Raw genomic sequence first — 144,179 nt, 5'->3', positions numbered from 1 at the left:
TTTGTAGCTAAAACAGTGTTGATAACACAACAGTGTTTTCGTTGTTGCTGAACAGTGTTTGCACAGCCGGAGGGGGTTCTGTTTTTCACATTCTGACCCTGCTCCCAGCAAGTGAGCTGTGGTTGGGGCAAGAAGCTGGGAGGGGACACAGCTGGACAGCTGAGCTGAATTGAACAAAGGCATGTTCCCTACCATATGATGTCGTGATCTGCCATAAAAGGTCAGGGAAAGGAGGGGGAAAGGAGAACGTTCATGGTCATGGCATTTATGCATGCTGAGGCCCTGCTTGCCAGGAAGTGTCTGGACCTCTGCCTGCCCATGGGAAGTAGTGAATAAATTCCTTATTTTGCTTTATTTGTACATGCAGCTTTTGCTTCACTTGCTAAACTGTCACTATCTCAGTCCATGAGTCCTCTTGCCTGCCTCCTACTTTCTCCCCATGCCGCGGGAGAGGGAGTGACCGAGCGGCTGTGTGGGTGCTTGGCTGTTGGCCAGTGTCAATACATCACAGTGAAACACAGCTTGTCTAGTTGTTCAAGCTAGAACAAAAGTAGTTGGTGTCTGTGTCAGGGAATTCTCTATAACATTGAGTTACTCTGCTAAATCACACTATAAATGCCTTCCTAAACAGCAGTAAACTGTTTTCTGTTAACTATTTTTATACAAACTTATGAGATTGTTCTCTTCAGCTCTGTGTTCCAGTTCCATACTCAGATGTTTTCTACTAAAAGCTGCTTTATAATCGTGCTTCAGGAAACAGAGAGTACTGTTGGAGAGGTTACAAAAGGGGGTGCAAGGTGTGACTCATGATACATGTCTATGAAGGAGAGATGTTCATATTCAAACAGGCCTTTAAAACTCCTCTGGTGTGCCACACATAATCTATAATTTTCTTCATTTTATTATTAGAGAACATGGACGTGGCCACAGGTCATTATAATGGAAGTTGTGGGCCACCTCAGTTTCAGTCAGACCATACGTTTCCCATTCCTGCACTCAACATTTTCCCTTGATACTTACCATAGGTTTCCAGAGCCATGTTAGTACCAGGTAGGACAGATAACAACTATCCCATTTTGTGGTCATGGATGCCTAATGTTGAACAGTCTGGCAAATGCCACCTTCTTGAGGCAAGTGGAAAGCACAGATAAGGTCATCTAAGTCCATGTGTTCCCTGGCAGTTTCTTCCAGAGCGTGCTGCTCTGTTGTGCTCAGACCTGCCCTAGCTACGTATACAAGTATTAAATTATGTACATGTTCATACCTGGACTATGCATTGTCATTCCATAGTACCAAAAAATTTGGAAATAAGGCTGAGAAGGGTACCCACCCCCTGATAGATAGCCACAGTTATGAAGCAAATTATTGGCTTCATTGCAGAGGTATTAAAATAAAACTGTGTGATGGCTGTATGAGACAGGATGCTTCTGTCTCCTTAACATCTGTGAGTTTGTGGCTACATGGCAGACAGTCAGGAAAAGCATGTGTACATTTACTTTATAAAGCAAGGTAAATATCTGTTTAGGGAAAATTTATTAGAATATCCTGTAAGGATACATCCTATTCACAATGAACTTTACAGCCTTTTGATTTTAACATTCATACTCTTCGCATTTTCTGCACTAACCTTACTGAACATATTTTTGATTCTATTAAAACCCTTAGCTTCAAATTCTGCATAAAATATCAATGTTATTGATTCATCCTTTTTCTCTCCTCAGGGCATGGTTTAATTTCACATCAATTTGTATAATGAAAAAAGGAGTGAGTCTGCCAGAAATGAATGCTATGAGAAAATGCTAAAAATCAATTAAAACGCCTTATCAACTACAAAGATAGTCACATCCTGTTACTAATGAAGGAAGATATATTGCAACATAGAAAAACAGAGCTGATCTGATACCTGGTTCCACTAATAGATTTTGTACTTCAGCTGGCTACAGTGATTTTATGCTGATGTATTAGAATTTAATCTGCCCGCTATCAACATTAAATTTGTGGAAGAGTAAGTAGACAATTAAGTTCAATGGAATGAAAATTAATTAAATCATCAAAAATATTTTTATCCCTTTGTATTTTGTTGTCACAACCAGGACAATCAAATGTAAAAACAAATGCATGTATTTTAAACACTCAAGAAGTCCATTTTAACAGTAGTAGATACTATTTTCTCAGAATGAAGTCTTGCTCTTGATTAATCATTGAAAGTCTTGCCATTGAGTTCAGAGTTCAGGAGTTTACCCCATGAAGCACATGCACAAAAATATGTTAATTTTGTAGAACCCTAGAGATGTTGGCTGGAAGAAACTTCTAGCCCAGCTTTCCATGTGAAGTAGGACCACTTGCCTAGCCAAGTCTTGAAAACTTCCAAGGCTGAAGTTTTTACAGTCTCCCAGGGTAGCTGTTAGACTGCTGCTGCTGGATCAAAGTGATGCCGTTTAAAGTCTGACCTTCCAAACCCTTAACACTGGGAATTTACATGAAGTTAAGAGCATCAAGTGCTTAGCTCTTCTCAAAACCAGATCCTTCTTGTCCTCAAAGAGTTAAGTTCTGAATTTTTCAGTTGGCAGTCTCTCTGTTTCTTTAACATGTGGTTTACTGTTATGATTGGCACATATTTTGTGATCATGAAGGTCATGTCAAACTTCTGGGTAACATGGCCCAACTCTAGGACCCACTGAATTGTCAAATACCAACACCATAAATGTAAACTGGTATTTTTCTTGGATCCAGAAAAGAGAATGGAAGTGTTGGCTGATATGCTTTCACCAGCCTCTGTTACCTACATGACGGGTAGCTGAGATCTGAAACAATATTCTGTTAGCTGGGACCTTGACAAAAATTTATTATTGTGAATGAGTTTCCATATGGAAAGTTTTCAGTATAATTCAAAAAGTTAATTTCCATCTCTTATATAATGCGATGTGTTCTTAGGCTGTCGTTACATTTTACCCCAGTGGTATTTAAAATGTAGTAAGTGGGAAAGGATCCCTAAGTATATGTGATGTTCTCATTGGCATGTTTTATCTATGTGAGGCCATGAACATTAATATTTCCGAATAATATGTGACTTAATTAAGTCAATAAACAAAGCCTTTGAGAACTTACTTTTACTCACTTTTAAAAATAAACGTAGAAGGTTTTATTCCATTGTACTTCAGCCTTTATGAACACTAACCCTCCAAAACTTTATTCTTTTAAATATAAACCACTAGTGTATCAAAGTGGAGGCAAATAGTGCAGAAAAAGATAACCTTTTACACTGGCAATTCCAGAATTCTATTAAGTAAAATTATTAAGGATTTTAAAATAAATGGGCAATTTATCTTAGGCTAGGAGGGTTGTGCCAATTTCATTAAGCAAGTCATTTACTTGGTAGTCCATCCTTATAGGTGCCATAAAATGCTGCATTTTCAAAAGTGTTTTAAACCTTTGAAGGTGCGGATCATTGGCCTGTGATATTTTCAAAATCACTGTAAAAGATTTGACATACGGTGTTCCTGAAAAGCCCAGCAGAAGCTGCCTACAACTGTTGAATGTCTTATCTCAACAGCCTGTCTACCTATCATACTATAGTAGTGCACTATCAGTGAATAAGAAAAGCATATGCATGCCTTTTGTCCCTTACTATGTCTTTGTACCTTCCATTCATTCCCCTGGGTGATCTATAAGCCAACTTCATCTTAATTCTGAAGTTTAGCAGTAGATCATGAATACAAATGTGTTTCAATGTAAGAAAGGCTATGGAATTTAAAGGTAGATGTCTTTATTTTTTTTTCTTTCTTTTCAAATTGGTATAGCTTCTTAAGAGTTTAAAACCAGAAGAAAATTTTATAAATATTTTTAGTGACCTCTATATAATGCAGTCTGTACGACTTTCCTGTTTTATCCAAAGGTATCCCAAGGGAAGAAAGTAGTTTTCTGTCAAATGGCTGTGGCTTCGTTTTCCTCTTTGTTAAAAAGGAACCAGTTTGTTCAAATCTGTCCTGGGGGTAATATTCAGAAGCAGAGCTAGTATAGAATACAGAGAGTAGTAAATTGGATTTATGTATGGCCTTAAAAAGTTGGTTGTGAAGGTATGCAAGTTGAAACTAAAGGATAGCCTAGAATAAAAAAAAAGAAATGGTAGAATTGTTTTTATGATGAATCTTGCTGCTTCTTGTGTCATGGATGTTAATGTGATCCTCCTTCTCTTGGGCGTTTATAATTAGATAATAAAATCATCATTGGTATCTGTATTCAGGGTGTTTGAACTTTTAATCAGGATTGAAAAACATATTTTGATCTCTGCTTCTCTGAAGTCTGACAGTCAGTTAGAAACTGTATGTGATTACACCTTCTTTTGTTATCTGTGCACAAAGTTGGAATTATTTCGATGATAATCTGAATGCCTCAGAAATATCATTGACAAAGCAGTCCAACTGAGTTCACCAAGATATTTTTACAGTACAGACCATGACAATCCCTGTAAGACCCTATTTTTTTAAAAGGGCTTATTGAACTGGATCACATTCTTTGGCTTTTCTTTAGGTTTCTCATTTTGCAAGTAAGACATCCCAAGCTAGGGAACAATATATTTACAAAATACTATGTACTACACATTGCTTTTTTGTTAATGCTTTTGAGGTAAAGCCAAGATTTGAAGCACTCTGGTTTTTCAAGCTTTTTGTCTAGTTTTGCTTTCAAGGGTTCCACTGGTGGCAGGATAGACCTGGTTTGTAAGTCATGAACCTGTACTTGTCAATGTGAAAGCTTGAGACTACTGAAAAGCAGAATCATTGTGTATAAAGTTATGTGGAAAGAAGCCATTACGAAATAAGTTCCTAAAACACCCAGAAAATATATTTAGGGTACACAAGTATGAAATTATAATTGCGATTTTTATATAAATTACGTGTTTCCAAGCAGTTAGAAGCTGCAAATTAATATAGGGGAGACTAAGCACAGAGCTGAGTTAGCTGTAAATTTACATGATTTAAAACAGTAGCAAACAAGATTGATGTTTCTACCAGAAGCTGTTGATTCAGCAAAGACTAAATGTCTTGGGGAAGCAGTCTAGATTTACAAAAAAAACCCATCAATTTTCTGGCAGAGATTTTGCTGATGTATCTTGTGGCGTCTCAGAAATCAACCTGGCAGACAAAGGAAGAGCTCAGAGTTTCTAGGCTCCTTGACACCAAGACAGTTCACTGTACAATAGTACCAGAGCCAGAGTGCCTCTTTCTTAACATTTTAGCATTTTAGATAAAACAGAGTAAGTTTTCCTGGTGCTATTCTGACTGTGACATGTTTAGCCAGAAGTAAAGCTCAGGGATTCAAGAGGCAAAATCCTCTTGTGTATACTGAGTGTCTGAGTCCAAGTTGATGTGAATATTGACTGTTGCCTAAATAAAGATCAAAGAGAGAAAATGGTGGAAAAAAGGTGAAAGCAGTAAATACAGTTTTATTAAAATTTATACTAGAGTCACGATGAAGCAAAGTCTTTGAATGTGAACACCATTTTAGGATTATATTCAGTATGTTCAATTTTAGGAATAGGTTTGACTCTTTTCATTCCAAAATCACTAGCTAGGCCTAAAAGCATGTTCAAGTTAAATTTATCCTGCTTTGGTTTGGTCCTAATTTCCATCAAAATGCTTGAGAAACATAATACTAATTTTAATGACAGATAAACAAGAGTTATTTTTGTGATCCAAGTAGCCTTAATTTATGCTATTTGATGATTGACAAGTGTTTAATCAAATGATGGTTTCACACTTTTTTGTTAAAAACAATGTAACTACTCAAATATATTCTATTTATATTATAATATAACTCAAATTTACATCATAAATGTTTTGGGTTTTGTCATTTAAATGAGGGGTTTAGCTTGTGACAAAACCAAGAGGGAATGCAGTGGGCTGTACCTAGACACCCATAGGATACCCACACAGCTGAAAGACAAGACTCAGAAAGTGATAGAAAATGGGCCTTCTGTTCAGCATGAAGAATAAAAAAAATCGACACATTCAACTTACTTAGCAGGCACTTGCTTACAGTTAGCCAAAATCTCTCTAAAATCCCATCTTCTGTACGATACATTTAGCATTGCAGAGCAATATATCTATCCAGGCAAGATCCAGATGCTATAACCTGCAAGTGTGCTAGCCCACTTTCTTTGGATAAGCAAAGAATGAGTTGCTTTTTAAATGCAGATTTGTACAGTAAACTAATACAGGAAGCACATACTAAGGAAATAAGAAGCTCATGTTTCCATCCTCTGCCTGACGAGATTGAAAACCATGTCTCCTCTGTCCTGGAAGAACACCCAGACTCTCAAACCATAGGTTTTATTCTGCGCTTTTCCCTGAAACTGAGCCAAAGGCAGGAAAACAAAAGATTCATTAAGCACAGATGAGAACCTTCTCATACCATTAAGCTGCAGCATTTTTCACCTTGAAGAACAGATCCTCCTGTTCTGATTTCTGCATGAAAACCAGTTTGTGTAATTTAAAGCAAGCAGCTCTAACCACTAAACTATTAAATAAAGGGCATTTTGAGGATTAGGTGGCAGGTCATTGGGGCTTTTTAGGACTCCAGGATTGAATTAAGGCAAAGTACAAAGTTTCCCTGCTTGTGTTTTCTGACAGGTGTGGCCACCAGCAAGTACCTTTGAGGGTCTGTCATAATACAAATCAGTAAAACGACTAACAATTCAGATACGGTCCTTAGATTTTCTGATGTCACAACAATCTTTTAGTATATAAGAGACTTACTAAGCTAGTTCCTTAGCAGATATATATTAATTTAAATCTGAATTAAGGGTTGTCTTATTTTGTTTTTTTTTGTAATGCAAACTGCAGTGATGTCACCATTTACTAACGTCTTTAATGGATGTACCTAATTAAATCACAATATACTTAATAGATATTTGAATATAGACATAAAAAGACTACAAATACTGCCTGTATTCTGATTTATTAAAATATGGCATGCTTTTGGCATCACTTGCTTTCAATTTTAATTTTAATTGCCAAAGTATTCTTCTGAAAGTGATGAAGGATGGAGGCTTGAGGCTACTTACTAAATTAAATTAAAAGACTTCCAATGTCCTTTTCAGTATCCAGATTTCACTCAGAGATCAGTTGTTCTACAATAACGTAACTTACAGACCTCTACTTCATGCAAATGTTCAAAGTTTCTCTTGGTTTTGTCTTTCAGTCTCAGAAAGTAAAATGTCTTTCATTAATTTCAAGTCTTGCAAACCTCTTAACTGTGATAAATAAATAATTAATTCATGCTTCAAAACAAAGCATTCATCAATGCTTTAAAAGAAAGAGTAGAAAAAAAAAAGAAAAAGAAAAAAAAAAAAAGAAAATTACACACCCGCCTCGAGAACAGACAAACCCTAAGTGCTAAAAGCTCAGTTTTAGCAGCTACTGGGTTTGGGGTGTCTGACAGTGTGCAAGTTATAAGTTAGATATCTAGAGATAGAAAAAGATTAAATCAGATGTGCCCTCTTCCAGCAGTTGTGGTAGGTAAAGTGCCACCATATCTTGAGCACTCTTGTTTAATTTAGATCCTTAAATTGCTGTCTTTTGGAGGTTTTCTGCTCAGAACAGTGGCTAATCCTCTCCTCTCCCTAATTCCTCCTGAAGTGCCTACAGCTCCTCTGTATTGTATGAGGAATTTGCATGTGCTTCAGTCTACGAATTTTATTAAGCTCTTTCCAAAACACAGGGGAAGTTTTGAACACGGCAAACTCAATTCACGATGAACATTCAGCTGCATGAGAAGTCACCTAAGCTAGCCCATAGGGAAAACCAGAAATGAAGACATCCACTGGAGTATTCACTGAAACCAGTAACCCCTACTTCCAGATGGATGTGCTAACATTTACTTTCTCCCCTCCTTCTTGTCCAATATTTGGTTCTGCATAAGTAGGTAGTTTGTTTGTTACAGCTTTGTACTTGTGTTACCACAGAGGAAAGAAATTTGAGCATTTATATTCCCAGACTTTCTCCCTGCCCTTTTGGTAGGAGGATAAAAGTCGGGCTGAAGGACTGGGGAGAAGATACATCTTTTCTGGAGTTAGGCGTACTTTGAAAATATGTAACAAATGATGCTCTGCAAGCAAAAATGTGGGGAATGCAAGGCAATCCTGGCAGATTTAGGTGAAGGCAATGTATTTGCTGCAGCAAAATCTCTTTATTAGTGATTTAGGTGATGTGGGAATTTATTTAGGGGAAGCGTAAGAGTCAGGAGACACTAGATATCAATATACTGTCATTTCACAGTGTATATGTATTACACGCTAATATTTGGCTGTGCCTCCAGAGCATTTCCCAGTGAACAGTTAAAATGCTGTGTTGGTAATACACATTACTGTATTTAAGAGATGAAAAATATGTTTAAGTATGAACCCAATGATGTTCTGATTTAAAACAGTAAAGAAACTGATATCTGGGGTTTAGAAGATCTAAGTTTGGAGACTTAAGCATACTCTATTCCTAATGCAATAGCTAGAGCGTGTGTATAGTCCAGTACAGGTTTGAGGTCACAGAAAACTCATAGACCATTTAATACATGGTTAAATGTGGTGCCTTAACATTTGTGTTCTCTTTTTGTAGTCCCAGCTACAGAAAGAAACATTTACAAGGGAAAATTACTATCTACTTTGAGACACCATAGAAATGTAAAAATTTTTTTCAACATGCTAACATTTTCATTCTATTCGTAGGACTGATAGTCATAAAAGAGTATGTGTAGCATTTAATAGACACATACTCAAAAATGGAAAAATAGTTAATAAATATTTTGCTCTAATCCAAATAAGAAAACAAGATTACAGTAGCTTTCATGGCATTAATTAGTTTTATTTAAGAAAAGCATTATGTCAGTATAGTTTGTTTACCTCTTAATGTTTCTGACAAGTATAAAGAGGCTAGATGATGGTCTAGTTGCTACAAATCAACCACACACCACTGAATTAATTAATTCAGCCATATGCTGATGTGTGTCTACTGAGGTTCTTCCTCCCTGACAGTGGTTTTCTCATATCCAAGGTTCCCAGTTTTGCAAAAATTCACTTGCAGTAAGAGGGATCCAAAGTATAGCACAAATAAACACCTCAGTCGGGTCTGAGGGGTTTTGTAGTGTGTGAGCTATTTCTAGTTTGAGCTCTCAAATAAATGTTTCTTTTTGTCTCATGTCACTGATAAGGCACAGGTTATATATGGGTCAGTTGGTATCTGTTGAGCATTGCCCATCTATTACAAACAGCTAAAATTATGATTTTGGTATAGTGGCAATTAATTGTAAATTTTAGCTCAATAAAGTTAGTATCTCAGACAGAAAGAGTCAGTATCTGTCATTCTATTCTATTCTAAAATGAAAGCCCTAATTCCCGTTAGTATAAAACATTGTCCAGGTCAGCAAGAATCCCAGCAGAACGTCCACCAAACAGCTCACTCACTTTGCTATATGGCACATTCCCAGCATATACTCATTATCTGATATGTATGATAAAAGCAGAGGTTTCTGGTCCTTTTTCTTACAGCTGAAAGCAGAAGAGGCCTTTGAATATTCCGATCCAAAACACCCCCCCCCCCAAACTCCCCACCTTTCTCTACTAATGGAGCCTTTTCTACTTTGTCTCCGTTTCAAGGGATGACTTACTGTAACCAAGCAAAACTGTTAGTGTTCGTCAGTCCTCTTAACTCTTGTACTGTCTGTCAGTGTGAGACTTGAACATTTTCTTTCCCCTACCTCTTCCCCAACTACAGCCAAACAGCACAGTCACAGTGAAGCAAAGTTGCTTGCCTCCCAATATGAGGTGCACTCAGTGCATGGAGCCTGAGAGGAGGGATGATGTATGATGCTAAACCGCAGGCAGCACTGTACATCCCCCATGGTCCACATGTTCTCATGGGACTGTGGGAGAAACACTTCCAGTCATTACAGTTCTGCCATTATCTATTGGCAAAGACACTCATCGCCTAATCTCAGCAACCCAGGCAACCTCCCTCTTGCATGACCTAACTCCCTGTCTGGATGCATTGAAATGCCTGTTGACAGTCACTGGTGCAGGAGGTATGATGGCCTGGGTCGGGTGTGGCTCATGGACAAGTGTGCTGTGGGACAAACATTTTAGCCTCCTACCCAGATACGTCCTGGCTTCCCCTTTAGGAACTTTTTACAAAGGCGTGCAGTGATAGGAGAAGGGGTAATGGTTTTCAGCTGAAAGGTGGTAGATTGAGATGAAATACAAGGAAGAAATTCTTTCCTGTGGGGGTGGTGAGACACTGGAACAGGTTGCCCAGAGAAGCTGTGGCTGCCCCCTCCCTGACAGTGTTCAAGGCCAGGCTGGATGGGGCTTGGAGCAACCTGTTCTGGTGGGAGGTGTCCCTGCCCATGGCAGGGGGGTTGGAACTAGATGATCTGGAAGGTCCCTTCCAACCCAAACCATTCTAGGATTCTATGATTATCAGCTAAACCCAGATAAACCTATTATTCTTCACATCATTTCCAAGGACTAAGAAGAGTATATGATCTTAACTTGTCAGGGTTTTTTAGACTTGGTGCTCCTGCAAAATATGCCAACAGTCTCTTTAACAAGATAATTAAACTAGCTAGGAAAAAAATGCTTGATGTGGTAGCTACTGCAAAAACTATCCTATCACCCTGCTACTCAAATTTCGCATTATAAAAACCCTGACTTGTCTGTAAATCAATGAGCTATTTTTATTTGTTTACTTGTTGGTAAGCTGGTGAAACTTTGAATATATTTACGAATGCTCATATCTCCTGTATTAAGAACAGCAAGTTCAATACAAAGCACACCTGAGCCCACTGAATTTTGTCAGATATTTATGCCATCTCATTATCCATCTTTTCAGACTACTTCACCTCTGTTTCAGTTTCTTAATGAAAAACAGTCATTTCTCCTGCCGATTTGATTTAGTATCTTACTGAATTTCATACTTGTAAGATAAATTCCCTGTTCTGTTAAATCTCCTGTCTACTCTTTAGAGTATTATTGTCAGAGAGGGTTATGCCACTTTTGCTGTCTATACAGCTGAATAATTTAACAAGCAGTGGACCTGAACTAGGACATTAAGTTGATGCTTCCTTATATTCTAAATACATGGAGATACAGTGCCAATTTAGATCAAAACTATCCAAAATTAGACATTCATTTGTGTAATGGTGACTTAATTTTATGTTCTTCTTTCCCTTAGATACATGTGTACGCAAAGTCGAAATAATCCCTAGTCAGAAAAGTTATTACTGGGGAATCAGCATAATTCAGATCATATTCTAAGTTCGTTTTCAAGACCGTAGTTGGTGTATAGGGACAGTTTTACCCAGGCAGCCTCTCCACCATGAAGCTTTCGTTCTGGGGAAGATTTAAGCCTGGGAGAATGTCTTGAACTAGAAAACAGCTTCCCCTTGGCATAGCACAAACTATTTGAGGTATTCAGCAGAGCAGGGAAGTGCTGAATTGCTTTAGCTGCTTGTTGCTGCTGGAAAATCACTTGGATACAATGCAGGGTGTGTAATTGCGCGTATCCTTGGTACAGAGGCTTCATGACAATTTGGAGTAAAATCCCCAAATCTTGTTTGGTGGCACGTACACACGCACTCTCCCCAAACACTGACATGCGTGCACTTAAACATACACAGAGGTTCGTGTGGCAGAACTTCCTAAAAGCCAATGTTCGAACTGCAGTACATTTAAGTATAATGGCTTGTAGGAGAGCAATTTCATTTCTTGATCTGGGTTAATTCACTGCCCAAAGCATTGTTTTTACTATTTCTTTAAAAGCCTGGGCTAGCTCCAAGCCCTGTGTCCCACAAGCTTTGAGGCTTTCCTCTATCTTACCTCAACTTCCTTCTATAAAAAGGAATCTGCCAGCATCCAGCTACAGCTTGTTGTAAGCAGTTCTCAGTTCCACATTCCTCAGTGTTCCTGCAGCTCACAGCTTCTCTACATCCTGCTCTAAACATTATTCCAGCCAGCCCACGCTGCACCCAGCATGTCATAAGCTGTTGCAGCAGTCCTCCTGTTTCTCTGCTGTAAAACTTCTTCAGCTTTTCTGCTTTCTGACAGTTTGCCCTTGCTCTTATTCCTGCCTTCTCAGAGTACGGTGTCATAGCCTGCCAAAGATGGTGTGCCAAGAAAGGGGAACACATCTGCCTGTACATCCTGGCTAGGTCAGCAGAAAGAGAGTTGATTTACTAAAATTTATTTTTGGAGATTCTGCCTTTCCTTCATCCAATATAATCAAATAAAATAGTGAAATAATCCCTAAACTGGCTGGTTTGCCTCCTGTGCTTGAACCCATAGCACATCTACTCAGTTCTTCCCGATACATGTTAAAATCACAGCTAACTAAAAAAATCTAAGGCACTTTGGAATTCAATTAATTTTAACTCTAAATGGTTAACAAAATACAGTTGGATTTCCAAGAGCTAAACTGGATCTTTAGTTAGGAGTAGGACTTAACTAGTCTATAGTCAGGAGCAAGGATCAGTGTCTGGAATGGAAGACTTCACCCAAGCAGACTCTTTTTTCTGCCACAGAGTTAGACCAGGTCCTAACACTCTAGAAAATGCCACTCTTTGCCTTTGTAAAGTGTTAAAGACTTGGTGGTTTCTTTACATGGAGCTTATATCAGCTGAATAAGAGGCAGCTGGGGTTTGTATGGTAATAAGAGATAGAATTCATTGCCAGGGGTAGGAAAATGAACACAATAAATTATAAAGCCAAATAAAATTGTCAAGATGCATTTTTGAAAACTCAATGTTTTTTCAAAAAGATTTTCTGTACCTTTCACAATGATTAGATGTGATTAAACAACGGGCAGAAAATTAAAGTGCTAATTGTGAGTGTCTGGGCAGCTACACAAATTAACAATAAATTTGTGTTCACTGAATAGGAAAGAAATAAAAAGACTGTCCTGGTGGGAGAATTAAGTCTCTGCACAGTAGAAAACTGCAGGTTAGGGAGCATGTTCCAAGCGTTTGAGGGAAAAGCTTGCTTAAACATTGGTAGCGCAGGACCCCAGAAAATCATTGCCAAACTTTACGTTTGAGCCTCATATTTCAGCTAGATTTTCTTTTGATCGCTTATTACTTTTCTAAGCACTATCTACAGTTATGCAAAAGTGATCACTGTGTGGACAGAACTGTCACAGCCTGTCATGTCTCCAGTTTTGTTTTGACTGATCCATTGAGTCAGAAGACACACAGTGCTGCTATCAATTTATTTCTCCTGCATCTGTGCTCCTACAGCTTCTCAGCAAGGCTGGTAAGCCTAATTCTAGACATGTTCAGCCCCAGAGGCCTCTAAGATGAGGTAAGCAGGGAATGTCCAAGAAGTTGGTGTCTGGATACACAAAAAATGTTGATTCAAAGGATACATTCTCTGCCTCCCGTACACTGCCTTCATCGCAGGATTGGGTTGCTTCAGCTGAAGTATATGGCGTGGCATTGCATGCAGCAGTGTCACAGGATTTAACTTGAACTGACTGCACACCATTTTATAGCACAGAAGTTAATCTGATACAGTACAAAGATTTTTACCTTTACTATTTTGTAAATTAACAAATACTGTGACTTAATTCACCTGATACCCAGTATCTTGACTATTGACAGCAATGAGATGAACGGCATCTCTTGAAATATGGCTCCAGGATAGTGAAAAATTATGTAAAATTTCTTAGGTATTATTTTCCACTGAGCTATCACGGAGGGAGGATATAAGCCAGCCTCTAACTAATGAGGGTTTTGACATAGTTCTTGCAGGGGCTCTTGATTACCTGCCAAACATTTTTTTATTCCATTGTCTGAAGCAGTTACTGATTTCTGAACTTGTGGTACTCAATCACATGGCCATTGACTATGTGACTGGTCCCTCACCAAATGTTTTTCAGAAGCAGTGAAACAACTTACGTGGAGTAATATTGCTTTGGGTATGTTTTTGAGGCTTAATTTTGGAGTGCATCCACTCCTTTGGATAACAGATTTCTGCCAGTAAGGTTTAAGATGACTTTAGGGTGGCCTCCAAGAAAGCAAGCATATAGATAGTTAAATGGGTAGGAAATTTGTATGGAAGTGGAAGGTATTTTTAAAAATGACCTATGCTTAATGTTGTTGTTCTAGAGCCCATAGAGAGATGCTTTTATAGCTCACGGATGCACGTATTTCGTTGCTGGTTGATACCCATACCTGAGAATCATTTAAATAGTCCTTTGCGAGTAAGACAGACATAAGTATTGTAGGGAAATTCATAAAGCACAGACCAAAGTTATCCTAGTCATTTCTAGGAACTCAGATTTCTTAAATTCAGATCCTGGTTAACAGAGTCTCCTTTTCTGGTTGATGGAAACTAGAAAGGTGTGGTCCGTAGAAGGGCCAAATCATCTTCTGGAGACACTTGATTCACTTTTCACTGGAGGTGTTTTATTCTGTCAATTACGGAAGAAGTCCAGAGCAACTAGGCTCCCAGGAACCTCAATTATGTATCTAAAATTTGTCAGAGTAAAATGGCCTCAGGAAAACGGTTCCAAAAACTTCAAATGCACCAGGCTCTGTTGTAATTCAGTTAACAGATTTTCAAATTAGTCAGAAAATGTGATCAAAGCATCACATTAAGGCACTATTAAGAGGAATACACTTTGATCATGACTAATGAGGTGCAAAAGCAAAAAAATAAGACAAAACTTCAGTGGAATAAAAAGATAATTAAATGTAAGAACTAATCTGCCTCCATACAATCTTATTGACAGGGCAGAGGTTAATATTAGTGCATATTTAGGCAGATGTTATTATCTAATTCTCTAACCAGTTCTTTTTATAAAAGCTGAGGCTACTTTTCCTGAGAGTAAAAAAGATCTAACCTAAAAATGGTAGGTTATAAATGGATGGCTTAGATGTACTTTTTTTCCATACCATTTCAGGACTCAAGTATCAAGTTGAAGTTCCAGGGTTTAGAAAAACTGATGAGGCTTCACTCATTCAAGAAAGAACTAGCACCAACAGAATACTGTACCCACTGATGAAGTTTTGTATCTCTCTGTGAGAGATGAAATGAGTGCCCCATTTATTCACAGAAAACCAGAAAAACATGGGTTAAATGGTTTTTCTAGTAAAAGTAATAATACTTTTAATTTTAGGTCTCATTCATTTGTCAGATAACACAGTACCTCTGGTTTATTGTTAAGAAATCTGATATTAGTGTGGTTTGTACTGCAAAGGAGTATAACCATGCTACTGGACATGAAGGATGAGGTCTCTGTGCTCTGATGAACTAGCACAATAAGTACGTGTGATAACAAAGCTAGATATAAAGGGAATTTAAAAGCTGTTAATTTATCACCATTTATCTTCCGCTTTTATTGATCTGAAAAAGACTGTGCTACCAAAAAAAAAAAGCCTCATAAATGATGTTGAATCAACAGCTCTGAAGTATTGTTGCAACAGTGGGTAGTATGAAAAATAATAAATATAACACAAATAATACTCAAGGTGTTAGGTGAAATTTCAACCCAGCAGAAATTTATGGGCAACAGCTGGTGGTGATGCAAATTTTTATAAGCAGTGTAACAAACTTTATACTCTGTTTCCTAACCATCATCTACATCTAGAAACAACAATGTATAAATCATGTATTATTCAATAAATAGTGTATAGGTATGTAGTATAAGTATAGTATACTGTACTTGAGTAGGTATGGTATGGTATAATATAGTATATAATATTAATATACTATATAATTATATGTATACTATCTTTTTATATGTCTATAATTTGTAGTATGTGTATTATGATATATTATTAATAAAATTTTATTGTAACATGTATTATAAAAGCCATATTCACTAATATTTGCGTCACTTTTTAGTAATATGCATGTGGTAATCTAAATGACGTGGAGTCTGTAGCCTGAATATGATACAGGATTTTACTGACCACTTCATTATTGAATTAGAATATTCACATTTTTAAAATCCAAAGGTCTGAAGAGAACAAACCTGTCCTTTTCATCTTGTGACCATTAAATCTATGAAAAAAAGATGTAAATTTGTCAAGTTTGTTGCATAGATAGAATTCGATTTATATCTTCTGAGAATGTCATCCATGGCATTATGTTTTTCTGCATTTTCTCATTGATCAATGGTGGATTGTACCATGATATAAAAGATAAAAAACAAAACATTTTTTTAAGCTTGATAAATGGAAATGCTTTTACGGTGTGAACTAGAACTACCCTCTGGAACTTATTGCCAGAATATCACTGATCCTAAATGTTTATCAAGGATTATTTGGGGATGGAGAAGATGACCTCCATCTTCAACAGTTACCTGATTCTGTGGTTAAAATGTTTAACAATTTAAATAGCAAGAAAAATAGTACAGTCATAAATTCACAGGAATTTGTAAAAAATACACTGAAGGGGAAAAAACTCACCTGATTATGCAAATTTCCGTAGAAAAAAAGTAGAAAGAAGTATTCCCCAGAGAAGTATTATTTTGTTATGCTTGCACTTTAAATCTTTGTTCAAAGAACCCCAAATCCTTGCTTTAATATATACTCTAAAATGTATTAAGATAACAGTCAGTTCTGATAGGAATTTGCAGGGCATGCACTCCAGCTACAGTGGAGAATTTTCTTATGAATTGTTACTGGGTTATGTATTAGATTATTTTAGCTATTCATTTTCTTTCTTTTCAGTTATCTAGTTTTAATTTCCTTTCTTTTCAACTGTTAGATTTTTAAAATACAAATATGATACTGCATTACTCTACCTGAGCAATGTGTTAGTCTGATATAAACACTCAAAACCAGTATCTGGGAAATTTAAGTGTGTTATGTTGTGAGCTACTCTATGCTGTGATTAAATATTGATGTTGTGTATATACATGGGTCTTCTGGAGTAAATTGCAGAGCTGGGTGTTATTCTTTATACCAGGCAAATGACAGTTTTCAAGGTAAAAAAAGCTTTGGCTGGGAGATACTTTATTAAGCTGCATTTCATTGCCATATTTTAAGCAGAAAAGAAAGTAACAACTCTCCAACCGCAAGAAGATGATAACGGAAAATTTGATAGCTGGATGGTCTTGTAGGTTCCACTGTGGAATCATTAGTGTGCTTCTCGGTATTAAGAATTAAGAGGCCCATTGCACCTTCTGCTTCCCTCTTCTCCTGATCTCAGAAAAAAAAGGATGATATACCCAGGCTTGTTATGCTTTCTGGCTTTTGTTAGCAAAGAGGTTCTTCAGGTTGGAGACTGATGATATCCTTATATTTGTATTCATTCTCTTTGAAGAGTCTCTGTGCATACAGTTATTCTCACTTCTAACCAGAGACTGGAAACTTTCTGAAATCTAAGTTAGACTAAGGAGCCTATCTTCTTTTGATTTACCTCTTAATTGCTTCTATGTTATAGGAATTGTATTAGCTTTTCTTCTTTCTCCAGTGTTCCTTTTGATTACCCACAGGTAGTAAGCTGTTCTCATGCTTTTATATGAGCTCCAGAAGCTTTTGCAATTCTAAAATATATACCTTTAGTACTGAAACTGTCCCATTTTAAGCTGATTTAATTACCAAATGGAAAAGAAAGATTATTTATTAAAATGCTGGGCTTTTTGGTAAGACAAGAAATAAAACATCAACATTACTCAATTAGTTGACTAAAGCAGCAGCTTGTTCCTGTGTCAAATTATCAATTAATTCCTTTCTTCTTATTAGTATGTGTTGTGGAGCAGATTTTAAAAAAATAAAGCAAACAAGTAAAAACCAATGAATATTTGTTTATAATGCTGATCAACAACTCTAATAACCTTTCTTAGCATTTCCATGCATGAGCAACTGTGTTTTTCAGTATTTCTAAATTAATAAATTGCTCTTTAGCCACAGAGTTTATGATTGACAGGTGGTGGCTGTGCAATGTGTTTTGGAACAAATGCAGCTGACAGACTGTATGTGGGTAGTATATATAGGTGGCCAATGTCAGTGTTCTGTCCACATATGAATAACACAGTGTATAAGGTAATTTTTTTGTTTCCTATTATTGGAAATAAAATTAAATACCCTGAGTGTGACTACAGACATTTTTTAAAAAGGACCAGTTCCTCAGACAGCGCAAACTGTGTTCACTTGCCCGACCGAGCATGGACCTAATAGAAACACGTTGATTTAGAACAGCTGAGGATGTGACCACTAGTACATATATCAGGAGTCTCAGAAAGATAAAGAAACTCCACTGCAATTTGTAAAGGTTTGACATTTTGTCTTCTCCATACAGAGTGAAAGAACTTTGGTGTATTCCATTGGTTTCATCCATCAGGTGGCAAAATGGTATCTCTGACTAGACTGCAAGGTGCTCTCATAACACAAATAATCTTTTTTTTTTTATTGCAAGAGCACCAACAGACCATCAGAAAGGTAAAAATCTGCTGTACAGCATTTAAAGTTGGTTTTGTTTTTAAAAGAAAAAAAAAATGTACATGAAGAGAAGGTGTTTGGGCATAATAGGTATGCAAAGCCTATTGATAAAATCTTAAAGTTAGGTAAACTTTGCCTAACGAGATGCTTCAAGTGGAGTGATTATAAGCACTGCACATGAGAACCTACAGTTCGTATTGTGTGTACTATACTTAGTAGTAGACAGACCTGTTTAATGAGGCTATGGGATGAAACTTTTCTCCTGCAACAAAAGCAGAGTTAAGAATGGCTCTGATGATTTTATTGCTTAGAGCACCCAAAGGGTTGCCCCCGAGAGAAATCAATTTTTGGAACTCTTCAGTTCTTTGAAAGGTCAAATATAAAATTTGCAAGATCTTAAAAACTTTGTGTCACCTTTTCTTCCAGGATGGTGACATTTCATCTCATTAGGGGAATTGCTTTTAAAAAAAAATTCTTTGCCTAGAATACGCAGCTTTCAGACTTTAGCAAGTGTTTCCTCTGCTTGTGCTCCTGTTTAGCAAAAAAAAAAAACCCACAACAGTTGCTAAGAAGATACTAACACAGCACCATGCAGAAAGCTGTGTTGCCTCTAGTGCTCATCAAAATAATTAGGAGAATGAGGTGGTTTTCTGTCTACCTGCATAGGGCACAAACTTTTTAAATATTGACACTGTTGCTTGGTGAAACATGAAGTTAACAGCTTGAACCAGAGATACTCATACTAATTAAGTATTTCCATGTAAGAACTGCAAAGGGAGGTCAGTTACAAAAGTCTATTTTATAATCACATTATAATTTACTTAATTAATGCTTAAGTAGAAGCTCCAAGCTAGTTTTGTTTATGATTATTCATGTGTTTGCTTCTTGAGTTGAACTGCTGGTACTGTTGTATTTAAGAATTTCTCTAGGTATAACCTACTAGATACACGGTATTCAAGGTAACTAAGCTATTTTCTGTACAAGCAAGTTATCCTGTTTTAACTCTGTTCAAAATACTGCTGGTGTGAAGTGCCTTACAGGAGGATGAGCTCAAAATTAAATCAGTTTTTAACCAGCTTCCATTAAAGCTTCTGTTAAATTTGAATGAGTTTTTTTGTTTCTTTTCTTCTTCAAGTAGACAAGACAATGTCCTTGACACTCTTAGTTCACATGATCAAGGATGTTGCTGGGAAAAATATCTTTCCAAAGCAAAAAAAATGTTGATCTTTTTTTAAACATACATTAGGGGACAAAAATGTTCATGAATGCTTTTCCAGACGGCATTAAGCCAGAGGAGAAAATAAAAGTCTGGTCCCAAAGATAGTTGTATTTGTAATAGGTATGTGTCTTCTTCCCCAGCATAAGTACAGGAACCACACTAACATATTGACCTGGATTTTTTTTCCATAATACACCCTATACTTATGGATCAATGCTCTTCGGCTGTCCCTGTCTACGTCTCATCTCACTGTCAATAGTGATGTCTACTGTTTGATCTACTGGCTGCTTGCAGCTACCCTCCTTCCATCAGTAGTTAGTTTATGATAAGTACTGGAGGACTACACACAATATCTAGATACGGAAAGGAGTTTCCTAATGGCTAGCAGCAAGAAATGTTCTGATGGAAGAATAAATTAAAATATATTGACAATTAGGAAGATTTTTTTTTTAATTCTGAGGGTTTAGTAACAAAATCTACCGTTAAGAAAGATCTGATAGGGCCACTATAGCTCTGTTTTATTGTGTTCTATTGCACGTAGCAAAGCGTTATAAACAGGTCAGAATGAAACTGTCTTTCATGCATTTTCAGAACATGCTGTGTATGCTTTAGGGGATTGTGAGTTATGTATACATAAAGCACACAAATGTAGGAAAGGTCACACAAAGGTAAGCTAAAATTTATATTAGCAATATGGTGCTTTAAATCTTGGGTTAGCTTGAAAAAAAAATGGTATATTCAGTTCTGCTTCTGAGCAAAAGCCAAAAGCAAAATATTTTTTTCACATATGCCAACAGAAGTCTTTATCGTACTCAAAGATAAGTTTTCTCTAAAACAGGGACAGAATTTAAGGGAATTCTAATTTATACAAATTTGATTCCTTAGATAAAAACACCAGAGATGTGCTTATTCTCTAATAATTGTCATCCTAATCAAATTACAGTCTACCTGTCTGTAACAGGGTTGTCTGCCTCATAAGGTCCAAAAGCTCTAGGTTAATCACCCCTGTTCAGCTGCCCCATCTAACCAGCGCATGATTTAAGAGGAAGAAGGTAGTTTTCTCCTATAAGAAACAGGGTGAAATAAGGGCTGGCAGACTATGATTTGGATACGGAACTGAGCTAGTTGTGTTGAATGCAGTGATCAAATGAGTGGTAAGTTGCTGAAGATGGTTTTGGTTTTGACTTGTTACAATGTGTTTGGATTTTTGGATGCTGAGAGGTCAGGGAAAGGTGGCAGCTATGTAGAGAAACTTTGTGAAGAGGTGTTTAAGAAGCAGAAGGAAAAGTGCTGTTTGGAAGCTGCAAGCAGGAAATGGCTGTGAGAGGACTGTGGTCACCGAGATACCGTGCAAGAAAATGGGGCAGATTGATAAGAATAATGGCCAGGCAGGAACTTTGCAGAATGCAGAAGTCACAAAGCCAGTTGTAACACCAGTGTCTTCCTTGTTAGGAAAGTGCTAAAAGCTGCTGGCAGAAGGGCAGAGGGCAGCAGAAACGTATCTTTCCTAGCACTCAGAGCAGGGTAGGAAGCGGAAGTGGGAAGATGTCTGAGCACTTCTAAATCACCACGTAGAGAAAAAGAAGCAAAGATGGAAGAGAAAGGTAGCAAACTTTCCCTTTATTTAAGAAGTTCATTTTGAAAGCAGACTATTGTGCAGCGTGACAGAAAATGCTTGACAGCAAAGGAGGAAATACAAAAAATTGTAAGTCAGGAATTGGCAGGAAAAATAGGCTCTGAATGTGTAAAGACATCTTTCATGGGTGCCAACTCATTTAACTACAGAAAAAACTTGAGAGGTGTGTTTTGTAATTAACAGTCATGAAATGGAATTGGCTGCTGTAGGTGAGAACTGAAGGGAGACCCAAAAATAAGGTGCTAGCTGGAATTAGTCTTACTGTGCCAGGTGTGTACATTGATAGGTGACTGTTATTAAACTCTGCCTCTGGTTAGCTGATGTGTGAGATGAACTCTGAGAGACAGAGGCCAAATAAGGAAGCAACTGAGGGAGCTGAAAACCATCTGGCAAGGAATGAGGGAAGAAATGTGTTTTGTATTACAGGACTTGGCTTGTTTCTGAAAAAGACTTTAAGAGGGGTGAGTATAATAGCTAGCTTGATTCTTTGAGGGTTGTGAGGTCTCAGGACTAGCTGTTCAGTTAATTGTGCTACTTCACTACTGTGGTGAACTTGAGAGAGGAAACCAGGCAATAAATGGCTTGTGGGCGGTTGGAGGAGGAGGATGAAAATCACTAGACACATTTTGCATACAATCTGTGTGGAACTCATCATATGCCATGACGTTCTGAGGTATACTACTGCTGTATGGTGTTCTGAGAGATGTGGCTGCCCTACATAATGAAAAAATTGAAAGAATGCCCCCATTTGAAGTCATTTGTAGTGAATGGTGTCTCAGTATGTGTCTGTATATCCTGGAGCACAATTTAACAGCAGTAAGTGATGGCTACAGTATTTACCATGATGAAGATTAATGTCAACATTTTATCTTTTTCCTCTGATAATTCATTCCAGATAAAAACTTGTGATTCATTTCTCCTCTGGTACAAATAGATCAAGGCTATCATGTAATTGGCCGAGTTCATCAAGTTCACCGCTTTTACATAAAACAAATTGGCATGATTTCTTCCTTCTTTCTGTCAGATACAAAATGTCCAAGAAATATGGCTGAAAGCAATTACATTAATGGCCAAATGTTTTACAATTGCTTAGTTGTTCTAATTCTGAAGATAATTTCACATTTTTTAAAAAGCACTGAAGTTTTAAAAGATGAAATAATCTTTGGCAAGTATCTCTTGACTTTCGACTTAACCGCCTGCAATGACCCCAGCATTTGAAAGAACCTTTGTGATGCAGCAGCAAAATATCAGGACTGATCCTTTCCTTTGGAGATGTATTGAATAGAAACTTAGGTCTAGAGAACAAGCAGGACACAGCTTATTTTTGTATTGAGCTTAAAACTGAAATTACCATGGCAATTCTTTGTGATATGTTGTAGATAAGTATGTGTGACTTGCTACCTTTACAGATGTGTGAGCTTAGTTTATTCTTGAGATGTCTCTGTAGAGGCAATCATGGATGTATCTGTCTCAGTGAACTAGTGTTATGCAAATGCTAAGTATTTACAGTAATGGCTTATTTTGTCTCCAAATAGGATGCTGTTAGGAAGAGAGAAATATGGAGCGGGACACTGAATGAGAAGGCTTTTATTTGAAAAAGTGCTTGCCTGAAAGTTGGTAAAGCTAGAAAAGGGAGAAAAGCCAGGGCTTTGCTGTCACATACATAGATAATGAGAGGGAATGAAAACCACAGGTGAGAGAAGCTACCTGCAAAAGGATGGGTGAATAGAAACCAGAAGGATGAAGTTGGGTGTAATTATAAGCTCAGTGATGGAGATCTTTAAGCACAGACGCAGAAGGGACACGCACTTGCAGAATAGTAAACTACAATGTTGTATCTGTACCTGGTGGGAAGGAGACTCTGCCTGGTCAGGAGGACTCAGCTGTTTTTTTCCTTAAAGGAAAGACATAATCTTTTTTGACAGTTATGCAAAGAAAGCCAATGATCATATTTGTTTTAACAATGTGTTTCTAAAAGTCTATATGTTTGGGAAGAGCTTAACAGATGGCAATAGGTGAGCTGAATTGTTTGTGTGATTTTGTTATTAACATGCTTCATGAGAAGGGGAGAGGAAATAAACGGTTTGGAGCATGTGAGGAAATCATTAAAGTTCACTTTTACGCTAAAGAAAAAGAAAATATTAAGAATCTATCTAAAATTAATGGCTTTTCAGAGCCAAATCTCTAGCAGAGGTCTAATGGTAGTTATACAGCTAGATATTAAAGGAAAGGGCTAGCATTCCACTGAAATACAGAAGATGATCACTGGCATTTGAGGAGTGGTAATTATCCTGAGTTCTGCTGGATAAAGTAGCTGTGAAATGAACTTCTGCTGATGAGTTGAAGTTACTCATTTTACCTGAATACCTCTTTTATCTAACTTTATGCCTTGTTTAGAAGTCTGTCCTTGCCCCTATATATCTAATATTTGATTTACAGTGCTGTACCTCAGAGTCATCAACGCTGTGAGTGAATAAACAGCTAGCATTTAGAGTAAAGTCGTTTATTTATTTGGACCAAATGACTTGTGTGAGCTCCATGTTCAGTGCTGCTCTACGAAGTCCAGCCCACACCTAGAGTTAAGCTGTTCTGTAACTGCCAATCTGCAGACTCAGCGTAGGGTATGGCAATCATTCCATGACTTTTTTTCCCTCCCTTGTTCCGTATCAGCTAGCACAAAGAGTCTGCAAGGCAAACTGATCTTATTAATATCTATGCCTCAGGAAAACTTGAAAAATATATCTGAAAAGTGTTTCAACAAAATTGATCATTATGGGAGAACTTGCCCTTGACTTGCAGTTTTTTAACTGTAATGGCTTCAATGGAAAAAATGGTTGTTTAAAATGTGAAAGAAAAAAATTGACAGCACAAACTGAAGAGGTTTGTTGGGTACAAAAGTGCTACTTTACAAAGTTCCATTCAAGATGAAGCTGAATACTAAGGGATGCAAGGAAGATTATATAGAACAGAAGGATTTGACACTTTAAATTGAACTAGACAACTTCTAAAGAAAAGCCACTTAGACAATTTTTAAAAAGAACTAATGCTTGTTTGTTAACGAGCAGCATATTAGACTATTTTCTTTCCCCTAGAAAACAAGTAGCTGTGCAGTTGAGAGAGATAACAGCTGGCATGGGAATCAGTAACATTTTTATCTCAACTTACAAACTCATGAAATAAGCATTTCACTAGAGTTCAGCTGGTTAATGGCTCCTCATATAATGTGTAAATGAATATACCTAAAGGGCCATAAAAAATAGGAAATTCCCCAAATACTGAATAGTGAGAGGGAAAATCACGTCTGCTTTTCAAGAAATCCTGTTTTGTTGTTGGTTTTAACCTTAGGAAATGTTCTATCATGTGGGCTGAACAGCTTGGGTATGCTACTCTGGCTTCTGGTCCTGCCAATTGACTGAAGTTCACCACAGTCTCTCAAAAAGGCTTTGAGGTCAGGGATCCCTGTCCCTCAAATCTTTACCACTGAATTTCCATGTTGGATCCAGTAAACAAATGGTAAGGATTGGATGATACTGATCATCAGAACAAGCAATGATGCAAATCGTTACTAGTGCAACTTCACTTGTTTATCCAACTAAGTCCAAGCAATGGTTACTTGTCACTCATGGTAGTTAAATTAATATGACCCGTGTGATATTTTTATAGTTACTGAATGTATCCAGACGTGGACACCTCCGTTTTTCTCTACAGCCTTTGTGAAGTGTTACTTCAACAGGAAGTATTGAAAAGGACTTGATGCTCTTGGCAGTTACATTATTGATCAAACATTAACTGAAGTCTGTGGAAAGATTTCGTTAACATTATGATGTTTTGAACCAGCCCTGAGAGCATCCGTGCTATCCTTTCGCATGTTACTGACTTCTCAAACCAAGGGCCAAACAAGGCATTCGAACTGCAGGTACCAACATGTCATGAATGGGCATATGTGAAGTAAATGCCTCCTGTGTCACACAACTGAACAGTTAGATTGATGATCATCATCTGCTTTTATTGGAGCTCAGCTACCTTTTATAGGTGGCAGAGAAGACACCCTATTGGCATACCTAGCAAGTGCCCAAACCCTTTCTATTCTTTGGTCCTACTTGTTCATGAGTATCCTTTCCTTAGACATTTTACTCAGATTGTGGATTGAGCATGAAATCTCAGTTCTAAACTTAAACTGACGCCTGACCCTAGACGCTGCAAAGGCTAATTACTTCTGAACATTATCCCAAGTGCCTTGTACAGTGATCAAACAAGAATACTGTGCTAGTACTGTAAATTGAGCAAAGGCCTCCTGAGTCTGAATCTTAACTGCAACAATTTTTCTGTTGATGCAGGAAACTTTCTGCCCTTGAACATGTAACTGATGGCTTTGTGACATTTTTCACTTCATTGAAACCTATCTGTCATTGGAGCTTTTTAATCATAAAGGTCAAAAGCTTTTCATCTGCCTTCTGTCATTATTGCAGGCTCTAACAGTGAATGTATTATCAAATATGTGTAACTTACAGAATGAAATATGCACCAGAAATGATATTTGACTAAATTCTTTGTATATTTATGAATAAAACAACAAATTGTAGATCCATTATAGGAGGAGTACAGAGACATCCTAAACACAAAAGCCTTGGTGAGAGACAAATTAGACAGACAGAGAGAAACAGGAAAGGGACAAATGCCTTGAAAATATACTCTGGCTCCATTATTAAAATGTTTGCATGTAATTACAGGATGTCCCGTAGATGCATTTTTAGACCTCATCAGCCAAAGTGGATGACAGGTACTTAAAATATTTCAAATTAGACATGAGACACTGTTCTCCCTTCCTTTTGGTGTTTGAATGTGTTAACATGAGGTCTAAATTACAGTCTCTGTGCAGGGATGGCTACATTTAAAACATCATACCGGTTTATAAATCTCAATAACTTAATATCTCTCTTTGCTTCTTGCTCTGTTTCATCTTATTTTCCTTCTATATTTATGTCCATCTTATGTAGTGGTTCTGGTTTGGTACCTGTGAAAACAAGAAGGTAACCTGCCTTTTGAAATGTATGCTGAAGATGGGATATAACAGATCATGTACCTGAAATGTTATTTTTCATTGCTCTGTGCATCAATGCATTTATTTTTTAAGCCAGTAAAAGACAGTACAAACTTTCATACAGTGATGCAAATTTTGAAGTAGACTTGAAGGACGGCAAATGAAGGTTTGCATTTTTAAGCACAGGTTCTGTATCATGTCGGGAATGATGAAGACTCATACCTCTTAGTTGTGCACTTCCACAGAGTGTTGGGGGTTTGGCCACCTTGACTCAGTTGGAGATGTTTCTCTTCTCTCTCACCTGTAGAGACTCACCTTGCACAGCAAGCTGTTAGATGTTTTACCCAGTTTCAGAAAAGCTTGATTAACTTTGGGAACATTGAGAAATGCCTCCCTACACCACCCACCTGCTTCTGCTCACTGCTGCACGTTTCTCTTCATGTACTCACCTGAATAACCAAACTAAGCAGTGTCTGTTTACCATTCAAGAGGAGAGAATAGCTGCACCTCCATTTTCAATTTATTCACCAAGGAATGAAAGACACAGAGATTACTGTGGTGCTTTAAAGACAGCAAGTGTTTATCAATAGGATGGGAAATGCTGGATGACTGGAGTCAGGGCTACTTTGGGTATCAGAGCTACAAAACGGAATATGGGGGAGAAAGCACAGGTTGGAAGAGGCACCAGCACGCCTTGGAAATGTCTCTAGTGCTAGCTGCAGTGCCTCTGCTAAGAACCCATTCAACGAAGAGCAGTGTGCACAGCCTCCTTTCGTGTAATAACCTAACAGATGGCAAATCAAAGACCTGTATGAAGGGGCAGATGGAGTTCTGGAAAGAAAAGGAAAGTCCCACAGCATAAGAGATGTGGGAATGAACTGGGAGAAAAAAGGCAAGCAGGCAAGTGCCCTTACTGTTAATGGAAATCCACATTTCAAAATGCAGTGGAATAGCCAATTTGGTATGATCAACTGACTTTATGTGCTGGGAGACATGATTTTTTTGCAGGCACGAATGGGAAGCTGCTTTGGCAGATCTGGTTGGTTACTGAGAACCCTTCAACTCTCTGTGAGAACTGTGTGCTCTGGGTTGAGTTTCCAAACATTGTTTTACCATTTTGACTATCTTTATGGACTACGGTACCATATATGCCTGACCGAGTGGGGGGAGGGATAGGGAGGGATGTAAAAGTTTGCTGGCGTGTTATGTGTTTTTGATTAAGCAGAATGTAACTTGCTCCTTTGGCAAGTGGTTATTCTGCAGAATTGCAGATAAATACCAGATGGATACTTACTTTCTTGGCTCACATTTTTTGTTTTGAGATGTGTTGAAATATTTTTCTAAGAAGGACGAGGTGCCATCCAGAATTTCTCTCAGCCTTTCCTCATTGATTTGACTGGATATGTGCCTAGTTCAACATACCTTGGTTAGCTATAGTCTTACCCAGCACAATTTGTGGGCTTAACACCTATTTCTTTTTTTTTTTTTTTTTTTCATTGAGAAAGTAAATAAGGAAGAAACTTCACCTTTTTAATGATCCAGGATGGGCAATGGAAGTTAAGTAAATTCTCTGTCACGTAAACTGGAGGATGGAGTGCTGCTTCTTTCTCTTGATGCCATCCTTTTTCTGAAGGGTAATAAATATGTAAATGTGGAAAATTGATAGATGAGACTACTCTCTGAGTCTGAGAATGTCCCTTGGGGCTGTGGATACGTGGGTTAACTTAAGAAATTCTGAGCTTCCTGTTACTTCATTACTCCCAGAAATTGTCAGAACCATTCCTATTGTGGCTTGTTACAGAAAGTTTGATCAGGTGTATTCTTCCTATATATTATCACAGGTACTCAACTTATGCCTCCTTCTGACTATCCAAATCCTAAATTAACACATACAAAAACTGTGGGTAAGGGCATCCAAATTAAGCAACTGTATTTCCAGGGTACAGTGTATTCCATACAAACCCAATGATCCAGAAGGAGTGACTTCTGAGGTAATCAAACACATGAGAACAGAAAATTGAAATGCAAAGTCCTCATCAGTGGGCCTTTCTCAAAGTTGTAATAACTGTCTCTTCTCTTGAGTATCACTGCTGACTTTCCCAACACTGGACATGATGAGGGAATTCTGTAGCTATGCTAATTGTTGTTGCCTTAAGAAACAAGCACATTAAATGCACAGCCCAGAATACTCAGCTATCTTTTGCTGTTTATTTTACAGTCCACTCTGATCCCTCACCCAGTTTTTGCATGTCTGCAGATCTGTTGAGCTTCTTCACCTGTTTGTGTATCACTTGCATTGTTTTCTGGGTGTGGAGGAGAGAAAAGGGGAGAGATTTTGCAGAAAAGTGGGAAAATAGATGTAGGAGTAAGAAACTCCATGGTGCTTCTGAATCCTTTTCTGTTCGTTTAAGCTTTCTTGGTATGTTCTGGTCTCTCTCAGTGCTTTTTTTTTTTTTTTCTCTTTTTCCCCCCATGTTAAAAGAGTTTTGTAATGTAAAAAGAAAAATGACAACTTTGAGAAAGGCCCACTGATAAGGACTTTGCATTACAATCATCTGTTCTTATGTGAGTTTCATTATATTTAAAAAAACCCCAACTTTCCTCCTTCACTGTAGCCTATTTAGAAACACTTTAGAAACTGGCTCAAAGCAACAAACTGCTCCATTTGATGAGCTATTGCTCTTTTAAGTAAATCAGTCTTAATTAAAGTTGTGTACACTCACTGTGCTCCATGTGTCTCCCTTCTCAGGCTAGTCTCAGTACCTTTGTCTATAGAACTTACGATAATTAAGCATATTGAAGGAATTATTTTGTTCACAACAGGAACAACAGATTTCTCTGTGCACAACTTCCTTCTCCCAGGGAGCTTGCTATAAAACCAGACAAGCAGCAACAGATGACTGTTATACAATTGGGCAGAAGATGGGCAGAAAAGATAGACAACTCCAAGCTTCAAGGAGCAAATTAAAAAATTTGTGGTAAATTCTGATGTATGGAACCTGAAATGTAAGCATGTCTGTGGTTCAGCTCGTCAGTGTTTTGGAGAGAAACTTGCCTGCAAGGTTTTAGGATTTATTTGCATGATCCTCAGCTTTGCCACTTGTGACTTACAGGGCTGGGAGCTGAGTACTCCAGCAAGAATCAGCTTTAGTCAGAATGTCTTTGCCTCTTTCCCCTTCTCTCCATCTTTCACATTTTAGGCTTTCAAGCTCAGAACAGGCCACGTGATATAACTTCACTTAAACTTTCAGACATCCCATGTTCCTGAGCTGGAGTCCTTGGATCAGTAGTTCCTCCAGGGCTTTGCTCCTGGCTTCACCACGGGAAGCCAGTATCAGAGGCTTCCTGTAACTTCCTCCGATACAGATACTGATATTGCAAACAGTTTAAGAAATTACACTTATTGTCCTCTAATGCATAACTCTTGGTGGTTTTAGACTCAAATAACAATCAGTTCCTTATGTCTTGTGCATCTTTTTTTTATGAAGTTATATCTTCTTTTGTCATTGTTTCATTAAATGTCTGTATTATATATGCAGCATAAAACTGTTCTTTTCAAACCATTGACACTAATAATTCAATATATCTCTAACATGCCAGCACTGTAAATCTTTTGTCCAGAAATTTTGGAAAAATAGCAGTTTTGCATCAGTTTATGATGACATATTCTGACCTTCTCAAGAGAAAATTATTAGTATTAAATTACTGGGGTTAAAGCAAATGTCATCATCACAGCAAGTGGAATTGGCTTTTTTTTTTTTACTTTTGTTTCTGCTACTTAATGCAAAAGAGAATTGCTGCCCTTATAAGAAGACTGACAAATCCTATTGCAAAACTTGCTTAAATAATTTTAATACCATATATCCTCTTATCTACCCTGTTCTCTTCTGGAAGTAGCAAGCTGGGAAATTAATAGGAAACAGCTAGTGTCAAAACCAGCTTAAGTTGTGTCTCTGCCCTCTGAACCTTGTGTCTCTACCCTTACTGGCTCAAACCAATTACTTTTCCCAGATGATAGTCACTATTAATGAAGTTTTTTTCCTCATGTGTAATGTATATGCTGAGCTAATTGCCTTCTAAAGAGGGGAAAATTCTTCTCTGTTTCATAATAACTAAAATAAGCAATTGTGATCCCAGTCTAAGCCATGTAGAGAGACCTTAGTGAGAACTGAGGAGGGTAAAAGTGATACCTTTGAAGAGTAGTGGTCTTCACATATGGAACTGTTTGACAACAACAGATATCGCAGGAGGCAATTGAAAAGCAGGGCTGAATAAAGCACTGGATTGCAATATCTGTGTAAAGAAGTGTTCCTCATGAGGTTTGCACAGAGTCAAGGGGAAGCCTGAGGTTTCTATCTGTTCTGAAAGCTCCACAGGGAGAAACCGGTGTTGGTAGAGGAATGAAGATATGATGTATGTGCTTTATAAGTAAATAAAACGAACCAAAGAAATCTGCTTAAGGGTCGGGAGGCTCTACAGAGGGACTTGGACAGGCTGGATCAATGGGCCAAGGCCAACTGTATGAGTTTCAACAAGGCAAAGTACCGGGTCCTGCTTTTGGGCCACAACAACCCCATGCAACACTGCAGGCTTGGGGAAGAGTGGCTGGAAAGCTTTCCTGCAGAAAAGGACCTGGGGGTGCTGACTGATAAGCGGCGGAATATGAGCCAGCAGTGTGCTCAGGTGGCCAAAAAAGCCAACGGCATCCTGGATTGTATCAGAAATGGTGTGGCCAGCAGGAGTAGGGAGGTGATTGTCCCTCTGTACTCAGCACTGGTGAGGCCGCACCTCGAATACTGTGTGCAGTTTTGGGCCCCTCACTACAAGAAAGACATTGAGATGCTAGAGAGAGTCCAGAGAAGGGCAACGAAGCTGGTGAACAGCCTAGAGAACAAGTCTTATGAAAAGCGTCTGAGGGAACTGGGGCTGTTTAGCCTTAAGAAAAGGAGGATGAGGGGAGACCTTATTGCTCTCTACAACTACCTGAGAGGACACTGTAGAGAGGTAGGTGCTAGTCTCTTCTCACAGGTCATTAATGACAGAACAAGAGGGAACAGACTCAAGCTGCACCAGGGCAGGTTTAGGCTAGACATCAGGAAAAATTTTTTTACTGAAATGGTCATCAGGCGTTGGAACAGGCTGCCCAGGGAGATGGTTGAGTCACCATCCTTTAATGTGTTTAAAGGTCATTTAGATGTGGTGCTTGGAGATATGGTTTAGGGGTATGCTTGGTAGAGTAGGGTTGATGGTTGGACTCGATGATCTCGAAGGTCTTTTCCAACCTGAATGATTCTATGATTCTATGAAATACCAGATCCCTATCAGACTAATCTAGTTGATGGAAACAACCTGGTGAAGACCTATCTATCTGTTAGCTCCTAAGAGTCGAAAGGATCAAGGTCTGCAAGGTCTGTCTTCATCTAGATGACAAAAGCAAAAGGCTTACACATATAGAGCAAAATGATATTGTAAGGCAGAAATTACTTTAAACAGAGTTAACATACCTAATTTCAAACATTCAGTTTGGGTGTTTGGATATTTAAGCTTGAGGTATTTAAGCCCCAATCCAAAAAAAAACACCCCCCCCACACACACACACTTCCCCGTATTAAAAAGAACTGACTGTAGTCGAGACTTGCATCATCAGTGTTTCATACAGTCACTCACTGCACAAAAGGACTCCTTTGTGAACACAGTCTGGTTTTGAAGGAATATGGTCTTGTGGGATTTGTTCCAGTATGGTAGATTCATATCTGGAGAATCCTGTAGGATAAGGTAGCTAAGGAAGTGTGGGAAAATATCTCATCTATGTGGATCCCAACAAGGCACAGGAATATGAGTACTGAAAAAGGTTTAGGAACTTTGGTTTTGTACTATTTGCAGTACTACAGCAGTTGCAGAAACTGAAACTAATTGCTCAAGGACTATTGGTAGCAGTAATAAGTTTCTTCAAAAGTTATCATCAAGGAACTAAGTTCATTTTTGGAACTATATTATCAAGTACCGCCTCTGTAGAAGTGTTAAGAAAGACATGTCAAGCAACAAACAGGATTAGTGTTCATTTCTGCATGGACTTTATCCATTTATTGTGAGTTTACTTTAAATAACATTTCCTCCTCTAGTGTATTCTGCTGGCGCATCCTGTATAAACTGCAAATAGAGAAGGCATAATGTCGCTTATGGTATCTTTAATAAACTTTAATGGCTAACAAAAGATAATGTTGTAAAACAATCTCATCACTTTCCAGCTGAAACTGATTTTCCCATCCATGATCTCTAAATAGTATTTGGAATCCATAAAAATGATATAATGTTTAATCAGGTTCCAGTACAGAAATCTCTTGACTCTCCTTTGAGACTTTTTTAAATTACAGCATGTGTTGTGTTAATCAAGCTCGTTGTGGCTGAGAACAGAAATCATTGTCCTCTCAGTAATGGATTTCTGTGCCCATTTAATGCAGGAAGTGACAATGTACACTAATCTTACTATATTGGTAAAGAGCACGTGACTTACTCAATGCTTTTACTGCCTAGAACTCAAATTTTCCAAAACAAATTGACTGTGTTATTCAGGCTTTTGGAATTCCCATGTGAGGAATGCAACTAAACCTGCAAATCAACTCAATGGATGCCAAAAGCTCTAAAAGATACCTCAAAACTATTCTCTCTTTCAGCCATGATCAACCTTTCTTCTTTCATACCAAGCTCATTATACATCATTTAGAGCATCTCTCAGTGCAGTAACAGTGCATGGCATCTAAAAACACTATGAAGCAACAGTTTGAAAAAGTTTCCCGATTTGGACACAATAGTGTTCAGTTTTCCTTCTGATATTCCAGAAAATTCATTAAACAGGAAAGACACCTTTCCTAGCCAGGTTAGGACTGACTTGAGAATCACATAGACCCTAAAGCTGTCATCACTTAATTACACTGGCTGAAACATCTTTGGGACCTGCCTCCTCATATCCTACTCCCTTTTACCTGTGTCTGACCACCATCCTGTCAGATTTGTTGGCTAATTATTTTATAATTCTAGCTGGAGAAACAGTAATTAAGAAAAATGGGGAAATACTACTTGTAATCTTTAGCTGGAACAAACAATAGAATTTAAACTGTAACAGGAGAAACAATCACTGAATAAAGGTTTTCTAATATTTCCCTTGTTAGACCACATTATTAATAACAATGGCTCATTCCTCCTGTAGGAAAACATAACAGTGGCAGGAAAGTGATGCTTTGAAATAAAGATGAAATCTCATTTCTGTCTGACAGCAAAATAATGTGTTTCTCTTCAGTACGCTTGATTTTAAATGCATGAATTATACCTATGCTGAACCCTTACTGTATCAGTATTAACACCTAGCTGTGAGCACCACAGACACAAATACTGGATACATTTCATCCTATATGAACAGACAACCAGATTTCAAGAGCGGAACTTAAGTCATGTTGTGTGCTTGGAGCTGGGATAACTGTGTCAGTCAGAAGGACAGAAAGCTTTAATAAGTTTTGGAATTAAAAGTGAAACATACAATAGAAATTCAGCATTCTATTGAAGAAAACATTAACATTTTATAGGTCTTTGGTCTTGTTCTCCATTTTCTCAATTTAGGCTCCAGGCAGTTCAGGATGTTCAATTTATACCAATTATATGTGATTGTCTTGTGTACTTTGTAATGCTTGGAACAATCAGGGGATGTAATCATCTCTGTTTCTGAAGCAATAATGGATTTTATTTCAAATATGTTCATTACACAGTGCATACTTCGAAAGCTAGATAAATCTGATGACTTTTTTTTTTTAAATCCAGCTTATACTCTAGGACGTACCTTGCTTGTTAATAGTCTGGTTGTGGATTCTTGGCAAGGTAAAAATCAAAGAAAAATAAAGCTCTGACAGATTTTTCTTTTTTAAACCAGCAGAGAGATAACCCAGTCAATAAAATACTCCATTTATCTGGGGGTGAATTCTGTTCATCTAACAAAAATCCAACATTAACAATTCTATAAGAATGGGCTACTCACCAGGCTAATGCTGCTTCAATGCCTTTTCCTCAACTCAATATGTTCTGTATGAACCAACGAAGAGGCCAATATTCATTAGATAAGATCTGCCTTTATTTTTAATCTTCTCATTATAAATTAAGGATTTGTATTTTGCTTCTTTAACAACAAATCTGCTCTTGACTGGAGTTTTCTGAAACTGGCTTTTTCTGCTCTATCATAGGAAAAAGTGGAGGGGCTTTGAGCTGAATTAGGGAAACCAGAATGCTGTTGCTGGCATCTGTGCTAGTCTTGTTCCCACATGTGGTCTCAGAGCTACCCCAGATCAGTCCTATTCCTTAAACTGTTTCTCCTTCTTCACAGTCCCTGCCCATGCACACATTTTCCCTCGCTTCCTTTGTTAAAAAAAATAAAAGAAAAAAATACCTCAGCATGGTCCTTCCCCTTACTAGTAAAGGCTGGTGCATGGGTGATGGAAGACATGGACGTGCCACCTAGCCCTGTTCTTCCTCTGCACTGCAAAGCTTCTACAGCCGGAGCTGATAATGTTCACACCCACGAATGCGACATTACAGTGCTTGAATCTGAGCGTCTGGCCCTTGCAAAGACTCCAGGGGAAGTGAAAGGCATATTGAAATAAGATCCAAACCAGTCAGCTTCTAGAGCTTTCCAAACAGGAAACATGAACACAGCGATGGGTGAAACGCCTTTCTTTTGCAGAACTGAGGTGCTAGATACAGGAGTCTTGGGGGAGATCTCTGTCCTTAGAAATAATTGCTCCCAGAAATAAGTGGATGCTTGCTTATCTCAAGAAACCTTTCTGGGAGCTTGTGGAGGCAAGGAAAGGACAGCAGAAGGGAGTGTTTTCTTCTTTTATTATTTCTTAACAAGTAAGAAATTCATCTGGTTGGGAGGCATAGGTCAATTTTCCAGGTCTGCCGGGGGGAAGCAGGCTCTCGTCATTCTCTTTGAACAGTGGTGGAAATGCCAGGCTTTGAGTGTGAGCCATTCTCCACCTCACATGTCACTGTGGATTCCCACAACGGCAGAGTGTGTCAGAATGTGCAAGACGAAGAAGGAGAACCTCCTCTTGCTGCTCGGAGCATACTCATGGAGCAGGGCTGAAGACACCAGCGAGCACTGCCTGTATACCTGACTTGTACAGAGGTCCTGGAAACAGTGATGATAACAGAACCCTGGATGTCTCCTCTCCCAACCAGCATTGTAATTACAAGTGCTTATTATTGTCTTGCACTCCGTGGTGTATCTGCTCCTCTGCTCCATTGTGCTTCGTTGACCTTGGATTCCTTTTTCTTCAGCCACAGAAAGGGAGAAAGCTCTTCTCTTCCTTAGCACAGAAGCTTTCTCCTGCCAAGCAGCATAGATTTGAACTCCTCAGCCTGAGAGTGGGAGCTGAACATAGCATTTCTGCTTCCTTACATTGTGCTGTTTCACAGAACATTGCTGCTTCTATCCCAAGTAAGACCACCAGTGCCATTCCCTGTGTATAACCTGTCTTCTCTGTAAATTTTATGCATAGTCTGAAAACACACACTGATATCACAGCACAAAAACACTTACTATTTGGATTTTAATGAGTCTTAGGTATGGACTGGTACAACAGAAAGGCACTTAAGGAATGTTCAAATAATGTATTTGTTATTGAAGCAGCAGCAGAAAGGAAGAGGATCAGAGAAGCAGAAGAAGGAGTGAGATCTTATGTGTGTGTGGTGGGTTGACCCTGGCTGGATGCCAGGTGCCTACCAAAGCCGCTCTATCACTCTCCCCCTCCTCAACTGGACAAGGAAGAGAAAAATATAACAACAGGCTCATGAGTCAAGATAAGGACAGGGAGACCACTCAACATTTACCGTTACGGGCAAAACAGACTCAGGGAAAAAATGTAATTTATTAACAATCAACTCAGAGAAGAGTAATGAGAAATAAAACCAAATCTTAAAACACCTTCCCCCCCACCCCTCCCTTCTTCATGGGCTTAATTTTATTCCAAAGTTCTCTACCTCCTCCCCCCGAGCAGCACAGGGGACAGGGAACATGAGTTGCGGTCAGTTCATCACACCGTTGTTTCTGCCGCTCCTTCCTCCTCGGGGGGAGGACTCCTCACACACTTCCCCTGCTCCAATGTGGGGTCCCTTCTCATGGGACCCCAGCACTTCTCAAGTGAGAGTCCTTCCCACGGGCTGCAGTTCTTCACAAACTGCTCCAGCCTGGGTCCCTTCCATGGGGTGCAGTCCTTCAGGAAAAGACTGCTCCAGTGTGGGTCCCCCCATGGGGTCACAAGTCCTGCCAGCAAACCAGCTCCAGCGCGGGCTTCTCTGTCTCCATGGGCCACAGGTCCTGCCAGGAGCCTGCTCCAGTGCGGGCTTCTCACTGTGTCACAGCCTCCTGGCATCCACCTGCTCTGGCATGGGGTCCTCCACGGGGTGTAGGCAGACATCTGCTCCACTGCCCATGGGCTGCAGGGGGACAGCCTGCCTCACCATGGTCTTCAGCCTGGGCTGCAGGGGAATCACTGCTCCAGCACCTGGAGCATCTCCTCCCCCTCCTTCTGCACTGACCTTGGTGTCTGCAGAGTTGTTTCTCTCACATATTCTCTCTCCTCTCACTCACTGCAATTGCTGCTGCCCCATAACTTTTTCCCCTTCTTAAAGACGTTATCACAGAGGTGCTACCACCGTCACTGATGGGCTCAGCCTTGGCCAGCGGTGGGTCAGTCTTAGAGCCAGCTGGCACTGGCTGTGTCGGACATAGGGGAAGTTCCTAGCCGCTTCTCACAGAAGCCACCTCTGTAACCCCCCACTACCAAAACCTTTCCACACAAACCCATTACAGTGTGTCAAAACCCTTGGACATTGGAAGGGTAGACCATGGATTACAGAGGGGGGATCAGTGAATTTAAGAGAGTGGATCAGCTACATGGCAAACTCCTGACTCCTTAATAATTTGAGAACTTGCTTTTGTACAAAGCTTATCAATAAACAAAATCCTCTTTTATTGTGCGTAACTCCAGGAACCTGATTTGAAACTATTTTATTTTAACCTGGAATTTTTTTTTCAGTATCATCAGAGGTACAGGGCCTTTGGGACACATCCTCTTGCATATGACTACCAAGTTTACTTTCTGCAGGAACAAAGATGTTAAGAATTATTAATAGTGACTCAGACTCTCTCATAGTCTCAGAGAAAGGAAATTGATTGGGTTAATGAATAGGCAGCATAAGAGTTTATAAGAGCAGGGCCCAGGACAGCAGTTCACTTCCTTTCAGATAGCTACTTAGCAAAAGGTGTATTGAGAATCTTGCTTGTTTTTCAGAGATTAAGTTAAATACCTTTATGCAATTCATCAAGAGGAATTATCAAAGGTCAGTTGGCAGGTTGGAAAAAAATTCTAAATCTTTTTTCTGAACAGAAAAATATTCTTGTCTAGCTAATCCATTAGTGACTTGAATTCTGCCTTTTGTGTTCCACAGCACTTAGCCAAATTTTATTCAGACTGTGTTGCTCTTCTAGCCCTCTAAATCTCTGTGAATATGAAAACAAATTATATTTTTATATAAAGGACAATTTAGTAATATAGTCATTCAAATTTACCAAAGTTTATAGGTTCATGGTTCATGACATTCCCCTTTCCCTTCTCATTCCTCTCTGTTCCCACAAACCTATTCAATTTTACTTGATTTAAATAATCGCTACAATTTCATCTTAGTAATAAACAAGGTTCCCAAAGACCAATTATCCTTGTTGAAAATATTACGAGCAGGTTAACATCAAAATTTAGAACACTTAAAAGTCAAGAGCCCCAAGTGTTGCCGCAGGTGTTGGTGACGTAAATGTCAACAAATTTCTCACAGCACAGACTGAAATTGCCTGCTACCTCTCTCTGCCTTTCCTTGGTATCAGCTCTGGGTTTGTTTGCTTTTTTTAATTGATTTCCATTAGCTATTCTCTGTACTAACTACAGTGCAGGGATTGGCAGTGGAAGTATATCTTCATGCCTCCTGCAGGATTCACGTGTGGTGAGATGAATAGTGCTCTGTCACTGTTCCTCAACTATAGCTGTGGCTAGCGAGGCTGGTCTGGTCCTCTCTGATTCTTCTGGACATAGCAGTTTCTGTTAATCTCGTCATAAGTCAGGCTGCTAGACAGGTACTGTGCTAAAATAGATGGCAATGGCTTTCAATCTCTCCAGTCACTGATTAGGAGGCAGTTCTTAAAGGCTACTGAATGACATATGCTAAAGATGACTTCTTCACACATACCAAGAATTTATTGCGTAGGAGTCTTGTGAAAGTAATGAGCAGAACAAGCACTCATTCCAGATCTTTTTCTGTATTTTTGACATTATATTTTCTGCTTTTTTTCTGAAATTAACAGCTGGAGACTGCAGCTTTAACCATTACTCAGTGGTTCATCATCATGACAAGTGTCTGAATTCAACAAAATTGCCTTAAGGAGAAGCATTGAAGTGAGTTGCACAACAGAATTTGACTTAGAAGCCTGTCTATCTAAAGACTAAATTATAAGAAAGAGATTTCAATAGTGAAATATCTTTTTTGTCTGAAAGTGCATCCTGAAAGTTTCAACTTGGAAAACTCTGCGAACTGAAAAAGAGATTAAGAAAAGACAGAGAAAAAAAGGTGCACTAAATAGGGGAACAGAATATTTTAGTTCATTATATCTATGAAAATGCAATTGAAATCATTGCAGAGAATGATTTAAAGTCAGCTTCCACTGAAACAAACCAGGAGAACATTTGTGATGTGTTTTAGAGGCCCAGTGGAGGAGCAAGAACTCTCACTTGGTTCTGTAACTGCTCTCTCCAGCTCTGCAGTTTCACATCTGCCAGCCCAGTGGAACGTCTGCTTCAGTGTCTCAGCCCAATCACTTTGCCCAAAGTGGCAAATTTGTGACTCCTTTTTCCCTCGCTCCACTTCTTGCCAATACATTAGCTGCGGTCATCTTTTCTTCTTCCCTGTGATTTTATATACATTTAAATCAGTTAAAGGTGGGTGGTCCAGTCTCACTGGATCGTGCAGAAACCTTTGCTGGCACAGTTGGTAAACTGTGGGATTTTTAAAGGGTGTATGGGGGAGGTGGTGTCTTGGTATTTTGTTTAACTTTGCTTGGAACAGAAAGTTCTCACTCAGCTGATGTAACTTGATTTGTTTACAATACCTTCAACAATACCACCACCCGCAACCAACCTGTTGGTGTCAATGGATGTTTGCCAGTTGATAAAATGCAAATGCATGATACTACAGTGGTTTTGCTGTAATCTTGAAAACAAAATGGTTCTCAACAGCAAAGCTTAAACATACTTCAGAGGCTTTGTGTCTCATAGGGCATGTATTAGTCCAATTACAAAATGGAAGTTCTGAACACGTTTTCAGGTTGTTGGGATATTTCTAGGTTTAGCCAGAGTGATAGTCAGTCCTCAGTATCTGCATTAAGTTGGCTGATTTTGTCTATACACACACAACACAAAAACTTACCATCTCCTGAGACATTTATCCCTTTTTAAGAAGAGCTGAAACAGCCAAGAGTGTCAAAAAGTTTTTGGAAAGGAGAAACAGCCGATGCAATTGTGTAAGACACATTGCCCAAGGAAACCAGGCTAAAGACACTTTTTGTTTGTTTTCTGTTACTTAGGCTTAGGTCTGCCTTGCCTATTCGACACAATTTCATTCTGAATTGAGGTCAGGCTTATCTGAAAGGCTCACAAACATGTTCAACAAGCCTAGCTGAAGTCTTCAAATATATAACAATCAGATTTTCAGGAGCTTCTGCTCAAATTCTGTTTTTCTATGACTATCTTGCACAGCTCCGTTCTCTGTCTTGATAATATGTGCTCTTTTTCCTGGACATTCTTTTAAGTGTGCTCTGCAGTTGAGTGCCACAAATCTGCTTTTACTGAACCGCACCACTATTGCCTCAAAGCATTTCACTTCTAGAATTCAGTAGGCTCGCTGAAACCCTGGTGTCAACCACTACTTCCATATGGAGGTTTCAAAGTCATTGTGCCTCTGCTCATTTTTTCTCTGAGTGCTTTTCAGTTTGTCATCAAATTTTTGTGATGGACAATAGTCTGCAGATCATCTGCTTTGCTGATTCAAGAACTTCATCCTCCTATGTTTACAGTTACTTAAAAGTCTCACTATATCTAGAAAGTGGTTGAGAAAGGTGAATTAAATTGATATAAGGAAGAATAACTTAGCTATATTTATAAACCGGAACAAAATAAACCCAAAGATTTTTTTTATCTTTTATGGATTTGAGTCCTAGGAATCAATTTTTTCTGCCTCCACCAAATGCCTACCACAAATAACAGCACAGTTCACATTGACTCTGTCTTTTATGTAAGGAGAATAAAAATAGATCCCAAAAATCACCAAAGCCAGTATCAATATGTTTCAGCCCTTTTCTCTGTCTCAGTTGTATGTTGATTCCTTTTTTGGATCATGCTGGGAAACAGCTTGGTTCTGATCCATCCAGCTGGCTATTTATACACACTTAAGCATGGAAGTTAGTTACATTTGTGATCATTTGTTTATCTGCTCATGTAAATGTGTATGGAAAAACAAGAAAGCAAAAATTAGTGTCATCAAATTTAATGCACTGACCTCCTACTCGTCTATGTAAGTGTGATGCAAAAGGAAGAATTGCTCGGTTTGCTCATATAACGCTGCAGACTGCAAAGAGGAGGTAATTAGGGCAACCGTAGGGAATTATTGTCTGGTAAAAATGTGTGGGTGTTTTAAATACAAACTTTTCTGAGTATAAGAAAAGCTTACGTCTAGCAAGCACTTGTGTGCGAAAACCTGAAATTACCAGGGTAAGTCACGAATGTTCCACACAAATGGAAATAGGTGAAGGTAGATACTTATCTGAAAGTAATGTGCCCCAAATGGATCTTTTTTCCTTCTGCTTTTCTGAAAAGAAGGGAGGTTTATGATACAGAAAACTATAAGAGGAGTTTAACAGGCAGAAAGGATGAAGACAGAATTTCTTTACCTCTCTCAAGTGAAAAATTGCTTCAGATGCTTCCCCGCAATTTCCCTGACATGAAGGCTTACGGAATATCCACAGGTCATCTCCCTCAAACTACTTCCACACCTCCAGAAAAGGAGAGTACTTTCCCTGACACTACCTGCTTATTGCAAGCATCATGCTTAGCTGAATGCACTATGGCCTTTCTCTGGGCTTGTCAGGCATCTTTAGCAGGAAAGTGAAAAAGACAGAGACATTTTGCCATATCAACAATTGAAGTTCGATGGTTCCACTGGTTGCAAATACACTTTTTGTGCCTGTCGTGAGCTGGTAAGCTCTCTGAACATACTACAGCTGATCCTTTGTCACAGAACATTTTGAAGTGCTTTATGAATTTGAGATAGCTCAGAAAATCATCTAGAGTTCTTAAAGTTAGTTTCAAAAGTCACCAACTCACTCTTTAATGAGTTAGTCTTGACCTGTGCCTGCCTAATTCAGGTCCTTGAAGTAAAAGTGAGAGCCACTGAATGCTATATTGCAGCAGTGTAGGACACTGGTAATCGTGGCAAACAGTGCTGTGTTGGCACTACTTGGTCTTGCAGGACTTGCCAGCTCAAGACCAGCATCATGCTGACGCAGCCCTGCCGTGTTGTAGTCCCCAGGTAGCAACTCTGAACAGTACTGCCCAGCACACACTATGTGGGTATACTGTTGTGGCTGGAATCGCCTCTGAAGTCTGATTACTATATCTCATCTTGTGACGCAGATATGCCACATAAGCGTAACTCCTCGTATCCACTTCTTTAAAATGCTGCTCCTTGAAGCAGCTGTCTTCTGACTCAAATTCCAGTTGGCAGAACCCGTTTAAAATATTTACTATGAATTTATGATCTGTTTTTCATATCTTATCACTTACAGTTCATCACTATCATAAAAGTATGTTTTCATTTTGCAACATTGAAAAAAAGTCTATAAAACTATTCAGTATTGCCATTTTTATTAACCTGTTCAGTTTTATAAGAACAGTACAATTCCAAATCTTTCCATTTATCTTCCAGACTTCTTCATGTTTCAGTAATTAAAGGAAGAGATTACATACCCAGCTGGCTTTACAAGACAAAGCCAAGATTTTTATAGCAAAATAATTAAAATCATGTTTAGGTGTGAGATCAGCCCCGCAATACTCTGCTTCAAGTATCAGTAAGTGTTAGTTCTGTGCATTTCAGCCACATGATTCATCATTAGCCTTACATTCTTTTGAAGGGGTCAAGAAGATGACTTCCAGCAAAACAAACCACATACCAAACCCTATTTGCACATCAATCAGTATGCAATTCACGTTTCTTTCTACAGACACTTTTGGTTAATGTTCCAGTGACTGGATTTGAAATGAATCTGACTCTCCCAAGTTTTGAAACAAGGGAAAACTGAAATTGCCTGTAATGCAACTGTTTTATGGTCCTCAGAAATAAAGTACTGATAACCCAGCTTACAAAAGTAAAGCTGAGGGACAGGAAAATTAAAGGATCAGTGAGGAAAATATTCCAGGGTGCTATGGGGTCATTACAAGTCGACAGTGTACCAAGTAGTGTGCAAAGAGTACCGAAGCCAGCAGGAGAAAGATGCATGTGGAATAAGACAAGAAACTCATGTGTAAAGTGCCAAATTTTGTGAGGATCTGCCTGCACAGACCACCAGTGAACCGGGTCTGCCTCCTGAGGAGGACAGCTTGGGGAGCAAGGTCAGAGCATTGACAACAGCAGAGAAAAAGATGGAATATCCTCCTGCTGCTAATCACACAGGAGAGAAAACATGATCATTATGAAGTGGTGATATTAACTGTACGAAAGTATTGCTGAATTTCTGTAGGGGACAGCAGTAGTCAGTCTATTCCAGCAAGCAGGTCCCTATCTCAATGTGACGAGAAGGCTTCAGTCAGCGCTCTTTCATGGGACAATATTATACCAGATCGGGCACAAGCTGCCTGGGGAGAGGCACCACACTAACAGGCCCATCGCAACAGACGATGGGGAAAATCTCTGAAGGTGTATCTGGTCAGTCTGCTGCACCGTATGCAACTAATGGCCCATTGCCCTGTGACTCACAGAGAGCAAAGAGGGATTTAGAGTTGTAACTTGTTCGTGAACTTGTCTGTGATGAGTTCAAAGACCTCCTTCCTCAAACAGAAGGAGCATGATATCAATTTGCTTGGAGAATAGTGTAATCATTCGCCTAGATGCAAAATGCTCATTATTATTTATTATTATTATTGCAGTGTGATGAGGTACAAATTCATATTTAAGAAATTTCATGCTACTTTACACACCTGTAATGCAAACCATTACAGCTCTGACTTCCACAACACAAAGAAAAGCTGCAGCAGTTCTAATGAATGAATCCATCACACAGTTTCTTTCAAAACAATTTTTACAATGGTAATAAATCCTAGAATTGCCATTGTTCTTCCTAGGAAAATTAAAATAAACACGAAGTTAAAATGAAAACCCCAGACCATTAAGTAACCAACAGATTTGAGGCAAAGTTTTGGAAATAGTGAGTTAACTGTTGCTGTTTTACTTTAATTCAGGTATTCTCTGACCTGATTCAGCTTGGTCGGTGCCGGCTCTTTTCTTGGAGCAATTCAATTCAAGACCATCACAGCATGAGATCTTATTTTTGGTTTGGGCATGGGTTGGAGGTGAGAGAAAATTCAGTTTTGCCAAAGCAAATTAAGTTTCTCTCCTTCCTATTGCCATTTCTGTTTAGGCAAGTAATAGCATTTGCATATTGTTACTTGTTTACGGATGAGACGTACAAAAAGATTTTAATTTAACAAAGAATCTAGTTTTGGATGGAACTTATACCTTCTCTCATGAAGATTCATCTGAGGTTTACAGTATTTTTAAGGATTAATTCTGACTTGGGAGAGAGAACTCCTCTTCATACCACTTTACAGTGGTGGGAAGACAAGCTAAGTAGGTGATCTAGGGAGAACAGAGCTCCCCTTGCCACAGAGGTTACCCACAAGTCATGCGAAGGTTCACGGACTGTGGTTTTTGCAATAAGGCTGCTGGGGCAAAATAAAGAACTGTACTCTAGGAAATATTTGCATATGAGCTGCAAATTCCTCTGGCTCAGCTGCCTGCAATATATCACACATGAAAGGATTTCACACTGCAGTATAGAAAAATGTGCACCTTGCAATATAGCCTTCAAAGCCAACTTCTGGGGAAAAATGGACATTTGCCAATGTAGTAAATTACATTTTATTAAAAAAAGAAAAAAGCAGCAGCAGCAAATAAAGCCGTGACGACTTCTTGAAAAAATTTGAAACAAGAGAATGCGAGATGGGATTTTACAGTGTGTATTTTGAGTCAGAGGCAAAGATCTCTGTGAAAGTAATTTATTAGTTCCTAAATCACCTGGGATCTTCTGAAAATATCCATAGGAAATTTTACATTCTTTAATTAACTACCAGGGGATATTTGGAAGAGGGTGAAGCTGATAAATTTTATACACCCACCCACACACATACATGCACACACACAACCCCTGTTTTGATTTGCAACAAATCACAAGAAATTATCAAAAAATCCAGAACGAGTAGAATTACCCAGAGAATTTGGGTTCAGTTCTGACATCAACAAACACAGACTTTTGTTAGACTGGACCCAAATTTCTGTTCTTTGTTCTTAGCCTAAATAAAGCAAACAACAAAACCAGCAAACATTTCCTTGATGTAGGTGGCTGGTTTATTTTTTGCTCTTAGCTCTGTGTTTCCTTGCTTATTTTCTATCTTAAGTTTCAAAGGCTTTTAAGCACAGCTGAATAAGCTTTCACCACTACCTTCGGACGTGGGGAACCGCTGGAGTCTGTTGCATGTACAAGTTTGTCATGACTCACCCAAGATGGGTGTGGTGAACATACACGTAACTTTTGCATCCATGAGCTAATGTTGTAAAATTGCCATTTGATGTTATTCATGCAATGAATACTTGAAACGCCTGTTTTCATGCTTTGGGCAACTCAATATCTGTTGACAGTATATTTCTTGTATCTTGGTAGTGAAAGAAGTTTATGTGGTAAAAATTGCAGCACTCGTCTGACTGCACAGGTTTAGAGATGGTTTAACTAGGTACTTGGTTTAACTAGTACCTTCATCATAAATTAATCCCATGAAAATTGGCACGATGACTCAAGATCTAGGATATTACTAAACAGAATTTAAAATTGTCTCTTCTAGCTCATGCAAGATATATGCATGTAGCTTAAATGCCACTGGTTTCCTGGTATTTTCTATGGAACGTTTTGATTTTCTGGCGTTTCTTAGTACCTTTAAGACCATTTCTCTGCCATTTTAGACTGAGTCTTAATGAATGCTACACTTATGTAAAAATGACCCTGAAAAAAACAGATGAGATTTGTTACGGCGTGGATATTATGGCAAGGGTTTTGTTATTGTTGCGTCCACATACTTATCTTCTGAGACTGAAAGGTGAATACTTCAGTACTGTGCTCTTTCAGGAGTGCTGGGTTGCACTGAGATGAGCATACTCCTGTCCCTAGCTTTGAAACTATTTCAGAATCAGTAAATGTCATTATGTCATAGTTAATAACTGAAAAGAATGTCTTTCATCTCCAAAAGCAATTTACAGCTTACAATAAATTGTCACATAAACTCTTCAGAAGGATCACTTTGCGCATTAACGTCTACTGTACCTTACAAATCTATTTAGCCATGGGAGTCAAAATTCTTTGCTGAGCAGACCTTAGAGCTTGCTGTTCTTTGATTAAACTTCTCATGTAATATGGCAAATCATAGAATAGCTCCTCAGGTGCAGTATACCAAAAATACAGGTTATACACACTATGATTTTGAGTGAAAGCTTTGATTTTTGTTACTATCTGATAATATAAGAATAGCATATCCTCATAATTCTGTATTTTGCTGGTATTAACACTGGAACTGAACTTAAGCTTTAATACCAAGGCCAGCTGTTATCTGTTTCCCTACAGCTTTAACGTCAGTGTTTTCATACATGTTTAGGGAATGCTGATTTTTATTGACTGTGAATCACCTTAATTTATTTAATTCTCTGGCTCAATTCTTAACACATAAATGCACACGCAAAAGCCAGATGTCACTTACCATAAATCAGGTTCCTTAATGCAATGATTATATTGGTGAGGGCTGGACAAGCAAGGTTGTTTTCTGTGTCTGGGTTTCATAACTAGACCTTTTAAGTATTTGGAATTTATTGTTCACTCACTTCATAGGAGATCAATGAAAGCATCAGAGTAATTTAATAGATTAACTACAAAATAATGCAACTATTGCTTTGGGAATACATGTACATTTTTGTTCTAATAGCATTTCTATAAGATCCCAAAAGCAATGACTTTGGGGCTTGGGACAGATTTTTTTGGAGCCTTTTTTCTCTTCCACTGTACCAGGTTCCGAATAGTTGTTCAAGGGCTGGCAGCGCAGGATTTTGAAGAGCTAATAACAATATAAGGACCATAAAACAATTATAGGCTTCTAATGCATATTAGAAAAAGTAAAAATAATAAAAATATTTATTTATGAATGCAGTACTACCTACCAGTTTTCTGCATTTTCGGTTTCTTATGACAGCTGCACTGTGCTCTTTGTTTTCTCTGCCACCACTACAACCGAAGTAGGCTTTCATTTCTGGAGATGAGCTTGGGCATGCTCTTATTTGTGAACTTTTTCCATTTTAATGTGACTGCAGGCAACTTTGAAAGTCTGTTCCCTATTGAAATCCATGGCAACACTCTCTCCGTGACTGAAACTGTCTATTGTGACAGGCTTTCCCTGCCTCCACACCATTCTGCTATGGCTCACATTGTTACCTCAGTTCATTTATTTTTTATTGTTATTGTGTCCCTTCCATATGTTTGTGATGAGTTCCTGTTCCTTTATTTTGCCCGTGATTGGTACAAGTGGCATGTCATTAGCAACGTTACAATGTATTTATAACTTTGTCTTAACAATTTTTCTCCTCTATTCTTTCTTCTCAAATCTTCCTGGGATCTTTCAGGCCCTTGAAATTACTTCTGCAGTCGTAGCCTCTTTGGAGGTGTCAGAGGACTGGGAGGCAGAAGCAGCAGCAAGCAGTGGAGTCCAGGCCTATTGGCACCTACCAGCCCTCAGAGCCCTGGCATAAATGTAAAATCTTTCAATGAACCACCTTTTCCTTCATGTTTTCTTCTTCCATTACCATTCTCACTTTGTCTACCATTTTATGTTCCTTTGCTTCCTGTTTACCTCTGCATTAATAAGTGGGGCACAATTCTAGGGATTTTTTTAACTCCCCACTATCAAACATATTTGGTGGCTACACCACTGAAAAGCGTACACGTTATTTCATTCTGAGCAAAGGAAATGTTGCAAAACTTGTAACTTGAAACACACAAACTTTAATTTTGTCCTTGAAGTGAAGATGGGAATATTTGCCTTATTAAAGGCCAATTTTTATTTTTATTTTTTAATAGCAAGCTTCCTTGAAACAAAGGCTGTACGTAGAGAGCTAAACATCTTCCCAGTACTCTTGGTTCAATTATTTGCTCTTCAAAAGTAGTACATGCAGAACATCAGCTCTCCTGACTGTTGTGGAGGTGTCCACAAAATGGACAGAGCAGTCACCGAGAACACTGACAAACCTAAGCAAACTGCAAGCCCCGATGCCAGGTGGAGGCACTCGCAAAACAGAGCAGCTACTCAAAATGAGGGTTTATTCCAATAACAATTCGACAGCACTCTGACACACCAAAGTAAATCACAAGTTCGGATGTCAGGTGGGAATATAGCACTACACAACTTGACTGAAGAATTCCTAAGTTTCACGACTAGGCCTTTGAGCAAGATGATCCAAAATGTGCATGCCCCCACTCACAAAAGGGGGAAAACCTCCCACTTCAGGGTGCCCAGAGACTAGAATCACTCACCCAGAAGGGGTGAGGGCTTGCTCAAGGATATATCCAGCAGCATTCACTCACTAAAGAGTGGGGGGGAGGACACTCAACCCCGCGGAGTTTCCTCAGGCGGGTCCTGACCCCGGGGCACAGTCCCCGACTGCAGCCCCGCTGCCCCGAGGTGGACTGACTCGCACCAGCTGTGCGGCAGGGCCCTGCTCGTACCCCAGTCGAGTCTGATCTGTCATCAGTTCTACTTAGCTGGGGGCAAGTGCACGAACAGGCAAGGCAAACAGAGAACTGCTGGGAAACCACCATCTTTGTCTCTGGCAAGGCCCTGTCCTTGTCGGGCCTCTGACAGGGGCCTGGTCTTTGTCGGGCCAGTGATCTGCCACGCCAACCTCCTGTATTTTTAGTTGCCCTCCTAGGTCAGAGACTAGCTGTTGTCATTCAAAGCTCACAGAAATTTGTGGTAACAGTCAGTGTGGCTGGCTTCTTCCTCAGCCGGCTGTAGGCAGTTCTCATCCTTTGCACGATGCCACTGAAGCTTATACTTCTGGATGAAAACAGGCGAGCTGAAACAGATGGAGTACAGTACTCTGCATCTTCTGCTCATAGTATGAAAAAAATGGAACAACAATTTTGTTATTGAGATCAGATTTCCATTTTCGGTAAGTCATTTGGTTGATATCCAAGATGCACTGCTGCTTTTTCCTTATGTTTTTTGCCCACAGGTCAAATAATTTCCAGTGAAGTCAGTCTTTAATTCCTCTGTGGCCTGAGAGCTGCCAGGTGATGTACTATAGAGAGACGGCTCTCCAAGGGAGAGCTTTTCTGGAGCAAAACCCAGGCTTCTTACTTGCAACTGTTATACATGAGGCTGAGGGGGGTCAGTTGTGCAGGTTATATATTGGAAAGGAGCATGCATTTTCTTCCTGATGAATTTTTATACAGTATGGTACTCTGGGTGAGCACTAACTTACACTTAGCAGGTAGCTCGGCCTTCCAAGGCCAGATTTGATCATGGCTAGTGTGAGAGCATTGATTTGCTGAGATTCTACATCTGCAGAAACAAGGAGTCGGGGCCTCATTATCACAAGGCACATGGTACATGCCTGACAGCATCCCAGCTTTGCTTTCATCTGTGCAGAGCGTGCAATGGAAATGGCAGAGCATGGGGGACGACGTGTGAGCATTAAGAGGCATTTGCTGTAGCTTTGTGGTTCTGGACACCTATTCTGTAATAAAGTGAAAAACTTGTCTTAATGAAAAAGTACACCCTAGCGGTAACTTGGGCACAGTTTAAAAACAAAAACTAATTTCCTTAATGAGGTTTGCATGTGTCTTTTTTTTTTTTTTTTTTTTTTTTTTTTTTTTTTTAATAAAGCTATATTAAACAACCTTTTTAAAGTTACATTGGCAAGTAGGCATAAATACAGAATCTCTGTCACGTGCTTTCAGGGTTGGGCTTTTTGTGTTCTTAAGTGTTCTCCTGAGCATTAAGAATGATGATTTAGCATTCTCTTGAGAAGACAAAGCTTAGGTAATACTTGTTGAAAAGCAGAAAGCCTAAGGAAATTAACAGGAATAATATAGCAGCTCTTGGAAACACCTCCATGCCAACTTTCGCATTTCTGACCCAGACTAATCATGATATCGTGCTACTATACAGCCCATCATCTTTGTATAGGTGAACAGTTGTTGTCTCACAGAAGAAATTCTGTTGCCTTGCAGAAATTTATCATCTCGGCTTTAATTTCAATAAAGTTGAATAAAGCTTTAAAAAATGCTTCCCAGTTAAATAAAGCCACCCTGCAGCAGAAGCCAGTCCTCCTAGGGGAAAGGTCTGCAGGGCACTTGGGGTGGGCTTTTTGGGGTTTTGCTTGTTACACTACATGTCTTCAGGGAAAAAAAAATGTATTTTGGGAGACGAGAAAATTAGATGGATCATGTTAGGAGAGGAAAGATCCTTGACATATGCATTGGACAAGCTGAGCTACCAACTTGCTGAGTTAACAGCTGTTACTTGTTAACTTCATGGGAGGGGGAGGGAAAAACCCCCCAAACAGGTGCCTATGAGTTGAGTATAGGCTGTTTGACAGCAGGGAGGAAATAATTTTACCCGAGTCCTAGAACGGTGGTAATTACACTGTTCTAAAACAAGATGTTTTGGGAACACAGATCACCCCTTGGATAGCTTTGGCCATTAATTGCTGTGGTATTTCTAGCATATAACCTCACTCCAAGTCATTTTTTTGTGACACTCCGTGGTCTGCCTGTTTTCAGACAAACACTTTAAAAATAGGTGGGTAGGGGCTGAATTAGCACCGTCAGATCTCAGCAATTAAAACTCCAGCATTATCACCGTGTCTAGACACTGGGCACTCTAAGCGTACCTCAGTGCTAGGTGCAGGTTCATCTTTGCCACAGTGAACACAATTAAAATTTTGCTCTTGTTCCTTTTGGGATCTGCATCAGAAATCTGTTTAGTTTCCTTGTCTGGGAAGGCTTTTTGGTTGTTTGCTAGCTTGGGTTTGGGTTCTTTTTCTTATTGTTTGTCTGTTGGGGGGGGGGGGGGCTTAGTTTTGGGTTTGGTTTTTGGCTTTTGTTTTTTTTTCTTTTTCTTTTTTGCAAGTATTGGCTTAAAATTCTTCCCATCTCCTTTATTAGAAATATTGGACAGGATTAGGAACAGGATGACCATGAGCCAGCAACGTGCCGTCGTGGCCAAGAAGGCCAATGGCATCCTGGGGTGTATTAGAAGGGGTGTGGTCAGTAGGTCGAGAGAGGTTCTCCTCCCCCTCCACTCTGCCCTGGTGAGACCCCATCTAGAACAGTGTGTCCAGTTCTGGGCCTCTCAGTTCAAGAAGGACAGGGAACTGCTTGAAAGAGTCCAGTGCAGAGCCACAAAGATGATTAAGGGGTGAAACATCTCCCTTATGATGAAAGGCTGAGGGAGCTGGGTCTCTTTAGCTTGGAGGAGACTGAGGGGTGACCTCATAAATGTTTAGAAATATGTAAAGGGCGAGTGTCAGGAGGATGGAGCCGGGCTCTTCTTGGTGATGGCCAATGATAGGACAAGGGACAACAGGTGCAAGCTGGAGCACAGGAGGTTCCACATTAACATAAGGAAAGACTTTTTCACTGTGAGGGTGACAGAGCACTGGAACAGGCTGCCCAGAGAGGTTGTGGAGTCTCCTTCTCTGGAGACATTCAAAACCCACCTGGACGCGTTCCTGTGTGACCTACTGTAGGTGGTCCTGCTCTGGCAGGGGGGTTGGACTAGATGATCTTTTGAGGTCCCTTCCAACCCCTAACGTTCTGTGATTCCTCAAGCTTTCCTTTATACATGAGGTTACTTTGGAGTTCATTACAAAATGGATGATCAAGAACATTCCTGTTCTTGAATCCAGGAACACTAAATATAAGGTGGCAAATGTAACAGGGAAGGGGAAATCACACTGGTCGAGCTGATATCTTTAATGAATGAAACGTGCCAGTAGCTCAGTGTTAAAATATACACAAAACAAAGTACTGGTGATTGCAAACATTCTTTTTTATCAAATCTTGAGACTGCAATGGCCTGAGAATAGGTATTTTTGCATCTACAAATGTGTTTAATAAAGATTGGTTTTCAACTATCCTTTTCTGTTTCACATCAGGCTCTTCTCCCCTGCAAACACTATCCTGATTTTAATCACTGCTTGATGACTACAAGCAGAGTTTTACTTGAAAATTTGTAACAGTAATACTTCTTCAGTTTATCAGAGATGAAGATTAAGCTGTGGTCTGATCTAGTTAAGTGTTCTGTGTCAAAAGAATCGACAAGTTCATGTATTACAGCTCCTGTGAGAGCCTGTGGAAGTCACATGTCTAGCACCTTTAGAGATAAGCTTGTTAATGATTAGATGCACACTACATTCGAGTATTTATTCTAATTTTAAGTATCTTGCTCAACAGCCTTGGATGTTACCAGTGATGCCTCCTCCCCTAGGAGGAAACCTGTCCTTTCAACAGGTTTCCATTTCACCAGTTGCATCCAATAGAAACATCATCAGCTGATAGATGAAATTAAGTCTCTGCATACTGCATCTTTCTGCTGCTCAGATTTGGACTCTGTCACTCATTTGTGCTTTAAAGGGAAATTGCTGCAAAAAATTCAATGAAGGGCGTTGGAGGCTGCAGCAGCCAATCTAACACTGTGTGAATGCATAGCTGATAACAGGTCAGGAGAAAAGGTGCAGGAGGAACATTTGATGTTGAGAGAAACAGAAGAATCGTAATCAGCAAATAGAACTTTAAGTGGATGAAGTGAAAATGTCATATATGTATTATATGAAACAGGTCACCATATCAAGAATCACACATTGATTCCTCACAGCAGGCCCTCTAGGCTTTGCAAGTGGGCTGAAGCCCTCCTCCTCCTCCAAAAGAAAACTGAAATTTACACTTAGGATTGTTTTTTCTTCTGTATAAATGTTTTTGTCTTCTATGCCTTTACTGATTTTATGAAAAGTATGCTCTCTGAAACAGTCTCTAGACACTTAAAAAACTATCTATGTTACTTTAACATTTAATGTTCTCTTTCATTCATGCAACTTAAGTATTTGATTTGAGACTTTTCAGTGACGGCCCATTGGAGGAAGATATATATGAATCTTTTACTATATTCAGCACTTAAGTATCAAGCAAAATTTCAAGAATCTTTATCTAATAGAAACTAAAAATTTCCCCTCAATTTTGTCTTACTAGTCTCATCTATTTCACTGCAGAGTTCGAAGAATATGATTTATAAGCACTATCATACTGAGTAAATGCTGACTTCAGAGAAAATGCTATGTTTAGCTGAGCACTTCATTTGTATACTCAAATTGTATATTTTGGGATTTCATTTTGATTAATTTTCAAGGCCTTCCATCCTCATTGCAGATTGCTGCAGTGATTGGAGCTTGGTTTGTTTTTTTTAAAGTCACATTAGACCCATACTCAACTGGCTCTGAAGCGCTCTGAGGAAGTCAGCAAGCACCACCTCTACACTGACCTTTCAGCTGCTGTGTTTCGACAGCGCAGAGCCATCCCTCACTTGACTGAAGGTTTGGTCTAAGACACACCAGGGAGCCACACCTGCAGTCAGCAGAGGAGCCTGGTCAGCAGCACCTCTTCTGCAAGGGCTTTAAGAAGCGGCCAGGTTAGTGAGCACCAGGCATATGGCTGCTTTCCTCACCTCCATACCCAAGAACTGCCATTTTCTACCTGCTTGCACAGAGGAGAGTTTCAGATGCGAGGTGGGGTTGGTGGGCTAGAATTGCAGAGACGAAAGTTTGTCATTCTTCTGATCTTGCTAACATAACGGGTTTCAAAAGTTAAATCTTCCACATGAAACAAAATTTACATCTGTATTCATAGATACCACCACTTCATTTCCTCCTCCATCTCCCCAAATGTCCACATTCAACCAATCTTGGAACCAGAGAAGGTATACAAACCTAATTTAAACTAAAACCAAGTTCTCACAATACAACAGGTCCCTCTGTTCTGATTAAAAATTCACAGGGTGCTTGTTTAAATTAGAATCTTTCTTCATGTTTTACATGTTAAACTTGGACAAGATATCCATGCTATTAATCTCTGTAAGAGCTAGAAAACATGACTCCCAAAACCCAACCAAAACTGATTCTTCAGTTTGCCCAGGGATGTGAAAAAGCAGCAATACAATAAGACAAACAGCTTGAGCAAGCAGCAGTGTTATCACAGAACTGATAAAATGGAATAAAGTAAAAATTAAAGAACTTAACAAAAAGTAATTGTTTCTTCCTCCCAACTACTGAAGTATTGCTTAATGTACAGAAAACTAAAATAATTAGCATTTAAGGTGTTCTAATAACACATTACCTGTAAGCAAATAGTAATATAGGGAGCTCCTCATTCAGTAAAAGGGAAAATACTTGCACCTTCATGTCGTAATCACACATTCAAGCAATGACTGTTTGCATGTGTGAATTTTGTGTGCAGATGTTTGTCAAAAAAAATTCCTTTTGAAAACTTATCTTTTTGGTTATGAAAGACACTTTCTTCAAAGATGCCTGTCTAATCAAAAGTGACTTTTGTTTTCTGCATCTTTTTTAATGCATTCCCTGAGATTACAGTTAGTGGCACTCTAACATGATACCTTTCTGCTACCCCGTCTATGCTGGTGTCACTTGTGTTACACACCACAAAAGCACCACAGCTGCTGGAGACACTTTCCTCGTCTGTTCCATCGTAAAAGCACGGTTTAGCTCCCAACTCGAGAACTGTCAGTTTGGCTGCAAAACTCCTAATGGTTGATCACGTACGTCTCATCTCAATCAACTCCTTTTCCTTAGTAACACTCATAACTTTTTTTCCCACCTCAATCCCTACCCTTGGTATCACTCCCAAAACTTTTTTAGCCATAAACCAGGCTGTGTTTCTAGCCTTCTTCCTCCAGCCTCTGACACTTGCTTTTCAAAGCCTGCTTTTGTCACTGTCAAAATGGGCAAATATATTGACTTATCACAGTGATGACCAGCACTAACTACTGCTGTTTCTACATTTTTGGGAAGAAAGCCAAGTTATCTCAAAAAAAGGCTGTTCTCACCTCAGTTGTATTATCTGCTCCCCTTTATATATGATTACCGATTGTAGCTACTTTCTCATTGTTCCACAAACAGGCAAAAATGAGGTTTTTGTGCGGTGTTTTTTTCCATTGGAGTGATTTAGGTGGTTTTTCATGCAAAGTTTAATTACAACTCAGAAAATAAGGTTGCTTTACACTATTAGGAAAGAGCATGTAAGAAAGCTTGAAGATTTTCTGTTTCCTTATAAGATACTACACTTACTAACTCCACTTTTTCAGAGTCTAATAACCTTCCTTCCACCTTTTAGTTACATAAATTCTTTCATTTAAGATTCTTTGAGAAACACAGATGAGTGTATTCTTCAGTATCTGTCAAGACTATATCTGAGAATGTCGTAGTTCGCCATCATCTGAAAAAAAGCACTTGTTAGATTAAAAGTACATAGCTGTAAGTGATGTAAGCACGTTATTAGTGTGATGATTCAAGAAATATTTTTACATTAAAACCCGCTCTATGTGCAAAGGCTATTCATGATTTATTATGTACTTAGGAAAGAGTTTATTTTTTAATCTCATCGAAACTTAAGGCAAGCTATCAAGCTATGCAGAAGTATTACATATAGAATTAATTCTGAAGGCATTTTTAAGATAGGCTGCAAGAAAGACTAAACAGATGTTCAATTTCAAACCTGTGCAAAAGGTGTCAAGTGCTAAAAGCAGAAGGCAAGCGGATTCTAAAGGAGAACCGACCTTTTACCAAGTCCCTATTGTACCTTGTTCAGATAATAAATAATCTATCAAATTATATTTGTCTAGATTGGTAATTTTATAGAAAATTTAAGCTACTTTGTGTTATTTGCATTAGTACATATATTTGTTACTATTCAAAAAAAACCAAAACAAAACAACACACAGCACTGTATGTTCCTGACTAAATATAATCTAAAAATACCTGGGTTTGGGGCTCCAAACTATGTATGAAGGAACCCAAGTGATTATATTGCTGCTAGTTGTGTAATATACAAATTCATCTCAGAGATGAGTGCTTCTTTTAGCATGTACCTTACAGTTACTGTCTGCAATTCAGTTTTCATTCAATCCACCACTAAATCAAGAGACAGACCGACCTGCAGCATTTGGAACGGAATAGGACTAAGTCACCAGTTTTGACTTCTAGGTCTAAAATGTATTTCCTCCACCAAGAGGAACTCCCGCTGGACCAAACAATAGCCCACATACAGCTTATTTTTTTGCCATTACAGAGCATTGAGTTGTCCAAGATGCTTAAATACCTTGTGAAACAGCTTAAAATGTAAGTATTTTACATGTATTTGGACATTTAGTTTAACAACTTTTCTTTGGTAATACCTGCGAGTTCCTCTGATTGAGCGCCTAGCCATACGGTGGCTGTAAGGTCGGTTACAAGCTAAAAGCTACCTCTCGAAGCCAGTAAAACAGAATAGCAATGACAACCGAGTCATACACTTGACAACATGTTGCTTTAAGAATTCTTAAATGGTAACTACTCACAAGAAGCAAAGATAGAACCCAAACCCTAACAACACCGTCCTACTGGAGAAGTTTGTACAATGCAACCAAGAATAGCTCAGACCATCAAACCAATTAGTAGAGGGAACAGTAAACCTGGCAAGCAATAATTAAACATACCTGAATGAGTCCTCATATTATAAATTATTTAACACAACATTTGAGTACTGAGAATGTCAGACCTGTATCTGTATTCAGATACACTTGACTAACACATCCAACAATGACAAGTCTGAACTGGGTAACCACGTAGCCAAGCATATATAATCCAATTCCATTTATTGCTTAAAAGTCAAGGTGTGATCAGTACTAGATGACACAGAAGCATTTTTTGCTATTTAATACACATGATTTTAGCAAAGTGGGTATCAGTACCAGAAACAGGTATAACCCAAGCGTTACTCTAACTACAACCTCAAATTTGTCACAGCAGCAGGATGACACAAAAAAAAAGGATCTTGTTTATAATGAGGTGTAAACAAGTATAGAAAACTATACTCACAATTGACAAATAATCTGTTCTATAATATTTCATTTTACATAAAATATTATGACCTTGACACTGATTTTTTGTAATTATACTGCAATTGTAGTTAAATTAAACTCAAATTTAAATTCAACTTTTATTTTTCAAGACTTATACTACTGTAAAGGATTGCATGTTTTAGCTATTTCTACTGCCGGAATTTACATGCTTTTTAAAATTGATAACCTTATTAATATAACTCTGCTACTGAAACTTTTTTTTTTTAAACACAGATGCTGTATAGTATTGGAGAAGATTATTTTGCAAATTGTCATGTGCAAGTGAACTTGCAGCTCAAAACGCTCTCTCAAGAGTCAGCTTGTACAGTGACAGGGAACTTGAAGACCCTGATTCTGCATACTAATCATACTCTTAAACAGATATCCCATTATCCCGGATTATCCCATTACCACCTATCAAAACACCTACGCTGTTATTCTTCCACACTATTATAACTGAGTTTTCACTGATATGTACCAATGGCCTTTGCAAATTAGCACCTATTTTCCATGAACATTCATAACATTCTCAATTACAAGTGATTAAAACAAATTAAAAAAAATCATCCCAGTCAGGTAATTATAAGGGCAAAATAGAGTATTATCCAAAACCATTATAAAATAACTAAATATAAGCCACAGCCATCTAAAAATGTAACTAACTTATGCAGCAAGTACAAGACAACGATTTTGGAGTAAACAAGTTGCCCGTATACTAACAATATCTTTAAAATGTAGCTGCTTTGTTTCAAACAAGTTCTAGGCCTTATGCAATTAATTGAGCTATTCACATTGTCTACTTCAGACACCAAATAATTTTCTTTAGTAATTGAAGCTCCTAGGTTTCAGATACGGAACTAGTAAAAACAAGGTGACATTCAGTGCAATAGTCTTTAAAAAACCCAACAAATAAGTGCAACATTGGGCTGCTCGGGAAAATACTATTTATTATACATTTAAATACAAATTTGAAATGTGTTGTGGACACATCTGCAGGGTTACAGGTAAAAAATAAAAATGTACAAAGTTATATCCTGCAACTCTCAAGACTTCAAAAAAATTTTCCACAAAATACCAAGACTTCATCTTTGTAAGAACAGGAAAGATAATACAATCTTTTGCTTGGCAGATTATCTTTGTTCCCTCCCTGCATAAAGTACCTAGAGTTTGTAAACAGTCTTTAAAAGTGTTGATAGCTTTAAGGAATGCGTAATCACAGTTCATATGGATTCATCCTGCAATGAATTATAACGCTACACAGTAGTTTCGTGTTTCCATAACCCAGTTCTAATATTGCCAGTACTGTCTGCAGTGAGCAAGGGTCCATCCTGTCCACTGCTTTTAAGTGGTCCATTCTGAATGGCTAAATTTAAGCCATAAGATTTTTGTTGGTTTTCAAGTTCAACCGCTATTGGTTTCCTTAGAATATCTTTTTTGTTGTTGGTAACTATCGTTTTTTCAGTATTTCTGCTACTTTTTGGAAGCGTGCTGCAAGCATCACTGCTATCTTGTTGGGACTGGTTATACTGACGTTCTCTATAGGCCAAATAGGCTCTTCGGCTCCTTGAATGCCCTTCGCTGTTGCTCTGCCGACTTTTCGGTAAGCCATTTTGCACACTTCCTTCCACACTTGTGGGAACATCATACGCGTATTCCCTCAACACTGCAAGCCTGCTAGCGCGATGTCCCTTGCTCCTGTTCTTATGATGCCGACTTGGGTGTCCGTTTGTCCGAAACTGTACCTCTAAGGGAGCTACATGCATTTTGATATCATTATCCACTGAATGTTCAGTGAGGCTGTTATCAAGTTGAGGACCTGTGTTCAGTGGCAGAGAAGTGGGGTGGCACTGAGCTGCCGCAGCTTGTAAGTTAGTTAATTTACAGCCTTGAGAAGAATTTTTTAGACTTGATGCACTTTTATTTGTGCATGAAGATTCTGCACTACTGTTGGTGCACTTCGGGGCTTCTCCGTTGGTTCCACTGGAACCAGAGGGCTGAACATTTACTTGCACTGAATATGTGCTCCTTCCAGGGCAGCAAGTCGTTATCCAAGCATGCCGGACATCTTCCCTGTTAACGCAATGGTGCACCATAAGAAAGGCACTGAGGCTTAAACACGCTGCCCCAAAAAAACAGCTGAAGATCAGGTCCATGGGATAATACAGGGAAACTGACAGAGCTCCAAAGATCCACAGAGTGACATACAAAAGCAAAGTAAGGCCCACTCCCAGCAGCTGTGCTTGAAAACTGTGCTCGTTCTCCAAAGCAGATGTGGAAACTAGAGACACTGACAATGAATCCTGATGAGCCAGTTCCCCGTGTTCATTGGTGGCCAGACGCTGCTGCTCCTCAACGGGCTCCTTAAGTTCGTATTTACGTTCAGGGTGACGTTTCAGTTGTATGAATATGCTGAGAAAATACATACAGTTTATGAAAATTATAAAGCTGGCTGGTCCATAAAATGCTCCTAAGCTGGGTTCCCAAGTCATCCAACAACTGGAAAAGAAACAAACCAAAGAATCAAAATTAATGTCTTCTCACAAGTCACTTATGCTTTATCTGTTCATAACAGTACTTTGAAATTATCTTGGCTGTGTTACATTTTCTGGAAGAACCAGAACTAATTGCAACAAGTACTCAAAAAAGCAAACCCATGAACTCTTCTGACAGAGCTCTCACTTTTATGGTACTTACTAAGGAGCATTAGGTCTGCTGCCATAATTTCTGATGTTTGCTGCTGCCGTTATTCCACAAACTATGATAGGGATCCCTCCACCAATAAGGTAGAACCTAAAAAGTAAAGCCAGTATATCAGTGGCTGCTTAATGGCAATGGATTTTATTCAGTCACCATGAAAGAAATCAGAGCTTTCCGAAAATATGCAAGTTCTTTAAGAAAATAAATAGAGTGAATCAGGTTTGGGCTTTGGCAGTATCAACTTTTTCTAACTCTTCCTCACAACACTGTTTCCTCCTGCGGTAAACCACCTCTCTCTCACAGCTGCTCACCTCCCTTGCAGACAGTGAAAGGAGGTATACACCGTTAGAAGAAAGAAGCAAAAGCCGTCAGTCAGAAGTTTTAAACTGCTGGAAAATATTATGGAAACTTAGAAGAAAAATAGTAAGTGCTATGTCTCTTGTTCCAGAGATGAAGTTGCCTAATATTATGGACACTACGTTCAGAAGATTAGCCATAAGAACTGTCGTTACTACTTTATTTTTTTTCATGCATGTGGAAGGGTTGAGGGTGGCGTTGGTGGCAGTTTTATTTATTTAATGGACTCAATAATCTCATAGTATACACCTCCTGCTTCTCTGTGGTGGTGTTAATAAAACTGCACGCCTTCAAAAGGACAAGGGCATATGTTGTCAGAGTATCTAACCTTGCATTCCAATTTCTATGAATTCAGATTGAATTCATTAGCAGCAGATCAATAATTACTGACAACCATTCCAATTAATGGCGCACTGTCCTGTATCTTATGCTAATCCAGTCCAAATTCAGACTAGAACACACAGTGAAAACTGCTACTGTGACATATGAATGGGTAGTTTGTTTTGTCAACAGAAGAGAGCTATTCCGATGGTGCTGGACCATTCCACTGCATTTCAGATTATTCACCAGAATTTACTGCAGTCTCACTTGACGCACAAAACAATGGCCTAAAGTTACATCTTTCTCAGAAGTCTAGGTACACTAAATATACTACTTAGTTGCTGAATCCTACAAAGATCAAATTCTGCCATTGGTTTATCCTGTATCCTGATGCAGCAATCAGGAGCTGGCCAGACAAAACAGATCTCTGTGGCAGATTTTACTCTACTTATCTTTCACTACAAATTACTAAATCACTGCCTCAAAGATGCACCACTATTCACACATGAACAACTAGGTGAAGCTGGTTCTACACAAGGCAAATACTTACTGGTGGGCAAGTGAAGCAATACGGATTGTTTATAGCCATAGCTGTATTGAAGGAACATGTTTACGATCGGCCTTGAACCATACCAAGATACCAAGTACCAACACCAAAAAAAACACCCCAAAAAATTAACCACTTGTGTGCTGCTGTGTCTAAGTCTTTAGCAACTCCTAAGAGCCCAAATTACAAACCAAAACTATCATGCAACAAGGAGCTGCATGAAAAGAATAGCAACTAAGAAAAACTTATACAAAGTATGCTAGAGGAGATGCAGTGATATTAAGATTTTGGGGCAGAATGCTCTACAAGGTAAAACTTTCCCTTAAGTTAGATCAAAACCAGAAAAACAAATCTAACAACACGGGTACACAAGAGGTGTTATGATGGTAACAGAAAAAACCACACAAATAGTGAAATGCTGTGTTTCTAAGTAGAATGTTCACCCATATTCACGTGTTATAGTAATACAAGCATTTCTATTTCCTTTAAATAGAATTACAAAATACAAATACTTGTATTTTTACTTCATTTCATGCTTTACATGAAGTATCACATTATCAAGATCTTCAGCAAGGTTCTTTGCAAAGCAGTTGTTCTAGTTAAAAAATTTGAAACTGTTTCCCTTTTGTCTTGGTTGGAGTCTGCTGAACAAAATCCTGTTTCTGCACAACAAGCCCCACTTCTTTGTTGTGACTGGAAGCTGAGGACCCTCAGTTATTTTTACACCCTCTTGCCTGGCACAGCAATGCAATATACTTGGCATAAAGATTTTTACAGTTAAGAAATTCCAACCAGTGCCAAGTGTTGCACTATCTCCTCAACACGGCTACTGTGAGCCATAGTAAATCTTCCCTCTAACATCTGTAAGGGCTTCCTGAAGAACACCAGATCCATTTCAAAGTCTTTTTCCACTTTGTTCACGACCTGTGACGAGGTCTCATTAATACACTGAATGAGTATCATCATCACCAACAAAACTGTCTTGCATGCAATGAATTTCCCAAAATAAAGAATATAGCTTATCTATGTTAGAGGGAAAGGAAGCTTAACAGGTACGAAGTCCACCCTCAGAAAATGCCTACAGGAACTGAAGATAAGTATAAACGTCATGTCTACCTATCATCTGCAAGGTGGACTTCTTTAAACCCAAAGAACATAAAACAGAATAATTTACATACGGCAAATAAGGAGAAAAATGTGTACCTACAGACATTTATCAGGGCTTTATTTTCTGTTCCAAAAGACCCTTTGTGATTCCGAAAGGGCATATGGAGGAGGAATATCAACAGCATGGAGGCAAACAGAGAATCAGTTGTTTTATCTCTCTAAATTCAAGAAACGGGGGGTCTGATAACAGCAGATGACTGGTTTGAAACAAACAAACTTGCACAAACCTCTTTGCCCTACGCCAGTATGGTAGTTTTGCTTGAACACGAGTTTAAAAGACAACTACAAAAAAAAAAATCCTTCTATGGCTGTTCCATGCCACAACACCACACACCTATATGACTGAGGAAATCCCTGATCTGCCAGAACTTGGACATTGAGAAAATCTGAAAAATACAAAGCATGTACACTCTGTTCTGATGCTTCTCTCCAGAGTTACTGCTGTTGTCACAGATGAGGTGTCCAGGTTTAAGTCTATGCAGAGCTGAGACTGTAAGGCTGGTGATTTTACTGTAACAAAGCAAGAACTCCATGACAAATAATAAGGAATTGAAAAAAAAAATAAAAATCACAACCAATATTAAAGAGGCTACTCAGTACCCTGTTGGAAGGCACACAGTTGATGATGGGCATATCATACAGTGAATACAAAAGATTTACTTTTTCTTAAAAGAAAAATAATAAAAGTTAAGGAAAGCAAAGACAGCACTTAAATGATGTAAATATTAACCTTCTACCTTCTAACTTACCAATTAAATATTTCTATATGCTTTTATATAGTACTGCAAATTTTAGCTGATATTTGGAAACGCCTTTCTGATTTTCTAGTCTCTGTACTTTAAAATCAAGTGCTCTCAATATTTGCCTATAACTAATCGAAGTTAATCAACTTCTGCCACCTTGTGGACAATTTCAGCCTAGCAGTTTTTAATTAATAGCCAGCGGCTCAGTAAGCTATATGAACAAAGTATGTTAAGGTTTTCTATTAAAAATATTTTACATAGGGTGACTTTCACATAGGGTGACTTTCACATAGGGTGACTTTCACATAGGGTGACTTTCACAGATAATTATATTCCCCCATTTCGGTGACTACAGAAATACAAATTCTAAGAGGAATGCTTCACAAAGAACACTATTTTCATTTGATAATGAGGGGTAACTATTTCTCAAATTATTTGTAAGCAATCTTTGGAAAATGTTATTTACTTAAATTGCACTGTCTGTTAATCGTGTGATAATAGAATTCTCCAAATTCTTTCTCCTATGATAATTTAATGGGAAGTGTTGCTATCTAAAGTCCTAGCAGTGATGCTGAAACACTACCGATTTCTTAATTTACAAATCGGGAACACAGCATTGAGACAGTAATAGGCTACAATCAATTGTCCTTCACCTCATCCTCCTCAATGTAATGCTGAGGAACACAAATATCTGGAAAGGACTTTATGGACCTGGAAAGAAAATCTTCTATGAAAAGCACTCGCAAAAAAACAGTAGAGACCTGTTACAATTGGTGGTCAGAACACAAGCACAGCAACCTGGGAAATAATGAGTTGCAGAAACAAACAATAGGCTCACCTCAGCATTGGTCGGGGTGGAGGAGGTGGCTCATCAGGATCTTGACATCTTTTTGCTTTTTTAGTTACTTGCTTGTAAATATTACGAGATGTCACTCCCAGCCACAGAACTGTTGCAAGAGTGGAATAATGGAGAATTATCCCAACCTTAAAAATAAAAATAAAAATAAAAATGAACCCCCAAACATTTCCTTTCTGCCAAGTTAAAAAATTAATCATTTAATATGCAACTTGCATAAAGCCTGAACTTTCAAAAGCTCAGTTCAAGAGAAGGAAAAAACCCTCTTATTTTATTATGACTGTTCTAAACACCAAGTCATTGTTGTTTTCAAAAAAGTAAAGTGTGTTACGCAAACCCACCCTCCTATCAGTTGAGTCTGGAAAGGCTACATAGCTGCAGTTGTTTCTTGTGGAAGGAAAACGTAGTCATGCGGGAAGAACTTTGCTGGCCAACATTTTTAAGATTACTATCAATCATACACTTTAGGAAACTGTATTTTACAAAACACTTAACTTTAAAATATGTTGTGTTATAGATATTCATATTGAAACAAGGAAGGGAACAGCAAGCTAATGATATTGTGGTACCTACGTAGCAGACAGCAAAATACAGACAGCTAACACTCAGCAGTGATTTTAACAACGCAAAAAAAAAGTGTCATACTTTAGATATTTAACCAGCCCAAACATGAATGCAAAGTCAGCCTCACAGACTGACTGGGCACTACTGTTAAGAAAATAAGTTTTCTGTCAGATTCTTTGCATCTGCATTACTTTATAAACTGAACATTGTTTTCTTAAAAGAAGTTCTGGGAATTCCCTGGGGCTGAGGAAAGGCACAATCTAGTTGTCCTCTATTTCCTTACTCATAAGCCAACACTGAGATGAAGTGACTGAAAGTGGCAGGTTTCATACATCCCTCATAAGACAGCACACATGCATGGAAGAGGTGACTCTTCAGTTTCTGTTAAGATGACTGGAGGTGGGTTTTTTGCAAGTTTCAATCAGCACTAAAAGCACAACTCTAACAACCCATCCATATCACAGAATTTCTCTTGGAGGATTACTGTCTCCAAGAGGGCAATAAAAAAAAAAAAATTAGAGTTTGTCAAACTATTTGCCCATCATCTCTATGTACGTGTGTGCGCACACATGCATGCACATAGACTAGCATTCGCTTTATATTTGTAGGAGAAAGATCAGGGACATATTTTATTTTGAACTGCCAACTTAATAACTACTGTACACAAACAAGGAGGGGCTGGTGGGGAATGTGAAGCTCAAGGGCAGCCTTGTCTGCAGCGAACATGAAATGATGGAGTCCAAGACCCTTAGGGCAGCAAGGAGGGCACACAGCAAGCTCACTACTCTGGACTTCAGGAAAGCAAGGGCAACAAGAAAAGCTTCTATAGGTACATCGGTGATAAAAAGAAGCCTAGGGAAAGTGTGGGCGCTCTCCAAAATGAAACAGGAGACCTGGCTAGCCAGGACATGGAGAAAACTGAGGAACTCAACTCTTTTGCCTCAGTCTTCACTTGCAAGTGCTCCAGCCACATCACTCAAGTCACAGAAGGCAAAAGCAGGGACTGGGAGAACGAAGAACTGCCCACTGTAAGAGAATATCAGGTTTGAGACCATCTAAAGAACCTGAAGGTGCACAAGTCCATGGGACCTGATGAGATGCATCCATGGGTCCTGAGGGAGCTGACGGCTGAAGTGGCTAAGCCGCTATCCATCACATTTGAGAAGTCGGGGTAGCCCAGTGAAGTTCCCGCTGACTGAAAATATAATCTCAATTTTTAAAAAGGGAAAAAAGGCAGACCCAGGGAACTACAGGCCAGTCAGCCTCACCTCTGTGCCTGGCAAGATCATGGAGCAGATCCTCCTGGAAACTATGCTAGGGCACATGGAAAATGAGGTGATTGGTGACAGCCAGCATGGCTTCACTGAGGGCATATAGTGCCTGATAAATTTGGTGGCATTCTGCAATGGCATTACAGTGTTGACGGATAAATGAAGAGCAACTGACGTCATCTACCTGGACTTGTGCAAAGCATTTAACACTGTCCTGCACAACATGCTTCTCTCTAACATCGATTTGATTGTGGACCACTTGGTGGATCAGGAATTAGCTTGATGGTCGCACGCAGAGAGTCACAGTCAATTTCTTGATGCCCGAGAGGAGACCAATAATGAGTGGCGTTCCTCAGGGGTCAGTATTGGGAGTAGCACCGTTTAGCATCTTTGTTGGTGACACAGACAGTGGGATCAAGGGCACCCTCAGCAAGTTTGCTGATGACACCAAGCTGCGTGCTGCAGTCAACACGCTGGAGGGAAGGGAGGCCATCCAGAGGAACCTGGACAGGCTGGAGAGGTGAGCCTGTGCAAACCTCCTGAAGTTCAACAAGGCCAAGTGCAAGGTCCTGCACATGGGCTGGGGCAATCCCAAGCACAGACACTGGCTGGGTGATGAGTTTATCGACAGCAGCCCTGCGGAGAAGGACTCGGGGGTGCTGGTGGATGAAAAACTGACTATGACCCAGCAACGTGCACTCACAGCCCAGAAAGACAATGGCATCCTGGGCTGCATCAAAAGCAGCGTGGCCAGCAAGTCGAAGGAGGTGATTCTCTCTACTCTGCTCTGGTGAGACCCCACCTGGAGTGCTGTGTCCAGCTCTGGGGCCCCCAGCATAAAGGGACACGGACCTACTCAAGCAGGTCCAGAAGAGGGCCACGAAGATAATCAGGGGGCTGGAGCACCTCCCCTATGGGGACAGGCTGAGAGATTTGGGGTAGGATAGCATCCTGGAGAAGAGAAGGCTCTGGGGAGACCTTCTAGAAGCCCTGCAGTACTTAAAGGGGGCCTACAGGAAAGGTGAGGAGGGACTCTTGATCAGGGAGTGTGGTGATAGGACAAGGGGTAACAGTTTCAAACTGAAAGGGGGTAGGTTTAGATGAGATATCGGGAAGAAGTTCTTTACTGTGCAGGTGGTGAGACACTGGCACAGGTTGCCCAGAGAAGCTGTGGCTGCCCCCTCCCTGGCAGTGTTCAAGGCCAGGCTGGATGGGGCTTTGAGCAACCTGGTCTAGTGGGAGGTGTCCCTGCCCATGGCAGGGGGTTGGAACTAGATGATCTTTAAGGTCTCTTCCAACACAAACCCATCCGTGATTCTATGTAAATTGAAATAAACGCATTACGTAATATTATCATGAGGGATCAGAAACTTTTATGAATCACTAGATTGAAAAAAGAAATCATTAAATAAATTTCAGTGATATCATTGCAAAGCAGCAACTGTTATTATACTGAAACACTGCAACTGAATTACAGATGGTCGCATCTTAGAAGAACAAATCCTTATAATAAGAGGAGTCTCAACAAAGCTAGTGGTGTTTGTTTAGAGAATGCATTGGTCTTTGACTTGAAACACTTCTCTCTCCCTCCCCTGAGCAAATGGAAATAAATATTTTAATACCTATTTTAACTGTAAATCAGTTTTCACATGGTCTCTAAAGGCCACATACGGGTTTCTAAAACAATTTCATAAGTAAGTCTCAAAAACAAAACAGGTAAAACATTTTTTTGATACATATATAGGAGTATGAAGCTGATAACTTATTTTTTTAAAGTGTTTGGATATTTACTTACTGCTTGGCAAATGCTGGCATTCCTGGTCTGCGTTATGCCTCCAATAAACATCACACACGTCAGGAAAATATGAAAGCTCAGGTTAACTAGCATATGCCAGCTTTTTACACTGATCCTGATCACACTGTTAAAAAGAAACAAGTTAGACAACATAAAACACAGCTGCATTATTGTCTTTCAGAAACTAGCAAGATACACTTGTGATAGATGAGATACAATTACTGATAATGATTGTTTGACTACCATATACTTTGTAATCAAATATAATCTCTGGTCTTCATCACAACAAATTAAAACACCCTCCTATTAACTAGCTTTATACAACTATTTGGGGCCTGATTCAAAAATTTCAGGCTTCAAGCTTTCACGCAAACAGAAATGTAAAAGGCTGAGGAATTTGTTAAATTCTACCATCATTCTTAAGCAGTCTCTTCTTTAACTCTTCACTTTTGCTTCATGATGAAAGAAATACATGGTTACGAGAGCTAAATCGTCATCCTCAAGAACAGATGAAATAGCGACTTGCTTAAGCGTTAGTTTGCATCAACATATTTTATCGGAAAAAAGAGCAGATTACTATATTGTGTTCCGATCAAAAATAAAAAGCACTATGAAACTGATTTTTTTTTTAGTCTAGTAATTTTGATTCATACCTGTGATGGTATATGTAACTGACTATGATCATCAACAGGCACACTAGCAAAACCATGGCAGTGGCATAAATTACTGGATGCAGAAGATCAGCTGACTGTGTATATAATTCAGCTCCTGTCAAGTCCTGACAAAAAAAAAAAAAAAAAATTAACATTAGTGCACCTTATCTCTTCATTTTGTAGGGGTGGGGAGAATGGCAGAGGAAACAAAATGAAGAAGTAACAGAAACCATCTAGATGAAATCCCTTTCCTCTTGCCACAACCCCAACCCTCCAATTATTTATTATTTGATGTTCCTGGCTTTCTTCCACAATTACCTGCTATTCTGGTTGACCTTTAGAAATGCAGTCGCACATCTTCTAGAACTCTTAAACTTCACATATACTTGAATATATACAGAAGTTAGCAGCTTACAGACACACACCATTTTCTTCTACAAAATACTTATATGTATAGCATGTAGAACAACTATGTGTTTCAGTTATGATTATTATCTTCTCCAACAACCCAAAGAACATTACAGAAAGTGCCCTCAGCAAGTTTCTTGATGACACTATAGACTGGGGAGACTGATCAATAGATTGGAGGATATTCAGAGGAATGTTGGCAAGCCAGAGAAGTGGGCTGATAAAAAAAAAAAAAAAATCACAAAATTTAGCAAATAAAATGTGAAAAGATCTACATCTGGGATGGAATAACCCCATGTATGCAACAATACAGGCTGGGCACCAGACTGAGTAGAAAGTAACCAGAGAACCATCTGAGGGTACTGGTAGGCAAAAGCTGATCACAAGTCAGCAGTGTAGCCCACAGTGCAAGGTCACACTTTGCTGTACCAGCAAAACCACAGCAACTGGGTGATTATTCCTTTCTGTTCAGCAGTGAGATCACCTGTGCAGAACTGTCTTCAGTTTGAGGCTCCCCAGTACAAGAAAGGCACTGACATACTGGATGGAGCAAGTCTAACAGATCATTGGGATGACTAGAAGGCACACAATGTCTGAGGCTGAAAAAGCTGTGTTTGTTCATCTTTAAGAAGAAGGTGGGAGAAATCTCATTATTATATTAAGCTTCCTGCTGGAACACTATAAAGATGACCAAGTCAAATTCTTCTTGGAGATGAAAGGCAATGGACATTATCAGCAACATGGAAAATATCTGATTGTCAGATACAGGAAAAAAAAAAGTCTGAGGAAAGTGGTCACATACTGCCCAGAGACACTGTGTAATCTCTGTCCTTGGAGATACTCAAAGCTTGACTCAATATGACCTGGAGCAATGTGATCTGACTTTGAAGCTGATCAAACTTAGAGCAGGTAATTGGACCAAATGACAGCCAGATGTTCCTACCAGACTGTTATTCTAGGATTACTGCTTGACTGGAATAGATAGTTGATAACTCAAATGGAATTCAACAGCTCTTTAGCATTGTTCTGAACCCACACGCCAAAATATTACTCAAGGAGTAAGAATGAAATGGAACCTTGGACTGTTAAAGCACGGCAGTATGTCAAATAACATCTGAGGAGTGACACTTTCGTTTACCAATAGGAATAGAAAGAACAAATAATTCTGTTTGGATCCCATTACAATTTACTAGGGTTCCATTTCCATAATGGTAATGAACACTGGAAAAAAAAAAAACCCTTCTGTCCCTTCCAGCACAAAATAAAACAAGTTGCTTAACTAAGATTAGTAGAAAAATCTATTAAAAAGCATTTTTCAGAACAGATAGGATACAGAAAGCTCTCTCACCTATAATTCTGAGTGAGAGTCACTCTTAAACCTCTAGAGTTGGCAAAGTTTGAAAGTGTGCTGGGGGAAAGGAGATCAAATCTGACATTCACAAAGAACAGCAGAACGGTAGGAGGAAGCTTCATTTTGTTTTGAGGGAAAACAGTGATATACTATCTATTTTTAAGGTTAAGACAGGTAATCCGATTTCAAGGACAGAGGAAGAGTTCTTGAATTGAGGCTTACAATTAAATTAGTCAGCAGTCTCTTCACCACTCCTTCAATTTCTTTCATGAGAATAGAAATTTGTTATTCCTAACTAACAAGTTCCTTTCAAACTAATTTAATCATATTGCCAGTTTGATTTTTATGTATTTGGTTTTCTTTGGCACCTGGAAAAAACACTTTGAGATCCTAAGATACTATGCCTCAGGCAGCCAGTGTCATCCAATTTCAACACCACCCATGGCCTGGTTGACAGCCAGCTGGAGATCCCTAGGAACCCATTGCTGGTACAAGCATAAGCGAATGTATTGTCACACATAGCCAGCAAGTAATGGAGAAGAGAAACTGGAGAATTCCTGTTGCTGCTTCCAGATTGGTGACAGGTAACAAGTTGTCATGCATATATCGGTGTGAACTTATAGAACAAGAGCTACAAAATCACAAGATTTGCAACAATCTTCTAAAATATCTGAGAAAAATCAGTACGCCCAGCCTAGGTAGCAAAGGCCTGGACCAAATACGCGCTAAGTCAATGGAATTCTTACTACAATTGCACTGACATTTTTTTATCAGATCTACTAAAAGGAGTGAGAGGAGATAATAATGTTATTTCTGAGTTAAATTAATCCTAAATAATAATTAAATAAAGAAAAGTGACAGTAAAAATTACAGTAGAGATGTCATTAAGAACATGGGGGCATTTATAGCCAACTGGCTGAACTCTGTTTCTTCTCAACTACCATTGCTGATTTTATTTCCTGTGTTGTAGGACCATAATAATGAGCTTTCAGCTGAACATCCTGGTTATCTCTTCTATTATTAAACAGTGGTTAAAATTATTTCCAAATAAATACAAAATCTTCTAGCGGCATCTCCCTAAATCATTAGATTACAGAACTAGGCTCTCAGTTATGGGTTTCCTTATCAGAGAGGACTTTATATACATTTCAGAACATAATGTAGACAGGTCAGTACATTACAACCTGCTTTCTTCTACAAACATATGTACTAAAGTAGACTAAAAAGGAGTGAAATAACTCTGGTTAAGTCATTCCCCACCCGGACAGGGTGATACAATATTGTGTTCAGGTCCCTCCTGCCACTACTGTTCATGTATTTGATGTTAATGACAACAGTTGAATTAAAAGCCAAACTTCTAAAACTGAACCCAAAGGAGTTTCCTACGAGCCTGGGGCCAGAACCTAGACTTCCACAGCTCTGTGAAGGTCTACAATTGAAATAGGCTATTATGACTTTTTAGTTAATATATGGATAAGGCATCATGGAAACCTTTTTTAGCAGCTACTTAGACATCCAGAGCTTTTGCAGTGTATTAACTGTGTGCAAGGAACATCTAACAGATGAACATTACTCTGTCCTCCTCCACCTCTCCAGCCCCTACAGCCTAATATTTTGGGAAGTCGCTAAATATTTAAATACAGTTTTGAGCAAGCACAGAATGAGAGGCACTGGCAGAAAAAGAAGAAAGCTGCCCCTTCCTCTAAGCTTTTTGATTTCTGACTGTCAGCAGTTCTCTATACAACTCACAATAAGATATTGATATAAACTTACCATGTATTAATTTAGAAACAGTCATTTACAGCAGCAGATTGAATATGCTCTTCATTTTTCTTCCTCCAGGTGGCAGAAGTGTGACCAATTTAAAGCATACTCTCTATATGCATACTACATATACAAATGAAGTTTAATTCTATTTTAAAGAACACTTATATTTTAGGAAAGGATTATGTATTTTAAAAATATCAATGAAGGGAGCTACAGGATTATAACAGTTTGAAGGAATTTAAAACAGTACGTTCAGAAGTAAAGGGAAAATTTGCTCTCTTTGAGCTATTTTAAAAAGCTCGATATGAAAATCAATTTCATTTATGTTTAGCTTTTTGCTATTCTACTAAATTTTCTTAAGAGGAAGATTTTTGAAAATTTGAGTTGCAAAACAAAAATAGCAACTTCTCATACACTGATCATCCTAAAGGAATCTTTGTTCTTTCATGTATGATTACATAAAAATATATATTTAATTCTACACAGAACATATTAATTACAAAAAAATACCAAATTTACACTTAAGTTCACAATATTTTCTAAACTTCTTACTATTTTACTCAGCTTCCTACTAGCCTACCATTTTTATGTATCACATTTTATCATTTAGCACCTGTGGCGATGACTGATGAGCAGTGTAGCAGTCACTATCTGTAAAAAGGGAAGCTTCCCAGGCCAAATTCTGAAATTAAGAGCTCTGGGAACAGACAAAGAAGAAATCCTACTTCATAACTGTAGAGCACCAAAAGAAGGTGTCTCACTCCCTTCAACTTTGTTTTAGAACTCGTTAACCATTTTATTGACACCAATATGTGAAGATTAGAGTTCAGATACTACTTTTTAAGCAGTATTTCAAAAATACTTTGGATAGTAACTAAGTGTTTTGATTTTTTTTTTTCCCTTTTCAATCCATTTCTTCTGTTAATAGACCTACATACCAGTACCTGAATAGGTAATTTGTAATGGAATAGCTATGTCTGGTCATGGATCACCAAAAAACAACCCAAACAAAAACGCAACCAAAAACCCACCACCACAAAAAACCCCCAACCAACTAGGAAAACACTCCTGCCGGACAATGCTAACAAATTGAATCTAATGCAGAGAAGATTGGGTGTTTTTTGACTATTACCTTCATTTTAAACTGCCATTATTAGACTGAAGTTCATAAAAGCCCATTTGATTAAGCAGCTTCATTAAAATGTCTTCCTATAATATAGTACTTTTCACAGGAAAATTCTTTTTTGTGTATTATATTCAGCAACTAATTCCACTTTGACAGATTTCCACTTAAACCTCATCTTACATCAACATTTATATCAACACAAGCAAAACCTGAATATTTATTTCTTATGTCTAGTTTTCATGAAATGGAATGTGGGAATGCTCGTTTTCTTTAAATCAAGAAAAAAAGCAAACAGAATTGCATTTTGAGTATTTTTAAGTTCCAGAAAGAGATATGTAATTCGAAGTGTCGTACCATCAAAACTGCATAGTTGCTGAGGGAGTAGCACTGAATGGTAGTAATATTTTCATCGGACAGAAGAATGCGACAACCATCAGATTTCCATCCCCCTTGTCCGTTCAGGAGATCAAAGTCCCACTGAGCTGCAACAGCATCTGCTCCATGTGCAATGCGCCGCAGTGTCACATTTATAGGAACGTGGTGACTGGCTAGATTTAAACCATCTGTTACAAAAGAAGTGTATTTGCACATAAGTTTCTCAACAAGTAACACATTAGAAGATAAAAACCTTTTACGAGATATATACCAGTCAAAATGAAGGAGTCAAAAATGTTCCTTATTTTTAAAGATCATAAAAAGTAATATTAAAAAACGAACCTATCTTCGCAAGAATAACTGGTGTTACAACTGTACGACGCTTCCCATCGTCAGCCAGATTTGTTGAATTTCCTGTTGCTGGAAAAAGCTTTCCATTGCGAAACGCAATAAGCTGAAGCTTACAGACAGATTCATCTGCTGGTCTGATTTCTCTTTTTTGCTTTTGGGTGAAAAGGGAAGCTGGCAACTGGATAGAAGCCTCTACAATTGTGTTCTAGAAAAAAAATAGATTTTTAAATTTTAAAGAGAAAATTAAATTCCTTACAGCGCTTAAATTAGCCAACTGAACATTGTCAGAGACCAATGCATTTAGCAGACTACGCACTGTGACAAACCTATTTGATCATGTTTCCAAGTAATCCATGATAAAATAGTTGAATCATGTTACTAAAGTCTTTTCATATTTTTAAAAAGTGTTAAAAGTTAAGATTCTGTAGTTACGTTACTTGTTACAGAGAGTAAACCTGAAGTTGGTATCGGTAAACTGTTACAAGAGTTCTCCAGATTAGACTGTTGTCAACTAGAAGCAGCAGCCAAGACAAGCAGACAAAAAAATGCTATAATGGTGCATCAGTACCATTCAAAGTGAAACCCTGTATCCAAACAGGTTTTTATAACTTGTATATAAATTATACCTGGGTAGGGGAAGCATGCATATAATTTCATAGAATTACATAAATATAGTTTCAAGTATACACCTTGCAGTGATGTTCAAGCACATTACATGATAAAAGCAAACTGGTATGTTGGGGAATGTAACTGAAAAAATACTTCCGCAGAATACAAGAGGTGTTTCCATGCTATACACACCCACACGTTCATGTATGTGTGTGTGTCTGTGCACGTGCACCACACACAAAATCAACCTTTCAGGTCTGTTTTCTACTTCTTGCTTAATTACAGTATCACTCTGAGCAGAATATTTCACATATTTAAGGAGACTGTTAATACCTGATTTAATATGTAACGAAGGTGAAAGTACAGCAAAATAAACCAAGTATTATTATGAACTTGGGAGCATTTAAATTTCCCTACTTAGGAAAGGTCTGAAAGCATCTTTCAACTTAAGATGTTTCAATGAAGAAAACCACACCTACTCATTAAAAATGGTATCCACTAAAAAATTGTTTTACAACCAAACCCTATTATCGTTTGTCACTAATTATCTCTTGTCACAGTCATTCTGGATTACATAAAAATGCTACTTTAACATTAGAAATCAATATAAACTTGCTTTCCAAACAGCTCATATTTAAGATATTATTACACAGTCAGTAGGGAAACAATGAGTATCTGACCTTTAAAGCCAGACTTGACAGTGTATTTGAAACGTTGCACTTAAAGCTTAATTGTTTATCTAGATTTCCATCTGGATCTCTTCTGCCATAATCACCGAGTCCTGTACGGTCCGATGTAGCCACTTTCTGAAATACGGTGCATGTCATCCCAGCGAAACCAGCAGCCTTTATTACGTAAGCCTCAAGAGCAATATTTGGAGAATACTGTGGTGACAAAAATCAAACATTAAATAGTTTTACACACCAAAAGCAGAATAATAAATAATCTTAAAGGGATTCTCTGCCATAACAGAAAAAAAACCACCCAGAAAACTATTTCTGTTTATCTGGCAGCAATAAATCTGTTCAGAGTATTTCTCTTCTCCCTACAGAAATAGTAGGCATTTCAGATAATGCCAACATCGATTAAGAAAAATAAAAAGCTATTGAAACTCAAGAGCCAGCAAAATGTCTTCTAAATAAATAAATTTGTACTTACAGTAGAATAAACTTGAGCTCCATTTGCAAGCCGATACATAGCAATTTTCTGTAGACACTGTACAATTCTAGTGCAAGCCTTGGCTTCCCTTTGTGCCATCCACAGAACACGTTCATCAGCTAACATAATGTTACTTGCTATGTCCACCATCACGTCACCAAGCTAACAAGGAAGAGAAATAAGACATTTTATATCTCTGAAAGCATTCATCAAGTAGGATCATCATCAGAAAATACAGAGTGACCTGTCAGCACAAAAAGCAAAAGGAAATTGGTTGTTCCTATTTCAGTCACCACTTGTCATGTTGAGATACTGAAATACTCTGACTCAGGCATTCACCTCCATATAAGGAAACTGTTATGCCAATGTAATTTATCAGTTTACATTATACTTATAAAACAAAAATGAGAAATACAGATGTCATTAAAAGCAAAGAGTGTAATACTCCATGTTCCATTGTACTAACTATTTAAAAGGACTATTTATAATCAACTTTAAACTGAAAATAAATAAAATAAGCTATAAACTAACAATAATAGAGTTTGCATAGATGGGGGAAGATTATAAGAAAACAGTAATACAGGTAAAAATTAGCATGCAACCCTTCTGCTTCTCTTCCTTTTGCTAAGTCTGCCTTTTCTCTGATTCTTTCCTTGCTTGCCTTCAATTTTGCATGAAGTGTTTAAGGTCGCAGGTTATATGAGACAGACAGCAAACAGCCATAGGTACCAGCGCTGCTTTCAAACCACCAATTACATTGTTGTAAGTTTATGGTCACACTCCTTACCCTGGCTTCTGTATGACAGACAAATACAAACCATAAAGGGAATTAATTTATTTAGGCCACAACTCTGCCAAAATTAATAAGCACCTACATTGACAACATTGACGTACACCAGATTTCCACAACGTTTAAGAAACAGTGACAAATATTGGACCAAAAGCGAAGGTGCATGTATTTTTTTAGTTGAATTAACTGAAATGCAATTCACAGTGCCTAAATTTAGGGACTGGAATTTTCTGTGTAGAGACACAGGTAAGAGATCTCCTTTACCGTCCAGGCTTCCCGATTTCTTTTCAGAGTATACTAATAAGGAGAGAACACAGTATTTTATTTTTCTTTTTCAAAAATCTTTTAAAATAAAGGCAAGAATGGGAATATAAAATTATTTACCATTTTAAGGACTCTTAGGGACAGAAGCTACAATCAGTAAACATTCTTAACAGTCTCAACAGCTAACACAGCCTCAAGCAGCATTTGCAGGCTGTAGCCCTTTTAATTAAACTCTCAAGAACAAATCAAAGTTAAAGATGCTTATGATGACTTATTACTACTTGAAAAGTGGTAACATGTTTTATACATCAATAAATGGTGGTTTTACAATAAATTATCAGCATTACGACCCTGAAGCCAAAGGACTGAAGTTGTTCCATGCTTTTAAAAATATTACACATTATTCTTTCCCCTGCTTATCAAGGTACGCACAAGCTTTTCCAACTGCATTCTAACTTAAGACAATCTGCTAAGAACTTTCTGAACATTTCTCTTTAGTTTGTTTCTTCTTCTGACATGAAAGAGCTAGTCAATGAAGCTTTTTACAATGTATAGTATTTTCCTTTCAGAATAGCCACTGTAATGCAAATTAAAGAACTGACAATAAGATGCTATAAGCAAATACAGCATCAAGAAAGTTTGTAGAGTAATAAGAAATAATTGAATCTTATTGATAGCTACCAGAAATTATTAAATTGCACTCATGTTCCTTGAATATATCAGCAAATCAAAGGTTGCATTCAAATCAAACTGAGATAAAAAATACATCATCTAAGACCAAAAATACCTATGAATTTAACTTAGATTTTTTTCATACCAGCTACTACCTTCAAAGATGGCAAAAGTAAGGCCAGATTGTGTCACTCTACAGACAATAAATCACAGCTAAGAAAAGAATACCCTTATATTGTAACAAATGATGCAGCAATCTAAAACATGTTTCTATTTTTGACAGGGTACAAAACCAGCCATTTAAGGAACTGCTTGTATAATTCCAAAATACACACCCAAAAAAATCCAAGCTATGATTGTAAAAAAGGAGATTTAGCCTGAAAATTCTCCAAGGAGTTCTGCAAAGAATTTACAACCAGCATTTATGGTTTGCTGAGGGTGGATGGGGAAATCTGGCCTTTTTTTTTTTGCACAAGTTTAAAATTGAGGCATTGTGGTCTTCAGCTTCCCAACAGGCACTGTACAGTGAGATCAACATAACCTCTGTTCAGCAGTGAAACAGAGAGTTCCTATCCACTGGTGGGACTGACTATTCAACCACTCGCATTTTTCTCCCCAACAATGAGCGTTCTCTAAGATTTTATTTTAATGTCTTATCTTATACCCTGCAAAATATAGGAATACCGAAAACCTTAGAGATACAGCTCAATACTGAATAAAGACAGCCTACCATGGTGGAAGGGGAGAAGGTAAGTCTTGTTTTATTCATTATTGAGAGGATCTCTGAGGCTTTCATTATTTGTCTTTTTAGGTAAGAACGTACCAATGAAAACCTGTGTGACCCACTCCATATTAAATAAAAACAGACTTACTGTACCTATCTCCCTGCTCCAGTGCTGACCAGAGGTGTTACATTACAGGTCCAGTGAATGCTGGATCATCGCAGCGCGAATGCAAAGTCTGTGACCATGGGTCAGCAACTTCAGGGACCTACTAAACAAACAAAAACATGGAATAGAAGCTGATAATCCACTAACTTAGTGCCTGCATGTAATGTTGAGAAGGTTTCATTGCTCAGAATACTTAAGGACAAACACCTTGATTATCTTTAAAGTGATGGTAAATTATCCAGTTACCTCTTTATATTTTTCAGCAAATCTTCCAAATTTCTCTATCATTTCAGCCACAAAAATAACATCCATCTTATCGGAAAAATTTGCTGCTTCAACAGTGTAAGCCAAGAGCTGTCTTGCTGTTGCCACTGCATTAGTAAGGTTGAGCGGCATCTACATAGAGAAGAAACATACCCAATTTGAAGAAGTGAAAATTAAGTACAAGATAGAAGGAACACTTCAGCAAATAACAAATAAGCATTTTCTCAAAGAAAGCACCAATCTCCATGGGGATCATGGTGTTTTAAGTAGCCAGGGACTACCACCTTATCCGTTCGCAAAAATATTTCCTACAAGCCAGAGAACCAGCATTTGTACCTGCAGCCAGAAACTGGGTTTTGTCCTGTTGTCCTAGAAGGGAGAGAGGTGTTGCAGCAAGAAAAGGAGAAAACAAACAAACCAACCAACCAGCCCAAAGACATTACTGTCAAATGTCTGTTTTCCTTTGCACCAAAGCCTAGGGATGGCAACACAAATCTCCTAAAATACGGCATTTTATACTGTGGGAAGCCAAAAGAAATTCAAATGCAGCACTGCTGTAGCATTCACTCTTGATTCTGTAATTACAGAAAGTATTTGGAATGACACACACACACAAAAACCAAGACAGATAGTCTCTATGACAAAGCTCACGATTTAATTCCTGAAACGAGTACCATGCTGGAAAATTCTTCACTAAATAGTGTGCAACATCAACATGCCTGAGCTAGCAAGGACCAAAACCAGGAAATTTCATATAGTACAGCAGAATGCTCTGCAAACGTTATCAGCTCATGTTCAGATGCTGCTTATCCATGACAATCCATACTAGAGATGTCCCATCTCTCCATTTTTTGGTGTACGGTTATCCAGTCTGTCCTACTGAATTTGCAATGTGCCACGTAAGCACAACTACATATTTGTCCCTGATGGTCTTAGCACTTATACACAGATTTAAATGCAATTAATGGAAGATAATTTTTTCCAAAACACTCAAAGTCATGCATTTAAAGTGTAAATAAAATTCAAAGTCATAACATACACTGAACAAAGTCAACTTTCAAATCCAGATATTCTCTATAATTTCTTCAAACTTCTTCTTTAAACATTAATTTCTTTTCACCTAAAACTATACCTGTATGATACACAAACAAGAACAGGAAAATATAAACATTCTTGTATAAATGTTACAAAGGTTTCACTCCATTTTAAACTTAGACCTCTATGTGATTTAAATTGCTTGGCAGAGTTCTGATGTTCAAAACTGCTCAACTACCTTTGTGTTGAAAGGCTTTAAAGATGCTTATATTACATTAAATATTAGTCACAAAAAGATAATAAGTTTCTGTGCAGAATACTGCTAAAAAGATTGAGACCTGCTACACATTAAATGAGGAAGGCTCTAATGAGTAAAAACAACTTCTAAAACCAAAACATGGCACTACTCCCTTTAAAAAAAAACAAAATTGAAACCCCTATTTCAGTGTAGCATACCTATGTCCATGCATTTTTAAGCAGATAATAGGAAGTTATCTACTTCACACATGGAAATTATACTTCTGCTTCTGCGTTTCTGAAGATACCAATCTTATCTTCACATCTTAAACTTCCTAATACGAGGATGGAAACATTCTTCCACAACCTAACAAGTGTTCGCTAACCAAAAGCGGTTATAACAGGCTGAAGTAATCTAGGCTCTTGAACAGCTGGAACTCTAAAGCTGGCCTACACTACGCAGGCAGGAGTAGCATTGAGCTGTTACAGGCCTTGCAGGAAAATGTGAACTCCCAGGCAAGGACAAAGCAAACTAGCAGCAAAGCTCTCAAAAAGCAAACACTCAAACTTATTGTGTCCCACAGAGGGATCCCCAGCACCATCTCCCACCTGCTAGCCAGTCATTAAGCAGCACCACCCTCATTTCAGCCCTCAAAGACGCTTCTCATGACGAAGCCATGGCACGCACCTCTAGTGCTAGGCATGTAAAGCAGAAGAGCACAAATAGTTATGTCAACCCCTAAGTTTAATTTGGGCCAGAATAGGCAGTCCTTTCCCTTTCTATCCCTCCCATCCTTTTCATCTTTCTTACACCAGTGATCATTGGTCCTCAGGGAACCAGAGCAAGAAGATAAAAAGCTACGCCTGCATTAGCAAGTAAATGAACACAGAGGGAGTAAGTCAGAAACAACCCATCTACACAATATATAGTTCAATGCTTTTCCCTCAAACCAGATTTAGCCCAAGCCACTGGATGTCAAGCTTTCACTATGTGTATAAATCGGAGACATCCAAAGGGCAAATATCAGTTTAGATCCTGATTGTCCCAGTTAGGGGCTGTGGTGCTTCTGATACACAGTGTTTTCTCTAAAAGAATGTGAGCTCACACACTGAAACCCTCTGAACACATGCAACATGCAGAAATCCTACCCTGAGGTCAGACAAGCACCATGGGCCATGTTGAACATGGGCAGCGCTACTGACATCATCAACTCAAGTGGCATAGCTGTATTATTAAAAAAACTCAAACACAACAACAACAAAAAATACATCTAAAAAATTCTCCTATCTCCATAGTTTCACCTGTTGCATTGGTGCTAAGGATCTGACAGTACACACTGGAAAATATCAAGCTTAAACCAGAGGTTCAAATCTTCATGGAATAGTTTACAATATAGCGCCTGCACATACAAGGTTGGGTACACCACTGCAGAACAGTGCTTGTGAAAGCGTACGTTAACTATAGATAAGCCTCAAAAGAAGTTTGGAGCTGAAAAACTTTGTTTCATAGCTACATTCAAAATCTAGAATACTCTCTTGTATCCTGGTGAGTACCACCAGATTAGAGAAGCCTAGTTAATACTCACTACTTTCACTAGCTAGCTCTCATCAGCCACACCAAGTTTATTAGAGCTTTACTGCAACAGAGACAGAGCAGTTTGCCTACTCTCTATTATTATAACAAAAGCAGCTATTTTCCATTACAAGTTCAGCCTACCTTGTTTCTTTATAGCATGAGGGCAGGACAGGGCATCCAGTTGACAAAACAATCATGACAAGTACAATTCTCTTATGCTTTGACAAGTACACCAAAGAATGAAATTTTCCTTGCACTTTCAATCTGGGGGCATTCAAAATAAATACTAAATCAAACTCTTAACAAACCTACAAGTTCTGGTGTTCTACTCAGAGGCATCTGTTCTTCGTAATTCATCTAGAGCACCAGTACTACCAGCTTAAAAAAACAAATGGAGAAACAGACTTTTGAGTTTTTATTTCCATTAAAGAATTTGATTTTATAGAAATGCACAAATTACCTGATTGAACATATAAAGAACTCGAGTCACATCATTTGCATATTGGCACCTGGAGTAGTCCTCCTCTGCCCAGTACCCTCCCCTGTCGCATCTGCGCCAGGCTCTTCTCTCATCTTGTGAGTTGCCAGGATATATCCCACTGCCAGCAGAATAACGTGTACACAGCAGGTATGCTGTGATGCCTGCCAATGTTCTAGGCCACCTGGGGAGTCAAAAGCAAAAAGAAAAAAGTTAGACAATTTACATGACAAGTAAATAAAAGAATTAAGCACTACAACATGAAATAAAGAGGCACTCAAAACTAAGCATTTAAAGGGCCACCTTGGCTCACGTTCAGTATTTTCAAGCTGTTCATATTTGTGTACTACTAACAAAACGAGTTCTAATGCTAGCATACTTTTTTTAATTCTTTCATGAGGTTGCAGGTGGAGACAAAGAGGTGCTTACAAAATTACTAAAAATAGTTCACAATTTTGTTATAAAAAAACCTTGCCTACTTCATGAAAAATTCCATATTAACACTATACAGACAGTCAAATACATAGTAGAAAGCCGTGCAAGCTTTCTATTTGTCCTGTTCACATGTATCAATGTAACTTTCAAGTGACTGCATTCAGATCAATACTAAACTGCAGATATGAAGAGAAGACTACATTTACAGTAATTAAGAAACCACTTTGACCGATTTTGCAACCAAACAGAATACCAAGTCAAAATTAAAGGGAAAAGAAAGTGTTCATAATGTTAGGAAAGTAAAAAAGAATTCCTTTCACTCAAGGTATGTGGAACTAAACACTTTTTAAGAAAACTAACATTCTCTCAACTTTCTTCTCAGTAATTTTACTGCATATTTTATCAGTATGAACATATACAGATAAAAATGAAATAAAGAATACAAATATGGAAAATTAAGTTGCTATACAATTTTAGTTCACTGATCATTCATGAGATCAAAACTGATTCAAAGGAAACATAAGAACAGAAGGAAGCCACGCCTGAATTAAGCTGCAACACCGAGAAGACAGGGACAAGGAATGGCAGCCAGTCTGCCTGCCCCTGCATCAGGCCCCCTCCCCTGTTAAGATATGCGTAAGTAGTATTTTATCATTCAGAAGACTAATAGGTAAAGTTTAAAAGCAAAAAGCATACACACCTAAATTGCAGAATGCTAAGTATCTCAAATCCAACAACCCAACATACAAGGCTTAACTAAAACTGAGGGCAAAAGAGAGCTTCATTTGATCATCCCAGGCTTTCTGTACCAGAATCAAGTCAAGCTCCTTGCACAGCCTTAAGAGCTAACATACTTTTTCTCAGTCTTAAGTATTTCAAGGGCCTTGCACACAGCAGTTGTCTCCACAAATTGAAATGGTCAAACAATGGACTGCATTTCAGTAAATGGCCATTTATTCACTACTATCACCTAAATCAATCGATGCTCAGAACATATCTATATTAAAAAAAAAAATAAAAAATTCTGTGTTCCCAGGAGGATGGAGTAAACATCTGGAGAATATCCCATTTCAGGGACAAAAGTAATATTGCCAAAGAAGAGAAACTGAACAAGTCAGCTCCATCTTCCTTACTCATCAGTTAAGTAACTTCTCTTACTGAAGACACTGGGATTTATCACAGTTCTTTCTCAAAGAAGAGAATAACTCCAGGGGTGTACCAAGACAAAAGGCTATGCTTTTCAATTATATCAAACTACGTAAAAGATTAACCTTTTGCAGTATACTGAAAGGCTTCCCTATCTCAAATTCCTATTTATTCCTAATGAGCTCCAACAGAACAATTTTGGCATGTTCAGTAATGGAAGAAAGACTCTTACTTCAGGGCATTTTGGCAAGGATTACTTAGGTTTGGGCAGCAAGCAACTCAAAGATAGTTGCTGGTGGCATCCTTAAAATGCACAGGTCATGGCAACAACCATAAAAGTCAGTAAGGAACCTAATGGAAAAGACTAGACAATAATTACCACAAACCAAAATAGAAAACAAAGGCTTAAATTTTATACCTTTTATAACAGCTTTGGCATTACAAATCAGTTCTCCATACTGTAGTGACATCATTTAGTTAAGAAATGGAGACATTATTATGACCACCACCATAGTATCTGAATACTAGAAGAGACAGAAGATTATTTGGGTATCAGAGATCCACCCAGCCTAGCAAATATGCATACACTTATATTCAAAGCTTCAGCAGCCACTTCAAGAAATTAACAGAAGTGTCACTATTCAACCTTTATCTGAAAGGAAAACTTACACCAGAATTGGTAGCAATGGAGGTAGTTAAAAAAAGAAGAAAAAAATTTTAAAAGAATTAGCACAGTTTTTTAAATGCCAGGAATTATGTACAGGTAATTTAGAGAATGTAAATTAATTCCAAGAAGAGGTATAATTTCTGCAATGGTAATGTAAATTATTTACTATCTCTCTCCCATACAAAAGAAAAGCCAGAAGAAAGGTCAAAAATCTTCCTTAGAAAAATCACAACAGCCTTTGTGAATTGCTGCAAACCCAGCAGTGACCTTAGTGGAACATTACGTGCACCCTAGCAAGTTAACAAAACATCACTTTGCATCACGTCTGGCCAGCTTTGATCATGGACAGAGGAAGTTATGGATCTGCTCGGAAGGCAGGAAGGGATAAGGGGATACAATACATGTAAACTTAGATAAGTCTTTGAAATTTCTATATGGACAAATTAAAATAAAGTCTGATCAACACAGACGGGGGAAAAACAAGTACAAAGATGAGCCACTTCTATGCCTCCACTTCTTACAGGCACATAACGAGCCTTCAGAGAACAAAGCCAAAAAGAAAAGAGACATATGAGGACAACTAATAAATCAGCTAGCACAGCTGTTAGAAGACATGCAGGCCCACAAATACCTTGCTTAATATACCCAAACCTCAGCTTCCAGAATGCAGAGTCAGCTTTCCAGAAACACTGACACTGGAGTGCCAAAACATCATTTCCAAACCAATTTTATCAACACCAAAATTTTTGTATTAAGTTTCCACATGAAAGATGCCACTTCGAAAGGGGTACCTGTCTCTGTCTTTACAGACAGTCCTCTAAAAGTTGTATTTCTCCAAAGCATTTTAAGTTAAGTGTGGTCAGCTCTGTTTTGACTTAGTGTATCGCCTTACAGACTGAGTGTCATATGGCCTTAGGAGAAGTTCAACTCTGCGGTCCTGACAGATGTTGTATGTCAACCTTCAAGACATATTTTCACTGAAAAAAAGGCATGTGCCATTCCCTTCCTCACGATTCACACCTAGTGCTAAAGAATTAGAAAAAGAGAAACCAAAGTGAAACACTAGGACTCAAACGAAAAGCAAATTTTTCAGGAGAGTTATAACTACTCTATTTTAAAACAAGTATAAATTTCTAAGCTGTATGTATCTTCTGGAACTTCTGCAGCCATCAAATGGAAAAGTGAGAGCTTCAGTGTTTAACACCACTTCAAAGGTTACTAGATTATCACAAGAGTATTTGCCTTCTCTCCCTGTTCTCTCCACTTCCCTTATTTTTTTTCTGCATCTCTTTCCTTTTTGTTACTGTCCCTTTATTCCCACTGTGTTTACTTTCATTCTTCTCCCTACACAGCATTTTATCATCTTTTACCGTGCTCTTCTCAAAAGAATGCGAACAATGCCAGACAGTCTTATAATCTGTGCTACATTTATAAAAAAATAGATATATACAGAAACATTTTACTAATAAAACTAATATACTATTCATCTAATGATTTAGGAAGATTTTTACTAAACTGGACATAAAACATGGACAATTTAAGCCTCCCAGATTTCTGCCATAATTTCACATACACAAAAACAACACGAATGCGTGGTGTCACTAAGAGAAGTGCTTCGTGGGGAACAGTGTCCCTTAACCTCTTTCCTCTCCCATTCACAGTACTCCTTGTGCAGGGAGGAGTTTCTTTGCAGTCCAGAATGAGACAGTGGAACTGATTCCAGCTGTAACTACACTTCCCTTATTCCCTATTTTTGCTAAGTGAATGTTAACCTGGACCATTCTCAGCCATGAACTCTTTCCTCCCAATACCTGCAGGAGATGAGCTGATGAGGCACTCTCCACTTTCTGTGAAGCCAGAGATACCATCCCTCTAGCAGGCTCAAAAGGTAACTAATGACATCAAATTCTCATCATGCAAACAGAGGCTACATAAATTTGGTTGCATTCTTAATTTCTAGGGAGCCTAAGCTTGAACATCTTTCACAGTTTACCCAACTGATAGCAGAAGTGCAAATTTGGACTGTATTAACAGTCTTATTTCATCACTGTTTATAATTAGGTGCTCAAAATTTATCACATATACATGAGAGCAGACAGCTGTGGGGGAAAAGATGGTTCATTTACATTTAAGTACTGTAATTTAATTTCAGGAAAAAAAAGCCAGACCATGAGATTATAAAAGAATCCTTTCCTTCATGCATATTAATTCTGTTTTGAAAGCATTCATTTCTTGAAACCAACAATAACTTTCAGTTACAATGATTTTTTTATAACATAATTTCATTAGCTTACAGGTAATCTAGTATTTTTTTCTTATTACAGCTTAGTAATTATCTAAATCCAGCAAGACAATTAGTTTTAAGATTAATGACACCAGTGAGTAACAGTTTTCAAAAGGATAATTCTCATATTTAAGAAAAAATTCTATCAACTACCAGCATAAAATTATTCCAAACACAACAGTTGAAGGATTTACTGAAGCAGAAGCATTAGGTTACATTTTAACATGCAAACTGAATTTTCAATTTAATCATGGATTGCAACACATTCAGGGATATTATCTGAGTAAGACTTAAAAGAATTTCTAAATTAAAAAAAAATAGTTTCCATGATGAAGACATTTTTTGCCTAATCATTATGAACTCATGCTAAACTACTATTACTGAGCTAAAGGCACTGAAGACAAACATCCTCCTTTGCTACACTTTGTTATCCCATCTCTGAAGGCATAAAAATCTAGGTGCCAGTTTTGAAACAGCTTCCAAGCTAAAATGACTAACCAGTTCCAACTAAAAAACTATAAAATCAAATTCACCTAGGATCATTTACAGCCATCTGCTCAGAACCATTTTCTCACTAGTCAAAGCCTTATTTCCATATGGTCTCAAAGGTGAAAAATTACTCTTTATTATTACTCTACCTAAACTACAAATGGAAGTCTGCTATAGTAAACCTAGACATAGCAAACTTTTTGATAAGCTGAACATTTCTTGGAATCTTATTTCTTTCTACTGAATTCCAGAGGGGGTAAATCCTATTACGCTGAACAGCCACTGAACAGTACAGGTTAATTTAATGGAAAACACTTTGAAATAAGCCTTTACCATCTGTTTTCACCTCTAATGGCAAATCAAAGAAGAACCATTCACACTTGTGTCATTAAAAAATGCTAAGTGATTTAAATAGATGTGTTCTTTGATAAATACAGCATGCATCTGTTTGACTTTCTTCACCTTTCATCTTCAGCAGGAAGTTCTCATTTTCTAATGTAATGCTCATCCCTGCAGTTGAAACCACGACAGTGTAAAAAGAAAATACGCACCAAGTTTCTCATATAAATAATTCCTTACAACGTGAAAACAAAGCTCTTCAGCAATTCCAAATTGCAGCAAGTGATCTTAACACTACTTCCCTTACTAATAGTTCCTCATACGCAGACACTAGCTACCCTTCTTCTCAAATTGTCCAACTGATGAACATAAAGAAGATGAACTCAGAATAAATGCTCTCAGCCAGGATTTCACCTGAATTTTTGCTACAATTGGAGAAGGCCTTCTGTACTTGAAAGCTTGTTTTTTCTTCCCCCCAAAACTATGTCCCAGAAACATGCTTTAACTTACTTTTCATTTCTTAAAAGATTTATGGTCTTAGATTAGCTGTATAGAAAGATGACAACTTTAGAGAACTCTAACGTATGCAGGCAAAGGTAGAAAAGTTTATAAATATAAACAGACAGAAGATCAACATAGTCAAGCAGTATAAGAAAAATGAAAATAAATGAGTGGTAAAAGCAGTTATTACAACATCAAGAAACCCTACAAACGGTAGTGAAAACATATGCTATGACATAAACTAATTCTCAGTAGGAGCTACTGCAGGGAGGTACAACACAGAGTAGTTATAAAGGGAATTACCTTACATACAGAGAATCTATACAGAAGCTATCTGTTACAGCTGGCACCTCCAGGAGTAACGTGTTGTTAAGAGTGACCAGCAGCAGAAAGATCAGAAAAGGGAAAACAGGTGAAGAGGTAAGAACAAAAGAAAATACTCTGCAATACCCAACACAACGGATTATCAGAGCTACCACCACAGTCCCAATAATCATTAAAAGGAAGCATCATTCTTATTATTTACTCTAATACACAGGAAAAAAAACACAACCATCTATATTACATGTTTCTTATATAGTGATTTTGTTATACAGGAGAAGGAGGGTTTTTAAAACAGAATGATAGCCTGGTGGAAACCCTCCCCACCCCTCCCCATCAGTATGCAGACCAACTCTAACTTATCATCGAAAAGTTTCTCTCTATTCTAATAATTTCAATTATATATTTCAAATATCATAGCTTACCTTCCATCTTTCAAAGGTGCAAGTTAACACTCACAAAGCTTAATGTTTTATGGTATAGCTGTGCGCACTTCTTTCAACACATACTAAGTTAGAATGGTTAAACATCTATTACACACCATTTACAAAGGAACATCCACATAGGTGCCTTTAAAGCATAATACCTTCGTTAAAAACAAAATTAAATGGACTTGACTTTTCTCTGAGAAAAAAAAAAAAAGGTGAGGTTACCAACCTGAAATCCCCTTTATTGTTCACAACCCTTTCTGGAGGGCAGTACTGCGCAGAACTTTCTAACACCACAATGTCTACTGTCCTTGTGTTATTCCCTCGTCTGGTTTGTACATGGCAACCCCAGTTTCCTGTGGAGCCAGCCTGAATGTTTGAGATTGTCAGTGCACTGGGAAGATAAACAAATAGAAAACACTCTTGCAATAAAATTTATATGAGCTTTTACCAAAAGATGAATAAAGTACAGAAAGACAATGGAAGAAACAATCACATACAACTGAGTGATCTTACGAAACCAGAGCTATCTATGAATCAATGTACTGTAATTAACAGAGAAATATTTCCTATTCCTCTAGCTCTCAATTGTGCCAGAGTAGGAAAGAAGAAGAACAGCCATGAGAAAGAGTTTCTTCTCTTCAGAAAGAAGAGATGAGAAGTTCAAATTCCCCAAGTGTTATCATTGCTCTTCACAAATTTTTTATAGTTGTTCCAGAAAGGCCAAACTAAAATAACTTCCCAATTGCATCATTTGTGATAAAGTTAGAAGCCCTAATTTACTAATACCATTACAGGATATATAACCACTCTGTAGATGCTGAATGAGTCAAAAAATCTGCTGCAGGCAGAATGAGTTATACTTATAGATCTCTGCTGAAGAACTTCAATATTACCAACTGTAGTGTGCTCAAAAGGAAGATAAAAGAATTCATGAGTAGTTCACTTAAATGCCTTGTTTTCATAATTTTAAACATAGAATCATAGAACAGTTTCAGTTGGAAGAGACCTTCAAGATCATTGACTCCAACCTTTGTCCTAGCTCTATCAGCACCACTAAACCATGTCCCCAAGTACATCTACCCGTCTCAAACACCTGCAGGGATGATGACCCCACCACCTCCCTGGGCAGCCTGTTTCAATGCCTGACCACTCTTTCAGTAAAAAAATTCTTCCTAATATCCAGCCTGAACATCCCCTGGTGCAGCTGAAGGCCATTTCCCCTTGTTCTACCACTTGTTACTTGGGAGAACAGACCAACCCCCGCCTCACTACAACCTCCTTTCAGGTTAGTTGTAGAAAGCGATAAGGTCTCCCCTCAGCCTCCTCTTCTCCAGGCTAAACAGCCCCGATCCCTCAGCTGTTCCTCATATGAGACATGATCCAAATCCTTTACTGGCTCGGTAATGTTCCAAGAGAACAAATGTATCCTGACACAGACATATTTTACATGAACTGCATTGGGTAACCCTTGGAGATAACTAAAATCCAACTGCAACAGTCCTGGGCAACCTACTCTAGCTAACTCTGTTTTAAGGGTTATGATATGGGTTTGATATGACTATTAAACCTCTAGACTTCCCTCCTCAAACTCTACAATCAGCAACAGTGATCAAACTCAGGTAATTTAACAGACGGTGAAGTTACAGATTACTTTCCTACCTGGAATGCTTCTGTCTACATACATTCACTCAGCGAGGATATGAGAGGGCCGTACTGGTTATGGAAATAGTCTCTAAATCAGAGCAGAATATAAGGACTGGGAAATACATTTTCTCTGTATGGATTCACCTTGCAATCAGTGAGCAGTTATGAATCATGTTTTTTTCAACAAAAATACCCTGGGACTCGTCAGTTTCCACTATCTTTCCATCCTGATACCACAAGACTTGCATGTCTTGATCAATATACGAAGCCATACATTGGAAAGGTAGACTATCTCCTTCAAATACAACCTGACGGTGAGATGGAGTCATATAGAAAGACGGTAATTCAAGCGGCGGTTCTAGAATTCAAGAAATAAAACCACAATTAATAGCAAGCATCTGTTTTATTTATTATTTTCAAAAGAGGAGAAAAATACACCAAGTATCAATTATTGATATAACCTCCTTGTAAGCTGCATCTTGCAAGATTTATACATTTGATGCATTGGATATTGAAAAATATGAATTCTCATTGTCAACTTTTTCTTTAATTGTATTGTGTATGTATATGTAAGGCATGTTCCTTTAATTAACACATTTCAAAAAAATCTTTTGCTAGTCCACATCCAAGACAGTGAAAAATACAAACTTGAATGAGAAAATATATTTATGCATTCTTTTTCTTCACAACTTCCACTATTAAGATTTCAAAATCACAAATACATATGTTTTATTATTTAGACAGGCAGAATAACTCTATTACAACAAAGTAGTAAGCAAGTTGGTCATGGTTTCATCACAACAAGGCTAACCAACAACAGAACCACAACATAGGAAAGTAAGTCATAAAACAAAGACCTTTTAACTTCAGAAATTTGGGCCTGGAATAATTCACACAACCGAAGTCAGAGAGCTACAGTTTGGAAAAAAACTATCAGTTTGATTCCTTTTGTGAAGTTTAGGTAAAAATCCCTTGAAAAGCATGGATTAGCAGAAAAGAGTTTATCTCCAGAGCGTACTACTTATCCTTAGTTTCTACAGACTGACATCCACAATCATCAATTTATTTATTAGTTCTTTCCAAAACCAAACAACAGTGAATCGCGACTAAAGATCAGTCTTTGAAAAAGAATCACTATTACCACTTGTATTTGGCTTGTGTGGTAAGATTTTGGTAGTGGGGGGTTGGGCTACAGGGGTGGCTTCTCTGAGAAGCTGCTAGAAGCTTCCCCTACGTCTGGGGAAGCCAGCTGGCTCCAAGACAGATCCACCACTGGCCAAGGCTGAGCCCATCAGCGACAGTGGTAGCACCTCTGTGATAATATATTTAAGAAGAGGAAAAAGTGACTGCGCAGCAGCAATTGCAGCTGGAGAGAGGAGAGACGCTACATGAGAGAGACAACGGTGCAGACACCAAGGTCAGTGAAGGACGGAGAGGAAGTGCTCCAGGCATCAGAGCAGCAGTTCCCCTGCAGCCTGTGGTGAAGACCATGGTGAGGCAGGCTGTCCCCCTGCAGTCCATGGAGGTTAACGGTGGAGCAGATATCCACCTGCAGCCCATGGAGAACCCCAGAGCAAGTGGATGCATGCAAAGCAGGCTGTGACCCTGTGGGAAACCCATGCTGGAGCAGGGTCCTGGCAGGACCTGTGAACCCATGGGGAGAGAAGCCCACACTGGAGCAGGTTTGTCGGCAGGACCTGTGACCCTGTGGGGGACCCACAGTGGAGCAGCCATGACATGCAGTCCCTCAGGAACAGGAAGGCCCCAGGCTGGAGCAGTTCGTGAAGGACTGTCTCCCATGGGAGGGACCCCATGCTAGAGCACGGGAAAGAGTGTGAGGAGTCCTCCCCCTGAGGAGGAAGGAGCAGCAGAAACAATGTGTGATGAACTGACCGCAACCCCCATTCCCTGTCCCCCTGTGCCACTGGAGGGGAGGAGTTAGAGAAAATCAGGAGTAAGGTTAAGATTAGGAAAAAGGGAGGGGTTGGGGGAAGTTGTTTTTAACATTTGGTTTTATCTCTAATTATCCTACCCTGATTTGACTCAGAACAACTTAAAACTAATTTCCCCAATTTGAGACTGTTTTGCCTGTGATGGTAATAGGTGAGAGACCTCTCCTGTCCTTTATCATGACCCACAAGGTTTTCATTATATTTCCCCCCCCTCCCCCCCCCCGTCCAGCTAAGGATGGGGAGTGATAGAGCAGCTTTGGTAGGCACCTGGCATCCAACCAAGGCCAACCCACCACACCACTATCATAAGTGCATTTCAAAGAAACTAAACAAAACAAGAAGTCTGTTCACTAATATTAACAGAATATGCAAAGCGTTAGAAAATAAGTATCAGCTGTCAGGAGTGCTTACCACAAGTTAGAAGTTCCTGCTTAACACCAGTCACTGTCTGTGACTGAAGTGACTTGGGATAGGCACACTTAGTTTCACGTACAGTTATATTTCTTTCTTTTAACCACTGATGCATCCATAGTATGTTGCAATCACAAAGAAGATAATCAGTCTGAAATTCTCTGCAACACAAAATAAGTATTCAACAGTTTCAAAATGCAACACTCAAAGGTCAGAAAGTTTGACATCAACAGCAGTGCAATGCCCCTCATTGTCATAGACACACAGGTAACAAACAGTCAAACTCCAGAATACAGTGGAGTTGCCTACCACTACGTATTGGAAGATACTCTAAATCCTCTGCAAGCTGTGGTCTGAGAACAAAAAGTACACACTCCCCGAGAAAAGGAATCCTCTCTATAAATATGAGGAACATCAGATACCTGCACACAAAAAAATTTCTAGTAATTTCTTCCACGGAGGGAGTTCATGTTACTTAAGTGAGCAGTAACAAGGAATTGTTTGAATATGCATCATCATAACTTAAGACCACACTTCATTGCTTAATTTTAGCAATCCAATGGTTTAACAAAAACAACAACAACAAAAAAATCAACAGAAATACAAGAATAGCCTCTCACCTATTTCTCTTTTCAGAACTACTAGTCACACAATTTTAATAGTTTTATTCTGCTTTACATGAAAATCACGTAAGGCTTTTCGTTGCTTCATAAAGTCTCTGTATAATTTAATACTTCCTCCTAAATAGGCATACCAAATTCCCCCCATAGGTGTCTGTTGTGGTCAGCCAAATTAAAAGAGAACATAAATATTTTACCTGTTTAGAAACAGTTAAAAATGTATCAAAACATATTGCTGTATCTATGCTTTTTTTATTACCTCTAGTGAAAACATAATCTTCCTTTCTTTTTGCAAATGCCTAGAGGATAACACAAAATCACAGGCAGAACACTTCAAACACTAAATCAACATTCCTGTGAAACTCCATTTGGTCTTTGTTCACAGGAATTCCTCCAGACACACACATTTTTAATACCAATGGTTATATCCAGGTTGTCTTGTCAGACTTGTGATGTTCTTGGACAGTAACCTTTAAGTACACAATTAAAATATACAATAACAATTTATGAACAATTAAGAGAAGCTGGAGGAGGGAAACAAACATTTGCCTTTATGAACAAGAAATTAACTTAGTGTCAAAGCCAGAAGACAGAGCTTATGAGAAAGTCCCTGTACAGTGAGCCAGCTGTCATGACTACCAGGACAAAATGCAAGCTGATCATCAGCACTGATATTTTTTTCATTTACTTTCTTCCTTACATAAGATTACAACTCTCATGAAATTAAAGGAGAGAAAAATAATACGAGATTGAGGTGTACCCACATAACAAAACTATACTGTTTTTCAAGGACTACGATCTTCCTTATAAGCATGTTCCTTTGTTTAAAAAGGTGTAAACCACTCTTTATTTAATACGAAGTAATAAATTATGCATACAGAACAAAACCTTCAGAAGCCCAGATACTGGTATAGCTTTGTTCTCTCAGAACTATGTAACAAATACCAAGCATCTTTTGATGGAAGATGTATAAGCACCCAAATATCTGTACATACATTTTTTATGGGCTTATTCAGATAAAGAAACTACTGTTACGAGGTTTAAAAATAAAAATGCGAAACTGTAGTACAAGCAAGTGTATCTAAAATGGCATTTGTCAATGTCGTGGTTTAGCCACAAACGATCGTGCAAATTAAGATTAGATGAACAAGTACTTACAGAGACTTTAGTGAGCTAAGATGATCAAATGTTCCCTGTGTAAGTGTAGAAAACAGATTTCCAGAAAGATTCCTAAGAAATAAAAGTACTGTGATTTGAACTCACGTTCAAACAATTAAAAAAAAAAATCCCTCTTCAAGATAACATTATTTTAAAACCTACACTCTGTCACAGTTCACAGGACTGTAAGAATAATAATCAGGCCTGATAGCCTAGCAAAAATCCCCAAATAAACTGTCCCCCGTAACTTCTTTTTTAGCTGAAGAATTCTAAGTTTTGGAACAAGGTTTGAAAGCAAATACGCAAATACTTTATTTTTATTTAAAGCAACAATGAGCATATGTTGAGCATACGTTTCAAGAAGTTTAAAATTAACTTCATTGTTCACAGTGAATTGATGTGTTGCTATTAACATGCTATAAGAAGCGTATTTGATCTACCAGGATATTTTTTAAACAATATTGTACACCCCACGTGCTCTATATCCGTGAAAGCAGTGTGTAAGAAGCTAACAACCAGGGCAAAGAAACATTCTGTAATCTTACATGTTATTTTTTTTAAAGTAAACGAAGAACTACAAAACATGCAAGCAAGCCAGCAAAACACAACCACACGGACGCCACAGTAGAAGGCACAGATATTAAAATAACCCTGAAATATTTTTAGAAGGAAAATATTTTGCACAGTCTGCTACTCCCACCCCTCACACTATACCTTCTAAGCAACCGGAAAATGACCACAAAGCAGACAGAGCACTGAGCAGTATGGTTTCGGTTGCCCCTGCTGCCCTGGGTTTTTTTAAGCTTGCTATTGAGTAACAACCCACAAGCATAGCCACACGGCATGCTTTAAACACACACTTAAAACAAACTACTCCCATTAAAACAAAGAATGTTAACTTACACAAGACTAAAACTTACAAAGTGAAATTATATACAACACGTTATACTTACAATCTAATAAGATTTACAAGTCCTCTAAATATATCTGCATTCAGGCAGCCTATTCTGTTATTAGTTAAGTCTCTATAAACGGGAAAAAGCAAAAATCAGAATAAACTGTTTTATTTCCATGTGGCACACAATCTGCAAACAGAAGTATTTCAACTAAAATTCATGACTAACAGCACCATACATACATTTAGTCTTTTTCAGCCAAACCCAAAAGGTACTGCTATATGGATGTACACACATGCACACAGAATCCTTATTCCATTTCTGAATAACAGTTTGCCCATATACTGTTAAATGAGCTTAGCCTTACCAGTAAATCCCCTTGGAACAAGCTTGGCTTACATTACTATATAGTAAATTTTCATATTTGTACAGTATATTTATCATGTGTGCTACATCATTTAATTTTTTGACATGCCAGAGAGACCTATTCTAGTGTACTTATTGTACGTAAATGGGACCACTTCTATATTTAAATACTGTATATTTTACAGTGTAGGTCTTCAATTGAACTGCCAAAAATTTTTAAAGGAATAAAATTAAGCTTGCAAGTAGTTAGGGTCTAGAATTGGTCCTTCAGCTTTATTTTTAAGGTTTTTCAAAAGTGCAGTTACCAACAAAACTTCCTTTTAAGTGAGCCAGATCATCTGATCAGTGACAGATGAACATATATAGTACAAAAACTTAAGAAGAAAAAACTGTATGCTGATGAGGGGGGAGGGGGGCGAGGGGCAAGGGGATCACACTGAGGTCTTATTTTTCAAGCTTCATCTGGGACAGAATTTTTATAGCCAAAGTATAAATCCCAAAAAAATGTGTTAATGGGAACGTTGGCACAACCTTCAATAAAGCAGCATTAACAGTGCTGTAACTTCAGTGTAGTATTAATAGCAAGGGACTCTGTGTTCCACTATGACCTTTGGGAAAAAAAAAAATCATGAGGAGTTTAACATTTAACAAAGCGAGACTTGATGGCATCAAAGCTCTGCATGAACATTTACCCAGCGACGTTTCAAGTCACCAAAACACAAAAAGGGAGAATAATACAAGAGACTGTCAGTAACAACAAGTGAGACTGCCAAGCCACAAGCAGTGGATGTTCTTCGGCCATAAGACTGAAAGCAGAATTTGTTTTATACATACATATATGTGTGTGTGTGTATAAATTTAGACAACATATACATATTCAACTTTTAATATAGAACAGCTTTGCTGTCTAAATTTCCAGAACCTAAGACTATACTCTCAGAGGTGTTTTATTTAAACTGACTAGCTAGATGTACTACTTACAGTCTTTTCAGAGATGAAAGCCCCAGAAAAGCTCCTGGATCTATAGTACTAATAAGGTTGTTCTTAAGGTCCCTGTGGAGAAAAATTAAGACATTACACATACCACAAACTACCCTTTAAAACAGATATACATGTATGAAGAAACACTTAACTTGTCTCAACTTGTTTGAAAACCACCCCAAAAAACCTTACAACACATTTCTACTTTCTCTAACATAGTATCTTTCATAATTTGACAATCCCTATTTTAACTAGGAAAAGGAATACAAACAGTATGTGTATTCCTTTAAATATTCTATCAGTTCTTATCCCATGAAAGGGTACAGAGTCAAAGACACTTTGCCACTGTGTCTGAATAGATCACAGTTGCTCAGGGTGTAACATTTGCTCATGACATAGTACAATATTGTTTAGCACAGTGTTGTCTTCTTCAGCCTAACTAATTTTTAATACTTCAGTAGTGCCCAACATCTACCAAAGGAAGCAAAACAAGGTCCTAAAAATGCACCAAAGATACAACACTGGAAGTTTCCACCAATGTAATGCCACAAAAGCAAAGCCCTGGCTGAGAATCCCAAACAAAGCTGGTGAAAAAACTCTGAGCACAGATTTTTAAATCTTAAGTTTCCAGAATAGGAAACTGTGAGAAATGTAAAGTAACTATGTCAGTAAACGGCTTTATTAATTGTACAAGTGATACAGGAATTTTAACTCCTAACTCAAGACATCTGCAGATACAGCTTAATTTAGAAGGTCACAGAAAGCCTCTGACAGCATCTATACAGTTTTGAACAAGCTTTATCACTGCATGAATGCTAAAATTATTTCTATATCCTTATCCATCCACATTTTTACTATATTACTACCTGAAACTTCTCAGGCACTTATTACTACAAGAAAAATTTCTCATTCCTTGGAAATATGTGAACAGTCTGCATTTGAAAAGAATATTAGTGATTTCAATTAAAATCAATGTTTTAGTTAGCAAGGATAGAAAAAACATCTCCTAAATCTACCACAACATTAATAATACTGCCCAAAAGAGAATAGTACAAGAGGATTACATCTACCATCACACAGATATGCATGAGTGAAAATATAAAGTCATCCCAAGATTTCACAATAGCATTTCCTACAGCCAGATTAACAAATCATGGTACAACAGACCGTGTCACAGCACACGTATCATGCTTCAATGCTGTATCTAATAAACATTTTAAATACTTTAAATACTTTAACTTTACCTTGCAGTAGAGTAAATTAATTTTCAGTAAAACTATGACATATACACACTTCTTTCAACTTTATTTTGTTGCCCTGTATGGTGGCAGGGACTGCCAACTGCTTCCAAAGAAGCATCAGAAGCCTGAAGAATTGTAATGTTTTTAAGCCTCTTTCAGCAGGCTTAAAAACCCAGTACCAAGACCATGACAAACCTGAGAATACTAAATGTTATTCATCACTTATTTACCATCAGTCTTTGGGACAGGGAAGAAAAATTGTACTTACTGTTCATATTATAAATTTCAGTTTAAAGTCACGTAACTCCGATTTAAAACTTAAAATCTCACTGTGGAAAACACTCAGGGTGAAAAACCTCGACAACATGCCTTGGAAATCCACTAGTCTAGATTATCAGTGATCTTTAATTTCATTACTTAAATTCAAAGCATACTGTTGATACACCTCTTTCTTAAACCCATTGCTTCAGCGGGAAAAAAAAATAAATATAGTTTTCAGATTAAAAGCAAGAGTTTTACTGCTTCTACAACCTGTTTGTATATTTTGTCAGATTAGCTGACAAAAATGACTAGTCTATTTTTTTTCCCCCCTCTCCTTGGTAGGTCTTAATACCAGTTCCAGAAGAATAATTGCACTAGAATTAATAAATTCTTTTTAAAAAGAAATGCCAACATTTTTCATATTTTCATAAAACTCATTCGATGTATATTCTGTATTTTGTGAATAAGACAGCAAAGCATTAAGGAACCACCATACTAAAGTAATTTTTAAAAAACACCCTGAATGCCTGAAGTGTCAGCATTTTCACAGCCTGTGACTACAACAGTTGGGGAGTCTCTGCGGTTCCCCCCCGCAGTGGCAGCCATTAGAAAGCACTGGCTATGTATGCATTTATCAAAAAGTATTAGCAGATGAAAACTGGGAAATAAGAGGCATTTAAAGATAATCAAAATTAACACAGTGCTGACATGTCTGGCAGCTCTTCAGAAACAATGAAGGATGTTGATACACAGGCAGATGCAACTGCCAGGACTCCAGGATCTAGGAGAGTTTCTCAATGAAGAAACGACACTTGTGGTTAAACCACAGACTGATAGGATTCTCACGTAGAAGGGAGGTGGGGGAGACAATCTCAACAGAAAGGTGTGTTTGGCTTCGAAGTTTGTGTTGTTTTTAACACTTATTAATACATTTATACAAACTACTGATTTTTAGCAACAGGAATTTACTCATCTAAGCTGCTGATTTTAATAATTTTTCTTTGGCAAAGCTCAATCAACAGGATATAGTTCTAGATATGTATTTGTCCAAATAAAAGAAAATCTGTTCCAAAGAAATCATTTAGATGAGGGCTTCAGTTAGGGCAATATTAAAACTTCCCCACGCTCTAGTTTATCCATACATCTTTCACCTTAGCGTAACTACATCTTTCACCTAGCAATTAAGAATACTACTACAAAAAAACCCCGCAAGCCAGGCAGTAGTCCAGTCTTACACTAAGAACCTATTAAAAAAACCCCTAATTTTCTAATTCATCTAAATAGCAGTGCAAATGAGGATGCCTCTGTATTTATTAGGGAAGGTGACTAACTGAGATTAGGATCGTAGAAAAACTCAGGTTTTAAGGGATGAGCTGAGGTCATGCAGTCCAACTTCTGTCTCAAAGCACAACTAAACCAGATTAAGTGCCCCACTGTTAAGTCCAGTAAAGTCCTGAAAACTGCAAAGGATGACGATTTTACCATTTCATCACTCAACTCTCTAAGTGCTTAACCATTCTCATTATGAAGAATTTTCTGACGTCCAACTAGAACAGCCCTTTTTCATATCTGTGATCAAGTGGGCAAATAGCAATTTACCAACAAAAATATTTTTAGAAGCCTTACAATCACACCTAACGTTACCTTGTTAAGATAAGAAAAATATCTTAATGAAAGAATACTTAAATATAACTACAGTTTGCCATGTAAAAAAATCCTTTCATTTCATTAGAATTTATAACAAAATGTTTCATTGTCCAGCTGTCTATGCCTTAAAAGTGCACATACACATACTTAAAAATTACTTAGGTATGAACATATATTACCTATAATCTACTGCTTTCTGTCTCAGCACAATTAAGATTGTCGTAATTATTACTAAAGCATCCTGCAGGCACAAACAAATGATGCGCACATATATACATACTGACACGAACACATTATTTAGTGCTCTCAACCGCCATTGGATAAACTATCATTAATTCCCAAACAGAACTTGAAAACGAACGTCAGACAAGAAAGACAGTAGCTACCATGGACTCTTACTGTATGAAATAGCTTTTCAAAAACGAAATGGGGGAAGAGGTCAAAGAAGTTACAAAAATAGGTTAAACATTATAAAGTCATCCTATCCCTCCCACATCTCTATGAGGTGTAGAGTTTATGCAGGGAAGATCCAATAAATGCTTATGACTGATGAAAATTTTTTTATGTTTCCTCATCATTCACTGTGTATGATTCAAATTCTACCCTATACACACAGGTGTTCTCCCTAAAATACGGCAGGTTATGTTTATTTTGAGTTTTCACCATCAGTGTGCCAAATATTTAGGGTACCACCAAAACTGTCGATAACAAAGCCCAATACTTTATTGCATGTGGGTCTCCGATGTAGAATTCCGCTTTCAAGTCAACATAGTCAAATTGTATGTGAGGACCAAATGCTGCTGGAGCTGTTTCACCAGGTTCAAGTAATTCTGTCTCAGAGAGGAAAACTGGCTCAAATCTATCACTAATTTTGAGGACATTAAACTAATACAAGTTTAGAAATCAACTGGAGATTCCAGGTTTGTAAGGAACCATGAAAGAAGAGACTATTAATAGATACTTCTGAGACTTGGATATTTTCCAAATGGAAATTAAAAAGCTGTTACTAAAAATCACCTCTAGACTTTCTGAAAAGTTTTTATACATGCTTTTGACATCCCCTTGCATCTAAAGAAATCAACAGCAACTTAGATCACTTTGCTGTTTGGCTTACCCCACCACATCACCTGTGACATGCACTGAAGAACTACAATAGATAAAATTTCCTGAAGATGTAATACAAAAAAAAGTTAAAAAAAAAGCGCTTGAGAATACCACACTTCTGCAAATTAAACAAAAGCTAGAACCTAGACCAGAAAACCTTTTTGTTTCCTTCAAATAATTTCTATACTTCCAACAGTTCAGAACACTCCAAAGCACTCAATTTCACAGCACAGATTTTTCAGCAGAGACTAGAAGCACATTTCCACTCCCTCACCACTCACCTTTCAGAAATTACCTGAGAAGCAGGTGAGCATGGGGAAAAAAAAAAATATTTTGTAGCTTAACACTCTCATTCTTCTCCTGAAAGAGCTACAGCTAATAAAGAGATGGAGCTTCCAGAACCAAATGCAGAACTAAGGTTAGAGCAGAAGTTCCTAACTATTCATAAAACCATTCCTCTGCTCAATAATATTCAAACAATACTGACATTTCCCAACCACTTTTAAAGACTTCCAAAAAAAAGTTCAGGTCCACCACTAGGACAACTGAAGTCCACCTTTTCACATGGTCTGCTGCACTGTCACAACAAGAATTAAAATCAGAAATTGTTACTGTTTGAAAAAGTATGAAGACGTTCTTGTTTTTATTTAAGGCATCCATATATCTACAGATTGGTGCTGTAAAAACAGGAGAGAAAAAAATGAGACTAGCTACAAATAACACTCCCTTCACAGTGCGTATTTCCCCTTTTCAAAGGTATATCCTAAAAATACATTGGTAAACCCTTGTCATTATTCACAGTTCGATAAATATCAAATCCTTCTTTTGCTATCTAAATATCTTATTGAATTCCATGCCTGTCTCTTCTTCCTATCTCCCTTATGTACAATGAAAAATAGTTATTTTACAAATACATAATCTTCCTTATCCTTGCAATAGCCAACAGACAGCACTAGCTACCTTCCAGATAGAAGACAGCAGTTTGCTTCTAAATTACTGGACTTTGAATAATGCTAAAGTCAAATCTCTACTAGATAAAAATTATCTGCCACAAATTAGTTGTGCAAGAAGTTACTTCAACATTTCAACTGCAGGAAATTCATAGCAAAACATAGCATTAAGAAAGTCACTGGAGATTAAAATATTTAACATCTTTTTGTACAGACACTTTAATTGCCTCTTATGGCAGTAAAAATCTTTGACCTGTTTACTGTTATTCAGCTATTATTTGCATGACTTTTTTCCTGTAAGAGTAGATGTAGACATAGCATAGTCATTTTCTACTATAATTAACAAACATTTCACCCTCCAGTAAAAAAAAACTCTCTTATTTTGGTAATCTTATCATCCTGTTTACAAAATAATGCATTACCAAATTCTGCATTTTCATAAATTAACATACATGCACAAAGTTATTAACAAAGAGATTTGAAATTCCTACTTGGGGCCAGCATTTTTAAAGTGCTTCCCCATAGTTTTGGGGCATATAAGCAAACAAAACAATCTCTCCCTTTCAATAGTAACTATGGAGAATTGTCAGATGGGGATGAGGTCAAGAGATAACATGTTTAAGAAAAAAAGATAACCTAAAAGGCAACGATTTGCAAGCTGCAGATACCATACGTCCAAGTTTATCTGAAAAACTGAAAAAATAACAGAAACCACTTCATGTAAATTTTCATTTAAGATGTATAAGAACTAAACAGGAGAACACAAGTTTAGTGTGTTAGGAGATGAATTATGCAGTTCTGAAGCTTTATTTCAGGAATCAAAATGCTGATTAAAATGCAATTAAAAACAATTATTACGCAGGTACATGTTCCTGCCATATTAGTTTATTTTTTTAAAAGGCTTTGGCTAAATATATCTATACATCTAAACTCTACCCAAAAACCACTAAGGATAAAGGGCAAAAATATTTGCTATGAAGTATAACATTACAAGGAACGAACATACAAGCATCAAAGGCATACAAAATTTTTCCCCTGGTAAGCAGCAATGTTACGTGACAATGCTACTGTCTGAATTAACTATTTAAATCTCGATTGAATTTATTTCTTTTACCTCCATTTCATCTGTTAAATAAAATTTGGGAAAAGAGCATATCTACAAAGAAAGAAAACAGTCATAAGGAAACAAGGGGGAGTAAGAAAAAAAAATAAGGAAAAAACTGTAATTCTAAAGGCATGCAAGTTACCACAGTGAACATTAAGGAATACAATTTTAAACTGCTTAACATAATGTTAATGTTTAAAATAGTCACCAGGTCTTTCTTTTTTTTTTCCATTGACTATTAATTTAAGTTTGAAAAATTATTTTAATTACAAAAGTAGCATCTGTCCAAGGTCACAAGAACATTTAAAACAGAAAAGCTTACTTGTACTATGGTTAAATAGATATTTAATTTTAAAAGTCCTGCACATGGGGAGGGGGGGAAATGTCATTAATGACTAGTGTATCATGCTAGACCACCATACCATCTAAAAATACTGCTACCCCAGATCATTTTAAATGGTCAAAATGTGATGTCTTCCTTACTGCTTTCGTTCCTTTTCATGAAAGATGATATTAAAATAACCTAAAAAATCCTTACAAATGACAGGAGTTAAATGGAAGAAAGCTGGGTTCTTACGATTTGGATTCATAGGGCAAATGTAAATGATCACCTCAAACTAATTAGAGTTTCAAGTATTTCCTGTCTGAAAATTGTAATGAGTTACAACAAATAACAACTGTCAGCAGATGCGTTTATTACCTAAGCAAGGATGCCAAAATAATGAGTAAAGATCTAGAATGCCATCACTGCTGATAACCTTGCTTCTCTGGCACAATGGCTTATTTCTACAACAAAGCTCATCTGCCAGTGCAGAAGAAAAATCGTTCTTCTGACATGTGGGGGATGGAATGGTGGAAGCGCTTGAATTTATTTAGGCCAGGTGACCAGGTTTACAGCCTTCAAGTTTTAGAGGAAGAATGAAATACTTTTAATCCCCTAAAGCTAAAAGCCATTTGGAACTCTTCCTAGAGTTGCAGGATGATTATGAAACTGGCTACTTTCCCAGTCAAATGGCCTAGAAAAATCCTTATCTCTGAAGTTTCTGCTTGCTCCCAGGTAGATCAACCTGCCAATCCTGACCTTCCACCAGCCGGAAAAAAGCTGACTGTAACAGAAGCCACAATGCTGCTTCTTATCCCATAGGTGATATATTATCTGAAAGGGAAAGTGAAAACAGGAAGCAAAAGGTCTCCAAGAAGTTACACCCATCAGACTCACTCCCATTCCCCGCCCCCCTACATCCAGTATATACTGAAGTTGTAAAGTAAACAGCAAAACTGTTAAAATAAATGTCAGCAACAAACTTAGAATGAATCTAGCCTCTTTTAGAGGCTCTAATATATCCACTTCCCTTACATATACACTTTACAATTGTTTGATGAAGAGTTTGACACTTAATTAGAAATCAAAGAAATAATTGTCTTTTATAACATAATTTTTTGTATGAGACCAACAACCACAAAGCAAATCCAGTCATCACAGGATTCCAGTGAACTTCCCACTGAAACTGCCCTAATCTCACCCACAGGTGAGGTTATTCCTTTATGCTGTTACACTCATTCATGAAGAGAACGCTTAACTATATTAACTCCTCAATCACAAAGAAGTACATCAAAATAAAGTAAGAACACATCTGAAATAAGACATTTTGTTCTCAGAATTATTAATGAAACATAAACAGTATATCACTTTGTTTTTAAAGGGAAAACAGATTTTTAAAAAGTGCTTACAATCTTTCAAGAAGGTGTAATCCAGTGAAGGAACCATTCTTCAACTCTGTTATTTTATTATTACTCAGAATCCTGTAAACACAAACAGACAGGATAATGTAAGTTTGGTAGCAAAATTATTTGCTGCAGCCTACACTTCTGGTGTAAATCTTTTTGTTTAACAGCCTTTATATCAAACTACAATGCCTAGCTCATTGTCTGAGGTGTATATAACAGCACTGCTTAAATATTTTGAAGGAGAAAGAGAGGATTTTCTGTTATGTGCTCTAAGTACCACGCAAGCTTACATAATTAACATATGAAAGAAAGTACACCCATATAGGATTATCGTAATAAAATACCAGATTTGACATAATAGAAAATGAAGTATTAAACAACCAATCTACACATTCAATATTCTATTCTTCCATCCCCATTTTGGCTTTCAAAACCACACAACATATCGCCTGTTTCCCACTTCCTCTGCTGCCACCCTCAGCCACTTGCACCCGCTCACTTCTCCCATGTTGTGGCACCTTTCACAGCCATCCTTCACACATTCAACCTTCTCCTCAATGCAATCTTTTTAAGACATCTGCAAATAAGCTCAGTGAGCACTCCTTTACTTCTGTCTGTCCTTTCTTCTCCTAAAGGACCACACAACTGCAAATTCCCTCTTCCATATGAATAACTGGATCAGGCCCATCTAGCCAAGTAGCCTGTTCTCCAACCACAGACATCTGCAGATGCAAATTATCCTGAAGTTAGGAAATCCCTTGTATAGCTGGATGCTTCCATACTTAGAAGGACCTGCTTTCTATACAGCTACATATTTTTGTCACAAAAAAGCCTGTTTTGCTTTTGAACCATGCAGAGTTTTGGCATCCACAACACTATGAAAGGCTTCGCAGTACAAAGGTCCATTCCACAAAGATCCCCTCATCTCATTCATTTTGAACACAGGTCCTGCTAGCTTCATGTGATGCTCCCGACTTCTTATACTGAAACAAGCAGTAACCGATCCCTACCTACCCTCTCTTTGCCACGTGCAATTACGTAGAAACCTAAATGGTCTCCTTCATATTTTACTCACTCTTCTCACAAAAATTATCTTGTGCCACCATAATTTCTCAGTTCTTTCCAGCTTTATTCAGAGACACAACCACCAGAACTGAAATAGTATTCGACACACAGCCAAGTCCTAAATCTACATACTGGGATAATTATCTTCTGTTTTGTTTCCTACCATTTTCCTAGCAATTCCCAACATCTCTTCTGCCTTTACCACTTGTACTAAGAACTGAAAATTTCTGGTCAGGTCAATGCTCATCATCTTATATATGAAGAAAGAATTGTCATTGTCCCCAGTACGATTTTCACTTTTCTACAGTGTGCTGCTTCTGCCATCTTATTGTCCAATTATTAGTTTCATAAACTTCTTCCAAATTCTTCACTTTACCCTCATACTTATTACATCAAGCAAGTCACCAAACTCCATCAACCCCCTGCTCCCACTGCTTTACAGGTCATTAAGAAATATGTTGTACATTACAGGTCTTTAAGATTCCACTCCACTGAGAGGGCTAACCATTTACTTTCACATCCACTTCTTAGCCTTCAGCACATTAGCTGTTCATACACTGATTTTCCATTTTAGGCTGACATATTATTTTCATCAAATGTCTTTGGCAAGGGACTGAGAGATGCCTTTTGGAAAAGCAACTATCTCTCATTACATCAACTGGATCATTCTTGTAAATATTTTGATGATTCTCAAGAACTCCAAAGGTTTGTGGGGAAGAGCTTCCCATTACAGGAGATGTAAATTTTCCAAAGTACAACCCTCTCTTTATCCAGGTATCCAATATATTTATTATAAACTCTACTGACGTGTTCAACACAAACATCACAACTGGAAACACGTAGTTCCCTTAAACTGATGCACTTACAAAAATCAGCATTTGCCATCCTGCCAGTTCTCAAAAATCAAGTTCATTCTAAGCAAGACTTCAGACATTCATCATTTGACTTTTTCATCCCTGAGTTCTTCTAAAAGTTCTCCAGTGCAAAGCATCTTGTCCTGGAAATTTATTCACTCTGTCAGTTTGTTCCACAACCTCTGCTACAGTCACTTCAATTTCAGACAGGTCCTCTATCAAATGCATCCTTGCAGATTCAACATGTCCGTGCACTACTTCACTTACATCTATTACATCTTCAGGCTGGAAAACTACTTCCACACTTACAACTGCCACTCGCAGATTTCTTTCCATGTATTCTACTACATCTTTCAGATACTCTCTGCAATAGCCATAAACCAAACCACATACACCTCTCTCTCCCCCAATGCATAAATTTTTTAATCTTATGACAATGATTAGTACTTCAAAACACATCATGAATAAGATAAAACTAAAATACAGAAATACCGGCCTATGAAAACAGCAACATTTTGACACAACCATATATTACACTAAGTAGCTTTCTTCTCCATGTTCCTCAAAGATTGCCTCAAGCCCCTGTGGTTTAGACAGACACAAGGCAGCCAATTTTTTGTCTCAAAGCTCTGAGAGAGAGAGATTCACTCAAAGTCAATCTCATGTACACAGAATCAAGACAGCTGAACAAATTATTTGAAAATCTTTCCATTTCCAGTCTGACAGATGGAAGGTTTGAAAATCCTTGAAGTTAAGGGTAAATCATTCAACCAAGGTAACAGTTCTGATGCTAAAAGGAGGAGATCCCATTCATTCTGCTCCCTTTATAGTCGTATCATGTACTTCTGCAGCTCATCTCAAGTCATCCCCGGTGCCCACTGCTCCACAAGCAACTAACGTTAAACTACACATTTACTCAAGGCATCTTCCAAGAGATCAATTTCTATATCAACCACAAAAGTGTGATCAGCATTGTAGGCTACACGGTCAGCTAGTCCCAGGTGAAGACTGATCACAGGAATGGTGGAAAGGATGAGAAAAATATACTTAAAAGTATACTGAGAATTTGCTGTTGTATGTGCCTGTAATGCCTGTAACATCCCCTAGAGTGTCAGCTAAGAAAATTTGCTCTTGTGAAAATACAGTTCTAGAGTCAAATACGTTAAGCTACCTTACAGGAAGGAAAGAAGGAAAGTTGCCCCTTGGCTGAAGCTGTGGTAACCTAGATGATCGGACAACTGAATCACAGAGAATATTTTAAAAACAGATGTACAAATCAAAGCAGCCCGGGTACATTTCAGAAATCTACATGTATTTCAAGGAACCCTTGCATCAAGGAACCCTTGCATCAAGGAATGACCAACATGTAACAGAAAACCAGAAATTGCATTTGCAAGACAGCAAGTTTCGTAAATACAATAATAATCATCATCATCATCATCTACAACTTGGAATGCCTGCAAAACTAGTAAAATTTAACTAAGGCATTAAAATCACATCCCAAAGTCTTTGAAACTACTTTCACTTCTTCTCAAAGAGAAAAAGGTTTCAACCTAAATAGTAAGTATTCTTTGTAGAAATGTTAAGTACAGGATTGATTCTGCAACCCAAATCTATTCAAAGTACACTTTTATTTCAACATCCTTCCTGGTTTCAGAAACATACGTGAGAAGAAAAATCATTATATATAAAGAAACGAATAAAGGACCTTATAACAAACCTCATTAATAGTTAATGCAAACTGAACATAAGGCATAACAGCAGCAGCAAAAAAAAACACAGACCAATTTCAGACTTATGGATAAAATAAGAAGAAAAATATTCAGAAAACACAAGCAAGCAAGCAAAATACAATCTTTGGTAGCACAGAAATAATTTGTATTTTAGTTATAATTGTCTTCATCTTAAGATGCACTGATTTCACCTGTACTTTTTCCAGAAAAAGGAGCTATTCAAAATGGAGCAGGAACCACTTCAAAAGTAGCTATAAGTGACTGAACTAAATTTAAACTAAATAAAAATTACAGTTCTGTAAAAAAAAAAAATTAGTTTTCTGACACTGCCTATAAAATAATAGGCCTAAAGTAGGAGCCTTTGAATATCTGTGCACTATGTAAATTTCTCTCTGGAGTGTGATGTACAAATTATAGTCAGTCTGATTTAGTATTTTCTCTGCAGAGGCTGTTAGTTGCTCAACCATAAAGGTTTAGTACAATAAATGATAGATTTTACAACACTCCATATAACCTAAGACATTTCCTCACACTTAAAAATGTTGTAAGTGTAATCTTTAAAAAAAAACGCAGTTTAAAACTCGCTATTAATATATTTAGTCTATACATTATTTGAAGTGTTAAGGGATGTGGCATTAGAAGACAAAACACGATAAAGCATTCACCTCAAAGTAGATGTTTTATAGTCAATTTCACAATTTCTGTGCATTAATGTACAGTGAAACGATGGACTATTATGTACCACTCAGACACAGAAAATTATTTGTGATCAATAATAATTCTAAGTTACTAGTTTCAGACCATAATTTTTCCTAAGAGGCAAGTAATTCTGAAAATATGCGAACTTTTCCATCAGTAATAAGTTTAAAGGGAAAATGGTAGAGCACTACTCATCCCCATCTTGTTCAACTCTTCTTTAACAACTGACTTTGCAACCTAAATGATGTACCTGGAGATTTCACAAAGGGGTTTCCATAGCCCAATTTCACTGTTGCTCCATGTCTTACAAGCTCCAGATCAGATTTTTTTTTCCCCCCTCTTTTAAATGATCAACAATACCTGCTTGGAACAAATGCATTTTGCTTGTCCAACCCTTATATAACAGAAAATAAAATGGGAAGCTACTGCATGCACACACACTTACAGCCACAGGAATTAAAAAACTTGGAAGAAAAGGCAGCTGAAAAGTAGGTTCTAGATAGCACTATGGAAAACATCTCAAGTCACCTTAAAGCAACACAGGTCCCTCTCCTTTGACTGAACAGAATGGCTGCAGAGACAAAGAGGTGATCTGAAACAATGTACCTCAAGAAAAAAAAATACCAACCTGTACACACACAAAAAACAAACAAACAAAAAAAACCACCACCACCCCAGCTTTTCACCCATTCCAAGAACATTGCTGAAATGTTCCTTTGTTGAACACAGCTTGGATCTGAAAGCCTTGGTTCCGTTTTGCTCCATAAAGCGGCAGAAGAATTTGGCAAAACTCTGCAAAGAAACTCAGCTCTGGCTCTAACTCACTGGCGAGACCTTTAGAAATAGATGCCCAGTTGCTAGCATGCAAAACATAACTCTGCGGTCAAGCCCAAAGTCTGTCCCTTGTACTACAAAGAGTTTTAGCAACAGATACTAAAGGTGATGTGATCAACCTTTTCATTTTGGTACAGCACGGGGGAAAAAAAAAAACAATCAAGGCTTGATTCGTTTTTACCATTAGAATAAGGTGATAAGCATTACGTGAAAAAAGCTTTTGTTCTATGAAACAATTTTGGTTTGTCAGCTATAAAACAACCATCACTAAGACATCAGTCAACTAGACAGGAATTTAGAATGCAACCCTAAACTTCACAAATTAATCCTTTTGTAGCATACTATTAAAATACACACACATCTATTAACACCATTACAAGAGAGTCAAAATGGCCTCCAAGAAGCCTGTACAAAGCCTGGGAGACAGTGTAGCTTCTAGTTGAATGCTGAAGTAGCTTCCAGAACACATTTTAAGAGACTCAAATAGAGAGCCAGGAAATAGAAAATAAACCAGATCATTTCATGATGATGGCTGTATACTCTAAGGACTGGGAAAGCGGCCACCAGCAAAAATTGGACTAAAATAACCATCTGTACAACCAAGAAAACTGCTTTCTGCTGAAAGCTGTGAACATGCAAAAATACATTTTTCAAAGTTTATCTTGTAGAAGGTGTGATTTAACAAGGATATAAAACCAGGACTTTCCAAAAAGTTAGTATTTTGCCTTCTAGCAAGCTACTGGTGTCAAAGGGAAAAAGTAATGGACTAAGCAGAACATGAAGAGTACTTGCTTAAAAGTAACCCTGAAATGAAAACACTCCACAAGCTACATACAGAGAAAGAATTATGAGTATTTCCAAAGCCCCTAAAACAAAAGGAGACAGTATTTTCCAATTTAACAAAAACATTAGAATTCAGGAAGCTTAGCAATGGAACATTTGCAAAACAGAAATCTGCAACAGATAAAAGATTTCCTGTGCTATTTCATTATTACGCACATTAAACAATATTAAGATTGTAAACCAAAACTCTCAGAAGTAATGAAATTACAGAATTAAAACTGTGTCTATTTATATTGCCCCATTTTTAACTGGGAATGTGCTAACTTTATATGATGTAATGACAGGCTTTTTTTTCCCCCCCCTACATAATGCCTGCATCATTCAAACAACAATGCTCACTTTGTGCACTGCTATTAAAAATATTTTTTTTTCCTTGTATTCAGTATGTGACCACTTGCTTTATTTATTGCCTTTCTTTAAGGACAAACCATTCTCCAAGAACAGAAATTCTTTATTTCTAGTGAAATACAGTGGCAATCACTGGAGTACCTCAGTGAATTTTCTATGTAAAAGTATTAAATAAAAATCATCTTAGAGGGCAGAGCTGAGGGGCAAAACAGAATGCAAGAGTGAGTAGCAATGTTGCTGAAAATTATACTACTATCAGAAGAAATTCTTGCGAAATTACAACCTTACCAACCAAACCTCTCTTTCTAGTACTCATCCCAGGCTGGCAGGCCTACCTAAGAGAAAGTTAAGACAACACAGCAACATCCAATTTCTTCCAACACTAACTCCAAGTTACCATTTCTAAAGCTAAAAAAAAAAAGCACTGGAAACCTAACCCTTATGACCATTACATCCTGGGAAGCTTCCTCCAAGTTCTCTCCCTCCTCCCCTTTTTTTAATCTGTAGCATCTGCACTAGTTTAAGAGATGATCAGCTTTTTCTGTAGTAACCCTCCTGTCTTACTCCCCTCCCTTCTGCCACCTCCTGAGTTTCCCATTTCCTATCCACCAGATGTACACTTGTTAGCATCCTCACTGACTTGCAGCCTAATGCAAGTTTACCCTGCCCCTCCAGCCACCATACATATGTGCAAGAGAGTAACTTGCTTCACAAGAAATACTGCACACACACAGATGCCTAGCCAGACTCTCCTAACTTAAGCTCTTACAGCCAATACATTCTACGTGTTGTATCACAGTAGTATTATACACTGTCACACCCAGTCTCAAATGTATTTACATTTCCTATCAGGTGTATGTGCTCTCTAGAAAGTGCTTTGTCTAGACAGATTAGCAAGCACTTCCTGTCAACTGCTGGCACAGGAAAATTTATATCCTAATCTGACAGAAGTCAATAGTTTTTTTGATAGTTCAGCCCCCTGCACTGACTAGGCATGGAGCCAGACAAATGCTAGTACAGCAGCGAAGGAGGGGAAAAAAACCCCACCCACACAGCAAGAGGCTGGGAAGGTACAAACACACCAGCTCCAGTTCAGGCTACAGTTTTCACGGGCAGCTGAATGTGGATGTAACTTTCCACACTCAGAGGGCGAGATCTCCTTTTCCCTGCCCTTGCTCCTGATCAGCCCTGTGTCAGAAGCAGGAAGAGAGGGTGGAAGGGGACCTCCCTTCTCCAGCACAGAGCTGTAAGGTCAGCTCATTGCAACTTAATGAGCCCACTGACACACAATTTTGAGAATTGGTCTAAATTCCTGTTAATAGCAGAGACTGTTATCCTAAAACAACAGTTCAAGGTATTAGAATCGGTTGTTTGGGATGTCTTACAGGATGGTTTTAAAAATCTGTGCATAATTTGCAAACTCTGCGTGATACTAAGTTTCAAGGTAAAAGCTATTCTATAACAACATGGGCTAACTAATAACAAGTGCCTGTACCTGACAGAAATAAGCCTTTATGTTCATTCCCGCAGATGGAAACAGCACATCACGCGGACAATGCCAGAAGAGTTTTCCCAGATCATTTCGTTATAACGGTCCATTTTCTCCTACTGGCATCCCATCACTAATCCTGCCTTTACTGATTTTGTAGGTAGCTGCTGAATTTCCATGAATCTTTGCCCATCTCTTGCTAAGCCAGTTACAGTCACCCTTCACCCTTCAGTACCTTATCTGCTCTGCCTTCATTCCCTCTGAAGTCCTTCCAATTTTCCATCTCCATAACCAATGCATCCATTCAAAGAAACCCTCCCTCCCAACTCCCAGTAGTAGTTTCTGCCTTTTAATCCAGTCTCCATGCTTTTCTTCACTCCATATCTAGACCTTAACTTCCCTCCCTCTACCTCAAAGCATCTTTTTTTCTCCCTATATGAAACTGACCTAGCAGAGGACACAGACTGTACTCTTAAAAGAAAGCACCTGAAGACTGCACAGCCCACAGTCACCTAGAGCCATAATGCTGGAGACTCGTCTGGACGAATCCTAGAACACACTGTCTAGTGCAGACAGAATTGTGGAATTAAGCTGCCTATTTCTTAAATGTCTTTAATCAATCTGCATTTATTATGTTTGGTTTGTTGTGGTTTATTTTCAAAAAAAAAAAAAAAAAAAAAAAAAAGGCTCTTAGTTGGTCTACCTTGCCAAAAAGGTCACGTTCCTACTCCAAAAGCAACAACTCTGCAGCCCTACCAAAACTGGCTGACTAGCTTGGATCACACACACCATCAAAGCAACTATACTACGTTGGGACTTGGCAGCTCTGCACTGCAGTGCACTGGCATCTCATTCACTCTAAAGCAGCTTAGAGATCTGTAGGACAGTACTGTACTGCACCACTGGACGTGCCCTGTGTCATTCCCCAAGGAGTCACAACACAGTAATGCACATAAACAGTAATTCATGGGTATGATCTGTCCCACTGTGGCACTGTAAGGGCAGCAAGCCATTGGAGTTTTCAGTGCTAGAGAGACAAACAGTGAAATCCAAGCATGAAAATAAACAACACCTATTTACTGTGTTAAAGACTACAGATATTTAATAGATTTAAAGTTTTACAAATTAAGGTTTAAAATTCATTAATTATCTCACTGCAGAAAGCAAAATTCACAAAAACATAGTTTAGTTATCTTCTCTGAAGTTCTTAAATTTAAAACAATTTATTATTATTAATGAAAAGAAATGCTCGACTGTTTTTAATCTTCATGGATTAACTACTGCTACAAAGAAAGTATTTAAACTGTATAGATTCAAAAATTATGGAGACTATTATGATGAAGATAAGGACTAAATAAGGCAAACGACAAATCCCTGAACCTGCAACATATCTGGCCCATGCAAAGTACATATGGAAAACATTAAATTCTAAAAAATCTAATCTTGCAGCTCCATACCTGTTCTAAATCACAAAAATAACCTTTGAAACATGAATAAACTGCAAGCAAAAAGTAATGAGATGCATGTAGTGGTCATTCTTCATCACTGCAGCACAAATTCTCATTCTATTTCTTTAACTCTTGGTATTAACTTTTAAATTTTAATATTTCAGAGTTTTGCCAAACTGAAACAAAAACAGGTGTACTACTGATCAATAAAAGACAACAATGAAAGAAAAAAAGTCCTGAAGATGAAAATCTCTCTTCCTGAGGCTAGATACAGCATAACACATCGAACATTTAACACTCACTGAAGGGCTAGTGAACACATAGGGGCACAGCTTACATGGATATCTTAATGGGAATAAAGGTATTGGGTAATTCCACATTAATATTTTAATCCACATTTTAAAAAAATTTATTTGTCCTTATTACAAAAGTATAAGTTTGCTCTCCAGATTTTTGCAGAACTTACCTCTGTCCTCCTCCCTTATTTCTAACTCAACAGTAACAAATACATAGCTCATTCAAAATCTTAGCCCCAGGCTTGTAACAACTGCCTACAGTTGTATCTATGGTACAGAACACATATTTCTAATTACTTCACGTCTTTAATCAAAAGTACAATAATCTTATTGTAAAAGGCACCCAAACCAATTTAAAATGCTTACATAGAAGAATAATCTTTAAAAAAAAAAAAAAAAATCAGTATGCATTGATACAATCAAGACTATTACCGATTACAACCCACCATGTATGTTCAAGCCACTCTTGCAACAGTAAAAGAAACAAGAGAACACTATTCACACTTGACTGGGTACCCCCATGGATACATATTAACAGCGTAACATGATGTCTTCCGAAGTTGAGTAGCTTTTTAGGTAGAACAAAATATTGCAATTTAGAAGAAAACACTGTTCAAATTGTTGTGACCTCAGAATTTTCTTGCAATACTCAAATATACACAAAAGCGTACACAATCAAAAAAATACCGTATGCATTCGATATCCTACAATAACAACCCCACAATAATGAATCAGTGTGGGAACAGGGCATACAGCAAAGCCTGAATCTGATTTCAAATGCAGATTGCTATCTTCTCCACGAGATAAGACATACACAAAACCTGACAGACATATACCAAGTAGGTGTACTAGAATACAAGCCTAACAAAGTGAAACACCACTAATGATTTTTAGGAGTCAGATGCAACTGGTAAAAAGCCATGCACAAGTACTCGCAAATTACTAAATTGTGGGTACGACAATTCTCAAGTACTGCTTTTGTACTGCCACGTGTTCATGAGTAAAATATATTTTGCATAGTTCATGTACCCACTAACCGAAGAAAATTTTAAGATAATTTTTAATGGGAGTTATTAGCCTTTTGTGTCTTCAGAAAATGTTACTGCTGCCCAAGTTATTAGTACTGAGCACTTAGAACAGCCTAAATAAACTATTTTCACAAAAGAGGGATTAGCTGTCAAGAGTACCTTCAAGTTAATAATGGAAATGTACTTTGAAAGAACAGGCAAACTTCCACAGAAGACATTTACTATGCCCATACTTCCTAGTTGCCAATGTTTTGGTAAAGGACACTTTTTTCCGAACACATAATAGAAAAAGGCCCATCTACGTAAAACAAAGGAAGTGAAAACAGTTTAGCAAAGCATCAGATCACACCTCAAAAAAAGAAAATAATATTTAAAAAATCATAAAAATAAGTCACTATATAATATCTATTTGCTTTCTTTTTAAAATTTGAAGAGTAATTTTTCTGCAAGAAGGAAAAAAATTACTCATATAATTACACACAATTCATGTAATTACAATGTAATTGCACATTGTGTTACAGGTGACTCCTTGCAATATGGGTGACCTTTTGTTTTGAAACTTTGGGAATTTAGGAATTCATGTTACAAACAGAAAGGCTGCGCAGATATCTGGAAGGCCAAATAAGTATGCCTTTCAGCTGCTTAATGGAGGTAGCTTGACACTACTATATTTAGGAGCTGGACAAAAACTGTGACATTTTAAGATGTTTCTCAACAGCACCCCAGTTAAGCATATCTTCGGACACCTTTGAACAGAAATCCAGGCTTATGCTCTGGCTTGCAAATTCTAACACTTATAAGTGCAAACACTGATACTCATATGTTCCTATCAGGATATGTGGGTAAGCAAAGTTGTTTGCAGACCAGTAAGGCTCCCGATTCAGAAACACAATTCTCTACTGAATATATATGCTTTTCCTGTGTTTATTTTGATTCCTATTCCTACAGAACAACCTAGGTGTAATAAGTAACTAAAATTCTCAACAAATAACAAGGATTACAATTTAACGGGCTTGTCTTCAGTGGGATTACACCTTCTCTTCCAAAGAACAAAATAATAGCTAATATCTAACAAGTTATGGCATCATCATTTGACCTTGCATCAAGAAACACAACAGCAATGGATATCTTATCTCAAGACTTCTATTACAAGAGCATAGTGCATTCCTTACTTAAATATGAATCACAGCAGCAGCTTCACTTATCTACTGAAATACAGAGCATGTCAGACGAAGCTCTGAGTTACATTCACCCAGTTATGTTACTTTCGCACCAAAAGCATCCAGTCTGGCTGGTTAAACTACAAAGGTCAAAGCCATCTATGGTGTTCATGTAGATACACTCCTCATTTGCATCCCAATCAGTTTTTGTTACATAAGGCTACGAAAGAGTCCCTTCTTTAGCTGCAACTAAACTTGAATTCACCTTGGAATTTGACATAACTGCTCAGTAAAGCACCAGGTAATTCCGCCTGGATTCTAAAGGAATCCGAACTCGCAGCACTGCCAGAAATCCTAAACATTACTTGTTCTCCAAAACAGACATCTCTCTATACTTTAGTACTCTTCTTCCAGTGTTTGCTTTCCTTCCTCAATCATCAAACAAATTTACTTTGTCTTTTATCAATTGAAATAAAGTTAGAATATTTTTTCTGAATTGTAATTGAAGATTCTACATAATACTGACCTAAATTACTAGGACAATAAAATGGTTTGTGGTAAACAAAGGCCAGTGCATTTCATAAGTTAAGTGACCTTGCCAAACTTATCAATATCATTGTTAACCACTAACTACAAAAGTGTGCATGAACGAAAGAACCTGGCCTGTATCTGAGATGCTACTCATTTATTCTGATTTCCACTCTTATTTCCTCACTATTTAAGAGACTTCTGTCCTCAGAAATATTTCATTGGGAAAAAAAAAAAAAATGTACATGCTAAATGCACAGCAGCAGATCTACTGAAAGGCTAAGAGTTTGATCAGTAATAAGGACGGAATCAGGATTTCTAAAATGAATATAATGTAAATCATTCCTAGCTCACTCAAAAATCAAAAAGTTATATAAAGCTATACAGGTTCTTGTATTTAAATTGGTTTGGGCAAAGGGAGAGTCAACATAAAAGAAAATTAACTAAATTTAAATGTAGCTGATCTGCACAACAGTGATCTATTTTCAGCTACTTATCTCTGCAGTGATCCACTAATCCAAAAAGATATAATAGAACTAGAACTTATCTTAATAGAATAATCCCACAAGAATCAAGATTCTAGATAACTCAGGGCAGTTTGATTCTAATCAGACAACCTTCCTCTATCCACCAAGTACTGCAATTCTAAGTATCAGCTTGGGAGGAAAAAAAAAAAAAAAAAAGGTAATTTTTGGCAAAAGATTAGATAATGATTAACCTAGCCACTACCAATCAACGTTAGTGAAATGGCAATTGGCATAAATCACCAAAACTTTCCAACCAGGTTAACATGGATTCAGTAAAAAAAAAAACCAACCAAAACCCCACAACACAACCACCTCTCAGAGATATGGGAAGTCATGCCTCAAGAGTCAACAAACTTGAAAGATCCTGAACCAAAACAGTTATTGTGCCCACTCTCTTAGAAAAAGTAGAAGCACTGGTTTAATCTTTGCCTTATATGTAAGGAAAACTTCAAAGTGTGCGTTCATATTAATTGTATCAACACAGTTATGATACTTACTACAAAAAAAAAATGAAAAAACCACATTGTTTCTTGCTATGTCTATTAAAAAGTGAAAAATGAATGTTTCGAAGTTATCAGTAACTTCAAAGGCCAGTTAAAACTGAAAGCAACTAATTAGTGTATGTAGATATGCTCTAGATACACTCCAGATAATGAAGGAGTATTAAAAATCATGATGAAAGATGAACCATTTTTCCAAATTCTTCTGTCACTGCGATTACGAACAAAGATCCATTCACAGCAAGGCTGCTGTGTTCGATACCAGCTTGTCTTTCACCGCAATCAGAGCTGTGACTCCCAAGTTTTTTTGAACCAAAAGACCCCCACGGTCAACTTCAGCATATCAACCATACTAACACCTACTGTTATCAAAATTTAATGGATAATATTGTATTTTTAATAGTTAATCACCAGCAAAGCATTTGAGGCTAACAAAGATTACAATGGATTTGTTGATCGAACAGTCATCACCTTCTACTTTTAGCTTACTTTTCTACTTCAGAAACTTCACATATGAATATTTCTGGCCACTTCTCACAGGTAGTTTAGAAATATTCTCCGAACCTTTGCAGACTGCCAAGCACAAACAACTACTTTAGCCTTAATCACCTCCCTTTTTTTGGCTTTCCCTTTTCTCATAGGTCCAGATCCATGCATCTGTCACTGACTGGGTCCACACCTCACTAAGACTTCCTGAAGGAAGCTCTTCCTTGGTGTTTCAGTGCTGTCAAAGCTTGCAACAGCAGCGGTCAGGTTGTTCTCATGACAGAACTATATACCTTCTGTGCTTATTAAACTCAGATTATTGGTAGATCTTTCAAACCTGTAATTTCCAATTAAGTAGATAAATATCTTAAACTAGACCCCTTAATTCAGTTTCTTTTCATTGATTTTCTTGCATACTATTTGGTTGCAATTGAGTCTTCCCATGGTAGCACAGTCACTTTAAGGCACTCTCAAGAAGGGACAGCGTTTCACTTTTAGGACCATCCACCGATGAAATCAGTGCTGCTGATGTCCCGCCCACGTTGGACAAGATGAGCAGGACAAGATGATCTTTAAAGCTCCCTTCCAACCCCAAACCATTCTAGGACTCTATAAACTTCTTTGCTAGAGTGACCAGACAATGTTTCAAGACTTGCAAATCCTTTAACATGTGCACACTGATGTCTAAGTAAATAGCAACATATTTCTTACTTTGGAGTAAGTTGCACATCCTGTTTGAAACTTGTTATTCAAATGGATGAGCTAGGATTGCCTCCACACAAAAAAAAAGCACGCCTACTGGTACATGGAAGTAAACTGACTTTTTTTCCCAAAAAACCAACAAAATAAGTCCCTTCAGCTGGTTTTATTGTGAGCTGCAACGAACAAGTTACTGTTTGCTACCACAGAACTTCAGGCCCACCTAGCCTACCGCACACTGGGCAGCTCACACTCTCTATTAGCACTTGGTTGTTAAAACTACCTCAAAGCATGGGACTCCGAAGCTGAGTTTCTCCTGAGAGAAAATAAATTTAGGGAAGTTTAAAAAAAAAAAAAAAAAATCAATAAAATCGTGGAACTACTTTTAATAAAGGAACACCTAAGCTTTCCGAACAGCCTAAACCCTTTGATAGAGAGCAGCCTCAAGAGGGAAGAACAGGGGTGTGCGGCGATGCTGCGACGCGGGACGGGCGGCGACGCGGGGGGCTCCGCGGGGCGAGACCGCCCCGCGGAGCCCCCCGCGTCGCCGCCCGTCCCGCCGGTGAGTAACGGGACGCTTCCCCCACACACGCCCCCACCCCGGCTGACCCCATTTTACCTCAGGCCAGTGGTACCTCCCCCCATCCCGTCCACGTCGCACCAAGGCCGCCTGCCTACCCCCCCGCCCCCCCCGCTCCGGGGACGGTACTCACAGGGTGACCGTCCGGTTAGGCAGCGCTTCGGGAGGCATGACCTGAGCGAGCTCCAGATTGCTGCAAACTACCTTCACCTCCACCGGGCCGCCGGCCGCCGCTTTGCCGGCGCTTTTGGGACGACCGTCGTACTTACAGCCCGGGGGCAGCACGGCGCCGCCGCCCCCCAGCGCCGTCAGGAGCAGGAGCGCGGGCAGGAGCTCCGCCGGACGACGACGACGACGGCGCGGCGGGCGGCAGAGAGAGCGGCGGCCCGGAGGCAGCATGGCGGGGCTGTGCAGGGCCCCGCTTCGCTCCTCCCGCAGGCGGCGGGGACGGACGCGTCGGCCGAGCCGGGCGGGAGAGGACCGAGCGGCGGGGGAGGCCGCGGTTCGCCCTGGCCTAGCTCCGCGGGGGCGGCGCTAGGCGGAGCCGCAGCGCCGCCGCCATGCGGTGCCGCGGGGTCGGTAGGCTGCGGGCGGGCGGGAGCCGCGGCCGCCTCGACCGCCCTCGTCTTTGTGTGGGAGCCCCGCGCAGCGGCAGCAGCGCCGCCTCCCGCCGGTGCCAGAGCCCCGCGGCAGCGAGCGCGCCCGCCGGGCCTCGGCCCCACTGCGCAGGCGCCGCGGTGGCGGTGGCAGCCAAGGCGGCTGCGCGCCGCCGGGTGAGGGGGGCCGACGCGGGGAGGTGCTGGTCGCCGGCGGAGGGGGGCGATCGCTTCTGAAGGGAAAAAGCGCCCTCCCGATGGGGAACCGCTGGCCCGTTCCGCCGCCGCGCCCTCGGCAGAGTCGTCGGCAACGCAGGGCCTGCCCTCGGTCCCCCCTCGGTCTCCCCGCAGCGGCGGCAGTGGGAGCCATCGGGGCCTTTTCCTCCCGCGGTCTCCTCCAGCGGGTGCTCTTTGCCTGGGCTCTTGCCTGTTCCCAGTGGCCCGTGTCTTTGGGACCCCCAGCATTCTATAGAGCCGAGGGTCCCGGTGACGCTTCGTGGGCCCTGCCCCCCTCTCCTCTGCTTCCCTGCCTTTCCTCCTGTCCCCAGCTCCAAATCCTTGGTCTTGCAGGAGGGACTGTTGCCTTTCATACTTCATGGAGAAAGGATAATCCCCTGCCTAGGTGCTGAATGGCTTTCAGTACTCTAATGCCGAGCATGTTGTGCTTCTAAGGCGCCTGTCCTCAAACCGTCCCTGTAAAATGAGATAGACCTGTTATGCCCACTTGACAGCCAAGGAGCCAAAGGATGGAAAAAGTTACTTCAATATCATCAATCTCAAATATTATAAAAAAACCCCAAAACCAACAAGCAACAACACTGAAACACCTACCCACAATGTGTCTTTGCACTGCACGCTTCAGGCTGTTTTTCTGTGTGCAGCTAGGTCATGCTTTCACATTTCTCTGCAGCCAGCACAACCAGGCACTAATGCCTTTGTGCCAATGTCAGCTGAAACGCTGAATACGTTCTCTGCCTGTAGTAGGTGTGAGGATAATAAAATAAGTGTTAGCTATCTCACAATCAAAAGAACTGGCAGTACTTTACAAATTTTGAGAGACTTTGCAGAACTCATAGGAAGTTCTGGTTCACAACCAAGAACTCACAATGCCCCATCCTTACAGAAGAGCACTGCCACCCTGCAAAATACCTGTTGTTATGCAGAAATGTGTAATTTTAGGCGTTGGCAATAACAGCTGCCAAAATGAGTCTTACGAAGTCTTTAACAGAAGATGTCCTTGAATAATGTTGAACACTCAGGTCGTGACCCAGTTTTAAATGTAACCTAATGAAAGATACAGGCAAACAGTAAATATTGTGGATTGGAGGAAGTGGGACAAGGTTACAATATTAACATCACAACTACCAGGGCAGGTTGTAGATACCCTTTACCCACCATCATGTTTTCTCTCCTTGGTTGTATGAAGATGGAACCTGTCCCACATACTGAAATTGTTCACCAGAATGCAAAGAGGACACAGGTCCTTGAACTTTAATATTAGGTTTGCATGCCACTGAGTCACTCAGCAGGACCAGCCTGATCTGGGTGAGATGCAAGGCCACTATTACACTTGAGTTAAATTAATTCAGGACACGAAATACAAAGTTGGCAATGCCTTTGCGCTCATAGGCTGCTGTTGTGCCAAGTGTAAGAGAGATCTAATTAGCATAAAACTCACCAGTGTGAAGTTACTTCTTCTCTTTTGGGCTTTGTTTTAAACAAGTTCAAACTGCAGAGTGAATTTGTGTTGGATCAGTGCTTTGTATCATGGAGCCCCACCATTTTTGTTCTGGCACCAGGAGTTTTAAAGCTAGATTGACTATATCAAACTCAAGATACTTTTCCTCTCAGCAGCAGCACCAGGTTAAACAGTTCTTCCCATTTGCTACTTTCTTTCCATAAACTTCAGCCACATCAATAACCTGATTCGATTCACTGCACAGCTACATAAAAAGTTTGTGCTGGGTATGAGGATCAGCACTGAGACAGGGCACACAGCTGCCTCTTCTGGCAGTGGAACCAGTTTATGCCAGTTTATACCATTGATCCCACCAGAATTTTGGCTTGGCATCACCAGTTTCAGCATAGCTAATCAAGTGCTACTGAAGGGAACCATGTTTTTCTGAAGCTACTTGCTCCTCTCGCTTGTCTTGCATTTGTGGCAACGCAAGATGGAGATGCTGTGTTTTGACCCCGTTAGTCTCCAGTTGTATCAGTGAGATGATGGTGACGTAATCTAAAGATGATGATGGAAGTGGGAACTGTTGCTCTGGTGACTGTGATTGTAGACAATCTTAACTCCTCATTTTCCCATAATCCTGGAGAGACAAATTTCCTGCCACTGCTTTTCATCTTAATGTCATGTCCAATTCTTTTCCTTCTAATTAATAGATTCAGGTGTGATACTTGCCCTTGATGTTTCTGAACTATCTGCTCTGTTCTTTCCACTCAACAGAGACCACCCCTACTAAGATACCTAGCTATGGGCCCCAGTTGCAAAGCTCCTAAAATTTTAAATGATGCCTCTGTTCAAACTGCTATTATTGAAACCTTGAAGTGTTGTTCTTTGTTGATTTATATTCTCTTAGTTTGTCTGCTTCTGCAGTGAATCTAATTTCAGGACGTATTTTTCCTCACCTGTTTTCACAAAGCTTGGAGGCTTCAAGCAAAAGGGTCTTACTGAAGGCTTGTGCTTCTGCCCTCATCTTTTCTTTTTCAAGGAAATCACTGCAACTTCCATTCTGTGCCAAAGCTTTGAACATGTATCTTCTTACATTGACACAGGAAAGCTCTTAATCCACAACATATGTCCCACAGGAGCCACTTAACAAATTTCACGTGTGTTTATTTTTTTTTTTTTTAACTGTGAAATATATTTGCCAAGTTTATTAGATCACTACCTTTATTGTAGTTGTGGTGCTCTAGGGTTATAAGGACAAAGTTACATTGTACATCTGCTTCAAAAAACAGAAATTCCTGTTCCTCCTACTTTTCCAACAACCCCTCTACCTTTAGGTTATATGCCCTCGCTCTTGCTCCACCTATGGTAGTTATCTGATTGTTCAGTAAACTGATTCAACACAACAACTAACCTAGCCGTTTCTGGGTTTTGTTTTCTGCCAGGTTATTGAGTTGAATCAACTCAAGGAAGGATTAAAAGTGCCTGAATGAAGGAAGGCGAGGGCCACTAGTGAAGGGAGTGGAACCTCCCACCTGGGCAGCAAAGTGAGCCACCATGTAACTTCAAGAAATACAAGGTTTGTAGAGGGAGGCAATATCTTTTGTTATAGTAGCTGATTTGGCTGCAAAAAAGGAAGCAAGCTGTTCCCAAAACTTACTGGCTATAGCTGGGGTAGCAGCTACTCTGAAATATTACGTCTTTTTGCAATTTTTCCTTCTTTTCCTGAATTGAAAAAAAAAAAAAAAATTCACTCAGTCCCCTCATTCTCCATCAATGTTGATAGTCTTGTTGGTGCTGGTAATGCCTTACCTGAGGTGAGGCTTGTAACTTGAACTTTTTTGAATGTGCTTTGCTTCCAGATGGCAAACAAGTATACTTTGTCCTTTTCTGTTGTTTCCCCTCCCTTCATAAAATTTGCCACTAGTACATTCAATTTTGAAATTTAATTTTTCCTCTCTTCTTTCTAGTCTACTAATTACTAACTTCTTGTATGCAAGATATGAAGAAGAAGGGTGTGGGGAAGTGGGGAAAGCAAAGAAATTCTTAACTGTGTTTACATGTAAACAAAGGTAGCTTTGGCAGCACTTTAAATCCTTCATTTGTCCTCAGGTCAGAGGGATAAATAGGAGCTTTTAAGTGATTTTTGTCTGTCCTTCGTTCTTTTTTCTTTGCTTACTCCTGTGCTTTGCTTTTAACAGTTCAGGTTTCACATCCCTGCACATCCTTCTGGGCTATCATCACCTTCACTGAAATGATTGCTCCCTAATTCTCCTCTCAGGGGACTCCCATGCTGCCACTTCATCTAGTTTTGGGGTTTTTTTCTCACTGCCACAGAATCTTCTACCTACCACATTTCGTCTCTTCCCTTAATGGATTGGGACATCATCAGTTATGTTTTGTTTGCTACAGCAATTGTTAAGGAAGAGGAAGCATTTGCTTGCCCTTAGCTATGTTTGCAACACTGTGGTTATTTGCTATTCCAAGTACAGGGAGGTGATGATAACTGCTGGCACATGCTGGCTGGCTGTTGGTAACCACTAAATCCAAGCGGGCACAGAGTCACCTTTCTACAACAACTGCTTCTTCCACAGCTGCAGGTTGTAGTATTATATCCCTGCCTCTGTCAGACAGTTCACTGAGATACCCAAAGCTCTGCTGTTGCTTGTGACAAACACAGGTGTTCCCGGATGCTTGGTTGATGTTTGCCACGCTGGACATCCTCCATTTGTTCTCAGACACAGAGATGTTGTCTGCAAGCCCCTCTCCCCAGTCTACCGCAGTGAAGGGTCAGAGATCTTCAGTATCAGTAGTGTAACTGGGAAAAATACAGGTTTTAGACTCAGTTGGGAGTCTGAGGAGAAGCACTATTTCCCTTTACCTTGGTGGTCTTTTAAATAGACATATTTCAACAATACTTTGGCGGAATACCAAACATTAGTTGGCTTAGTTTGTGTACTTCTTACGGAAAAATTTTCAGAAATGCTTAAAAGGAGAATGCTGTCAAAGCTGTTTATTTAGAAGTCTCTGGGTTTGGTTATCAATGAATCCCAAATTATGTCAGAAATAGACACTGAAATTTTTTATATTAAAAGTTGAAATACCACCAGATGCACTTCTGCAGAAAGAACAGTCAGGCCCTGAAGATTTTCATGCTTGATTTTCTTTTTTTTTTTTTGCCTTGAGTGAAGGAAAAAAACCCCACCATACTGTGTGGATTCAGCAGACTCATACACGGATCTCACTCCTCTTCTGCCATTCTAGTCTATAATTGTAGATGGAACACTGACTTTGAAATACTGTCCCATCACTGGCTTTTAGAAAGCAATCTACACAGCTCAAAAATATGTAAAATTTGTTGTACAAGGTTTCTTTTTGACATGCAATTCCATCAGCACTTTTTCAGTGTTTGGACTCCAAATAATTGGCTTTCTATATATTTGGTGTGAATTTTCAATGAAATAAAGCTATAGAAATATATATTCATACAACCTTGCATTAAAAATTCTGCTAAAATGTGTAACTGTCATTTCAGCCCCTTTTGAAAAGATTGTCATCAGTTAGGCACATTACTCAGCATTAATAAGCTTACAGGCTTCCAAGCAATAGTCTACTAACAAAAATGGAAATAAAATAGTTTTCCTTCTACTCCTTGTTATATTTTCTTAAATACTTTAATAGCTGTTATAATATAAGTAGGATCAAAACACACAGAGTTGTGGGGAAATATTAGTAGGGAAAACAAAAGCTGAACTACTGTATTACTAACACATCAGTGCTTATGGCTGAAAAGAAGGCGATGGTATTCCAAGATGGTAGTGATTATGTCCAGCTAGATAGATGGGGATTTGCGCTGTTGTGTGAACAATGCATATGAAAGAAAAGCTGTCTGATGCTTAAGCAATTCAAATGGTTCAGAAGTTAAACTTCCTTAACATGAATACTTTGAAGGATTTCCTTCGCTCCAAAATCTTATCACCTTAGATTTTACAGAACATTAACTTCTAGAAAAGTCCCAATTTTATTGGCTGCGTAATGGTGCCTGAAGCAAGAGATTCTCTTTTTTCTTCCCTGCACAGTACCTCAAACTTAGGCAGAAAATTCAGAAGGAAAAACAGAAGGGAAAAGGCTAATGTGATAGTTAAAGAAAATAGAAAAGGCTACACTGGCCAGAGGCAAGCAGCAGCTGAGTCCCACCTGACACAGTACTGTAGCTGAGACAATATCCTACAGGACTGAGCTGGGCCTGTGCAACAGCCAAAAATGCAAAAGACGGGGATGACAAGAAGCACATCTGGGCTTAGAGGTGTACCTGCAGCCGATGGAGCAGGAGTTACAGACACATTGATGAAGTAAGTAATGTTGTCCTTGAGAGAGAGGCTGGGGTCCTTGCTGCCAAGTAACCAAAATGCATCTACACCCTATATGGCATAAAGACACGTGGCACAGCCAGTACCATGCAGAGAAGCCAAAAAGGCAGTAAGTGGATAGGAGAAGCTCTGTGTCTTACCGTGGTGCTCCTTCTGAACTCAAACCCATACCTTTCAGCAGGTGGAGCCACAGCAGTAGGTTATAGCATGCCTGTCTGGTTGCAGAGCTAGCGCTCCTGTCATTAGCGGTCTGATCTTTGTGGAACCCTCAAGTACTAAATAAAAACACCGTCCAACCAATCTGCAGTAAGACTCATACTGGTCTTTTCTCCCAGTACATTTTATCCATAGGATTACTTTTAGTTTCTGGTAAGCAACCACAAGCCATAAAAAATGAAGCAATAGGAAGCATAATAATAAATAGCAATTAATACATCATTATAGGTTTGCTTCTCTAGGCAGAAGGAAATGGGGAAAACAATGCATTTTGGTGTCAACATCAGCAGAATTTCTGGATCCTGCTTTTTGGGTACTTAATCATCCTGACATCTAGGCACTTTAATAGGAGTTTCATCATAAAACTACCCAGAGAAAACTTTTTGTTCAAGCAGGCCCCACAGACTACTCACTTTTTTTGTTTTCAAAACAACATGATTTTATCTTGGTACATACAGCATGGTTAACATACTCCACATTATGTTTTGTACTTCCCAGGCATTTTTTTTCAATTGAGATTTAAGTATTTAATTTAGCCTTCATTAAACAGTTATTATATATTAAACAAATAGCAACTACATACTAAAACATATTTGCAGAGTATTATGGCTATACAATAGGTCTATATCAATTTCACAGTTATGAATCTATTACATAACTTTTAATCCTCGGTGAATGTTTAATAATCAGTATTCAAATAACATACATTAGCTGTCCTATTAAATCTAAATTAATTGTGGCTCAGGGAACATTAATTTAAAAGGTTAGCTATTTTCCCAGAAGATCTGATCTTTGTTTCATATTTTTCCATTAAAATTAGTGTTAAAGACGGAGTAAATTTGTTCCATTTAGAATATAGTTACTAGGTGCTCTGAATACCTGTGAATCACATTCTGCCAAGCTTCTCTGCTAATAGCAATATTAAAGATTCTCTCCCATTTTCTTCCAGTGTAATTAGCATTACCTGGAGATAATGAAATATCACATATTTGTTTAGGAAACATAATCCCTATTGACAGAAGGAACTGACATTCAGCAGTTCATTAAAATCAGTAAGTCAAAATTTGTCTGTAGGATTTGGATATTTTGAACTTACAAAATGACCAGCTTTCAAGAAGGGATGTAAGACTGAAAATTTTTAAAATACTTTTCTTCTTTCAGTGAATTAGGATCACCACAGCATTGATCTAAAAGTGCCTGTATCCTTTGCAGTCCTCTGCATAACAAATGTGAGAAGCTGCAGTAATGCTGGATGTAGACCTTGGGTTCTGTACTTGATGAAGACTGCACAGCCATGAACAATAACTGGCATCAGAGTGTTTTGATGTGAGAACCCAGATGTTTCATTGAAGAACGGGATAAGATTCCTTGAAATTAGTGCCAGAATAAACTGTTGAATCATAGAGTCTAACATATACATTAAGAAGACATGAAAAGCTGTATTGATCTCAGTAAATTTTATCTGATTCAAGCTCTCTAGAAAGATATTTCTGAGAACATCCAAAGCTAGAGGATTCATTGCTTCTTTTAGTAATCTATTGCCTGTTCACCTTCAGTGAATTTAAAAATAAACATACCAATTGGAACTTTTCTGCCTTCAATTATGCTATTTATAAAAGCTAGTACAAAGGCATTGTTCAACACCCTGTCTCTCATTCTTAGGACTCATACTCAGGACTCACAGTATCCATACACCCTAATCATATCACCTCTCAGTCTTTCTAAAGCCAAACAATCTCTGTCATACAGAAATCTTCCCAGCCCTTCTGTGGATCTTTTCTTCACTCTCTCCAGTTTTTCAACACCCCTAAAAATGCAGTCGCCAAAACTGTATACGGTATTCCAATACTGGTCTCGTCAATGCCATATATCATCTTTGCTCCTACTTACCATTTCCAGTGAGAATTTTTCCACATTGAGAATCAGAGTTCAGGATCCTATTGAACAGTCTTGTTTTGTAGATCTACCTCGAGTCTTTGTCCTATCTAGATGCCATGCCTAGATATATCCCTGTATGTGGCAATATGAAGAGGCATATAAATTTTTAAACACAAACAGTACAGCAGGCTGTTCCATGTATTGCATGTTAGTTTTGCACGAAAGACTCCATGTTTCTGAAATCAAATTTTTGAGGTTCTACTGATAGACTTATTACAATGATGGTATAATAACATCTAACATCCAAACCACAATCACAGCAGAACAATGTTCTGGCTCTTTGTCCCAAAACCATTCCCTCTGAAACCAGCAATTTTCAAATTAGAATCACGGTGTAATTTAGATTGGAAGAGGCCTCTTTACATCATCTGGTTCAGCTCCAGCTCTGAGCAGGGCCAGCTTCTATGTTAAATGGGGTTGCTCTGGCCTTACCTAGTGCTGTGCAAGTTCTTATTCAAGTTCTGTGCAAGTTGCCATGCTACAGTCCTAAGGGATCAGTGTTATTAGCCCATACATATTATCCATCACTGTCATGAAGCATTATTTATTTCCAGAATTGAAATGAAAATGTTGGATATTACCAGAACTGAGCGTCTCATGAGACATGCTAGAAACATCTCACTGTGAGGAATCTTTAAATGTATTATTTATTGAAGGCTTAACCTGAAGAACATGTATCCTATTTTTAACACATAACACCGATTTCTTTTAAACCAGAATGCCATTTTGTATGGTGTTATAGCCCTCAGAGAAATCATATCTATGAAGATACCATAATCATTCAAACTTTGTGTCAAGAAAGAATGAGCTCAAATATATTTAAGAGGTGTACTTAGGAAAAAAGACAGATATTAATTTATAATTTTTCCCTGTTGATCGATTCAATCCTGTGTTGACTTTTGCTATACTTTTCCAGATTAAAATTTCACACATATCATTATGCTTTGAATATTGGCATAACAGCAATACTGCTTCTGTTCTCTGGAATTCATTCAGCTTTATAAGACATATTAAATTGAACTTCTCTGAGTAAGAGTGATGCTTAGCAGACTCCCCTTGGAGTCTCAGCCACAAGCTAATTGAGCACTGAAAAATAAAATAATTGTATCCTTTATAGATGTTGTATGACATTCTCCATGGCCACAGCAAAGAGACAAAATCAAATGTGTTTATTTTTGCAGGACACAAGATTTCCAAATATGAAATATGTAGTTTTCAATGGTATTTTCTCTGCTCCTGTGCACACCTGTTAAGTTTGTCCAGTAGTTCCTATTTTGCAGCATCTTGAAGCTGGTCTATGTTTTCCTAAGTTTGCAATGCCATTTGTAGTTTTTCTCCCACTCTGTAACACTGCATGCCAGATACATCAACAAGCTACCTGCTGCTGGCAGGCAAAGTCACAGAACAGGATGGAGGCTGGCATGACATGCTGCATCAGATGAGTCATTCAAAGCATTGCTGTTAAAAAGCGCATTCCTGAAGTGCAGGCTAGCATTGAGCCTCTCTGGCTAGCTTCACATTTGTTGCATAGAATCTTATTAGAATTTGAGTCTGTATTTGCTGCAGAGATTAAACAGTGTTCTTGAGGTCTCTTCCACAGTTCCTTCTAGGGTCATGATCATCTGGTGCTCTCCATGCTTTCTCCATGCTTTCAACTTTCTCTCCATGTAAGTTGAATATTGAGGGAGCTGATGGCAGTCACTGCCATGAAAGAGCGCAAGCCTCATAGTCTTGTACAGTCTGAGAAAACAGGGAGTGTTTAAAAACAGTTAAATTGTGTTTGCTAAAGAAATCATATAGGCAGATTTACTACTCTTTACATTGTTTAGTTGTTTGTGGCTGACCATTGAGTTTAAGGCCAAGATCCAAAAAGTTGATGAGACTTAAGTAATAGATGTCTTTGTGGGTTAGTTCTCAGCTACTTAAGAACCAGATATTTTATGTTATTCTGCACTTTTCAAAGACTACCCATTTTCTTTGTCTTGATAGGACTCAATTTTTGTTTCTCATCTAAAGCCAGAGATTACATCATTTCTGGCTCTTGCCATCCATTTCTTACAGTACTGCCTTAACACTGTTGTTTTAGCTCTAGCTCTAGTTTGGCTGGAGCAGTGATCTTTAATCTCAGCTGATTCATTATCCAAAAATAGTAAGCAAACAACACCAACAACGTTTTACTTTACTGTCCCTCTCACTCTGAAGAAAACACACTTATGTAAAACAAGAAGTACAGGCAACAATAGAGGGTATAGTGTTGTGAGCCAAGGATGGAAACCACTTCTCTAGTCCATCTTAAGCAGAACTTTCTCCTTTGCCCACTAAAGTCATTTGTTGATCAAACTAGATTTTATTAGTCAAGTGTTAGTGTTTACTGCTTAATTTAATATACATCTCTATTTCTGTGCCTCTGGAAACCAAGGGGAGACTGAAATTATATTACAATTTAAAAGAAAAGAATAAGTGAGGGTTGAGGAGAGATGAAGAAGAATTATAGGCCACTAAATTTAACTTCAATACCTGACAAATAACTAGAACAATTAGTAAAGCAAGAGCAATCAGTACGTAAACAGCTTGAAGAAAATGCAGTGATAAATCGGTAACACATTTGTAAAAAGCACAAATCGAGTGAAAACAAACTAATTGGCTTCTTTGATGGAATAATGAATGCATAAAGCAAAAGAAAATAATTTCTTAGTATTAGTAAGACACTGATACTGGTTGCACATGGCATTCTCAGAAAGAAGCTAAATAAAGTTGGGTTAAATGGAACCAGCATAAAATGAATACGCAGGTAAATAAGTGAACAGTTGAGCTGGGAGGAGATCAAAACCACTTTAGATATCAAGCGTCTTACATAGCTCAATTTAGACATGAAGGGATTTTATTTGCTTTTTTTCTTAAAGACCAAAAAACCCCATAGCATGTAGTGTAAGAAACACCTAAATAAAGAAACTGAGCAGACCAGCAAAAATGACAGCCATTTTGGTTCTATGCCAGCACCAGAATAGCTTACATCAGCATCATTTTTCTGCTACACAGCTGAGTTTCTTTATTTAGATGTATTAAATACTCCAAAGCATATCTAAATAGAGCTTTGATTACTGCAGGATTATCTCAAATTTATTTATTGACGTTGCTTCTGTTGACTGATATTTCTGTCCATTCATCTAAAAATCACACGATTCATGAAATGTTTATGCCTTTTTGTTGTGACTGAGTGAGAAAAGATGTCTAGTGGCATCACATGTCTCTGGGAACTTTAGCTTTGTTTTCTTTATAAAAGCTAATAAAGATTCTTATCATTATCTATTTGTTTTTACCACAGCAAATAGGCACGCTATTAACAGTTATGGTCACCTATGCATTTTGACACCTAAGAGAATATTTTGGATTTTAAGAATACAGAACAAAAACTTATTCTTGTCCCAAAAGCTGATGTGACAAGAGACAATAGGTTATAGAGACATGAGAGCCCCAGGTATCAATGACAGGTTTTTTCTAAGAATTACAGACAGCAATTGTAGCAAGAACATCAGCTGCCTCACACGATTTTCATAGCTGTTAGAGGAAATGAACATTTTTTAGAAGGCTTAAAGGAGGATTATCAGGTTAGTTTTGCAGATTCTTACGAGACAACCTTCACAAGTAAGAAGAGCAGCACACACCTGAACAAAGAGTGAGCTAGTCAAATCTAACAATAAAACACACCAAATATATTTTAAATATTAGAATAAAGATATAGTGTTGAAAGTAGAGATCAATTGTAGAAAAAGATTGAAATGCAGAGCGCAGAGAATAAGCAGATGCAATTGACAAAGTGTTTTACACAAGAAAAAGCAAATACAACTAATTGTTAAACAGTTGATTTTTTCTGCCCATAGAGACTGCTGTAGCATTTATTTTAAAGTACAATGAATAGAACCAGTAAGATATAGGCAACTAATAAGCTCCTAGTCAGTAAAACTTCTGCCTCAGTCATTTCTTCACTCTTAATATAGTCCAGATATTGCATTAAAGTTGAAATAAATGCAAAATTGCTTCTGACTTCCCCAGGAATGGCTTTGCACTCATAAGCAGTACGCCTTCTAATTTCAGCCAAGTACCACATGACTTGAATAGTTAATATGAAAAAGGGAAAGGATAAAATATCATTAGATAGATTTGGGTTACAAAATTGGGAGCCTATATTTAAAATAATAGAAAAATACTGCATTGAAGTTTTTTTTTTTTCCAGTGGAAGTATCACAGGTAAAGACACAAAGAATAAGGTAACTCTGTTCTCCTCCATAATGAATGCCACCTCAAATGGGTGTAATAGTACAATCACAATACTATCTTAAGATAAATTTAAGAGTTCAAAACAGAGCATAAAAATGAATGGATTTATGATTTTTTGTCTTATAACTCAGTTTCTAGGTAGTTATGTTCACCTCACAGAAAAGAATGACGGCAAAGTTTAATAGCCTGTAAATATATGTTAGATTGCACATACTGCTTGCTGAGAACAAAATAAAGGATACAGGCAAATTGCAAGGGGGAAATTTTGTTCATGATGAGCAGACTAGACAGAAAACAAGAGTGACTGTAAAGTTGCCGTTACTGGAGATCCACATGGCTAGAGTTGGTGCTGCAGTGTCAAAACAGAAGACATGAGATATGTTAAATTAGTCTCACCAGGTAGTAAGGGCACTGTAAAACTTCAACTTCCAGTACAGAGGCTGCCACGATTTTTGGATACTCTGCCACTTAGGAAGCCCACATGCACCAGTACCTCTTTCTGAGGAATTAGTGTGCCAGGCACTTTTTACAAAAGTTGCTGGAAATAGTACACCCTATGTAATGTCCCAATTTTTACATTCCAGCTAATTGCCAGCCTGTTTTAGACATTTTTGTTTGAAGCAACACGGTGAAGAGAACAAAGGGTTACACAGGCTCTAAAGCTTACCAGTCTTCCTTGTAAGTTATAAAGGATTTAAACACTTAACTTTCTACTCTAGAACTAAACCCATTTGTTATAGCATACCTAAACACATTTATTCAAAAGTAACAATACTTTCACTTAAAAAAACCCTACAACATCTGGTTTAGGGAGGTCTGGTCAGAGCTTATAGCTCAAAATACGTTTTTGGGAATGTTTCCTGGAAGATATAGAAGAGTACTTTTTTCCTTTTCCATTGAGAAGCTGTAGTATAGACATGTATGTATGAACACACACAGACAAATAGTTCTCAAAGAGTTTTAAAGTTTTTTTCAGACCTACGCCATAGAAATGCATTTGGGCACAGGAACATGAGTAAGAACACAAAACAAGATAGCGAATGTTGAGATAATTATACATATGTCCTTTCTGAATGCCTCCAGTAAAAATAAGCAACTGTATAAGGCAATAGGGTTTTGTGTGATACCCTGAAGGTGAAGAAATTGGAATTACAGCTGTTTATGAAATTTCAGGCTCAAATGCTTATTGCTCATAATTACTATTCTCCAAGTGCCAGTCTACAATGAGAAACAGAAAAGCCAAAACTTGGAAGATTTTTAAGTGAATAATTTATTTTCAGAGACATACCTCTCACAAATCTCTGTGAACAATTTTTTCCATCAGAGAGATACAGCTTCTTCTGAGGTGTAGCAAAGAGTACCATGCAGTGGTCTACTATGGTCTAACTCAAGAATCAAATACAATATCTGAATAAGACTAGGTAGCAGAAACGGGGAGATTTTAAACAGGCAGAATGGTATTACTGGATGACATTTAGCCAAGGGAAATGGTACAATATGTTATCTCAGTTTCATTGAGTATAGTCAATCTAATCGCCATTTGCAATCTGGACGAAAGCATTTCTAACATAGGATTGAATCACGATTCAGTCCTCCTGTGGGACATATATCCAAGACATGCAAGGTCTCTCTAAGACATATATGCTGCACTTAAAAAAACCCTAGAAAACTAGCTCTTGCAGATACTGGCTGTAGCAGAGGCAACCTATAACACAGCTGTGGATAGCTGTATGGCCATGCCAGCACCAAGATCAGTGCAAGCATGCCATCCAAATGTTTATGTGAATCTTCAGGAGACTGCTGAGCACAATTGCTAGCACGTTAACAGTTCTAGCAGCACTTAAAATAGTTTTAGCTGAAACTCTAACCTCCGTAAGTGCACAGAGCTAATCGCAGTCTTCATTACAGCACAAGTTTACTGCCAGAAGGAAGATCATCACTCCTGACTTGCTGTGGAGATTCCCTGTTTCCTTAGAGTGGCTTTTGTTCAGTTACTGACTTTGCCTAATTTTACATAGAGTGAACAAACTTAATTACATGCAATTGTCAGCTTTGGTTCACAGGGCCTAAGCCTTCTCCAACCATTGGTTTAGACTGAAAGAAAGTTAATTTGCTCGCTGAAGCTTCATGTGCCTTCTACTGAAGCATCTTGTACTGATCACTGCCACACACAGAATACTCACATAGGTGGATGCACTGAATCCAATCCAGTATATCACCCCTTATGATCCTAACTGATAAACAGGTTCCACTGAAAAAGTACTAGTAGTCAAAATCCTAACAGAAATGGGAAGCTGGGATGACCTTCTCAGGCCATGAGAGTAGGCGTAGGGAGGCAAAGCTGCATGAATTACAATTAATTTACTCATGACAGAGAAAAAAAATAGTATTGAAGGTGCCTAAAAAGACTTCAGCTGATGATAAGTTAAATTATCCTACACTAGTATGCTAGGATCTAGACATATGTTTTAAGATAGCATTACCTTGCTTGTATAAATAATAGCGTGCTAACAGGTATGCTCATCCAAATTTCACTTGAACCTCCAACTGCAATAACATCACAGTAAATCAATAGTCTAATTTCACCAGGCTTACCCACTTTCCCATTAGAAAAAGCCCCTTGTAGTCCTCTATGAAATTATGAGCATAGCTTTTCATTTTTGTAATATAAAGGGTAGCTCCTCCCACAAGATGTTCACAATCTTGTGAAAGCTAAATTCACAAAATGCCCACCCCCTTGCTTTCTCCACACCTTACCCCACCAGTCTGAGATGTAGCCAGATTTTATTTGACTCTCACCAGACAGGAAACTTAGTGTTCATATCATTTTGTTTTAACTGAAAGCATAGCCATAGCTAATCCACTTCACGTTGAATGATCTAATCCCTTGTGATTTTGGAGACGGGTAAAAGGGCTGTAATATTAGCAAGTTTATATTTCTGGCTTAAAATGTCTGGGGTGCTTCAGCTGACACTCTGTACATCTGCCTTGCTAAGGTAGCATTTGTCAATGAAAGACCCTCATCATCAGCATTTGTGCCCCAGATAGTCTGGCAAGTAATTGCGTTCAGATCTTCAGAGTATGCTGCCATTTTCCTAGGGTCTTTTCTGAATGGGGTATGTACTGTCAGGAGAACAATTCTTTCTTCATAAACAATGCCCATGTTGATGACTGTACTGTTTATAAAACTCACCTGTTTTATAGTCAAGCAGTATATTATTTAAATGTGAAAATAAAATGCTTATTTTAGGGTCTTAAAGATGCACAGCTGAAGACCTCCTTCCTCTCCTAAATGCAAATGCTATTAAAACCACTTTTTCAGCAATTAAAGAGCATTAGGTAGACTCTCAGTTAAGATAAATTTACCTCAAAAATGTATTCATCACTCTCTTCAAAAATAAAGCCCCAAAGCAAAATGCACATAGTTGCCAGCAGCTTTAGTTAAAGCTAAAATTAGCCATGCTGATTAAGTGGATTTTGCATAACCTTAACTATTAATCCGTCATATTGGCCTTCTTTTCTTTGAAAAATCTTGAAGTACCAATAACCTAGAGGTTTATAGAGTCACTTTTTAATACTACTTAGTTAAGATTTAATCCTTTGTATAACAGTTAACATTGGCACCATCTTTTAATAGCCTGAGATTTCTAACATGCACTTGCTAAACAAAACAGACATTTTCAATTCCACAGAAATAATGGCAACATGCGTAGAAGTGAATAATTTTGATTTAAAGAATTAAAAAATATACTTACAAGATATAAAATGGAACTAACAGTAAATTAATCTCTCAGTTTTCACCCTTTCTTTAAATAGTGTTCTTTTCATGCTTAATTCTCTCTCCTTCCATTTTCTTTAACTCAGGTCCTTATTTTCTAACAGCTAGATTGCCTCCCGTCTTACCTGGCTAAGCAAGGCATGAATAACATTTTCCAGTGAGACCAATATGGGATTTGACTCCAAGTCTCTTTTTGAAAGTGGCCTCTGTTTTATAGATACTTTCTCTGAAAAGGTGAGATAGTACTGAGCCTTGGATCATTCTGTTGCTATCACAGGGAAATTAAATTGCCGCCTTTGTTCAACAAAAGTTGAAATTGTTCCTATTCTCAGATCAGGACATGGAGGAATGAGGTATGTTGTTCTTTGTGAAGTGGTACATCATGGCTCTTGTTTAGGGCTGATCATAGAATCAGAATAGTTTGGATTGGAAGGGATACTAAAGATCTTCTCCAACCCCCCTGCCATGGGCAGGGAAACCTCCCACCAGACCAGGTTGCTCAAAGCCCCATCCAACCTGTCCTTGAACACTGCCAGGGAGGGGGCAGCCACAGCTTCTCTGGGCAACCTGTGCCAGTGTCTCACCACCCTCACAGTGAAGAACTTCTTCCTAATATCTAAGCTAAATCTCCCCTCTTTCAGTTTGAAGCCGTTACCCCTCGTTCTATCACCACACTCCCCAATCAAGAGTCCCTCCTCACCTTTCCTGTAGGCCCCCTTTAAGTATCGGAAAGCCACTGTAAGGTCTCCCCGGAGCCTTCTCTTCTCCAGGCTGAATAACCTCAACTCTCTCAGGCTGTCCTCATATGGGAGATGCTGCAGCCTGCTCCAACAGAACCATGTCTTTCTTATGCTGGGGGCCTAGAGCTGGATGCAGCACTGCAGGTGGGGTCTCACCAGAGCAGAGTAGAGGGGGAGAATCACCTCCCTCGACCTGCTGGCCACGCTGCTTTTGATGCAGCCCAGGATGCCATTGGCTTTGTGGGCTGCGAGCACACATTGCTGGGTCATATTCAATCTTTCCTCCACCAGCACTCCCAAGTCCTTCTCCGCAGGACTGCTCCCGATCCACTCATCGCCCAGCCTGTGTCTGTGCTGGGGATTGCCCTGACCCAGGTGCAGGACCTTGCACTTGGCCTTGTTGAACTTCACGAGGTTTGCAGGGCTCACCTCTCCAGCCTGTCCAGGTCCCTCTGGGTGGCCTCCCTTCCCTCCAGCGTGTTGACCGCAGCACATAGCTTGATGTCATCGGCAAACTTGCTGAGTGTGCACTCGATGCCACTGTCCATGTCGCTGACAAATATGTTAAATACTGGTCCCATTACTGACCCCTAAGGGACACCACTTGTCACTGGTCTCCACTTGGACATTGAGCCATTGACCACAACTCTTTGAGTACAACCGTCGAGCCAATTCCTTTTCCACTGAGTGGTCCATCTGTCAAAGTCATATCTCTCCAATTTAGAGATGAGGATGTCATGTGGGACAGTGTTGAATGCTTTGCACAAGTCCATAGTGGTAACAGAGGCTGCTCTCCTTGAAGATTTATCTAACATCTTTTGCTTCGGATTTGCGTGAGTCTAAGAGTGCAAATATTGTCAATCACCCAAGCCCAGCCGACACCTGGAAGCTTATTAGTTTACTGTAATTCCTTTGTGTGCCCCAGCCTTGCCTCGGCGTTTCATAGCATTTGCTCATCTGCCTTTTTTTACAAAAAGTAATCAACCTTCACATTTTGTAATAATTGGCATTTTCTGATATTTATTTTTTTAGCACCAGTAATTTGAAGAGAGTTTGGCAGCCTCGGTGATCCTGTTTCCTTCACTTTGGAAATAATTATCAGAAGTTCAAAAACTGAGCTATTATAGGTAGCTGGAAATTATAGTTCACACTTCTGTTTTACCAGTCAAACAATTACAAAAATCCATTATAAGGCAAATTATTAATTAATTGAGCACTAAACATTTTTATTCTTTTATATGAGTTAGGCTTTTTTCTTCTGTGTTCAAACATTAATTCATTAATTGTTTTAAACATCACTTCATCAGCAATAAACTCAGAGCAGCTGACAGTTGTGCTTTGTTTATATATTTGATCAATACAAGCAGCTGAAAACTTTTAGATCATTGATCATGTCATGTTCTGCTGAGTAATTTGCCAGTAAAACTGGATATTTGAAAACTGATGACTTAGTGCTTCAAGGGTCAGTCCAGTAAGAATCTGAAGCTGGCTAAAACAGGCTTTCTTTTCCTCTTTGTCTTTTTCTTCAGTAGGCAGCCTTCTGGATGATCCATGATCTCATCTCCAGTCTTCATGATGTTTTTCCTCTTTATTAATGACAGATTGTTCTTCCATAGATCACCTTACTCTACTGTCTGTACTGCATTGTAAAAGTACTAGCAATGGTATTCCAGATGAAGAGCATAGTGGTATTTATAGTTGTCTTAATGTTTTATTTCTGTCCTTTTCAGTTATTTGTGACTTCATCAAAATTTCACCTTCATTGCTGAAATTTCTCAGATATGATAAGTGACCAAAGGTCAATTTTATCCTAGGTCACTTACTAAATTTTAGAAAAAACATTTCGTCCAGCCTTGTGATATTAAGTGATGTAAGTTTGCTTTTTCTTACATGAAGGGTTCTGGATTTTTGCTTACAGAACTTTGAGCAACACTCGTATCTGAAGACTTTGAAATTTATCTCGAAGAACATTTAGTATAGACACATTCTTTTCAGTGCTTTATTACCGGTCTACTCCTATTCATTTCTTTTTCAGTGGTATGAGCCATGTGTGGAAAGAAACAGAACTTTAAGAAACAAATGAAATCATGAGATTGCCAATGTTTGGAAACTTTAATCATTCCCTCTCCTTTTGGTGAGGTTCCTGTCTCAGAATAAGTGCACACAAACATTTGTCTATCTCACTAAATGATGCAGTGACTTCACATGGGCAACTAGCACCTAGGAGAGACTCCACACTGGTCAAAGAATCATAAAGAGACATAGTGCCTGAAGAAGCGAGCAGGATGAGTGAACTCATGGGAGGTTACAGATATCAGATGCTGTGAGTGGGGTAACTTCATTACTCCATTGATTTCCCTGAATTAGGCTCAAATAGCCAAACAATTATTTTGGCTATTTCCAGCTTTCAAAAAAACTTCCCTTCATTTATCATAATGGTGAAGATCTACACTATATAAACACCAACAAAGTTTTAGAAGTGATTGTATTAAAGTTTTAACGATTGTTAAGAGGATACATTTTAAAGTGCTAGGTGGGCAATGACTGGGATAAACCACAGTGGGAAAGTGCAGCAGTTTTTTGATGCTGTCCAATGAGCAAGCTATTGTTTGCAGATAGATTTTCCACATCTGTTAAAATTCTAGTCCTACAGTCAAATACTTACCACCCTCTTAGTAGATTGTGATCACAACTCACTTCAAAAGCAGTTATAATTATGTCTTTTATAAAATCATCTCTTTCCCTTAGAGATTCACAGGCGAAATTTGAATGATAAAAAGGTAATCTCTAATGTTATTATAGTATTTCTGTTTGAATTGATTGTATACTGAACACAAGATTTCCTTCTCCACAGGAGCTGAGATTCTGTAGTATTGACTTTAATAGGCAATCATTCAACTTTTAAACTTCTAAAATGCAGAGTAAATTTAGTACAGAAAACTTGCTATTGCAAAGATATGGATGAAAAGATAATGTTTCAGCATCCACTCAGCAGTACATACGGGTTAGTGAACATAAAATGGTCAGGAGGGCAGAGCTGGGATACATGATTTTGAGTTTCCAGTCTTCTTTCTGACTTTTTAACATTTGACTTATAAAGCTCCATTAATGTCAGTATTTGAAGGAACATACGAAGTGTCGTATTCTGCTGAGCATTTCTACAAACATGCTTTCCAGAGCAAAGTAGCACTGTAAACTTACTTTCAGTAAGTACATAAATATAAAAGACAATTAAAGCTAACAAGAAACTTCTAGCTTTCCATTTTTATAATTATGTATTGTAAAGCAAAACATCTATCTGCACATTTTCCTAACTCTTCAGAAAGGTGCTCAGTGCCAGATAATTCTGCATGTAGGAAGGTACAGATAGGTATTGTCCCCTGAAAAGGGCTTTTGCTTGATGAAAGATCTAGATGTTTTCCCAATCCTGATATTGATCTTTGGCATGGCTTTTGAGAAATCATTTCTCTTTTCTCTAGGGAATCTGTTCTCCTGTATAGTGTCTTTTTGGGGACAGAGAAAGATCTGTGCATAACAGCACTGGAATCTTTTTGCACTGGAATGCTTATTGTATTGTGGCAGGAAACAACTGGTATCAGTTGATTTTTTAAGGTTTCTTTGTCTTTTGACAGTGTTATTTCCTACTTACTGTGTTCTCTTTCCATTGTTCCATCTGTGAACTCTTCGCATTTGAAAATTCAGCACATTCAAGGGAAAAATATTTTTTAAAAGTTCAAAAAATTAATATCAGCTTCTTTTATTCCGTTCAAATAACCAGGTATCGCCAGAAACAGAAGTTATACTAATCACAAGATCTCCTTTTAAGAAATATTCCCAGCTTGCTTTGTCATGCTGACATCCTCATCAAACTTTTCTAGGAGAACAAAGATTTAGTTTTATGTACCCTTCTCCTTGAATGGCAAAGGTGTGCTTAAGGCACTAATCCTGCTGTAGTAACAATTGCAAGCTTTATAGCCAATAGCACATGACAGAGCATGCTGAGAAATACACATATTGGATCTGTTCTAGGCATCAGTCCAAGACTCTGCTATAACTGCAAGAGAAATACAGAACCTGCAGTCTTTAGAAAACCCTTAGAAATCTTATGATGTTAATGAAGAGTTGGCTAATCTCGGTTGGGAGAGGGAGAGTGAAAGAAAAATCCCTATCCCTTTTGCAATTCCCCTTTAACATCCCGTTGCTTTAGTGGAAGTTCAGCCATGTTGAAAGAAGACTGAGAAAATAGCTTTTAAAATATCAGTTTTATCAGTTATATGAAAAAAGACATTTTGTTCGAGTAAAAAATTTGGGTACCATTCCTGTGTTTTTCTTCTCCTTTTATTCAGGTCGATTAAATGGTTTATTTTGGTGAAAGCAAAGACCTGCTCCAAATTTCAATGACTTTAACGGAAAACTTGTGTTGATTTTGTTTGTGGAGGCTGTGTCCATATAGAGTCCAAAATGGGAATCTTTTTGTATTCTACTTGTCGTAAGTGTGATAGAATTTTCCATTTTTCCACTGCGGTCTGAGTAATTCCACACTAATACATTTAAAAGGAAGATAACAGTGAATATGGAAAGATGGAGTTTAAAAAGCAGAGATTGTTAAGACTTTTTAAAATTCTTTTTTTCACTGTTGAAAACTGACAGATCTGTTAGAACCAAGTTATCTTGTCACAATGCAGCATTGTGATACTCTTTTTATCAATAAGATATCGAGAATGCCAAAAAAAGGATGGCCAATATGTGCTGCTTAGGACACTCATCTGGTTAGTGAGAAATGCATGTTCTAACCTGACTCAGACAAAGTAAGAACCAGACTCTTGCAACTATTTCAGCTAACACCTCTAATAGCGTGCATCCATCCCTCATTGTTTTAGACCACAAGCCTGACTGCCTTTTTCTTTTCAGCCTCCAATTTGTCCCGGTATGGATCAGAGGTGTCTGAAACATGAGATTTTTTCAGGAAGAAAACAAGATAGCTTTAGCATCTCCAGACACTGAAGGAGCGAATCAAAATTGGGACACCAATGACATATGCTGGTCAGCATACCTCTCTTGCCCTAGCTGTTAAGATTCATTAAAATTTGGACCCAGTATGAGCTTTGGAAGAAATACGCTTTACATAAGCTCAATGGAGAACTTGTTAGAATTTGGTTGTGTAACGTGCCAAAGATTCAGTCCCCTTTGAGAATACTTCAGCCCCTCTCAGCTTCTTTGCATTAACTGGATTGGGCTGTTCCTCCAGAGATTGAGCAGGCTCCATGCCAGAGTTCAAAGCCCAGACAAAACTTTCGCTGCCATTTTCCTACCACTGCCAAAGGTTGTTTGAAAAAAAAACCCAGACACTAAGATCAGGAGTGTAGGCCAGAAGCAGAGTATAAAAGTAATTGATAATCAGTAGAGCAAACTCTGCTGCAGAACTTGGAACTCAACACGAAGTTAGTCAGTCTTTGGCAAGGAAACAAATAACTGAAACCAATGACAAGGTGTAGTAATAGTCCTCATAAAAGGTAACAGCTTTCTGTTGACGCAACTGTTGCCTTGGCTCAAACTGAGAGGTAAGTGATGTGGGTAGCAGCACCACCAATGGACAGTTTTTAAATATATTTAATAAGCTGTTACACGTATTCTGCTAAAATAGTGGCAATTTACAAACTCTGCTATTCAAAGGCTAGAAAATTGAAGGTTGCCTTTGTCTCCCCCATCACAATCTATGCCATAGATCATCGTGTAGCCTTTTAGTTACATAAACACCCACTATTTTTCTACAGGCCTCCATGGGAACATAAGGAACCAGAAACATTTCTAAAAGAGCTTTGTATGTATGTTCACCCAACCTTCACATCCTTGCAGCTTTAACTATTGCCTCCTACTGAATCTTGATCACTCAGCAACCAAAAGCTTTAATATAACAACCATTACTAGGTTTATTCACCAGTTTAGTTTGAAAGAGGCAATTAAGAGAGAGAGATATAAAGAAGCTGGATCCAAAAATAGACTTGTTTATCCACGAACTCCACTTTTTTTTTGTTGTGTGCTTATAAAATTCAGAAGGGGAAAAGTTTATATGATTTCATCTACACTATGTGACTCTTCAGTTTTCTCTGTGCCAAGCTAAAACATGAGGAAAGTTCTAAAGAACTTAAATTGAATGAGATACTGTACTCATCTGTGTGACTTCTGTGTGACCTTTAAAAGGTCACTGCTGGACCATTTTACCTACTGTATCCTCTAATCTTTTTTTTTGTTTGTTTATGTGTTTAAATCAAGCAAGAGAGAGCTATGTTAAACAGTTGTATTGATTTTTTTTTTTTTTCATTTGATTCTATTAGTTCAGCTTCAGGGTCAGGTACATGTTTTGTGATATACCCAGAATAACATAATCTGGAGACATCACTGCACATCTACTGTTTAGAAGACCAAAAATATATACGTAAAACACAAGTTGTTTGAAAAATAACCTGTATTTACTGAATTCCAAATAGGTATTTGGATTACTTTGTCAAATTAAAGTACTGCTGTACTACTTATCTCCCTTTTCCAGGTGCAAGCAATAGTGTTCACTAATATTTTGCAGAATAAAAATGAGGAGTACAATGGACAGTATTTCTTGCGAAAGGAAAAAATATTTACAGCATAATGGTGTAGCACAAATCTTTTGAAAAGTAATATCAAGTACTGTCTCTCATACTGTGCTGCTGCTTAATAGTAGATAGTTCTATATTGCTGATATAGGGAAGTGAATTTTATGTAAATGCACTAATATAATGGGACTTCTTAATCCTGACTGGTGGAAGAAGCTTTTCAAGCATGTTTGCTAAAGTCACAGTCAATGTCATTAGTCATAGTCAGTGACATTCGAAATGGCATTTCTGTAAGAAAAGATGAAAGATACAGTTTCACTGCTATAAAAGCTAGTCTCACTATTTCTAGCTGATTCTGAAAAAAAAATGTGGGACTTTACAGGACTTAATACATATCATAAATGTTGAAATAATTTGGTTTAGTTAATATATCCCCAGTATAAAATTGGTCTGAGCAGAATTCATTCCTAGTTTATTCTATGTACCTGTTAAAATAAATAATCAAAAAAACCTTGAAAGGAAAAAAAAAGGTAAAAAGTGTTAAGAATTTTTCTAAGTTATTAATGTTTTGGTGAGAAAACCTGCATAGAATTAAAAAATAAAAGTACTTGTATGATCATTCAATTTTAAAACCAGGTTTATCTGAAGGTTTTGATTTTTGCTTTTTTGTGGTTTAACGCACCTTGCCTGAAGCATTTCCAATAGTATTAGCATCTGTGATGTGTCTCCTTTGAGAATATTCTGTGGTGCTTAATATTATAGTTGCACCTACTTTTCAGGGTTTCTGTCAGTTTCAGCACCAATATCAGTCTATCCACTTATTCAGACATGCATTTTCACAAATGTTAGTTTTCTGTTAAATTTGGTTGGTGCTGGTTAGTGATTTCCACTGATATCAGTGGAAGGTTGATAGACTGTGAGGACAGAGCTTCACCGT

At 38.3% G+C, this 144,179-nt stretch overlaps 1 protein-coding gene across 1 annotated transcript; it reads right to left on the bottom strand.

Annotated features, from left to right (window-relative positions):
• Window positions 1-58,198: 58,198 nt before the first annotated feature.
• On the bottom strand, window positions 58,199-119,460 carry ADGRA3 (adhesion G protein-coupled receptor A3). The gene is made up of 19 exons (XM_086464094.1): window positions 119,195-119,460; window positions 103,948-104,019; window positions 95,909-95,980; window positions 94,619-94,690; window positions 93,666-93,737; window positions 91,888-92,048; window positions 89,669-89,882; window positions 88,107-88,271; window positions 81,250-81,451; window positions 77,924-78,073; window positions 75,062-75,223; window positions 74,584-74,787; window positions 73,286-73,499; window positions 72,923-73,131; window positions 67,917-68,041; window positions 67,264-67,387; window positions 63,616-63,761; window positions 59,640-59,735; window positions 58,199-59,441 (listed from the first exon to the last, which is right to left on the bottom strand). Exons 1-19 carry the CDS (start codon window positions 119,458-119,460, stop codon window positions 58,199-58,201), a joined length of 3,969 nt encoding a protein of 1,322 aa, XP_086320220.1.
• Between the last annotated feature and the right edge of the window lie 24,719 nt (window positions 119,461-144,179).

This window comes from Leptosomus discolor, chromosome 4 (genome assembly GCF_034619465.1).
Source record: "Leptosomus discolor isolate bLepDis1 chromosome 4, bLepDis1.hap2, whole genome shotgun sequence".
NCBI classification, from domain to species: Eukaryota; Metazoa; Chordata; class Aves; order Leptosomiformes; family Leptosomidae; genus Leptosomus; species Leptosomus discolor.
Note: the sequence above shows the minus strand (reverse complement) of the source record. Positions and strands in the feature narration are given on the sequence as shown.

Bases quoted from the DNA above. Each gene is read 5' to 3' on its own strand.
- ADGRA3 (XM_086464094.1), bottom strand. From the start codon at position 119,460: ATGCTGCCTCCGGGCCGCCGCTCTCTCTGCCGCCCGCCGCGCCGTCGT. The intron at 95,981-103,947 runs GTAAGCACTTTT...TTTTCTCCACAG, and splicing joins TTACACCTTCTTGAAAGATT to GGACCTTAAGAACAACCTTA. The intron at 94,691-95,908 runs GTAAGTAGTACA...TCCCGTTTATAG, and splicing joins CTTTCATCTCTGAAAAGACT to AGACTTAACTAATAACAGAA.